This window comes from Polyodon spathula, chromosome 17 (genome assembly GCF_017654505.1).
Source record: "Polyodon spathula isolate WHYD16114869_AA chromosome 17, ASM1765450v1, whole genome shotgun sequence".
In the NCBI taxonomy this organism is placed as follows: domain Eukaryota; kingdom Metazoa; phylum Chordata; class Actinopteri; order Acipenseriformes; family Polyodontidae; genus Polyodon; species Polyodon spathula.
Genome location: NC_054550.1, coordinates 5,580,918 through 5,725,096, shown reverse-complemented (window position 1 = coordinate 5,725,096; position 144,179 = coordinate 5,580,918). Strand labels below are relative to the sequence as shown.

At 37.1% G+C, this 144,179-nt stretch overlaps 2 protein-coding genes across 2 annotated transcripts; one reads left to right on the top strand and one right to left on the bottom strand.

Annotated features, from left to right (window-relative positions):
• Positions 1 to 23,680: 23,680 nt before the first annotated feature.
• On the bottom strand, positions 23,681 to 115,284 carry LOC121330242 (polypeptide N-acetylgalactosaminyltransferase 18). The gene is made up of 11 exons (XM_041276596.1): positions 114,494 to 115,284; positions 69,754 to 69,946; positions 66,964 to 67,130; positions 58,045 to 58,228; positions 57,215 to 57,412; positions 56,102 to 56,216; positions 49,164 to 49,349; positions 46,048 to 46,185; positions 43,508 to 43,603; positions 32,764 to 32,928; positions 23,681 to 26,266 (listed from the first exon to the last, which is right to left on the bottom strand). Exons 1-11 carry the CDS (start codon positions 114,729 to 114,731, stop codon positions 26,120 to 26,122), a joined length of 1,827 nt encoding a protein of 608 aa, XP_041132530.1. The 5' UTR covers positions 114,732 to 115,284; the 3' UTR covers positions 23,681 to 26,119.
• Positions 115,285 to 130,238: 14,954 nt separating this feature from the next.
• On the top strand, positions 130,239 to 130,891 carry LOC121330374 (phosphatidylinositol N-acetylglucosaminyltransferase subunit Y-like). The gene has a single exon (XM_041276852.1). The coding sequence runs from the start codon at positions 130,298 to 130,300 to the stop codon at positions 130,511 to 130,513; it is 216 nt and encodes a 71-aa protein (XP_041132786.1). The 5' UTR covers positions 130,239 to 130,297; the 3' UTR covers positions 130,514 to 130,891.
• The last annotated feature ends 13,288 nt before the right edge of the window (positions 130,892 to 144,179 follow it).

The following is a 144,179-nucleotide window of genomic DNA, read 5'->3' as shown; positions in this document are numbered from 1 at the left end:
CCAGTCAAGACTGGCCCTCAGGCCAGATGTGAATTCAAGCATTGACAAGCTAGCAAAATGATGATATTTGAATTACTGTATGTCAGAATGAGTAAATATACAAATATAACACATGACCGATTTAACCTGGGGGGTGCTAGTGGTCAAATGTAATCTGAAGGTGTTTTGTGGTTTTATAGGAAACGCTGTTCAGTTCTAATACTGTGGCGTTCAAAATATTAGCGACCATTCAGCTGTGGACAGTAGCAAATCGCCCTCAATATTCTGCTTACAGCAAGTATATGAAACCATTTGAAAATGTCTCCAATTACTGTACACTTCAGTGCTTTAATATAGAAAACAAAGATAGTGGCTGGTTCAATGTCGGGAACCATATCATTAGTTAACATCTCAAACAGACATCATTAGTTCAATATTTATGTACAGTACATCGGGGCAAGAACATCATGTCACAGATCATTAGAAATCCCATGGACAGTAAAACTAATTCTTAATGCTTCTAAACCCCAGCTTTGTAATGTATCAGAAGGTGGGCGTGTTGCAGTGAAGAGTGACAATGTGGGTGTACTTCCATGTACTGTACACTGGGCCCAGTATTTTAAATCAGATCCTGGTTTACATTAATTTAATTGTTTATAGCTTAGTAAAAAGCCCTGATTCTTTGGGACTGTGGGGCAGATTTCCCTTCCCAAGCGTGTTTGTAATTCAGCTTTTAACATTCCACAAGAGATGCTGCATCGCCTTTACATTTATACAGCCCACATCACTCTTACAGTGTCATTTTCCAAGAGGGTCCTGGAAATAACATAATAAAATCAATGGCAAAAGTAGACAAATCATTCAAACAGGATAAAAAAAAAAAGAAAATTGAACAATCATATGAACAGTTATACAAAATAAAAGCATCGTCCTGGTCACAATCAGCATTTACAGGATTTGTAACCCCGATCAGATTTAAAATAAATGTACGTTTGACAGATAAATGCACTCAATACTTATGCATTGGAGGAGGTAAGGAGTAACAGAAACTTAAGACTCCTTGCACTGTACCAGTGCGTGACCCATAGAACTAACATCTGTCAGGTGGTGATTGGAAGGAGACAAGTAACAATACAAGAACATAGCCTGCAGACTGTATGTGTTGTACCTCTTTAATGATACACTTAAAAGAATGCTTCAGTTCCATAAGAGAAGAGAACAAAAAAAAAAGAAAAAAGTAACAGGAGGCTATTCTAACAAGCACAAAGCTTCTAGAGATGTGTACAGTCTGAAGAGGCGTTGAGCAGTCTCTCGAGATTATCTGTTGCAGAATGATACAGAATTCAACAAAAGCTGTCACATCTGTGAAAAAACAACTTTCAAGTACCTGTTTTTAATAAGATTGCCAGGTTGCATGTGTTACTGGATGATTTAACAGATTAGCACAGTGCAATGAAATCTCTGTGTTTACAGAGACACGCACAAATGTGCTGTGGTATTGTGTGGAAGAATTAATTGTATTGAATACCATGAATATAGGGGTTGCTAAAAAAAACACATGTGATAAAGCAGTACTGCATTTTATAATGGGTTTATTATATATATATTATATATAGATATATATAATATTATTAATATATATTATATATATATATATATGTCATGACGCTGTAAAAAATGTTGTAAAGTAAGAATGCTTTCAAAAATAGACATGTTAATAGATTATATTTATCAATTAACTAAATGCAAAGTGAGTGAACAGAAGAAAAATCTAAATCAAATCCATATTTGGTGTGACCACCCTTTGTCTTAAAAACAGCATCAATTCTTCTAGGTCCACTTGCACACAGTTTTTGAAGAAACTCGGCAGGTAGGTTGGCCCATACATCTTGGAGAACTAACCAAGCACAGTTCTAACCACTGTACAACATTTTTTCACACCTGCCTAAAACTTTTGCACAGTACTGTGTGTGTGTGTATATATATATATATATATATATATATATATATATATATATATATATATATATATATATATATATATATATATATATATAGTGTGGAGTTAAGTGATGGAGGGCTGGTACATAGGACCACGTCTGGAAAGAAGCATATACCCTTTCTGACCACTGAGATAAGAAATGTAGTTCAGGTAGATAATGGCAGCGGGCTAAAAGACTACATTTCCCAAGGGGCTTTGAGTGGCTTGAGTGTGCTTAATTAATGATAGGTATTTAAACACCCCATATGAGGGGTTCTCTGGCAGTGTGGGACTAAGGTTGGTGAACAACAGTCTGGGCTGGAGTAGAGTAGAGTGGAGGAAAATAAAAACAAGGTATCAACGGCAGATACTGTAGGTTTTGTGATTTTGTTTGGGTTTGTTTTGAAACCAGCAAGCAGCTTAGCTGCCTGGATGATAGTTAGGGTAAACGGCTGTTGTGTTAGTTCTCCAAAAAAAGGAGTTTTATTTTGTTTTGTAATTTTTGTTTAAAAATTGGTGACTGTGTCCCTCTGACAGGAACCTGAATAAAAACACAGGTCCCGTCCTGTGTAGACCTTTTTTTTGTAATTGCAACACCACACTAGAGGACCACTGTGAAGAGACCTGCTGAGTACTGTGGTAAATAACACCCCATGTTACCACTACCACTACCACTATATATATGCTATTTTTTTCTGTAAAGAATTTCTTTTTAACAAATTCTAAAACAGGTTCCTCATGAACTTAACAGGACCAAAGTATAAAAAGGATGCAAAACTAGTTTGTACAAAAGACAAATAAACTTCTATCACAGGGCCCTAATTAGCAAATAGTGCAAGGGCAAAGGCAAATACATTTTACTAACAGAAAACTAGCAAATAATTATCCACAACAGCATTGCCCTGCTCCTAGTTGCAATTAAATAGTTTCTTGCTCATTTTCTACCATTTAAACGATTTTATAATTTTCAGAAAATCTGCACTTACTGATAAAAAGAAACCTTGGTGTTACAAAACTGGTAACAAACCAGCTTTGCTTTTCACTGCTTATAATTAACCTTGCTTATTACTACATACAACCGTTAAAGAAAAGAATAATGAAGTTGGCTCACTAATGCCACTGAAATACAGTGCTTTGTACAGATTCCACGACCATTTCTGCATTGGATCTTTTATCAAAGCGTCTGACAAACAGCATGAAGAAAATATTGATTTGAATTGTTCGTAAACCTTGCTAACGGTGATTGAAGAGGCATTATTTCATAGTGATTTTATTCATTTCTAGTTGAAATAAGTGTGACAGGTGCAATTATATTCAGTGGTGGGTGATTGGAATGAATCTTGTAGACTGCAATATTTTGTTACATTGTATAACAGAGTGATCTACAGAACACAAGGTTGTCTTTTGAACGTGTTCATTTTTTTTTTTTTTGTATATTTGTCTTTTAAAAACAAAGCAAATCTTTAATAATTATGGCTATTGATGAAAACTGGTATTTTATCATGAAGATGCATGCCCATTTTCTGGAGGCAGCTGTTGACCTTATCAAGTTAACCTCGCTGGCCGGCAGTGCTGGATTATAATTTAAAACTCAATTTCTAATGCAAATGGTCATCGGAATAACAATATAGAGATACACAGAGTGAACTGCTTTGTTTTCCAGAGCAACAGAAAGCGCTCAACTTTTCAAAGGAGTTTTCTTCTCATTTTTAAAAAAAGCTAATCTTTATCTGTTACTTTGACATCATTTAATGATTTTTGTTTTGTAGAGGTGCACATCGCTTTTATATCCTAAAGACTTAGACTTAAATGTTTACTTCAACTGAAAATATCCCCGGCAATCTGGAAGAAGTTAAATTACATTTATTTTTGTACTTCTGTTTAACAGAATTAATTTACTGTTTTTAAAGTTGTGTCATCATCTTTCACTGTTGTTGGTGTAGCACTTGTTCTAAAACTGACACAGAAGATGCAGTAAAACTGTGAGACAGTGATATATATATACATGTTATATATATATATATATATATATATATATATATATATATATATATATATATATATATATACCTATATAATATATATATATATACCCTCAATTTTTTGTTTAGACTTTTTGTATTCTATTTTAAAACTTCACTTTCAAATTCAAAATAGTGGGATTCAATTGCAATTCTAATTGGACAAAGCATAATTAAATATAGTCTCATTATACAATTGGGGTAGAAAGTCAACATATTTCAGTAGTTAAAATTATACACTAGTTGACTTTGGTACTGTCTAGAAGCTTTGTTTGCATTCGTTACACACATAGTTATACTGTCTGCTGTTTGTTAGGAATTGAGGAACCATATCTATAGTTTTAGTAAAATATATTTACATTGTTTTTAGATTAATTGCATGTTCTTTTATCTCTGGTTTGATACAGCAATCCCAAACAATGATCATAAAGCTTTACTTTGTTTTAGGCAAGCAAACAAGCACAAATACAGAAATCTGCAACTGGCAGGGTGATAAGGGCCTGGTTACTGACAGTAATAGGTTTTATGGATGTTCTTATTAGAACCCAATTGTTTTTATTGTAATAAATGTAGCAGTAATGAACAGTTTCACCTTTCTTCTGATTTAGTTTTATTGCTAATAAGGACTGTTTCTGAATTTAAATTTCTGTTCTCCTTATGTATTGGTATTTGTCTGTTGTACTAGGGCTGTTTTAAGAAGCAGTTCTAGTATAACACTGGAAAAGATGTATACTTATTGGAATTTACAAATGAGTATGTATTTATCTAAACTATCACAGTAAAAATAACTAGAAAGGAAATTCCAACCCCTGCTGGTTACCTAACCAAGCGGCATGCACTAATCCGGAATCCAAACCATGAACCATACCGAACAAAAGGAAGCCTTCTCATCAGCGTGCCGCCCTGACAAATCAAGCATCTCTGAGACCTAAGGCCTGTTGAACTTCATGTGCAATAAAATGACAAGATACAAAAATTACATAGTTAATCAAACATAATACCACATACCAGACCCCAATATAAAACCTTCCCTGACACACAGTTAACTTCCATTATCTGAATGTTGTTCTTTTCTTTGAGTAGAATTTTTTCATTGTATTTTAACTGCATTATTCCATTTGAGAATAGTTGTGTTGGCTACCTTACCATTTTTTTTCAATTAGTATTACCCCTTACCTCTATATTTTTCATAGGTAATTACACTTAAACAGCCACGAATGGTGTCATCTAAAACAAAATGTGTTCGACTAAGCTCAGGACAGGAGTAAGGATGTTTGCCGCTCTAGGCAAACAATTTTGCGGCCCCCCCCTTTTCACTCTTTTTTTAAATTATATATATATATATATATATAATATAATATATATATATATATATCAACGTATAAACAAATTATTGTACACCAGGTTATTTCTTTTTTGCGTTTTGACAATATATGACAATATTTATGATCAGTGGATTCTACCGCTATGCATGAGCTTAGAGTTATAAATAACAATTCATATAGGATACGCAGCTAACTTCAAACCCATTGTATTTTCATTGTACCTTATTTGTACCGTCTCGTATTGCTCTCCTTAACTACTATAAAACTATAAAAGTATAGGTTAGTGATCATATAATCATGCACAGCAAATCATCTGGTACTTTTTTCTATTGACAGATCCTTGACTTAAGAATTAACTTTAAAGAATTAAACAATCTTTACCGATGTGTTGTGAAAATGCTTAAATGGCAACAACCGCTCTAATTTCAGTGCCTGGGCACCGATGAAGCGATCTCTTTTACTTCTTATGTCAAAGTAATAATAAGCCATGCAGAAATATTTATATATTTAGATATTTTTCTGTGCCTTCAAGCAGTGTTGCCAATTTATCAAATTTCTCGCCAAATCTAGTGACTTCAAGGGCTGACTTGGCGATATTTGTTGTCAAAAGCAACTAGCTACAAATCTAGTGATTTCCAGGACAATCGTCTGAGAAATTCAGAGATATAAAATCGGTAAAACGTTTTGATTAACCTGTATTAGCATCATCCTTTTATAAGAATCATTGTCATTGTAATTAAATGAAATCCAATAATGCCCCGCCCCATTTGAATACGCAAGGAACTTCAGTGCGTCCTTTGCTTAGCAACGGCTCAACAACACGAGCTTGTTCCCGTGCCAGATTTCATTCCCATACTTCCAGATTTAGGACTACACCACTCTCTGCTTGTGTAACATCAGCAATAAGTTTTGCAGAACAAGAAACAGTGATCTAAGATGTTGAACATTTTATGACTAAAGATATGTGAGGTATAAAATGTAATTATGTACCGTTTTTGCCGCCCCCTTCAATTTGCTTCCCTAGCCGGCGGGCTTTTCTGTTTATATGGTTATGCTGCCCTGGTTAAGCTTTCAAGGTGAATGTGTGCTTCACAAGCTGTGCTTTTTGCATGAACTGCTGTTCAGGAGTTTATAATTCCTTCCTAGGAGTTTATTCTTTGGGTCCATAACCAATATATTTTTCTCCAACCAGATTTATAATTTTTTTTTTAATTCCAACACATGTTGATTGTAGATCACACTGCGTTTTAGTGAGTTTCAGACACAGTGAAAGAAAACACAACTGTTCTCTCACAGATTTCCAGGCTTGTTTTGACTGACCAGTCAGTATTAGCTGGTAAAAAAAGAGGTACATTCACAGGCAAGAACCCTATTCCCTTTCCCATTAAATCTTGCACAACGAATACATTGCTGATTATATTAATGATGTCCTAGAGGTGATCAACAGGATTGCATTGACCAAATTTTCAATTCCTTGCTTCTATTCGACTATTGCAACAGGGGCTTTTTATTACATGAAAAAGGCGAATTTTCTGTCTCTAATCCCGCAAGCCGCATTTTCTGCCAGTGAGTAAAAGTTCTGCAAGACTGCAAGGTATATTGTTTTTAATTCCCAATGGAAAGCATAGCTTGAGCTGACAAAGGGTAATGACAAAACAACATAATATACCCCTTTTACTGTTCCTGGGCACAGATAAAAATTGAGTCATGTAACTTAAATTCATCATCTCCTTATTGTTTATTAAAAAGCTCTGAATGGGACCCTGAGTAGCACACCTGGTAAAAGCACGACTGTGTGGTCTGCCTGGTGAGTAATACAGCGAGCGCAGGTTCTCGTCCTGGCTGTGCGAAGTTGCCAGTCTTCGCTGGGGATTCCAGAGGGAGCGTCCCATTGACCTCGACACCCCCGTGGATTAGGGGAGGCAAACCCAGAAGGGACTGTTTCTCCTCATCGTGATACAGCAGACCCTCCTGGCCAGGAGCCTAGTGAGCTCGGGCAGACACCTGCAGGACTGGTCTTTGTCCTCCAGAGGCCAGTAGTTCGCTGACATCCGATCTCGAGTTCCTAGGTGTAGAAGAAGCTGGGTTGTGGGATCAGAGGATGCCCACTGAACCTTCAGCTCTACTGAGCTGTGGTTAGTAATTTCTGCGGTGAAGGGAAAACATTATTTGACATTTTAAATTGGGGAAAAACTTGTGGGTAAAATAATTTGGCACTCTAAATAAAATAAATAAGAAAAAGCTCTGAATATCTAGCCATAATCAGAGCAGTACATGAACTGCAAGTCCCAGCACATCATTATTGAAACAGAATATCAAAGGTCATGGGGTACTGTGACGGAAACAAGAGTTCTGGTGATGAATCTTCCTCCCGACCTGTGAGGGCGCTAAAGAACAAGAGGAGAAGTATGTGGAAGGGCTGGCCTGTTCGTTTCTGGGTCAGGGAAGTGGGTCAGCCTGGAAAGAAGCGCGACTCTGTTGTAAGACCGTATTGATTTGAAAGGTAAATGAGAGGCAGCTGCAAGTAATAAGGCAGCTGCAACCGTTTACCTAGATATCATGCGGGATTACATATAGAGGCCAGGGTAACGCTGATCTTTTCCTTCGTTTGGGTAGAACGTTTGGAGGAAGAAGGAGCGAGAGTGGAACTCGCAGTGTTTTTGTGATTACGTGTTGTGTTTGTTTATTAACTGTCTGTGTTTGTTTCACTGTAGACAGTTAGAGCACTACTCCGGAGCTGTCGCAAAGGGTCAGCACTGTCCGGAGCACCCCTGCACATCACCGTATCTGTGTATTCACCACGCACCCTCACGTCTGCACTCACCCAGGACTGGTGACCGTGGATTCATTTTTGTTCTGGACTGTGCCCTGTTTTTGTTATCTCCGCGCTTTACACATAGTTGTGTATCGCCGGGGATTTATTATTTTACGGTCACCAGACCTGGATTATAAATAAAAGCACCTTTGCACTGGAAACTGTTGTCTGCCTGTCACTCCTGCATTGCATCACCGCTACACCTGTTCCCCTCCACTAGCCACTTTGCCACAGGTACTAAGGACATTGTTTATTTAATGCAAGTCAGTTTGATCATAAGTGTCTTTATGGATATACTGTATGCGATTCACCCAGCATGCATTCCAATGACTGGCAAGTAAAAATCTTATTTAAGACAAGGACAGAGAAGAATATTCTACATATGACTCAGAGAAATATTTCCCAATGTTAGCCAGATAGATTTATTCTACAGATGATATATTTTTCAGAAGAGTGGCATGAAGTTATATCTTGAAATGTATGAATACAGTTTGCAATTCTCAATGGAGACCTTCAGAAAGGACGTGTACTGTATTTTTTAGGGCTGTGCTTTTGGTAATTTTTTTTTTTATGAACGTTTAAACTCTTTGCAATGTCACAGTTTAAACTATATCTGCATACACAAACACACTCTTTATATTACATTCTGATACTGACAGCCCCGGATAGTATTTTCTAAGCAAATAAACCCTAAATAAGCAAATAATGTTTTAACATCGCAAAGACTTAACGACAAAGTTTAAAAAAAACAAACAAACAAACCCGTACACAATATTGATTATATTAAAATATATACGATAATATCGTATATATCAAAATTTTTATATTTATGGTTGTAATTAACTTTGTTAGTGAAGATATAACTATATACATATTGAACACATTTTCGGACAGTATAATGTTTTTAGAATAGTGTGTTTCCTAAAGGTTAATTTAACAACAAGAAAACAGGAACCTATTACTTTTTTCAAGTTGTGGCAAAGCGTAAGCCTTGCACAATGAAATACGTAGTTTGTGTTGATTGTTAATATTGATTTAATTGTTTAGCTGCTGTGGCGCTCCGCTGGGGACCATTACCCGTCTGCGTGGAGCAGCAGCTGAAAGCAATCAGCTGTTCCAGCAGGCGGGTGGGCGTGTTGGCGGAGCGTCAGTATAAAACCAGGCGATCGGTGTGATCGGGGCTGCTGCAAGGCCTGTCGTTTTCACGGCACCTTTTGAGTTATAGTTTGGGGTATTGTGTTTTATTTTGCACTTTTTGTACAGTTTGCTGTATTAGTCCTGTATGCATTACCATCGCAGGTAATGTCAATATGACCGACTTTATTTTACTTTCGTTTTCTGTTTGTGTGTGAGTAAAACCTGCGCGCCTGTGCCGGCGTTTCAACACCACGTCTGTCTCTCTGTATTCTTGAACAGCGGCGACCCACACGCGTGATACGAGTAAGACCCTGTCACACAAGTAAATTCACGTATCCACACAACTTTACATTAAATTGTATAACGAGATGCCTGGCCTGCCTGTTTAAAGTGTGTCTCAGGGGTCCTTTGCTTTAGTGCAGAATTTCCAACATACAAATAAAAACTGTACTAAACATAAACAGCCGTTCGGTCCAAAAGCTCACAGAACAATATCAAGTGAAGAAAGCCTTCCACCTGTGGGAAGATTGAAGAATGGGGTCCACGAGTCTGTGGTAATTGCAACTTTTCCTCCTTTTGAAAGTTTTGTACAAACATCTGCAGCACGATTTTCTTTAAGTTTTTCCAGCCTCGCTGTTATTTTATGGTTCGGCACAGTATTGAGAATCTTTCTATTTCAAAACTGCTGCATTCACGATTCACGCGCACTGTCCTCACATGGGATAACGTGATCACGCCCTGTTCAGCCAAATCTATAGCAAGTGTTATGGATGTTTGCTTTTTATTTCTATCAGTAGCTCCATCCACAATTATTCTGAATGTTTTCATTTCAAATTGTGAAGCACTGAACTTGTGTTTTTATGGTACGGTAATTTTGTTTGGCATAGTTATTTATATACCATGGTTTTCTCATTTGGTTCCTCAAAATCCTTCCAAATGTGGCTTCCTTTGTTTAGAGATGCCATTTTAAATATAGAACTCATATATTTTACCCAACTGTAGAATTGATATCATACCATGACTACTACAGACATAAACACACACACAGTGCACCAATGAAATGCCAGATCGACTGAAAATAAAACCCGCCTGTTACAATGACTGCTAAAGTGGGTGATGTCAGTCCAGAAACAGGAACCAGGAAATAAACAACAGAGCGGTGGGTTTTGGTGAAGCTGAGCGATTGGTTTCGCTCAGTGTTTAATAATTAAACCTACAGAAAATAAAAGGTTGTAAAGACAAAACACACAGGACATGACACTTTAGCCAAAATAAAGAGATGAAACAAAACGGACTAACACTTAAACAAACATTGGACTAACAGACAAACACGGTGAGTCAAAACAATTATTTACTTTTGTTTTTACTTTCTCCTCTCCACACCCGTTCTCCACTCACTGAACACACAACCCTGAGTGAGTGAAAACATGCTGCTTTTATTCAGCTGTACCGAGACTCGACTGCTAATCAATCATTCAATTGGAGTCTCGGTACAACTGCACGTGAATTAATAAAGTGCAATTCCCCGTGCTCACATATTATTACATTTTACCTGCATGTGAAGTGCTGTGCAATCCTCGTGCCTAAATACAAATATACATTTTAAACAACTCGTGTTCCACAGACCCGTTTATATCCCGTGTACCAATAACTATACACCAACATTAACATGCAACATACAACACAAAATACACACAGGGGCAGGCAACATTGCCACACCGCCCCAGTGTCAATCTTTATGTTGCACCAATTAGAAAAGCTACTTGGAGGCAATTGCCAAACCCCTTCTTTTTTTATAATATCCGCCCTTACTGATGATAAATTACTAAAATTAATGCATTCAAAAATATACGTTTGGTGACTCTTGTCACGTGACCCATTTTACTTCTAGCATATTATTAAACATTTGACCACTTATTTTGAGTTTTTTGTACAATGCTACAGCATATTTTTTAATCATGCTTCAGAAGAAGTTAGCAATTGTACATAGCTAGCTAATTGATTGTGTTATTTTTCATTGTATTCAGTCATTCTGTATCTTAAAGCCTTGTTATTCCTGCATTGCTTTTCATGCTAAATGCCAGAAGGCTAGTTTGAAAAGCAGACGATTCCTTTAATTATTTCCTCCACACAGCTGCATATCCATCGAATATGAACCAGTGTACAGTGCTCCTTTTAAGTTTTTGGAATTAATGTAGGATAACTTTTCACTACTGCTGATGTTATGAAACAAGATAGAAAAACGTGTTTTGTTTGACTAATGCAATATGTGAAACACTGGGCCAGTAAAAAAAAGATTGATGTTCAGGAACGTGTTCTAAACAGTTTCTTAAAGTTACCGACAATAATTTAGGAAAGTTTCAAACTTAAAGGGACCCAATAGCTCTTTAATTGAAAATCCTGATAACCAGATGGCATGGATGTGTGACTAGATAGGAGTGGACTTTTAATGAAACAGGAAACGTGTGTCTTTCAATCACAACTTGATCCATTCAGCCAAATCCTTTATACATTTAGAACTCAACTGTTATTTTTTTTTTTGCTTTTCTAAAAAAATGTAGTCGTTGCCAATTATTTTTTATTTTTTTCCAAATTTGAAATACCCAATTATTATTTAGGCTCAGCTCACCGCTACCATCCCTGCGCTGACTCGGGAGCGGCGAAGACGAACACACGCTGTCCTCTGAAGCATGTGCCATCAGCCGCCTGCTTTACACGCTGCGAATTCACCATGCGGCCACCCAGGAGCTACAGCACAGGAGGACAACGCAGCTCCCGGCCAGCTAACAGGGAAGCCCACAGACTACAGGGGTCGCTGGTGCGCGGTGAGCCGAGGACACCCTGGCCGACCTAGAATTAATACATGCAAATAAATTGTTTGAAGAATAAAAATGCATTCTCAAAAAGAACCCGGGGGGAAATTGTTAACTTTGTGAAAACCATTGTTGGGGAAAGATGAATAGCTGAATATAAAATACCAAGAATAAGAAAAATAGTTCATAAGAAATCTGTAAAATATTCAGGTTGAGTCTATCTGAAATAATTTATGTGTCTATATTCTTTAATGACCTTAAGCTACTCAGTATGATTCCAGTGTCACACAACACTTAGACTGAGCAAAATGTGACGTGAAGATCGTATTGCTTTATAGAGTGACCTGCTTTCTGACTTTTTGGGATTGTTTCAAACTTTGTGATTTAACAAAAATAGTTAAATGGCATTTATTATGATGAAGGGGCTTGCCCCTTGGAGGGTGGATGAGAAAGGGTTGTTTTGTTGTATATTGGCTGTTTTTGTGGGTTTTAAGGGGTTTGGGGCTGGATATATACAATCGGTATACCAATTTGAGCGATATTGGAGGCTGTGTGGTCTAGTGGTTAAAGAAATGGGCTGTAACCAGCAGATATCCGGTTTAAATCCCAGTTCAGCCACTGACTCGCTGTGTGACCCTGAGCAAGTCACTTGACCTCCTTGTGCTCCGTCTTTGGGGTGAGACGTTGTTGTAAGTGACTCTGCAGCTGATGCATAGTTCACACACCCTAGTTTCGTATCTTGTAAAGTGCTTTGTGACGGTCCATTATGAAAGGCACTATATAAAGATTATTATTATATGTTTATACATAATTGTAAGTGCCACTGTCCTCATCTGAGGACAGGCTACTTTATAATTTTGTGGAGCATTTATGAACTGGCATCTACCTGTTATTAACATTTTCTATTTAACTATATTGTTATGATAACTTACTCTAATTGTGTTAACCGCAAAAAAAATAATGTATTGTATCAGATTACATTAATACAGCTTGAGTTCAGATTTTTTTTTCAAAGAACAAATGAGTTTGGTACTTAAAACACTCAGTCATAAGGCATATAAAAGGACTACAGGACAAACAGTTCACAAACCAGGTAGCATACCTGTAAACATAAAATATCTTTACTATGCTTTTTATAACTATGTTGTTGATGTTGGTGTCATAACTTGAACATACTGATTTTAAAGCAGTAATCTCAAAATGGATTGAATGAAACTCCAGGACAAATGTCTGGATGGAAACTACAGTGAAAAAAACAGAAGCCTGTAATTTATCATCCATCAATTCCTTTCCTATGATGATACTGGAACATGACAAATATAGAAATCTGTAATATTCAAGCTACAGTGAATACTGCTAGTGGCTCCTTAAATAATCCAGACCACAAATCTTACCCCAGCCATATAACCCTCTGTGGCACGCTGGCGAGTGGATAGAGGCCCAGAGACAGTCTGAAGTTCAAAAAAATAACTATTCTATTATAAATAAACACAAAAATGAAAGTGCACAAGGGCAAAATAAAGGGGTTTAAACACAAATAAAGCAATACAAAAAACAAAACTTACAAAATTAAGGTTTCCAGGCTGGGCAATGCCATCACAAATCACAAATCACAAATCACAAATCTGCTTCCTCAGCTCCCTCCCCCTCAATGAGAAGCAGAGGCCTCCTTCTATGTCAGGTGGCTGGGCGCTGACTGATCGTTAATTAAGTTAATCATTTAATCAACTAATCAACCCCAGCCACCTGAACATAATAAACCCAGGCAGGTAGGGGAAATTAACCCCATCCCTGCCAATTTAAAAAGGGCAGAGCTTTGCTCTGCCATACCCTCCATAGCTGGAACACCTGCTCTGTGTATAAAACATGTCATATTTTACCATCACTGTTATCATGTGTTTATTTATGGGCGAATGAATAAGGAATTTAGGGGTTAGAAGACTCATGTGGAGAAAGACGATTCTGATTCAGAATCTTCTCTTTTGAAAAGATTGAAATGCTTCTTTTTGTGTTTTAACAGCATGCCTATGGTGTGAATCTTTGAGTATGTTTATGAAACATACACAGTAAACCAAAGCTATTCTCACTGGTTGTTGCCATTTTACCCACTCTTGTGATCCAAGTGTCCCTAGTAGAGAACCATTGCTTTGCCATTGCTGTGCCACTGCCTTTCCCATGGAAGATGTTATACCTGTAAAAGCTATATGCTGAAAACGTTAAAAAGTAGATGAGCACAGTTGTATTTACTATGAAGTGTAATATGTTTGGAATGACTGGCTGGAGAATCTCTCTTGCAACGGGTCAGGTGGTGTTTGGCAGGTAATAAGACGGTAAACAATCAGAATTGTCTAGAGACCTTTTTTTTTAAATTATTCTAAGTAATGAAGTAGCCCAGCTGCCAGGAAAGCTGATTTAAAGTAATAAGGCTCTGTGCTATTGTTTCTCCCCTGGTTACTGAAAATGATACCTAACTTATATTGATCTGTCAATTAAACTTGGGCTGGAACTGATCTCTTCGGGCTAGCTATCAGATTTGCAATATGTGGAATAATTCTCCCGACAGTTTTTAAAAACTTCACGCTCTCTGCAGACTAGCCTATTATCACATCAAGGGCACTCTAACTACCATGGTGGCTGTGTGCTGCATACAAGATTTATCATGGTTATGGTAATGATTGATTAGGCCTATTTTTTTCTCAAAATGTTTTAAGAATATGCATTTTATTCTGCTGTACAGATAAAGCACAGATAATAAGAAAAGAAGTGAGGGGTGTTTGGGGTTGATCTGATTTTAAAGGCTTCCCTTATCCCACATGCAGATATTAACAGGAGATTACAAACCACCTGATCTACAGTACCCACTGCATTGGAGACAAGAACAGTTAAAGGGTTCAGAATTCCCAAACCCTCATATATATATGTGTGTGTGTGTGTGTGTGTGTGTGTGTGTATATATATATATTATAGATATATATATATGTATATATATATATATAATATATATATATATATATATATATATATATATATATACTGTTAGGGTTCTATAGATTGCTCTTCGCTATCATTTTTCTTGTTGTGTATTCCATCTTTGAGACACAGTGAGAGTGTTCTTGTTTTGGGGATCCTCTGGGTAATTTTAAGTAATACTTGCCTGTGCTGTATTTCCATCATTACTGTGCGCTTGAAACATCTTGGCTTTGGGAGTCGATAACTGCAGTTATTATGATGTTAGAAAATGTAAAACAATTTTTCTCCTGTTTTGTAGTTAAGTCGATTGAAAAGGGGAACGTCTTTCTAGATCCTGAAACAAATTCAACATAAGTAATGAATCTGTCATACGTGATTCATGAGCTGTGATTCCATTGATGTCCTTAAATCATCCTGAATTTATTTCCTACATTTATTATAGCAGAACAGTTCTGTTCCACCCCTTGAGTTTATAGAGCAGGGGCATTCAAAATAGCCTAGAGGTACAACTGAATAATATTTAGCAGTTATAATTTATTTGACTTTTTAATCATATTGGTTATACTATATACAACTGATTTTACAGAAATCTCCTTTTTTCTTTCAATAGAGAACATCATATATTAATATACAAGCACGACTGTGGTCCTTTTCTTAAATACTTGAAACTACTATGCAAGTGTATGTGCATATGTGCGGAGGTTGGGCACTAACTGTGAAAACAGCCAGGCTCATCTGCAGTTGTGGTTATAGAGCTTACCACCTCATCTCACCAAAGGGAGTAAGAATCCATAACAACAGTGCATCACACAACACTGCCCGTTCCAAATACCAGGACTTAGCATGCAAATATGCAAGTTTAGTTCTGCTCGTTCTACTTTATCTTCTCATGCATTTCACACAGCCAGTTTATTAGAAGTGTGAATCCAGACTTTAATAAAACGCAATAAGCTCTGTCTGTGTAAAGGGGTCGGTATGCACTAATCTCTTTTTAATTGGTGATTAAAAATCAAAATGGAACACATGCTGCGAATTGCTTGCTTCTGCAATTAAATGTAGCAGATTAATTTCTTGGTTTGTTAACTGCTAACTAACACATTCTGTCAGTTATAGCTTCTGACTGTGACTCTCTGCTAGGATGCAATCTTTTTTTTAATCGATGGGTGGGAATGGGGGGGCAGGCTCAATGGTTTGGTATCAGGCATTGTGGAATGTAATCTTTAGTTATTTAAAAATGTTCAAGTTAAACAAGAATATAATTACTTTTTCGCTCTTTTGAAAAATATTGAAAACAGTGGGCACAAACAGGGCAGTGATGAAGGTAGAAGGCTGATGGTGAGAAAAGGGAATATATTTGGTCTATTTAGATAGTATACTCAGAGTGGCATCCAACACATTGTTTTCCTCTCCTTTCACAAGTACTTCCCTCTAACAAGTATTGCGCCAGTGAAGTGTGACTCTCAACCAATACTGGGTGTTGTGTTGGGGTTGAAAAAATGCATTGCATATTGTATGTTACATTGTACAGGCACATCTATAATGCTTATGATTTAACAGTGTATCAGCTCATAGGACACCCATCTACTGTTATTATGCTATTGGGTAATCAAGTGAATAGGCTGTGTGTTGGGTGGGGAAACTAGATGCTCTTATAATGCCCCACACTGTCAACAGTGCATTTCACCCAGCTAAACTTGAAGTGGCACTGGTACAAATCATACAACATACAGAGATCCACAAGGTTTATCTAGAGTGCTTTACATACAGCTGAAAGATTAGTAATCAATAGCAGCCAACAGTAATGAAATAAAACAAAGTTGTCTCACACATAAGCACATTTAGATATGAAGTACTGATGTGTTGAAAAACAATGTTTTAACAGAAAATACAACAGCTCCCTTTACCCAGCTTTAAGTATCTTCTCTGATGAATAATATGTTTGATTTGGCCTCCAAGGAGGTGCAGTGATGTGTTTCTGCTGTAAGGACTGCAGGGAATTTCTAAAATACCTAAGAACTACTTAAAACCAGAAGAACCTGCATTAATATTCACCAGCTACTTGCAGTGCTTCATATAGCTTTTTGTATCTGATTTCTCATTCAAGGGCCTGAAGTGAAGGTTTTGTAGACTGTAACAGGACTTACCAGAATGGGGAATCATTACAGCTATCGGCCAGTGTATTCCTTTGTGCTTGGCTATTCACAACATTAGGTAACAGTACTGTAGACACGCAATCTGTCTACTGTATCCCATTCCTTCTGGAAAATTAAAGTGCAATATTGTAGTTTTCTATTAATGAGGTGCAATAATGGAATTCAGATCAAATAAAGTGGCTGATTTTACAGTTCTTCTATAGGGACCATTTGTTATCTCAGCCTTTTATTTGAGGACATTCTCTGATTCTGTGACAACATATATGAAAACCCACTTCACACACATACTACACAAATGAATTAGGGAGCAGGTGTCTAGAGGATTTGGAAATGCTTGGTCCCTAGTAACCTAGAGCAATGTATAATGCTATTTTCCATCAGCCGCAAAAATGGAATTTGATCTTGCAATTGTCAGTATAGTACAGTATTTATATTTCTGAGATCAAGGATGATGATGCAGTAATATCATGGGAATAAATAGCTCTGGCTTTTTGATTTCTAAGGCTTGCACTGTATGTAACCATGGAAACTATGCATCCACAGTCCTTTTGGATAACAAGGTGTAAAATATTTCAGTTGTGTTTTTTAATGGACAAACTAAAGGCAATTTCAGTCTCACTTAATTCTGCACAATTAGATTTAGAGTTAAAAGCAAACTTGAGTCCTGAAAAACAAACAAAAAAAAATCTCCCTGCTGGCAACAATCAGTTTTCTGTATCTAAACCATGACATTTGATAAATGTTTTAATCAAGGTGTAAAACACTTTATCTGTGAACATTAGATTTAGTTTTTATCTCAAATATAGTTTATGAAAAATAAAAAAAAACCTTCATGAAAGTGCAGGATAAGAAGAGTTTATCTTGTTCCATATCTTCCTGGTTTCTATGAATCCTTTCCAACTGCTGTGTCTCCTAAAAGTCACATGATACAATTCTCCCCTGATTCCAACAAACAAGAAACATGCAGAAATTGCATCAGAATTCTTGTATCTGCGTCCTAGTATCTGTTCATTTTTAAAATGACCTTTGTTCACAAAAGGTTATTCGTTCATAAACAAGAACATCACAACATTAAAGGTAGCAGTTACTGAATTATTTAAAAGTCCTTTTAAAGCTGCTGATATGAAAACCTGTTTTTAAAATGACTAATGTTAAGGCAAAACACTGTTGGTTATACATTTCTTTCTGGGCTAAATGTGCTTTTTTAGGACCTTGCTTGCACATTAGTCATTTTAAAACTAGGACATTATCATCAGTAGAGAATTAGATATTTTTTTTTATTTTTTTTTTCAACAAAAGGAAAACCTTGCTAATATTTCTGAACGGTGCTTCAGAAATGTACTACACCAAGCATGCAGACATCCTTTGTAAGACCATGAATTCTAAATTTAAAAAAGTCAGGAAGAAACATGTTCTTCAATAAGTGTATCTGAAATATCAGAGTAATTAACAAGGACAATGGAAGTCAAAATGTTATATTCTTAGAGGAGTGTGATTGAGAAGAGGAGACACGATAAGACAGGGTTATATTTTACCTGAAACATTAAGATTTATTTGATGCTCATTCATTCCTACATATCTCCAGAGGAAAGGGGTTAAGAAGATACAGTTTCATTAATCTCTGTGACAGTAAAAAGCAAACTTGAGTTTGCTGTTTCTAAAAAATATGGCACCTTTTCAAGCTTTTCAAACAAATGATGTATAACGTATTGATTTTAGAACAAAACCTAAGCCAGTGAATCATGGAGCAGCAGCAGAACTTTGAAGAAGAATGTTCTGACATTGCAGAATTTCAAATTATGCTAGATGTAAGTTATTGACTTGATATGTTCTTATCTACCTGGTCCCAGTATGCAAATAAATAAATTCCTCTCTGTGAACACAATAGAGGTTTATTATGCAAATCGTCAATGAAGGTCTGCCCTTCAAATAATGATTTCTGCAGTTTTAAGGTTAAAATATGGAGCTTCCTTTTAATAAAAGTCTGGGCACAGACACATTTTGAAAGGATGAGTTTCAGGTTAATATGTTTCCCATAGCATTAGCATGCTATTAAATGCCAAGCATTTACTGGCACTGTGATGCCTTCTTAGAATGAAGCCTCATGAGTGTTTTGTTTTGTAGGATCAACACCAGTAAAGATCCACAACAATGCTTAAAACCTGACTGACGCATCATGTATACACCACAAATCGCTTTTTTGTTTCTTATTTACTTCATTTTTTACATCAAATATTTACCAATTTGCAAGGGACAAGAGTTGAAGTGACAACAGAACTGGCAGTGTCGTTGTCCATTAAATCACCAGTACAAAGGTCACTCCTGAAATCACGATTTAAAGGATGTGTTGCAGTAAGAATACCTCTGTTAAGAAAGGGGAACAAGACTAAAAGGCTAAAATATGCACAAGAGCACAGAAATTGGAATATGGAACAATGGTCAAAGGTGCTTTGGGCTGTTGATTTGATGGACAACGACATCTGTGCCTTCTGCCAGTTCTGTTGTCAATTCAATGCTTGTCATCCTTCTATTCCTTAAGGCTATTATCTTCAAGTATTGCTCATCCTTGTTAAACAGCTTTTTGAGTCTTCCAGTCCTGGGTTTGTCAATTACAGATGATATTTCTCTGTACTTGTTGATTATGCTTCAGATACCACACCTTGAAAATCAAGTGATGCGAGCTATTTCACTCCATGTTTTTCCTGCTCTATGAAAGTGAAGGTTGTTCTAATCATAGAAAACAAAAGTGGAGGCTTTGAGTAAATTGTTGATGACCATAATGCATCAAGAGTAGAAAAATGCAATGCATATACATACATTCATGCATACATTTATTAAATTAGAGACAGGTCTTTGTTTTTGACATATCCAAAAGTCTCTAAATGAATGGCTTTAAAATGTAATTAAGTAAAATAATAAAATATAAATAGCTTTTCACTGGGCCAATGCCATTTAGGAATTCATTATCACACACTACATCGTCCCTTTATACTTGGTTTACACATTATGCAGACATTTCATGTATTTTTAAACCTGTTACACTACATATTTATGTTGTTTTTATTCTCATATTGTAGTACAATACAATTTCTTGTCCTAGAAGGCTTGTCCTAGAAGTATTTACTCCATTCTGTTCATAGAATGGCACATAATTTAATTCCCAGGTAAGGAATATTATCTCAGTGATATTCACAGCTTTTGCAAATGCAAAGTAGACCTCTGGGAAATGCATGGTTTAAACATACCACAGCACAGTATGTTTGTGTGGCTGTAACTTCAACTGTATTTCATAAGGTCCGATGTGCTGGCTGAACCCTCAGGATGCTCATTAGTACTGGATATGCATATATCACTGAGCCTCTCCTAATAAATGTTTTACAGTAAATAAATGAAGCAATAACTTATGAAGCTTTACAAGGAATCTCTGCTTGGTCGTAGCATGCATTTTTGTTTTAGCCCCTGTGAGAGACGCACTCTTTATACAGTATTGGTGTAAATTATTGATACTCTAAGTTTTACACTTTGACATTTTTTTAGGGGGTCCCAACATCAAATACTTTCTGGAATCCGAAAAGGTATACGATGCTCCTCTGCCTAATATTTTTTTGTTCAGCGGGATGAACACGTTGCATAGATTTTTTTTATTTTATTCTTTGCTTTTTAGCAGGTGGTACCATAATGCTCTGAAGGATGAGGCGTGCTCCAACTATTTTTTATTCTACTTTATATTTTTTATATGTTTTGGAGAAAAAAGTTAACAAAGTGCCCGCCTCACCCCGCCACTTTTAAAAGTTGATCTGTGCATTAAAAAAGGCACTCAAGACAGTTCAAGGATGTTCCCCCATTTATCCAAAGCACCAGTACATCAGAACAATATATTGCCACAGGAGTTTGGATAATTAAGAATCTAGTGTATTAAACACTGAAGGCTAGAGTGGTGGGAGGAGTTGTAAAAACAGCTGGTGGTAAACCAGTGAAGGTGTTCAGGTTCTCAGGGCCAGAGAACCACGTAGGTACCTGTTTTTTATGTTGCCAGTGCTGTAACCATTACAATATATCCAGGTGGGACAGCAGCAGAATGCGCCCCAGGACCTGCACAAACATGACCAGAGCCGTGCAGTCATCTCTGCCTGGGCCTTCCCCCTGGCATGACTGAACGTTCCATCAGCTGGCGTCCTTTTCCTTCGTAAAATAAGAGTGATTAAATATTAAAAGGGTTTGCAGGTTTCTGAAGAAGAGGTTCTTGTCTGTTGTTGTAATGATTTACTAAATTCTCATTATTTAATAAAAAGTGGACAATATTGTAACCCAATTTTTTGGTTTAATCTAAGTCATGGGGTGGTATGTGGATTAGCCTTGTGCTGGATCATGCTGCTATAACGTTCTTTCCATATTTCTCACTGTTCACATGCCAATGATGTAATAACCTATTCTCTGACCCTACTTGTCAGGTTAGCAATCATTCTGAAACCATCTAACTTTTAGGGGGTTCCTCTGTAAATTTATTAGGATTAAATGTTTAAAGGATGAACTGCATATTTTAATCTTTTCTTCAGTAGATTCTTTGACTTTTTTTGCATACTTGTCTCGTTTTGTGTTGTGACAGCTAAGATAATGATAAAACACATTGAAGTAGCACAGGCACGGTTTAAAAAGTTTTGTGTACTTGTTTCAGCAGTCAGCAAATCAATCACACTGCAAAATAAGCTAAACATAAAAATACATAACCTTTCCTTGAGAGACTGAATGAATGCATACAGACATGTTCTGATTGCAGTTTGAGCATTGTTATAAAATGTGTCATGCACGGTGTAGCATTGCTAATCCATTACCTTCAGTTAAACAGTATTCATATCTGTATCTAAAATAGATTTGACTTATTTCAAAGACCGTCCTGCCCAAGACATTGGTAATGCACAGCCCATGCATATACATACTTACATTAAAAAGCTCCATCATACACTAGCTCACTTTGACCTGTCTGTTAGTTGTCAGTCTTCAGTCTGGCATTAGTTCAGCATTGAAACCTTGTGCAATAAATGTAAGCGGCTGTCATTTTGCTCTGGTCTGGTAATGTTTTTAAAAAGGGTATATATAATCATGGAATAATATGGCTAAGGAAATTCCAATATGGAAAAATTCATTTAAGGAATAGAACATAATTTAGTTAGATGTTGTTGTTGTCAGTTTTGTTTGGAGGCCTTATGTGATTTTGTTATGCTTTGAAGTAGAATTACTAATCCAGCACGTCATTCTCTTAATGGAAATAGTATACTCTAGGTAATAAATTACTATGCAGCTTTATTGGCAGTTGATTAGCTGCCATAGCTATGTATGAGATGAAAATACCCAAGGTGCATACAGTAATTACATTTTCCAAGGCTTAATTAAAATGCTGTGTGTCAATTGATAACTATTCAGACATTGACAATCACTCAGGTACTTTTTAAATTACCTCAATTTGAAAGCTGTTTTCTCATTTCCTCAAACTGATGCTTGGTCCCATGGAATCATTCCCTTACATTTTCCATTTTGTTATAATAAATATGTAGTGTCAACAATGGAAGGTAAATCAATCTAATTTAAAGAGAAATGTTTTGACAAATGCAATTGCTGGCAGTGGCCCTTGGCAACAGATAGGTTTGTATTTAATCTATGTTGCCAGAGTCCAAAGTTGGCCAATGACATCAGTGACCGGGCACTGTTGTCAGAGGCCAAAAGCAATGGCCAATGACAGCATTGGCCGATTTATTCGGGTCAAAGATCTAAACAACAACATTGACCGAGCAATGAAGACATTGCCCAGTACTAGGAGGTCAATGCTGAAACAATTGCAATTAAAACTACTAAAATATAAAGAGGTAAAAAAAAAAGCAAGCAACTCCTGTATATTTTAGAATACTTCATTGCTTTATTCAATAAGATGTATTCAAAATTTAAAATAACTATACAGATTTAAATTAACAACAATGCTTATGGCATTTTTAGAAACTATTGACTATCAATTTATAACAAACAGCTCTATATATCAAATACATTCTCAACTATTATTTGTAAATAAGAGAAGAACAGAGATACACCTCACTGAAAATAGAAGAACTGCTTAATAGCAAATATGAAACGTGAAAATGTATCAAACTCAAAAGATTTATTTACACAATATTTGCAAATATTCGGAATGAAAAGAACGAGAAGTAATAATGAAACACAAAACCAGTAAAAGGGTAATAACAGATTCATATCAGATGAGTCAATTGGGGAATAATAATAATAATAATAATAATAATAATAATAATAATAATAATAATAATAATTTAATAATCGACAATCCCAAAAATCAAAATTAGACGGGATATTTTAGACATTGTTTAAACATCTCAAAATATCCAGTACCCCCCCCCCCCCCCCCCCCCCCCCAAAAAGGGCTCCCGATGCTTCACACTGTACGAAGATGAGCACACACTGTCCTCCAAAGCGTGTGTCATCAGCTGACCGCATTTTTTCACACTGCAGACTCACCATGCAGCCACCTCAGAACTAAGGCTCAGCTCTGGCATACCTGCAGGCACCCGGCCAGGCTACAGGGGTCACTGCTGCACGGTGAGCTGAGGTTTACTAAACGGTCATAATTTACAATATTTACAGTAGATTTTCTGAACCATGAAATGTTTATTGTGTTTCGATGTAAAAGTAGATTTGGTTCCCAGTCAGACCATTTCAAATTGTTTTCCCAGAAGAACATCCATGTCAATGTGGTAGTGTTGCCCTTTGTGTTTTAAATCTCCCCCTACTGTATCTACTCTAGGAAACCTAGGTGTGTATTTTTATTTCTGATCTTGGTAACACAATGTTAAGGGCTGAATGCAGCTTTTTAAAAAAAATAATGCAGGATTTGGGATGATGCCAAAAAAAAAAAGTAGTTAAAGACAAAGCAATTTATTTTTGCATTGTGCTAAGAACAGATCTGGACTGTGTCAGTTTACCATCATAATCAAACTACACAAAAAATACAATGCAACGGTAGTGGACAGGAGGAATAAGACTAGTCCAGTGTGTTTTAAAACCAATTAAAATCTACCTGCTAGAGTAATGTAATAACCATACCGATACATCACAGTGGGGCATGAACTATATGCATCAGTCACTTAAGGACTTAACTCTATCATTTTCCATCTCTTCAATGAAAGTGTCGAGGGACAAATAGAAACAATAACACCTGGATCCTGTAGCTTGCATTAATGGATCATGATAAACCTTGACTTGCTTAATATATTGTCCCTGCCAGGTACTGTACAGCAGCTTTATTGGAGTTTTGTATTCTAAATATTTAACATTATTTTGGTCTTCCAATCTACCATAGTTGGTTGATCAAGCATAAACACAAGTTGGCATATCAAAAAGTGATACCATAGCATTTTTCCTCCAGTCACGTAATGCTTAAAGATTTATGGCAGGATTGGCTTTTTTTTTCTCAGAAATGCTGCTTTTTCTAGAAACTGAAAATAAATTACATTTGAATATGCCACTACATTTAACAAATGAGTCGAGTATGCCTGGACTGGATTTCCTGTAATTACCGAATAAGTGTGTAGACTCTTAAGACAGATGGAAGCACCTGGGTGTCCTTCAAACATCTTTTAAAAGGCAACTGGCTCCCAGATTTTTTAATCTCACTATGGATAATACAAAGACTCAAGCAATGGATCAATGACCACGTGTACTTTAAAGAATATACAGTAATAGACATTCCCAAAGACGGATAATGAATCAAAGATCCTCATAATTTGCCAATTATGCTCATGTTGGCTCCTATTCCCAATATTCTAATTATTTAAAAAGTTGACATTTGACTTCATTAATTAAATAAAGTTGGGTAAAGTGGACTGTTGTTAATAGGACCAACAACACTATAGCGCAGTCTTTAAAGTTCTGTAATTAAGTCCAGTTGATTTTCAGTTTTGAATGCGTTGTTGTGCCAGAGGTTGGGTTCCGCAGCCAGTTTGAAATAGAGTCAAAGACTGACTAGCAGTTATTAGGCCAAAGGAACCTAAATAATTCCAGTGTAACAGGGCAGGGGCTGAGTGCAAAATGGCTAGCACTGCACAGCAAGCCAGCAAGCGTGCTCATCTGCATTTGTGCTTTTGAAGCTTTTAACCTCATTTTACTGATGGGATAGAATCCATACCAGCAGTGTATCACACAACACTGCCCATTACACCAGCACTCACTAAAGCTTGACTGTCTTAATATGTTTTTTAAACAAGACCATCAATTACCATTACTGCCTGTTCATCTGCATTCATCAAATAAAACACACTACACATTTTTTCATCAATACTTTTTTTAATGTCAGATATTATAAATATTCTCAATTTGATCAATATTTACATTTAGAAAATATTTTAAAATCTTGCGTCTGACATATTCCACCACACCATACAACTTGATTTCATAGTAAGTCCTACTAGTCTGAGACACAAGAAGTAAAATTACAGCAGGAAATGTTGCAAACAAGTGCTACATGGTAGCAAGAAAGTATCAAGTACAGAATAACGGTATTCTGAGGTCAAGTACAACTCCCCAAAATGGACTTCATCATTTTGAAACACAAAACAAGTTTATGCATACCTCACACTATTTTTTTCACTCTCTCTCTCTTAACTGCCAAATATATTAATCAACAAATCCTGGTTGATTTTAGAAGCACATATAACTAGAAAAATGTTCAACATTTACAATATGAGGCTATTATATGAAGTCCAGGACACCAAGATGATAGAAATAGTTCTTCTGTCAATTCCACCCACCCCCCCACAAAAGAGAAAAACTGTGTTCAGAAGGCATAAACATTATTGAGTCTTTCCTCATCAAACAGGACTCCAGGTCCCATAGAGTATGTTCTGAGACAATGCTTGACCTATTCTATCATAATGACGACCCTGTCAAGAGATTTGTGATAGTCCACTGCTGCCCTGTACACTTTTTGAGAACAAGCTGGAACCCAAACTCATTATCGGTGCTTTCCTGGAGCTCTAGACAACGCTTTGATTTTCTGTTCTGGATCGAACCTCCCTGAAAGAGAGCACATGGAGATATCAATGCGGGTTTTGCTCTGAGATCATGCCTGGTGGACCTTTGCCAGAGGCATCTAAAAATGTAAACAAACACTTTATTGAAAAGGGGAATCAAAATAAATATAGAAACAACAGTCAGAGAGACCTATTAGTGTTTTTAAGGACAGATACTATACCTAGTAGGTTCCTCATTGCCTTCATACCACATTAAACAGTCAACCAGATCATTACTGGGTGGTTATAGACCTAGGGCAGTAATGTGCACAGCGTCTACCACCATGGACATTGAAATCCACTTGTTTCTTTATTACTGAGCTGTTGGGCAGTTTTCATAATACAGGGTTTGGCATTTGTCTTTTATTTCTACATTGAACAGACTATTCCCTTTATCATCATAGCTCATATCATGTCATTTTTCCTTTCACATTATTTATTTATTTATTTTTGGCTGTTTTTGTTTTTCAAAACCTGTAACCCTACAGGGCAGTCAGCTCACAGACACTAACGGTATTGGAAGAGGATTCATTGTAAATGTCCAAATGAATCTTGAACTTTTTGGCAACACTGGACATATCCTCTAATATCCTTAGAGTTGACTGAATAAGTGTGTATGCACATGGATGTTGCTATAGCTCATTTAGATAGCTTTCCCATAGCTTTAAACATTCTCTAAATTGCCTTATGAAGGAGCTCTTTTGAGACAGATAATACATGAAATACATGTTTGGAACTGCAGAGGGGCTTCTTCAGTTGGCATAACACCACTGCATTCAAATTAGTACAATTAACAAAAAATGCAAAAATAATTTTTACAAACCAGAAATGCTGTGTAAAATATGTATTTTTTATTTTGTAAATAATATTTTGTCATCCACTCCTGCTCTCTTGTCATGGAGTATATACATTCATCTAACCTAGAATATTCTTAGTTTTTTTTTTTTTTTTTTTTTTTTTAACTCAAATCCAAATCCCATTGTGAGCTGATTTAACCATGATCACCATAGCAACCAGTGCTGGCACAGAGGCTTTCTTGGTTGATAAGAGATCCTCTGTTTTGTCAGATTGCCAGTATCCTTCACTCCCTTCTTAGGTCCTAGCAAAATACAGTTTCAAAGAATCAGATTTAGATAAAAAAAAAAAGGAATGGAATTGCAAATAGAAATGACTACTATAAATGTATTGTGGACACATTGTGTGCAGTTGTGTAGATTTCCAACATGTGTATTTTTAGAGAATACAGATATACTATCCCATCTGTGACTGTACTTTTGTAGATATCAAGAAACTATGCCTGTCTACATTATAATTGTAAATTGCTAGAATTCACTAGTTCAAGTTAACAAACTGAATCTGATGGAGGGTGAATTCTGAAAGCCTTGTCATGCGTTCAACATAATTCACCTGTCACAACCAGAGGCACATCAAAGCCTTGAGCACTTCTCTTGAAGATGAAATGCAGTTTGAATATTTTTTAAAACTGAACAGTTACTTCCTCACATTATAACAAATGTTCAAATAAAGTGTTCGTTTGCATTTCTTACAACCTTTTTTTTTAAATAGTCTTAGTTGATTTTATTATTTTAAGCTCTTAGTTAGATGTTATTTTTACATTTTTCCCCCAAATACCACTGTTTTACAATACCCCATCCCAAGAATAAACTACTTGCGATAACACAGACCAGTTGCTGTCTGCAGTGCTGGTGGATGATAAATCCTAGGAGGAAGACACTTCCTCGAGTCCACTTACCTCTCAAACCCACCATGTAGGAAACAAATGAAAAAAAACACTGGGAATGCCTGTGGTAGTTTATTTTTCTACTTATATGGTAATGTGATTTTGTTGGCCCTAGAAGACAAACACTGATACAAGTGGGTTGAAAATGAAGAAACAAGAAATTGTTGTAGTTCTATTTGTTAGTCATTTTTAAAGTTTTGCTATAAGCTTTCTTACATATGGAATGTCAATAGATCAACTCATTCGTATTTTACCAATATAATCTAGTTTTCTGTGCAGTTTTCCCATGACCAGAAAGTTAAATGCAAGTTAATATAGATAGACGCTATTTAATGTGAGTCTGGGTAAAAAAGGACTCAGATATGTGGGGGACAGTTCTTTCTCTTGTACAGCTGTAGACACTATGTGGGCCCAGGCTTCACTACAACTCGAGCAGAACGATTACTGATCAAATCACATTAAAAATCAGAAGCAGCAGACATCCAAGCTCAAATTTAATTGTGGTGAGTCGGGATTAAATTATGAAAAATTACAATTTAACTGTGCCTCGCGAGCCCAACAGAGGTCATTCAAAAGGTGGTGAGACATTTTTCACACTGAAAGCCTTCAGTCTTTAATGATTCATCTGCCCCGCGATTGTAAGTGTATACATAACCCTTGATAAATGTTTATCTTGTAAATGAAGATGTATATTGAGTATACATGAGAAAAGGACATCAATTCATTTTTTGTACTTATGTTTATGCAGACCTAGCAGTCCCGTGAGGTTCCAACATGATTTCAAAAGGCATGTGTTAACACACTAAGGTAAGGACTGGAAGGGTTAAAAAGGCCTTAATGCAGTCACCAAGTTACTTTAAATCAAGATGAAGTCTAAGGGGGGAATTGCACATCAAATTAGTTACCGCAACAATGATTAAAGTGAAATAATATCAAGGTAGGCTTGGAGTGATGGTTCAGGTGTCACTGCCCATCAATTCTGCTGCACTGCATATGTCTTCTATTGCTGATGTGTCTTCAGGCATTACTTCAACCTCCACCAAAGTTGTTCCAGTGAGTTTATAATTGCCTTCATTTACATTTTTGTTAATTTCCATTTGAACCCAAGGCCTTATTACCAACTTATTACCTACATAAAAATATTGACTCAAAACAAAAAAGCTAGATATTATGATTCATACATATTTGCTGCTTATTAGCATTTTTTTTATTTTGGTGTGGGACATATACAGTAATGGGTATTTAAAATAACTCCTCTCCCAATGTCAAACATATTTCAAACTGAAGGAAAAAAAAAAAATTCCTCACTATTCAAATCTACCAATTAATCTTTTAACAGATTAATTGAATGCTTATACCCATCCTGGGCAAGATTACATTTTTCACAGTTCTCTTCCCCAAAGCTGAACTCTCAAGTTAGCTAAGCAGTCGCTGACACATGTAAGCCCCAGAGGCTGCACTATGTGATTCTTCTGACTGCTGTGTGGATATTACTGAATGTTCAAATGCCAAAAGTTGATTTCAAATAAACAAAAATTAACTAAGTCACTGATACGCAGGAAATTACTGGACTAGATGCTGCAGACTCATTTTCCTGTATACCGGCAGACCAATAAAAAAAGTAATAGCCAATGTTGAGTAGTTCAGTTTTTATTTCCACACTCGGTACATTTTATATGACAATATGTCAGTGGAACTGGCTGCTGTTCATGGGTTTTTAACACGGTTACTGTACACAACTGATCCCTCTTTTTTCATGTTCAGTTTAACCTTTCGGAGCTTTTTTTTGTCAGCAATGTATCTAAAAATTTACCTACATCTTATGTATATGATTTATTATTTGTTCATTTTTACTGTCAAAACGATTAATTATTGTGCAGTTTATTATAAGCACCGTGGATCGTCTCAGCCAGTCAGATTCAACAATGAAACTAAGTGGTTTTAGAATCACAGAACCCTGACTTAGTCAGCAACTTAGTTTCAATGACAATCAGTGATGGAAATAAGACTCCTATTGCATAGCAGTTTTACCCATTCCAGATTTTAGTATAAGCCTGATTAGCCACACTGTGCAGATAACAATCTCAGGCATATCTTATGAAACGTGTAGTAAAAACAGGAATGGATCAAACTGCTATGCAATGGGGGTCTTATTTCCATTCCTATAATAGCATTAATAAAGCTGCAACAATTAAAATGCCTTTGCCATGGAGCATTTAACTGCCACCAGGTCAATTTACTAGTAGATAATGACGGATGGTAATGCATATGCATTGCAAAGGGCATTAGTAGTTCTAACCCACTAGCGGGGCTTGTCTGAAAGCAATATATAAAATATGTTTTATAATTATGTCCCTGTCATTTTCCATAGTAACTTTGTATATGGTATTTCCCTAGGTTTCTTATATCATCAGGTGAATGGAAACTGTAGTTGAATATAATGCATCCTGTAAAAGATGTGGTATAAAACTTCCAAATGTCCATAGGTAGATCGCCAATGCAACAAGTTTGTTAGAAACAAAATTGCCTGGCACATCTGTAAATTAAAAAGGAGCAAACGGTATCATAAGGTAGATAAGCTACCTCTATTGTAAATATCATTCTTCCATTTACTGTACACCCAGCTTCTGATTTTTTTTTTTTCAATAGCCTTTGGTAAAAAATGTTATAATGCCATTTCTCCTCCTCCATTTGTTGTGTACAGAAGTGACTTGGAATCTAAATTAGCTGTACACTGGTGATTTCAGAAACTGCATTTAAAATCATTTTGACTAACTAGCGACCTAGAGTTTCATTCCCTTCGTACAATTGAGTCTCACCCCACTCAGTCCTGTATGATATCAAAACAGATTATGCAAAGCTGACTTTGACAACTTTTGAAGATAATGAGAGGTGTTTTACTTTTTACTTTGTATTCAGCTAATATGGTAATGTTACAGCAGTTGAAAATAATACAATTAATAATATCAGGGATTGCTGGAAATAACCCTGGGGGGGTGGGGGGGGGGGGGGGGGGTGGGGGAGAGTAATCAAACTGCCATGCTTTTTATTTAAGACAACTGTTTACAAATATTCCAAATTTCTGCTTCTGTGATGAAACCAGTTGGCACTGAGGCAGAATGCATGACAGGAAGTACATTGAGTAGGTGAGCTTTAAAGTGAGTTCAAACGTTAATATTTCACCTGAATTAAGGACATTTTTCTCTCGGCTAGTGGTGAAGTTACAGATTCAAAATGAAATTCAAATTAGACTATGCTAAAATGTTTAAAGAAAACAGAACGAGGGACAGTGTCTCATTTATTGAGTGTCTTTGTATTAACCAAAGCATAAGGTGGCATACTCAAGCTCCATGATTATTATACGCAGTTAATAGCAGATATGGTAGTTGTGCTGTCTACACAGACAACTGTGAATTCTGGAGGCTCATTCAACAGCAGTTTATTCTGCTGTACATCCCACAGAAAGAGTCTGCATCAATGAGCAACTTGAGGTTTTAGTCAATAAATAACATTACCAATGTGTTCTCCTGCAGTGCTTTTTTTTTCTTTAACATTTCCAATAAAAATATCATGCTCCTAATTGATCACATTTGACTCAGTGGCACTAATGCATGATTAATAAACTACATTTCTCCTGAAAACCATTTAGGACTGAGATATTTAGGACTGGATGATCTGAAAATCGAAACACAGGGAGCATAAACTATTTATGAAAGTGGAAACTTGAAAGGACCGCTCTAATTTAATGTTAGTCCTTCTTTAAGGGCAGCCATCAATTACACAAAGGCGCTCTAATCTAAGTGATCATTAGATAATTAACAAGGTATTTATTGAGATTTATAACACTCATCCCCATAATTAAATACAGATTATACTTTGTATTCTTTTACCTTAAGCATTAGGAAAGAAAGACGTAGACATAGCTACTTATGTCATTAACTTTTATGCTTCAGTTTACCCCACTTTGTAGTTAATTAATAATTACTGTACTGTCAGAGCTGGCTGAGTGTCACGTATCTTTCCTAATTGTTTGACTTCGCTACAGAGGCACATGTAAAACTCTCATTATACACTCACAATATAGATAAAGAGGGCAATAGGAAAAGATATGCTTCACCCTTGTACTTTAACAACTGGAAGATAAATGGAAACCTAAAGAATTATGCAAACATTGCACTTTAGTTGTTTAGTTGACTTTTCCTTTCAGGAAAAAAAAACTAATTGAACAAAAGTCAATATATACGTCAAAGTTCGCAGCCGATTTTGCTCAATAATTATAAATGGTCAGAGATTGAATAGCCTACAGTACATCGCTGATCACCTACTTAGAACAAGACCATTGTTTTTCTCTGTATTTTATATAAGGTTTATAAAAGTACCGGGAAATGTAATGGTTTGATTTTATTCTGCCAAATAATTCATCTGCATCTCTTATTGGGCTTAACACAAGTAAAGGGATCCAGCTTGCTCCCCAATTCCATGGCAAAGTGCCCTGTGGCTCTCCATTATTATACTGTGGCAGATCGTTCTAGTAGTAATGTGCACTGTGACATTCCTTAATTGCACTGTAAATGCTACTCCTGCATCTCCTGATCCCATGACATACTGATACTGGGGTGATTCCCAACGACTTCGATCTCTGGGAGCACCCTATTGCAATCGCCAAGATGACCAGCTGAAAATAGATGATAAAAGCTACAGTTTTTGTAATCAGGATAACTGCAGTATTTTACGTTGCTTAATTTCTGGTTATTGCTTACCTGAGTAAACAGCCAATAGAGTTTCATCCTCTTTGCTTTGGCATAGCTGCACTCAATCAGCTTCAGCCTGCTGTTGACGTCCACCAGGCATTTATTGTCATCATCGTCTACTGTAGGACTCAGGACACCAACATGGAACTGCTGGCTACTGGTATAGTAAACATTCTGCAGTGAAAGAGACATCATATTGAGCAAAATATTGTCCAACACATTGATCTATTTTATCCCATATATAAAGAGCAGTCATCTGTAAATTGTCCCATACATTGTACTACACGTTTCACTGTAATAAAATACGCTGTAATTATGCTTATATGATTTCTTGCCATCTCATGGTCAGCAACATGTATAGCACGCAGGGTTTATATAACCCTGTAACAGTGAAGTCCCTGCCTCAAAAGGTTTCTGAGATGTGAGGCTTTGACACTGTGATGATGGCAGCTTTATAAAATGACTTGCACTAAAGGGTTAATTTTTCTTGTATAATACCCACAATTAAACTTGACAGAGAGTCATAGAATACAGCTGTGTACCGACTATGAAGCCAATGTCTTAAAGCAAAAGGTCTTTGTCATCTGGGAAAACACCTGACCCCAATACAGTGACCTTCTTGGGTCACAGGTCAGAGTGAGGGGAGTGGTCAGACTTTGTGTAACACTTCAACTGTGAGTTATTAGCATTCTGTACGTGTGGCAGTTCAAGCAGATTTTCAAATTCGTACAAGCTCTCACAGGGATGCTTAAAAACATTCACAAAGAAACACTTCTATTTGAATTTCACATTAATTCATAAATCCTATTTTTTCCTTATGGATAAAAAACATGTCAGTCTTTATAAAACACAGAATTGTAGCCAACACAAAAAATACAATAATGTTTGAAGATAAACACCGACTTCTGACAACAGCTGTCAACTACACAGCAGTTCTTCAGATGCACCTCTATCAAGACATGTTCATTAAAGGATTAAGATTAATCCTATCTTAATTTATCTGGAGTATAACATAGTGTACACTTGTGTGTCTTGTTCAACACAAATATTTGTGCATGAGTTTTGTCACGTCTTTTTTAATCATCATTTCATTTGTGATGTGTTAAATACCAGGAGACATTAATTCTCTGTGCTCTGATATAACAGCAGTTTAGTCCTGAAGTTAATCAAGTATGAACTGTGGAAGCCTGGATAATAAAATAAATACATTTTAAAAAAGCGTAGGCTTTTATTAACTCAATTGTATATCATACTGTGTACATGTAAGTATGTAATTCTGAGCACTAATCATGGGTTTTCAAAGTCTTATTAATAAAACAAAGTTTGATATTCATTGAACTTTCATTGACTTGCTAAAGAAGCCAACAACAGTCTTTTACCATTAAGAAATAAATATCACTGATGTTTCCATGCGAGCGTTACATTGTGTTGTGGTTAACAAAGGCTGCTATATTTGGGATCCAGTAGAAAAACAACAATTGCAATATTTTGACTTGTGACAATCGCAACTAGCTCAAATTGACAAGAGAATGACAAAGCTTGTCAGAAATATTCAAGAATGATAGACTAAACCCTCAGAATCTCAGCTTGAGTCAATAGTAATGGTGTCCATATTGTAAAAGCAGCCTGGTAATTTCTGGTAATTGACATAATAATCTTAAGAAATGCCATATCAGTGATGGCAATGTCATATATATATATATATATATATATATATATATATATATATATATATATATATATATATATATATAATATATATATGTTATAGATAACAAAAAGAAAATAGTCTGAACTACGGACTGCTTATGCAGTTTCTGTCCCGTTGTCTAATAAGATATCGCATGAAAAGACAGCTTTTACAAATGTTTCTATTAGTGGTTAAGCGACAGATCATCATGAATGAACAGGAGATTCGGAAGTGTCTTTTCCACTATGAAATTGTATCTGGAATTTTGACTGTGAAATTGTATTCATCGCAGAGCTGAACAAATACTGAACTTATTCTCATGGGCTTACGCTGCAGTATATGAATCCTAGACCTTCCTTATTCTGTCCTGTGTTGAAAACCATGCACTGTAGGAAGTGTGCTGACATAGAACAAGTCTAAAATGGATAGGTTAATCATCACACTTAGAATCCATGCACAACAGTAGAAATACTGTGTGCTCTGAATCTAGTCTATGGTCCCTGAGTTCGCCCTGGATTTTTTATCTTCGATGTGGTTAAACCAAGCCAGATACTATTCACTGAAAATACTCATGTTTATTAATTAGTACATTTCTACTTTGAAAGGTTCAGTAATTAAGGTCAAAACCTCTTTAACGATGTATGAGCTTCCAGGCAACAGCGTTTAATCAGAAATACTCAAGCGTTATCTAGGGGATAGGATCAAGAGGCACACAGGATAAGATAATAATGTGCACACAGATAAAAAGAGACTTCAGTAGACCTTGCATCTTTAAAATAGTCTTAAGATGCAGAGAAAATAATTGTAATGTGGCATCCTCAAGTTTATTCCTCCAAATTACAGTTCTCAAAGTTCAATCTCAAATCATTTTGTATATGCATTCAGACGTATTTCTGAATATACCTGTTGAAATACTTTAAAAATTTTTGCTCATTTGGTTGTTACTAGCTTACTGATCTCATCAAGCAGCTTCTTGAAGGATCTCAGGGTGTCAGCTTCAACATTATTGGGGAGTTGGTTCCAGACCAACAATTCTCTGTGTATTTGCATTCAGACGTATGAAGAATCTTTGTGTCTGCAATCAGTTTCCTGGTCTTTGTTTCTTTTTTCAGGCTGAAAAAGTCCCCTGGATCGACATTGTCAATACCTTTTAGAATTCTGAATGCTTGAATCAGATCGCAGCGTAATATTTTTTGTTCAAGACCGACTTGGATTCAATTCATTTAGCCTGTCTGCATATGACATGCCTTTTAAACCAGGAATAATTCTGGTCGCTCTTCTTTGCACTCTTTCTAGAGGAACAATATCCTTTTTGTAGTGAGGTGACCAGAACTGAACACAATATTCTAGATGAGATCTTACTAATGCATTATAAAGTTTTCCAGAATACCGCTACACATGACAGTACCACAGATTCTCCTTTATTTAAGGACAAACAATAGACATCTTTGCGTGCAATCCTTTCACAATTATAAAAACACTAATTTTTTTGCAAACCATTGCTTACAGAGGCTATTGCTATTACAGCCTGAATGATCAATAGTTAATATTGCATTCATGCTGTTGCATAAGAAGTTGCATTAAAAAGAACCCAACTAAATACCAGACCTCTAGTTTCAGTGTGTATTCAAAGAGGATGGAGGTGTTAGTCATCGGCTATAGACAATGAGCCTGGTTTTTAATTTAATGCCCTCCAGTGGCTGATGGTCTGGGTAACTCCAAGTTATATCTCTTCACTTGTTATCTACAAGACGAAGCATGATCTGAACTACACCAAAGATTCAACTGGAATGGAAAGAGATGATTCTGAATAAGCAACACTTCAGATTTTTAACATTGAGTTTCCCCAAAATGTGATTGTGTTTGTATTTTTTTTTTTTTTTTTATCTGTGAAGCACTTTTTCTTCTGAATCATAAAGTTGCTGCAGATCAATCTTGCCAGAACACTGCTGGTTTCCACAAAATATAAACAATATTACTTCTAATGTACAAAACATTTTTAGGACTTTTGCTTTTTTGTATCTTTTGGGGATGGCACACATTTTGGTTTCTGATTCACTTAAACATGATAAATATATAAATATTATTGAATAGAAACTTTTAACACTGCAGAATAAAAAAGACATGTGCAACTAGGGATGCCACATTTTTTTTGCACAAAACTATCACTGTCACGTACTGCTTAATGCAAACCCCAGTTTCGTGGGTAATAATATTCAAAAGGTTTACAGTTTTAACAAGGTCTGCTGTGTGGAGGCTAGTCGATGGTAGATTGTTGTAGAATCACTCTTTGTGGGGAAATATACATTAATGTTAATATTGATGTTACATCATGCAGCTTTTATACTTATGGCAAATATAACAGCAAGATCAGGTAAAAGAAAATACCTTCAAAAACTATTAACACAGGTTCATCAAAGCACCACGGCATTGAATAAGCCCATTTCGTAAAGTTCCCTCAATAATTTTAGAAGCCATCCCAGAGCTGCAAAGCTCAATTTAAACATCACCCCAGGAGATAATTTGACCAGTAATACCTTGTCAGAGAGTTGAATCGATTTGAACAATTGCAGCAACACACAAGGCTTGCCTGTTCAATTATTTATGACTTGTGAATCACTGTGACCAGAATATTTAGCGATCTGTCAATGGCAGTGGACTGTCGCTGTGAAATAACACATTCTAAAGAGGAAAATACTTAAACATAACTGCACTAAAACGATTATGTCCTTAGTCAACCAGAAATGTACATCAATGTGTTTTGTATTAATGCTACAGTGAAAATACTAGAAATAGGTTTTCTGATAAACTAAAGTGATAGTGGAATCATGTTCCTATTCCAAATGTTGGCAAACCTGTTATTTCTTCAGTACAGATGGTGGTGGTTAATATTGTAGCTTTTTTCTGTTTTCAACCTGCAAGCTTTGCCTTATTTACAAAGCCTGTTCTTTATATGATAGGGAAATGCGCCTTTTCTATTTTGAAAAAACAATAACAAATTGCTTGTACCCGAGTCCCACATAAAATGTTTCATTTCGGTTTCTTGAGTAAATAATATAGACTTCCAATCTAGATGTTATCTGAAGAAACAAGTTTGTATGGCGTGTTCTGCGTCTGCTTTAGAATATTGTGTCCAGTCACCCTGGTAACGCACCAAAGCTAAATCAAGCACAGTATCCTTTCTGCTCTGATTCTTGTAAGTTCTGGAGCATGGGGTAATTCAATAGATATATGCTTTTATTGGAACGAAAACACTGAGGAACCTTCACTGGAAACAATCAGCATATTAAACTGTATATATTTTCTCTGTTTGTCTTTTTATCCTAAGGAGAAGGAGAAGTTAAATTATTGATTTGAGTAATTTCTTTCTAGCTTTAAACTTCAAAATAGGGATCTATTAGGGCTTAATGAAAGGCACCCATCTTTTCAGAGACAGATTCTTATGCTGTATCATGTCTGTATAATAACTGTTTGGCATTAGTTGTGTAGCCACACTAAAGACATTCCTAGACTAACCCAGCACAGTGAGTACAAAGTCACATCATGAAGAGGAAAATGCAAGAATATGTAGTGGTGATGTCAGGCTAGGAAGAACACGGGATACAGACAGGACTGGTGAGCTGGTTATCAAAGTTTTAAACAGAAAACAGAACACTTTCGTAAAAACAAACGGCGATTTGGCCAAAACAGACCAAAAAAAACAAGCAGACACTAACAAACAGGGACGAACACTAAATACACAAGTATCATGCTGGCCCTCCAGCATGATAGCGATTCTTATTTTCTTTCCTGCTCTTTCTTTCATTCTTTCTTTCAATCGCCTCTCTCTCTCTCACCCGTTCTTTCACACCCCATCCTACAGACATTTACACAACTGGAAAGTTCATGGGAATTGCAACTTTTCTATTCAAAGTGGTTTATCTTATTATTTACAGCAGGTGGGAAAAAAAACACTGTCTAATCAGTCACACAAGGCTAGCTTAATAACACAAATGTGTGTGGTACACGTCAGGTGTGAATTTGTTTCTGTGCCATGCCTGTATAGTACTGTATACAAATGAAAGTATTTTAATGTGATGAATGACTTGTATTTTAAAACCATTAAGAACATTATAATCAATTAAAACTACATAACAGGGTAATTAGGATTATATACAGTATTAACAACCAAAGACTCTCAGGTTGTCATAAAACCTATTCAGTTTTCCCCTGGTCTTCTTGTAGTAGATGTTTATTGTATCAGTTCTTGTTTATAACATTCTCCATTAGTAAAGAACTGCTTCAGTGATTTCCTTTGTAAGCAAGTACAGATAAAATGCTCATTTGTCCTTCTAATCCCTTTGCAATTAACACAGGCAGTGTTACTTAAATAATGTGATCCTGTTCCTCTCAATTTTGACATCCATTTATATTCATGGGTTCTGCAAGCCAAGACTGGTAGAAAGAGTCAAGATTTAATAAGTTCAATGGCTGACAGTGTAAAATACCCCTTAACCTAGAATCGTCTGATAAAATAGGCTTAAAGCAGAGCTGCTGGGGAAAAAACAAAACAAAAACATAATTCAATTCAAATTTGATTTGCCATTTCCTTTTTCTCTGTTGCAATTACAGCATTCTGCCACTGGGTCGCACTGCACAAACATTTGATCAGAGGGTGGCATGTTGTCCAGTGCAAAACACCATCTGGATCAAAAGTAAAAAGACTGGAAATTTAATATTAGACATCTTTGCTGAGAGCTAACAGCTTTCCACATTTGCATGGTATAAATCAATTCACTAATAGCTTTAATGCAAGTTTTTTTTTTATGTACTGAAGAACTGCATTTGTTACTGTGATTGATTAACTGAGCACAAACAAAATGCTAAAGAAGCTGCAGTTTGTTTCTTACACTATTTTAGGATATTGGGATTTCCACTGTACACAGAAACATACATATTACTGTAATCTTTACTGCTATTACATCTTTCAAACCCTTCAGGGTTGAAATGTGATTATTATTTGCGGCAAAATGCTTATTCTGTAGTGGATGTAAAATAAAAATTGTACGTGTTTCTAAGGTAGTCTGTAGCTGTGGTCTTTTTTTTTTTTAGATTCACTTTGGTGCTCCTGAAACTTTTTGGATTGTCATCATGAGAGGCTCAAGTTCTCTCACAGAGCATATGGAGCTCCAACAGGGACCCACATTGTCCAAAGTGCATGCATCAGACATGCTAAGGGTGGTTCCCTCTCTTGTATGGAGAGTAAGCAGTTTTGTCTTTATGCCCAGTAACTGTTTCTTTGTGACAGTCTCATCACAGCATCCTACAAGTTCTGCTATATATATATATATATATATATATATATATATATATATATATATATATATATATATATATATATAAGGCATAATTCAGTTGGCATCACTCTGCAGGAGAACAACATTATCACAGTTAATGAGAACCCATTCTCAGTGATTTGATCTAGTTAAATAAAATAATTTATTATTTGACTGAAGACTAATTCAATCCAATTTCAAATGTATCAAGCGAGGCCTGATAGCTACTCTTTATCCTTCCAATTACAGGACAAACATTGAAAATATTCTCGTACAAAAAAAAATAAAATGGTTAGGAAACGTACACCTCCTAAAAACTCATTATACACCACTCACAATATCCCAAGTGTAGGACATTCTTTGCAGAGATAGTTCACACTGTGACACTTGCTGGTGCTTTTAAATTACACATTCGGAAGACAAATGCATGAAAACAGCTTCATTATAAGAAGATGGTACAAAGTCAAATCAAATGTGCTATCAAGGACTTTGGAGAACGAACTGCAAGATTCCACCTCGTGTTACTAAATTAGCTTTGGCCTAATCTCAAGTCAACTCTCAAATCACCCAGACCAGAAAAGCAAACCAATGAATAACTTGAAACAGCTAACTGACAAGCTATATATATATACACACACACACAAAACTGGCATTGTATACAAATGCTGTGTAATTATTAACTTTCAAACCACTAAACACTTACAGTAGCTGACATAACAGAAGAAGAATATCCTCAAGTTGTTTGAAACTATTGCTGTCAGAGATGACTCTGGTCATGTGAACTATGTCTGCCTGTCTGCTCTCAGCTAACAAGGACTAATGAACAACAACTCTTCTGGAATAAAGGACAATTACCAAATAGAAATATTATTCTGCAATAAAACCACATAAATCCTAGCACAGTCCACGGATACACTAAAAGTGTCAGAATAAGACTTGGTAGAATTTAAACTCAAGTCCAGATAGAATTTTGATGGGGTATCTTGGGATTGCTTTGTGACAAAATGTTTGCTGCCTCTCAATATTTGTTTACCCAGAGCCTAAAAGAAATATAATTAGGGACAACTGCTTGCGATTTTGAAAAACAAAATGAAAAAAGATATAGTTTTGCATTGTATCAATTTATCTGTCATTTCCATCAAGCTACCCATGGCCTGAAGTCAACCTTCTACCTAACTGTTTCGGCCCAGTACTTTCAGTTTATTCGGAGAGTAAACAGAGGTTTTAAAGAGACTGGCAGTTCAAGAAAATGTATCATTTTCTGACAAATAAATGAGTAATTGCAGAGACAAGGACACGGAATGACATTCTGTTTCATAATGTTTGGTCTTTTGATGATTTGCATCTGTCAAAAACAAGACTTAAAATGCAACTATTGTATTAGCCCAGACAACCAGAACACTAGTTTTCTGTGGAACTGGCCCTTCTGCTAATTGAATACTATTTTTGTTGTTTATTTTAGCTCCAGGGAATACTGCAAAGCCTAACAGCACACAGACCCTACTATAAATTATCTGTTTCACCCTGTGGGATGGATTTAGTGAAACAAAAAAAAAAAAAAAAAGATGAATGTTCTCATTTTGCTAAATACCTCAGTCATAATCCTTGATCTATAAATAGCATGTTTTTTTTTTTTCCCCCATGCTTTGCATTTCATAAGATCTATATGAAATTACCCTTAAAACAACCAGAGGGTAGGAAACTATAGAGCTGTCCTGTCCACTGGGTATTTGCTGGCTGGGAGTCTCAGTCTGTCTCACCGAAATTGTGGCATAATACAGGGATTCATATTTTCCTCTAAAAGAGACGCTGTCCATCAGATGGTGGATTGGAGCAGGCTTCAGAGGTGTGTCTTCAGAAGTGTTTTGAAAACAGGTAAGAACAACAGGGGCAGTTATTGGATACTGAAGCTCTAATTTCAAGTTCATTTAAAACTTTTAAGAAATGCTACTGCTATTTAGCATTACCTTTGCCCTGAAAGCGATGGTAATCAAGTTCCTGACAACTGTAACTGATGTGTGGATCCACATGGTCTTGGAATTCTGAGTGCAGAAACTTCAGCATCCATTCTTTGGAAGCTATTCAAGCTTTCCAATGTCATTTTAAAAGATGTCTTCACTTTAAGTTATAAATCCTCAGATCTCTCTCCCCTGTTGAGAATTTCAGCCGGTCAAAGTTGGTTGAATGGGATTTCATCTGGTCACATGATTATCAAATTGACAAGATTTCAACAAGATGTAAGTGCTCATATGGTAAAGCAAGGACTTCCATTACTTTAATGTGTATACAGATTATCTGCTAATATATCATTTGACACTTGGCTTGTCAGATGAAGGGATTTTGTTTTTATATAACCCATGTTCAGAAGTCTCAGGATGGATAAAGCACCCACTGCAAGGCTAGCATGCTTGCACAATTACACACGAGTGTGTACTATAACCCTACAGACTGACTGGGGTGCTGGATCTAGCGTTTACTCACGACTCTAGCAGCAGTCACCCAAGAACAAAAATCTACACCAGAATACTCAGCCTCACTAGGCAAAGTGACATTTCTGAAATATTGCAAGCTTTGAAACTGTAATGACAGCGTTTTAATTAAGCACTGAACAAAATCCCATGCCAACACAATAGACAAGATTCACGAAGCATTCATTCTGCGCAGCATTTACATAATTTCCAAATGGGAGAGAAACTGTTACTGTTACAAATATAGGAAACAAAACGGTTTCAAACGTGTTAAGGCTGAATGAATTTGGCTTGATATATTTAAAGAATTCCAATAACATAGAATGTTCTTTAGATATGTCTTCTAAGGCTGCCATCTTTAAATGTCTTTAAACTTCCCCATGTGGTTTACCATTGTACAGAAAATCTATAAACTAACATTAAGCACCTGATCAGTCTGTGTTGCATTGCAATCACATACTGACTCAATGGCATTGCAGTTGATTATAAAACAACCTAGCTTTTTTTTTTCCGCACAAGGACTGGCTGTAAATTTATTTTTCTTTGCATACCAGATGTGCCAGCACTGGTTTATAAAAAACTGTTAAAAAAAATGGCCTAACTGAAAAAGGCAGGCAAAGTTCAGTTATGAGTTACTGTTTCAAATGACTACATATAACCAACCTCTGCTAATAATTAAGAAAAAAAAGGGTTTATTGCCCAGATAATATTTTAGTTTTTTAAAATTTATTTTAATTTGGAATCGCTATATTATTTTCTCGTTTTTTCTCCCCAATTTGGAAAGCCCAATCATTTTTTTTATTTCAACCTGGCTCACCGCTGCCACCCAACGCTGACTCGGGAGAGACAAAGACGAACACATGGGTCCTCTGAAACCTGTGCCATCAGCCGTCTGCTGCTCTTCAATCTGCAGGCCTACCATGCAGCTACCTCAGAGCTACAGTGTTGGAGGACCTCGCAGCTCTGGGCAGCTTACAGGCAAGCCTGCAGGCGCCCGGCCAGACTACAGGGGTCGCTGGTGCAAGGTGAGCCGAGGACACCCTGGCCGACCTATGCCCTCCCTACCCGGGCCAATTTACAAAAAAAAATGACATCTTGTTAAATGAATGAGAAAGTTCCCCAGTGGCTGACCACAGAGATACTGTTGTGATGAGCTGAAGCTAGTTATACGCTCAGAACACCTGTTTCACATAGCAATCACCATTGAATAAAACTCTAAGGACCTTTAAATAGAAGTGCAACTTGCAAGGCAGGATTCTTTTAGACACACAGACACTGACCTGAGGAGTCATTCCATGGCAGATGTACACGATTGGAATGTTATCTGTGTCTGGCCCTTGATCAAGGCACAAGTCACTTTTGAGGGAATTCTTCAGCTGACAAAAAAAAAAAAAATGCAATGAACACAGTTAATGTTATTGATATCATATCACATTTCTCATCTTTGTTGTCGTCTCTAACACACCGTAATCACGGCCGAGAATAAGGGTGATTAAGGTATTAGTTCAAAGCTGGACGCATTCAAAGCTTCTCATTGGTTTTGGCCTTGGGTCCCCTGTTTATTCTTTGGTTTTGAAAAGCACAAATTGGTTTATCATAGTGCTCTGAAATACCATTAGTTCTCTGCCGGGATAAGAGCCAAATACAAATTCTAAACAAAATGGGTCCCACTCCCCTTCAATTAAAGCCGATCGCTAGGCCTTGCGTACATTTAAGACCATGTACTGGCCATATATTGGTCATAGACTTTCTTACTAATCAACTACAGTAAATACCGATCAACACACTGATCTGTGACTGCTAAATCCACCTATTTGCCAGCAGGCTGAGACATTATCACTTGACTGTAAAAATGTATCACTTGACTGTAAATGCAGCAGAAAGAGAGCTAACTGACAAAGCCTTAAATAGTTAAGAAGAATGTGACCATTGTCTATCAATACCATGTTTACGTCAGGAAGCTGACATCCCTATACAGGGGTACCATATATTAGTTACTGTCAGTTCTGAACAACATCTTAGGCCTTCTGCTTGTTAGGAGATATTGGCTTCACCTCTAGGATCAGGTTCAGTGAATACACTACTTACATATGCCACACTTGGAGTTGTGTATACATCTTGAGAAGCACTTGTCCAATTAAAATTAATAAAGACTCTCTTTAGCACATTTTCTTGATTATGGCATAATATGGGGGCATATGGAGCCAGTCTGTCAGTCCAACTGTCTGTATTGTATATCACTTACATAAACAGTACCTAGAATAGCGCTTGCAGCTGTAGCGTGGGATGAGTCTCGCTGATATATTATTACTTGTGGTAAGCGATTGCTGATTAGAAATGACCCATATATGCAGGTAGAATCTGACATCTTGCCAAATGATGCCCATCTCTTGGTCAGCAATATCCAGCCCCCTTCTATCTGTCAGTACTGATCAGCAGAATGCATCTCTTCAAGTGTGCCGTTTAATGAATGTTTGGAATCCGATCACATTGCCACACAAAAGGTCTTATCTCATCTGCATATGGATAACAAATGGATGGCCAACCAATAATTCGTGTTCAAAACCACAATATTTATGTCATTACCATATGATCTAGAGGGATGTTCAAACACTTTTAAAAACTGCCCAAACTAAATGTTATCAATTTGAGTCCAAAATCATGCATAAGGTCACCATGAGATTGTACTGCTCTCATGTGTATGTGCAAAACAATGTCAATTCCAAGTTCCCTATCAACTGAAAGTCTCTGTACAGTATAAATGTACCAGTACGTGTGACACCTCCACTATATCTGTGTTGCTGTGGATTGCCTTTTTAATATTAAGGCAAACAGTCCATCTAACACTATCTGTATTTATGAATCTCTGGGGCATATAAAATAGGATAATTATACGATGGCTATTACTTTATGTGGATGATTTTGATAAATAGTCTAATAAAAAAATAAATAAACTGCAGAGTTATTTTCATTAATTACTTTGCCGAGATGGTGGCAAGACAGGCAACAGGCCATTAGGCCAAGGCTCTGTGACAGAACTGCTGAGTCATAATTTCTAATTAAGAAAACTGTACGGTGCTAATCACTGTCTTCCAAACAAACTGACCTGTTCTTCCACTACAAGCCAACAATGCTTAATTGCAAGTCTGGTGCAATCCCACAACATATTGCTCATAGGCTCACCAAGGACCCATGCAGGATGTTAACAAATCATATGTACTGTAACTGTGTATATTCAGTCATTTGATGTAGCTCATTTCTGTTGGCTTGCATTTGGATTTATTGTATTACTTGCAGTTCTTTGCAGTCTGCAGCACACATGTTTATCAGAAAAAAAGGGGGATAATTCACAAATATGTGTCAGGCTCAAAATACGTGCATAATAAATATCAATTTAAGTCAGTCTAATTGCCTAACCTTCCAGAGTAAGACCATGCACAGTTCTGCATATCTGTGTAAACTATGGCAGGTTTTACTCATAATTCAGGTCGCTGTATTTGGCCTCCTGGAGCAGGCATATTTATTGTATGCTCTTATGAGCAAGCTTTCACAGACTGATGCTTGCTTGGTAAATAAACACTGCTTGCACACACCAGACAGCGTTTCCAGCTTATCAGATGTATCTCTTTCAGTTTTGTGATACAATGTCTATATAGAGTATAAAAACTCACTAACAGCAACAGAATGAATCAGAGATGCAATTTATTTTTTGTTAAACCAAAGCCGAGTAAGCAGACTGTGGCCTGAAGGCTCAGAGCAATTTTAAGTCTGATGATCCAACAACTAAAGGCGCTACACAAGGTATAAAAAGGTGCCTTACCACCCCATAGGCAATGGTGTCTGTGTACATCCTCATCTCGGAGTAAATGTTGACAAGGTACCATCGGAACGTCTTGCACTGCAGCCTCTTCCTGAGGGCCTTCCTCTCTGAAATATCACCGATGTCAATCCCAGAGTCCTAGGTTAGCAAAACAACAGTTTAACTTTTTTTAAATGAAAAGGGGGTAGGAACTGATTCATGGTTTGCTGCTGTGTTTAAGAGGGTACTCATCACGACAATGCAGATTGTCGGTGTCACAAGATGGAGAGCAGTCTTTTTGCAGTACAGGTGTGTGGGGAGGGGTGGGGTGGGGGGGCGAGTTTGCCATCATTCGTAACCCCCCAGAAATCCTCATCAGTATTTATAGAGCTTTTTTGCATGATGTTACTACAATTTATAACTCGCTTACTCAATGAAGTCTTATTATACTGGAAATGACAGCGTGTGTTTCTAGGTGTGTGCATGCTGGTCTTGGGCTTTATTTCAACGAATACAATTGAATTTAAAAAATGCATGCCATTTCATTCTTTCCCCTTTTTCTGATTTGGAGAGATTCATGTCCACTGTGAGCTCTGCTGTGAGCAGCCTGTGTTCAGTTCTCTCAGGCCTTGCCAACAGAAAGAATGCATTCACAACAAGCTCTGCTGGGTATGTAATGCCTGTTCAATCTGTCTGACAGCTCAACATCATTTAGTCGTTTGCCAGTTGGGAATGGATCTGAACTCCTGTCTGGAGGAGGTCACTTTACTGGCAGTGGTTGTGAAATAGCTCCCTGTTCTCCAGCCACTGACTGCTTGAGATCCAGCCCTGGTGTGGGCAAATGAGGGGTTAACAACCTCAATAAAGTACTACTACTACTACTACTAATAATAATAATAATAATAATAATAATAATAATAACAACTTTCAGTCCTATGTAACTTGACAGGAAGACTATTTGCTGGTTTTGTTTCCTAGACATGCAATGTTGAAAGAGTTAAACACAATATTGTCTTATTAGTTATACTGAACAGTTCATATCTGATGCAAGAAGCATTACTTGCAACAGAAGGGATGCACATGTTGTCCTCTTTCATTAGGGCAGTTATTAAAGCCTATTATTCAGTGTAGAGTAACAGGTGATGCTTCAGAGATTTATTTCTTTACAATAAATCTTTTTTTGTAATATTCCTTCTGGTGCAATGCAATTGGACTGTCTTAATTTACCCAAGCACTATGCTAGCCCATAGATAATTATGTTTAATATAATAAATGGGCTACTTCAAGATGCAGCAAACTAGCACATTTAGAAAGAAGGTGTCTCATTACAAAGTAAGCTGTGCTTTTTCAAAGCAGTGCCAGTAATGACGTTTAAACGATTAACATTCCTAGACACTGAATGCCAGTAATGTGGCACAACTGACCTGCAATTTACAATCAGGAGTTATTTAATGTCAGAAATGGATTCCTTGATACTGGAGATGGACTAGTTTGTAGATTACATTTCCGGTGCCAGGCTAAGCCTGGGAGAAGCCCTCTTTTTATATCTTTACTAGTAAGCACTTGTTTGGCATCATTATGCAGACACTACGCATAATGCAAAAGTGAATCTTTAAAAAATCTTATATACACACACACACACACACACACACATATATATATATATATATATATATATATATATATATATATATATATATATATATATATATATATATATATATACACACACACACACACGTTTTTATTTTATCTACTGATTTAAAGATTTTTTTTACATTTTTTTTAGCTGTATAACTCCAGTAAATCCTTGGGGCCAGTGGATTCCAATTTAATGACAAATATAAAACAAAACATTAATTAAATCAACTGTATATTTTAAATAGTGTCCCAAACATTACTGAAATGTGGTTTTACCTCAAATATGCCATGTTTTCTGGAAGGTAAATTACTAAACGCCATTCAGGACTTATTTGATTGATTAAGAGTTAAGTGAGCTTGTTAAACATGCTAATTACAGCAATCAGATTGTTATGACTACATACCCATTATATATGTATTTTATTTTATTTTTATTATATTTTATGGCTCATTCAATATGAATTGTAGACTCTTTGTGTGACATGCTGCATCTATGGGAATAATTGCATGAAACAGATTTGATTATTTTCTTTGGGACAAAGGAATCCAGTTCACCTAGCATTAAACAATGATGTATAAACTAAAAGTACATGATGTCGTCTAACAAAAAAAGTCTGTTGAATATAAATGAATCCATCATTAAAAAAATTATCTTTTCAATGCGAGTAATTCAGAGTCAATCGTAACACGAATTAAAGCAAACCAGAAGCTCTATTTGAAACAAGCTTGCTAGCTGATCAGATGAGCAACGAGCAATTAATCAACCGAAAATTAACTTGTCATTCATTGTAGAGCAGCTGTAATTGAAATTTAGGCTCAGGGACGTACCAAGAGCTGTTCGGGCATAATTCAAGGCAGTGTAGTCATGAAGAACGGTAAGAAATAAAATGTTACCTTACCAACTCTAAATAGCTTGATGCTTAGTATTTCTGACTGTGGATTTGAAAGTTATCAGTCAGATCAGTGTCCAGGGGTTAACTTAATCTAGGAAATCTCAAATCTGTACTATGGGGCAGAAGAGATACATACAAATCCTATTGGGCGAGTAGAAACAGGGGCATGAGCAGGGCAAAGGATCCCTGATTGTGATGACATATGGAACATTTATGTACAGTATAGGATGACGCACCTTATTGATCAGCTTACCTTAGAGTAATTACACACATTTTGCACTAAGTGAAAGAAGTATAATCAAAGTTGCTTTTATTACTGTTATATTTAAGACACCAAACTCCTTACAGGGGAAACAAATATACTTTCTGCATCCCAATTCTATCAGGTCTGATGTCCCGAAGCTACTAGAAATCTAGGTACAAACCCATGAGGTGTGTAATGTATGGCACCTGTACTGTATCTCCATTGTCACAATAGAGGCACCTCTTGTTTTTGCTTTGAATAACCGGATCCAACAAAACATTGTACTTCATTCTATTCCCAGTACCTTCACATATGTATCACAGGGTATGCGGTGCCTAGCTGGGGAATAACAGACTTACCTCCTGGGGTATGTTCCATGCCATGTAGACATGGCTTTTGAACTCATCCATCCAAACCTCTGCCACTCTCAAAGCATTTCTTCTAACGTGACCTGTCAGGTCTTCAGTGTATGGTTTGTGGGCCCTCTCTATGTGAGCAATCCTGGAGCAAGGGAGGACCTCCACGCTGCCCCCACACTGCCACACCTGGTAATGACAACATTTTTTTTTTTCATTTTTTTAATAATAATAAAAAAAATGTATACAACACTTTGAATGGTAATCTATTATCCTAAAAGATAATAAAGGGTCTCAAGGCAACAAAAAGGAGATGTTTATGTAAAGAACATAAACCAGAGGAGATCGTCACTGACATCTACAGAAATGCGGATTGTGATTTTTTAAAAATTTTTAAATGATTTTTATATGTTATTGCCTTTTCAGTGTTTATTTAAAATGTTTTCAGTTTGGTCAAAAACATGGGTGTCGATAAAGCCCGATCATCCATTTTGTATAATGATCATGGCCAGTTTTTAGATTTGTAAGGGCTAAAAAAAAAAAAAAAAGTGTATTTTTCAAAGTAGACGAGAACATGGTACTTGGAAGAAAAGAACACTTCTGAGCATGATTAGGATGTCATTCAAATGATACTGCCCTCAGGCTTGCAAAATGCTACATTTTACTTTCAGCCACCTGAAATGTAACAAGGACCTCGGATAATGAAACTTGTAAGGCAGCTATACCGTCCAACGCTCTCACACCAAGAAATCTGCATACTTCCACAGGAGATAATTACAGAGCTGTTACTGCTCGATACGTTGGTGCTAATGTGTAATTAACTCCTGGTGCTCCTTATATCCAGTTAACCTCATTCTTCATATCTGAGAGCATAAATACAGTATGTAATTAATCAGCTCTGTGAGGCAGCTACAGTGAACATGTTAGCAATGCTTCTTGACAAACCTGTATTTACCCTTGTCGGCCATCTGCTCGTATTAATAGTTAAATCAGTAAACTGGTCTTTGACTCTAGCATAAATAACTGATAATCTGCTTCCACTTTCAATCGCTTCAGTTGATACAAAATGACTCCAGGCCATTCATTAAAACAAGAGGTGCAATTTCAGACTTGTGACTGGGATGAACTTAATCACATCTTCTGCACTATGAGGCAGTGATCATCTTTTGGGATCAATTTTGTTTGATTTACTGGATCTCAAAAGATGATCACTGCCTCATAGTGCATAAGAGGCCACACTCAAGTGGGTAATCACAACCATACTGCAGAGGGGACATACATTGCTACAGGTAACTATTAGAAGAGCTTTGATCCTTAATTAAATATAGAAACAAAGACATTGTCTATAGGGGAGGTCACTTTTCCAATGCGCTAATTTAATGTAATTCTGACTTGGTGGTTGTTTGGATGACTAATGCTGTTTTAACATCTGCACCGTTAAGACAAGCTTTAAGAAAAGTTCTTCTCATCCAATATGCAACTAGCTATTAACAAAATTTCCACGTCAGCATATAGAAGTAAAGAGGATTGGTATCAACGTTGTTCGTCAAGCACCGATATGCATCCTCGTCATACAGTATGAATGCTCATTACCACCTCCTCCTTCAAAGCGGTTTGGAGAGACCTAGTTCTGCTAACTGGGTCTGACACAAGTCCCAATTCAAATGGGTACTTATGGGAACAAGCATGACTGATTTTGAAATGCTTTCCAATTGGTCCAGGTGGTAGATGGAAAAGCAACATTCGATGCTCAGGGTCACAGCTGTCTTTATGAGTAAATCATGACTGAAAGCAGCACTTTGGTACTCTGCCCATAATTCACAAAAACAAAAGTCTAAACAATACTTTCATATCAAGGTTAATGTGGTAAATAAGCTTTCCGCCACATACATTAAAGTGCGGTCTTAAAAAAATATAGCGGGGAAACCGGTAATTTTCTTGTCTTAATGCTAGGACACAACTTTCAACATGGAGGGGTCATAATTCTAGTTGACAGGACTATTCAAATGCTTACATCTGATGATCAAAATATCAGTATGGCAAAAATGAGTTTCCTCCAGCCATTGAAAAAAGGCCCAATTACTCAAGCTGTGCTCAATACAAGTGAAAGAATCTTAAATCGCAAGCCAATGGGCTGACACAAAGTTAAAACTTTAAAAGCTCACAATGCCATCTGTCTCTGGTAGGCTTGCCCTTCCTAAAGGGGATAGCGGACAATGTTAATGCACAGGAACTTATTAATTGTCACAATGCAGTGAGCAACTTCTTTGCATAAAGATAAAAGGAAACGTGGGACTACTTCCATAGAATAAAGGACCCAGTCATTGCAGCACAAATATACAAAGGACACCATGTGAAAGAAGCAGTCATTGTTGGTATTGATTAATGTCTGTCTGGTGCATCCTAATTTGTTTTGACTTGTGAAATCTATTTCAGCGTTCTTGTCAAGAGCAAGCCTTTCTTTGGTATATGTTTTTGTGCCGACCTTCCCCCCACTTCTGCTACTACTGTACACTGTTCCACGTACGCACTCATTTTCAAACTCTACGCCCGCTTTGAGTCTAATTTTTAATTTAGATAGAATCTCTGCTTGCTTGTGAAATCCATCGGACCGTGGAGTCTGTTGACATCCCTCCAAGTGTTTTCTTTGCCACTGTTACTGCAAATTGGAAAATAAATGTACAGCTAGACCCCGTTGTTTCTTCAATGGCCACACAGTGTCTGCTCATGATCAATTAATTGTAGGTAACTCTGAAGGTTTCACCTGTTTTCAGCTTACAAAGCTTACAGCACAGCATTCTTTTGAAGACTTTAAAAACTACAAATCAGTGAAAAAGTAGTCATGACTTCCTCTTAGCATATTTGTTGAGATTGTCAAAATGAAGGGAAATTGTTATATGATAAAAAAAAGAAAGTTTCAATATGTGAAACAGAAAATAAAACTCAAACATATCAATATGAATCCAGGCAAGTGATGTATCTGGTGTGTCTGGACTCACTGCAGTAGAAATCCATTATACAAATATTCACAGCAGTGATTATAAGGGTCAATGCAGGTATTGAGTACAGAAAGTGATTCTTTTAATCCTAGAATTCCTAAACTAAAACAAGGCACATGAGCAGCCTGGCAAGTCAACTTAAGAAGAGTAGGTATCCATGAACTATTGAAACTTCCCAGAAAAAAAGAAACCAAAAAACATGAAGAAAACAGATTGCGCTGCAATGACTGCCATTATCACAAGAGCATTATCATACTTTCATCGGAGCGAAAGATTGCAAAATTACTTTGCATGTTTCTAATCCTTTACTAGGGCTCTAACGAAGGGTGCATTTTGACCTTCAAAGGTTCGGCACACATTACTGAAAAAAGGTTCAAACCTTCAATGGCACTAATTTGCATAATTTACTGGTGACGTCATCATAGCTACTAGTTTATATTTAATTGAACATCCTATTATTTTACAGGTAATCCATATAATTGGATTAAAACATTTGGATTAAAAAACAACATGTTCTATAGAACAGTAATCATGTTTTTATAATTTAAATAAAAATGCACGTTTATGTACACGTAATTGATGCTTGAGATATATACAGTACTAATGCATTGCATCAGCACCTTATTGTGGCCAATTAAAATAACTGCAGCTGACTTATTCAAAAACAAAGCTTTATTTAACAGTCACCGTTCCAAGTAGGTTATCAGTCACATTTTACTACTATTACTCCTCCTCTTCCTCCTCCTGGTCTTGCTAGACTAGCCATCTACAAGCATAAGATCACCGGGAGGGTCTCTTTGACTGTGGAGCCATGTTCAGGGCCCTGGTCTGGTCCCCGGTTTCTTTGGAGCACGCCCACGCGGAGTCCGCTGGCAACATTTTGGCTTTTGTCAACCAGTGGGCTCTGGGTGGCGTGTTCTGTACCAGCCCCCCCCACCCCCCCCCCCCCCACCCCCTTTTGTTTTGAACATTTAATTTGCAGTCTTTGACAGTTTTTTTCTTTAAATTAGTTAAATGTCTAGCTATTTAGCGTTTACGAGGATGCTAATTTGAATTTTTTTCAAATGACAGCTGGAGTAGTTGTGTCATTTTTTTTAGGCATTAAAATAGAACTACTACTGAGAGGTCACACTTTTTGGAGCTCCTCCAGTAGCAGAACCAAAACTACTACTACTACTATTACTATTATTATTATTATTATTATTATTATTATTATTATTATATGAACTCACGTTTGTCAAGTGACCCTGGAGATTGATTGTGCTCCATGATACATCAACAGTCACTTGCACAGTTTTTATTCAACTTTTTTTTTGTGGTTGTCTGGGCATTTAACAAAAACATCCCAAACAGCAGAGGAGTTTCGAGACATTTCTTTCAATACAGTTGACGCTGTACAGCGCTTTGCTGTCGAGATGAAGAAATTAAAGTTCTGCTTCTGGATAACATGAGCTGGGGGGGGGGGGGGGGGGGGGGGGGGGGGGGGGGGGTGGCGGTGCTCAGTTTTTCTAAATTAAAATTATTCATGTTAGCGTATATTTTGTATGTTTCAAACATATTCTGCCATAGCACTTATCTTACACTGTCTTGTACACGAGGTATTCAGTATATATTTTACTGAAGCACTGTAACCGCTATAGGTAACCCCCCCACTGCTATGGATACTATACCCTGCTCTAAACACGGCAGCAGCACCATATTGCTACGTATAATGATTTGGTAGTGGATTTTAATACAACAACTTTTGCTTAAGTAAAATGCATTGTACAAATCAAAAGATTGAATTTTGCATGTGAGTGACATTTATTGTGTGATTACCATTAGTCACACATTGTCAAACAGTTTGACTATGTTCTCAAAGTATTGGGAAGCAATGCTAAGATCAGAGCAAACAACGCTGGGTCTAAAAAGCTGGAACATTTTAAGCTGGAACATGCTTAAAACCCGGAGTACTTGATAGTTATGGGTTTAGTGAAAACGTTTTCACAATGACATATTCACTGTGTATGGAGCAGCTGAACATTAACCACAGTCAGTTTTATGTCAGTATTACACATGACTGTAACAGGACAACTAGGGGAAACATATTAAGCAGTTTTTTTTTTTTTTTTTTGCTAGACAACCAAAACAGCACTGGGTGTAAAAAGAGAACTTATGTCCATACTTCCTTCTCAAGGCAATCAAAGAGACACATTGTGTACGTTTTGCTATAACTGGCTGCCTTGTGTGAAATCAACTCACAAAAGTTACATGACAAACAGAAACCTGATGTAGCACAATGTGAACATGGTCTGTCCTTCATATGATGGATTAAGCCTGTAAATCCCTGTAACTAGATTCAGTTTCTTGTACAAATTATTATTTTTTCCTCCTTGTCCGGCAATGCATAATGTACTGCATATGTGAAGCTGGATTCAAATAATAATACACATGGGTGGCTAACTATGGTATCATATGTGTTACAGAAGTGGGCATTACAGGGTTAATTTGCTATGCAAGACAGCAGATTTGGCACTGATTTTGTCTGACTACAAATGATTGACTCATGGGGGGGCGATGACCTCATTGTGGATAACATATCTCTTGATGCCACGTCAAAATCAGTACAGTCCTTGCTTCTTATAGCGACTTGATTGACAGTGTTTAGGAAGATGTTTCCCAGCTGCTACACTGTACACACAGCTGTGAATTGGAACTGCAACTCCTCTCCTCAAAGAAGTAAATATTCTGCACCTACTCTCCTGCTTAAGCCTACATTGCGGTTTGAGTGGGTAGGCAAAACTGGAAAAGACAAAATATTTCAAATGAGTAGTTTAAAAAAAAAAAAAAAAAAAAAACATGATCAGTAAACCCACACAATACTTCCCTACAGCCACTGTGGCATGCAGAGCTCCTTACAAGTCGAACGATTAGTTCCATTTATAATTCTGTGTAATGAACAATTGATAATAAGTCAAGTAGCCTGATTTTACAGAATAAAAGTTTTGTATAACAATCTATAGATAACTCATTCTAACTACCACAGGCACTTTATTTTAAAATGGTTCTGACAGATAAAAGTGGGTGAGATCTGTTGAATAATTAGACGCTGAAAACCTGTAATAGAAATTAGTCATTGAATAAAAGTCAAGTCAGACAGCTACTTGGTTTAATTGCATTCCCTTCTGCCACCCCCTAGTCTGACTGGTAGATAAGGATATGCTATACTAGCACTGTTATATGTAAACTCTACTGAGTTACCTCCATTTGCACATGCAAAAACGATACAAGTTGGTATTCCAGCTCGTTGGTAAGCTAATCCTTGAAAGGATTTTATCTCACTGCATTACCTTATGCTACATGCTTCATTAAAGTTAAACCAACCCCTTAAAGAATGCCTATGGGACTAGGAAAAATCAGGCACAGGCTCTGTAGGCACATGTTCATAGATTGGGGTCATTCAAGGTAAGTTTTCTTTTTTCTCTACAATGCTAACTAACAGCTTGCAATTGAATAAGTGACTCCTTAATAAAGGAAGAGGAACCAAATAAGAATGTTCAATGAGGAAATCTAGAATTGAAACAAAGTCAGTTACTTATAAAATGAGATGACAGGTGATATGCTAGAATCTCAAAGCTCTGTAGGTCACCGTAAGCTGTGGTATCAAAAGTATTTCCGGAAACATAGTTTGCATTACCAGAGCTCTATAGAAGGAAAATACCAAGAGATGCCTCAGGTTGATATAGGGGGTGAGAATAAATTCAACACATAACAGACCATTCCACTGCCTTATAACCACAATACAGGTATAAACTGAGCACCCTTGTCCAAGAATGGCATATTCCACATTCAAATAGCTGTACAGACACTTCACTGTCTTTTTTCATTTGTAAAATCAGGCCTATTCTAATGATATAAACAGCCCACACTCAATAAATGAAAACAAAATTAATTATTTCTTACTCTGACGCCAAGCTCCACATTTTCTCCACCATAGATCTCCATTCCTTCATCAAGTAAACCAATCTCTTGAAAATACTGTCTGTCTACCACAAAACAGCCAATTAGGGCAGGGCTTCTGAAAGAAGAACATTAGATAGAAGGTAAAAACAAAATAAAACACACCTCTAATTATAATTACTAAACCTTCTGTTATATGCGTTCTACCATCTGACATTTAAATGTCATTTGCAGATTGGCTGTCTAGCTGAACTGGAAAGTCATTGTGTTGTTTGTATAAATGTAGTGTATGGAAGGGTTCCTTTGTTTGTGAATATCATTAAAAAAGTATTCTTATATATAAATATCGATTAGTCTACAGGTTTTATAATTCAGCTTTGGTGCATAAACAATATACATTAGTCTGGACAAGTTATTTTAAATTGCAATCAAATAGTTCAGTTAGTTTTTATAAAGAGATGTTTAACCTTTTCAACTTTGTGTCGGTTTCTGAGTAATATGTCATTTCGTATCATTAGACACAGCCATCCAGTAAATTGATGCAGAAACTAGGTGCAGATTTCTATAATATATGCAATGAAATCTAAAAAAACATGTAGGTGTTTTTATTATACCAAATCTTTTCACAAATGTTATTTATGACTAAGCATAATGGTGTCAGTTTAAATTTACAAAGTTAATAAGATTTCTCCCTCCATTTTTTTCTTCATTTTTTTTAGGTTTTTATTTGAGGAAGAAGTAAATAAACTATATGTACTTTAGACCACTAAGCGTAAATTCCACAATGCATTCTTAGTTAATGAATGTTAATGAACATTGCTTTTTTTTTTAATTAGTCTGTTTTAATGGAGTGAGTCTTGTTTTTATTCAAGTCATAGTTCTGGTTTCTCAGGTACTATTAATTTGCCTTGCTTGCTGGTATGTTTTATATACATGTATTCTTTGTAGCATTTATGCCCTTTTTAGAAAAATATGATTAGTCTTTTTCAATAGCACATTGCATTGAACTTTGTGTAACTGAAGGTATGCACTAATTAAAAGTCAGTAGGTGTTCTTGCCACCACAAAAGATATCTTAAACACATACTATTCTAGTAATTTAAAAAAACAATATTACCTTATTGGTGCAGTAGAATTTCCCAGGTTCCACCAGGACTTTGGGGGGTTAAGATATCGACACCAAAGCTCCCAGTCAAACCCTTGTGCTGACAAAGGATACTCCTCAATCTCAAAGTTATCATACTTTATGTTATCAAATGAAGGAGAGATGATGCGAGTCCGGTCCTCTTTGATTCTCAGGAGAATGGGCTCAGCCCTATGAAAAAGACAGAGTAAATCTAAAAGAGTTTATCTAAAATCCAAGAGTGCAACACAAACCAATAAAAACTGACAGTGGAACCCAAACGGTTATTTCTCTTTATCAAAGGCTATGAAGTTTCCAGGTTTGCCAAGCTTTGCCCAGGCTTATAAAAATAGTGTCTAATGGGACTGCCAGACTTTCTGTGCTGAAAAGCTATGTATCCCCCTGGGGCTTAAATTCAGCCCTAGTAACTCATTTTTTCCCCCCATGTAACAAAAGACAGACAATCACAGCATTACAAGTCTCTGCTTTGTGATTTAATTTGGACGACATCATTACATGAAATTTAACACAGTCCAAGTCTGAAGTAAACAGGAGGTGAAATATACATGGCACATAGAAAGTAAAGCACAGTACTTCCCTTAATGTTGAAATCTGTGTAGATTCATCAACTGTACTTTTTTTTATTAACTATTACAACAAGGACCACATGTGACTACTTTAGACAGGTGGCTGTGTACTCAAAGTGGCTCTGTCATAACAGAATACAACTTCAGATCAGACAACCTGTTCTGTGCCCATATATTGGTTTCCATGCGGGGGAGACGCAGTTGAAAGCGTACAAGAAAAGGAGGATCCATAATTACCACCCAACGTTGAATTCCACATGGGCATCAAAGAGGGCGACGACGGGGGCTGTGGCAGCTCTCCAGCCACTCACCCGGGATCGGATTAGCCCTTCCTGCTTGGTGTGCCGGACCATCTTAATAAAACCGGGCTGATGGCTGTTCAACTCTTCCACGTAATCACTCAATTTCTCCTTCAGATCCTCTGCAAAGGAGAAAAGAATCAATGATCATATCAGTAAACATAGGTTTACAAAAACTCACAATAACTCATAATAAGTATAACACACGTGATTCTTGAGGTGCTTAGACCAACTGGGATGATACAGTTGGGTTAGACATATAAGAAAGATCCTGCTTCCTTCAAAAGATGATGTAACACCAACTACACCTGCAGGTGCATCTCGGCTAAAAAAAAGGTAAAAGAAGATGTGTTTTTAAAGGTCGTTACTTATCAAGATGGAATCTATGGAGTGCAGTTACTAGCGAGTCACTTGTTTTGCAGCACGGCTAAATGCGAAAAAGAGTTCGGGAGATGTCCCCTGGTAACAATTGAAGTGTGTCACCAATTCAACATTTGAAAGAGCATCTTTGCTCATAGCTGTCTGTTCTATTAGTAGGCCATGTTGCCTTCTTAAAGTGTTGGAGTTGTAATTTGGGATAGCTTTGGCCTCACAGGGCACAGCTGCAAATGAGCCGATATAAATAAAAGCATTTAGCCCTGCATGAGCACATAATTGCTTACAATGGCAGGGCTGGATTATCAGATTATTTCCAGCTAATGACATGCAATATACAGTGGCTCTCAAAAGTATTCACCCCCTTGGACTTTTCCACATTTTATTGTGTTACAACATGGAATCAAAATGGATTTAATTAGGAGTTTGTTCTAAATTGTTCCAAATTAATTACAAATACATAACAGAAAATAATTGATTGCATAAGTATTCAACCTCTTGAGTCAATATTTGGTAGAGGCACCTTTGGCAGCAATTGGCCATGAATCTATTTAGATAAGTCTCTACCAGCTTTGCACATCTGGACACTATAATTTTTGACCATTCTTCTTTGCAAAATTGCTCAAGCTCTGTCAAGTTGGATGGGGACCTTTGGTGAACAGCAATTTTCAACTCTTTTCACATATTCTCAATTGGATTGAGGTCCAGGTTTTGACTGGGCCAATCCAGGACATTGACCTTTTTGTTTTTAAGCCACTCCAGTGTGGCTTTGGCTGTATGTTTGGGGTCATTGTCCTGCTGGAAGATGAATCTTCTCCCAAGTCCCAGGTCTCTTGCAGACTTCAACAGATTTTCCTCCAGGATTTCTCTGTACTTTGCTGCATCCATCTTCACAAGCTTTCCAGGCCCTGACGCACCACGCTTCACGGTAGGGATGGTGTTGTCAGGATGATGGGCGGTGTTAGGCTTGCGCCAAACATAGCGCTTAGCGTTGAGGCCAAAAAGCTCTATTTTGGTCTCATCAGACCATAGAGTCTTCTTTTACTTGGTCTCAGAGTCTCTCACATGCCTTCTGGCAAACTCTAGCCGAGATTTGTGGTGAGTTTTTTTCAACAATGGCTTTCTTTTTGCCACTCTCCCACAAAGGCCAGTTTTGTGAAGCACCCGGGCTATTGTTGCAGTATGCACAGTGTCTCCCAGCTCAGCCATGGAAGACTGTAACTCCTTTAGAGTTGCCATAGGCCTCTTGGTGACCTCATTGACTAGTGTCCTTCTCGCCCGGATACTGTTTTTGAGGACTGCCTATTTTAGATAGATTCCCAGTTGTGCCATACTCTCTTCATTTCTTAATAATGAACTTTACTGTGTTCTAGGGGATATTCAATGCCTTGGAAATGTTCTTATATTCTACCCCTGATTGGTGCTTTTGAAGAACCTTATTCCAGATTTGCTTTGAATGTTCCTTCGTCTTCATGATGTAGTTTTTGTAGGAAATGTACTAACCAACTGTGGGACCTCCCAGAGACAGGTATATTTAACCTGAAATCATGTGAAACACTTTAATTGCACACAGGTGGATTTCATTCAATTAATTATGTGACTTCTAAAGACATTTGGTTGCACCAGAGCTTATTTAGGTGTGTCATAGCAAAGGGGGTGAATACTTATGCAATCAATTATTTTCTGTTTTATTATATTTGTAATTAATTTAGAACACTTTGCAGATTTTATTTTTCACTTTGACATTATGGACTTTTTTGTGTTGATCAGTAGCAAAAACTCCTAATTAACTCAATTTTGATTCCATGTTCCATGTTATAACACAATAAAATGTGAAAAAGTCCAAGGGGGGTGAATACTTTTGAGAGCCACATGTATTACCGACACATTTCTGAGGGAACCAGGGAACAGTCTTGTTTACTGCAGGGTTTGGAGAAGTTTAAAAAAGAGCACTAAGGGTTTTTTGACTTTTAAGCACAAGGATGTGATCAAAAGGTAAATTTATCCTGCAAAAAACAAAAATCTTAACAGCATTTGTAGATGTTGTTGCACAAAAATACACACAGCTTTGGACAAAAAATATAACATTTTTTAATTTGTCAGTCTTTCGTTTATATGGGAAAACTGCAAAGCAGTATGTAATTCAATACGTTAACGTAACATTGTTCAGCAGGTTTAATTTGACTTTGTAAAGCAACATTAGTTAATAATTGTTATAAAACCATCCTAACATGAAAACTGTTCTTCACATGTGCATTTGTGCCAGCTAAATGAAATAGTATTCTATTACATGTCCTGCAGCTCATTAGCGGCATGCATTATCACCAATGGAGGAGACCCCAGCAACTGACTCTGAACTGCTCGTGGCTGTGGGAATAATACTGATTATTGTGCAGTGCGTTCTAACTCCCTGCTCATGAATAATGGATAAGCATTGTGAATGTCCTACTCAAAAACAGTAAGGCACCAGACACATCTTGTGGGCGTAATATGTAAATTATGCCTAAAAGTAGATACTTGCTGTATGGGTTGTACAGAACATGGTAGAGCACAGCTATATTTCTCAATTACGATGGCAGCACTTAAGAAAATGTAACACTGACCTTAGTGTGTTTTTATCCTTGCATATAATGGGAGTAATTAGTAATCAATTGTGTTTTGGAACAACTTAACTAGTTAGTTAGTGTTAAATTAAAGGGTTATTCAGTACAGCTGAAATATTACTGACCAGTTCCTTACCATTGAAAATACTATTTATTTTTCTACTTTAATATTATCATTCATGGTTCATTGGTTAACACAGACTATACTTATAACTATGCATATAGTCTGCAGGCTGAAAAAGAACTGCACAGTGTATTGGCAGGACATCAATGCAAATATCTTGTGCTTGTACTTTTAGTCCTGCAAAATATTTTTGAACTCCCTACTCCTCAAACATTCCCCAGAGTTTATAGGGATAATTTGCAGGGGATAAAATTATTAAATTCTATTTGCTTAGCAGGTTTGGGGGTTTACACGCCAGGCAAAGTATGCATTGGGCCAAATTGTGCAGCTTGTTGTTCATTTCTTAATATTTGGGGTTATGTCATGGTCATGCCTGTATTGTGAAAGTGCCAGCATTAAAGCAGAAAATGAACACAAAAAAGTCTGACTTTTTTTGTCAATCCTTGTTGACATTAAACCACTTGACATCTGCTCAGCAGAAAACAGATAATGACTTTCCTCTCCCCTAAGCCCTGTCTGTGTCTGTTGGTTCCCATTCAACAAGCAATCAATGCTGTTTCAAATAACGTATACAAGATTGTATGAGTACCAAGACATTTATTCCTAGTAACTGCAGTTTTACAGCATATATTATCACATGCACACAATACACAGAAGGATTGCAATGTTGGTGCAGTACACTGCAAATATATGTTGCACAAAAGCATCAAGACAGGTGGAGGCGTATGTGTAGGGCGTAAAGGAATACTATCATTTTAAACTTCCTCAGAAAATAAACAGGGTATTACAGTTCTTGACACAGCTGTATTCATTTTAAAGGGGCTTGACATCTTATTTCAACAAGTCTGTCTCAACCAAAAAAGCATGTTAGCACACCCACCACTTTTGATTAACTTCATGGGTTGGAAGACTCTATGAAACCACAATCAAGTGCATAAGTCAGTTTGATTGCATGTCAAGGCTATTGCATTGCTTGCAAAACAAAACAAAAAAATGAATGCAACACCTACGTCAGAAACCAAAGAATGTGTGTTCTAGTTGGCAGCTATTGGCAGTCTCCAAATAATCCTTGTCTGTTTGCTCTTCAAATAGGGAGACACAGCTTCAGTGTCTGTTTACTTACAATTAATACTAGCGGTAATAACAGTCTATTAGACTATTATTTTATTTGTGTTCATTAGCCGTTTGGATTAAAATATGTAATATTTATAACAATTATCAAACACAGCATTATGTGTTAGTTAATACACTGGGGAAGTAAACAGATAATACAGTATTTAGCCAAAAAACTTAATTTTCTAAATGTATAGAAAGGGGGTTTACTCGAGTCCAAGCAGTGTTTGATACTTTACAGGAGCACTAGTCCATCAACCCTTCACCAAGACCAACCACTGCAAGAAGAGTATGAGAAAATATGAAGAAATAAAGGAGAGGGGTTTAGGCTTCATCTACATTGAAGATGCATACCATCACATCCAGTGTGTGGGCTTTACAGTGGTTAATTCAGTTAGGCATCTTATCTAGATGCATTAGAATATTTTGCTGAAAGTTTTCTTGGTGCCATCTTTTAATGTTGTCCATGTGGCAATTTAATGCCAACATTCAGTAAAGACAGAGATCACATTTAATCCTGCAGAAACAAGACATCTGTTACTATTACAACAACAGCAACCAAGAGTCATAACATTCCCCACAGGTGAGCACATGCCAAGGTGACATTTGCTTTATTTTTTTTATTTATTTTGCAGCCAATGTATTTGTGAGAACAGATTATAGGTGTGTATTGATATCTGAACAGTCTTCTTTCATTAAAACAATTTTGGTTTCCAATGGAACAGTATGATTTAATTACTAAGCTCTGAAAGAAGAGCATTTTGTAAACGTGTTGAATACTAGTATATAGTATTACAGTCTGCTCATCTTTTGCTAGAAGAAATAAAAATACATCCTCTTAGTCCTACTGCCCAAAAGTAAGACATTCATGATCCAAGGGTTTTTCTTCCTGCAGTTTCTTGCTACTGTCTCTTAAATATTTCAATCCTGGCTCATTGTAACCTGCACTGAGTGGTTAATTCAGATGTTAGATTGTATCCTTGTTAAGTTGGCAAAGATAAAAAAAAATCAGGCTGTTTGACAAGTGGGTTATCACAAAACAGCTGGCTTTGAGTTGGCTGTGGAAGGCAACTGCGCCTTTGACATTTTGCTGTAACAATGATTAATGCTCCTTTGTATTGCCCATTCAATGGCAAAGTAAATCAGACTGTGGAAAACCTGAGATCCAACTACCTATAATATGATTATCGCAGCTATCCAACTATCTGTATCTGTCTATAGTATTATTACTGCTGTCTCTGACATGGTCATAATTCCTCTGTGTCTTTTAACAGACAGTAAAGCAAACTTGATTGTTTACATTCTCCAAACACAGTTGTTTGCAACTGAAGCTAAACACTGTTGGAATGTTTATCAGGGAAGAGACATTACAGTACTGCTGTCAATAGTCCAAAACTCAGAGAGGAATCTAATTTACAAGGTTCTTTATTTGTCTGACAGAAATTTGAAGACCCAGCATTTTTGATGATGCTGGTTGTATTGTGATGCTAATTTGATATGCCTTTACCTCCAGGCACGTTTGGCAGCTTTATTCCAACTGGGTACCATCAATGGCCACTGTCCATGCATTTCATTATAAATAAAAGTCATTAGTAGAGACTGAGAGGGAATTTACATAGAAGACTTTTTGAGTGAAGGGCAATGAAATTGCTTCAGGTACTATGGCAACTGAAGTATATTTTTGACTATGAAGGGTGTTTTTTGTTTGTTTTGGTTTTTTTTTTACAATTTGGGATACTAATTCTCAAGACTTGTTCTTGGCAAAAAGCTGTGCACTCAGACACAAAACAAACACAATAGAACACAATATTGCCAATTCACTCCACACTTTACTTACAATCTATTTCCATCATTAGCATTAGCTTAACATCACTGTCACCCATTGATAAATCACATGCTTAAGATCAACTTGTCCTAAGTCAATGATTACTGGCAATGTGCCACAATCAGGGCTATTTGTCCAATCCAGAGTGCATAAAACCTTCGCTAGAGAGAAGATTTTCTGACAATTCATTCTAGCTATGGAGCTATGTTTTAACAACCAGCTGACACTTCAATGGGACATTTGCATGACATACATAAAAAACAACCTCCACTTCTGGGGAGAGTCAACAACACAATTCTGTAAGATTTCTCCATTGCCAACAGCAGCTAAAATATTCCTATCTGTAATTTATTCATGAAATGAACGACTTAGCCTTTTACAAATCTTTTCTTAATTACTTTGCACTACAGGCCCTCTGCAACATAATAGACTTGCGGTAACAAAGCTCTTCAACTCTGTAATGTGTTTTGATATTCTTTGTATAAAGCAATACAGGAGTTCACCGATTCCTATTAATCTATCACTAGATGTTAATGACTGAGTTGGCACAATTTGCCAATTTAAAACCCATGTAATGTGTTGAATATTCTGTTTTTTATATACAGAATGTTCACTCTGTTTGGAAATATGGGCTAGTAAAGCATAACCCCTTTCTTTCACAGATACCCTCATCAAAGTCTACCCCATTAAAAGCAAGCCAAAGAATAGTAAAGACAAGTGACAGAACGATAAAGTTTAGGCAGGTCTGGTAAAGGAGAACAGTATTGTAAGGAAATAAATGCATGTTATACTCCAATTCCAAAACCTTTAGGGTATTGTCAATATAGGTTCTAATGTGCTTTAAAAAGAATGCTAGACCATTCCGTCAGGTTCCAATACGTTTTAAAAAGAACACTAGACCATTCCTTCAGGTTCCTATATTCTTTAAAAAGAACACTAGACCATTCTGTCAGTAGTGGTGAAAACGGGTGGAGGGGTATCATTGCACTCCTCATACATGCATACATTATATATTACTCCACTCCTTTTTGCAGTTTAAGAAATTTGAAACTCCACCTGCTTTCTAAGTTTGAATACAGCAGCATGTTATTATACATGCAGAGGTTGCATTGGCTAAAGAATATAGTTGTGTTGGGGAAACTGCAATACAGAGCCTTACTTGACCGAACTGAGAATCAATCCATGTCCTGAGTCTTGTATTAACATCTCCCAGTGATGGTTGCCGAGGAGATGCTCTTTGTAGTAAATTATGAGTCAATCCAGAAATGTAATTTCATTAGACTTGCTCCAGTCATCCAGGTGTGTGAGTGTGTAGCCATTCAGGTGTGGGCTATCTGAATAATATTCAGACTGAACTAGATAAGTAGATTTGCCTTAATTTCCACATAAACGGTGTCAGAAATCTGCAGCATAATTTTCAGGGATATGAAGGTTTGCAGCTGGACAATGGTATGGCATTAAAATTGTGCCTGGCTTGTGTTTAGTTTGCTGAGAGATGTTGTGCTAAAAATATATTAGGACTCCTCAGCTGTTTTTTTTCTGTAGGTAAATTGGGAACAAGCTTATATCCGATCCCCTTTGAATGATTTGGCTTGAAAAGCCAGTATCAATTTTTATCCTACCATGCCCAAGAGGCTAATGACATAATTACTTTCCAGGCATGCAAAAGGAGTCTTCAGGCTGCAATGAAGGATGGAATTAGCTTTTAAAAAAAGGCAATTATTAGTTCCATCTTTTTTTTTTGAAAGAGCTATTTAAAGAGATGTGATCATCTTTATGTAATGTAATACTTCTTTTTTTTGTTAACAAAACTGTAAATCAGCCTCACCACAGACAATACAGTAAATTGACTTACATGGGAGCACCTGTGCAGGCAATGAAAGTTTACTGTGCCAAGTGGAAGGTTAATGTCAAAAGAGCAGAGTCAAAAGCATGCCAGTGTTGTGGAGGTGTTTTACCGCTGGGATCTGTCTCCCAGCTACAGAACATGGGGTGCAGGGGTAAGTACAAAGACAAGGATGAAGTTGAAAAATCAATAAGATACTGTATCATGAGATTACAGTAAAGAGGCAAGATTCTACATGTCAAGAATTGGTTGCCTATTTTTCCTTGTGCTTTGTAGTGGGCAATGCTTTCAATATCTGGGGATCAGACTTCACAGCTTAAAAATGATACTTTATCATGAATCATTCTTACTTCGATGTATTATAATAGAGATATTTGTATAGCACCTGAATGCACTAGTCTCCAGCCAGCAATGGGACAGTAATATTTGCTAGAGGTCAGTGATTTGAATGAAAACATGAGTGCACAAGGATTCAATATCAGGATCTAACTCATTAGGGAGAGCAGTCGCTTGAGGCCCTGTACTCCAGACGAGGGAATCTTGGGTCAGCTCCATCTACAATCAACTCAGCAGCAGCAGGAACTTGTAATGTCGGAGGTGTCATTAACCAGATGTCCAATTTGCAAGAAGGTTATTAAATTCACACTGGCGCTTGTCAAAGAACAGAAATGAAACGTGTAACCACAGCCAAATTATGGCACCCCGCAAGAAGATTCACAGTTGCAATTGGCGGAACTAACCAAGAAACCCAGGATGAATTGCCACTATTGGCAAGCCATTTTCCTTTACCAACATTGCCTCTGTAAAATATGTATATATTTTAGCTCAAAGAGACTTTAGCAAAAACCTGACAATGTGTTAATGAGCAACATGCAATTACCAACCCAGAAACATCTAACGTAACATATTTGCACATTTACAACACCTTTCGACTGCTCCTCTAAGCATTATTGCACAAAATACGCACTTACCATCATTGCTGTTGTCATCCACCAGAACAATCTCCTTCAGCAGATGAGCAGGGGTCCTTTCTATGGCTGAATGAATGGATCTCAAGATAACGGACAGAGCTTCATTTACAAATATGAACACTATACTGACTTGAGGGAGGTTTGTGGGGTGGGAGATGTTTTTGCATCTGAAAAAAAAAAAAACAACAACAACAAAAAAAAAACAATTGTAAAAGTGCCTACCTTTCTAACGCTTAATGACAGTCGAGGGTTTTATACTGGCATGAGAGACTCTGTGTCTTGAATTACACTGTTTACTCTGTCCTCTAGTTATAGCCGTTATATGACAAATGCTTTGGTCTTTCTCTGTTTTAAGGGCCTGGTTTTCAACCGAATCAGCCATTTGGCTGTACAACAGGCCACTATAACTGCAGTACGTTGTCAACAGACTCTATATGAGGACAGTTTCTCCAAACCATTTTCTTTTCGCAAGATAGTAGAATTTGGGATCCCTGTGAAAGTGAATGGCAGAGTGATTTCACTTGTCATATAATGAACAATAAAAGACATGGAAGTTTTGGATTTTTTTTCACCTGATACAGCCTGTACTTGACATGAACTTATTTTGAACCAATTGGAAAACCTTTTGTTTGCAATGAAACCTGATGCACAGAAACATCTATTTTTTTATACAGCACACCCATACAGTAGGAGGTACCACAGTTTTGTATAATTTTCTGCTTACAACTTTTACATGCATTCGGCAACTAGACTAGTTTACCTGACTTAACGATTAAAACACTGACAGCTACTGTTGCATCTTCCTTTTTACATATGCCATATTAAGTGATAAGAGCCGTCTATCTAAAAGTAAAACACTATTAAAGACTTAAGTATTACTTATGTAATAGTCTAAAACACTTCTCTTCTGGCCCCAACGACAGACTGTTCCTTATATCACTGAAAATCTGATTCTCTCAGGTAACAGCTGACATTTCAGCTTTAATAGCCCAAGGAGAGTTCTGTCTGTACATGATAACAATGTTATTTACTTTGCAGCTGGAATAAAATGACCTCGGCAGGGCATATGTGCTAAAAAGTATTTAATTACTGGAGCTAAAAAACAGTTGTTGCCACAGTAACAGGTAACCTACCGAAGGTGCCATTGTTCTATTTTAAAAGGTAAAATAAGTACTGCAATCTAAAAGAGACAACAGCGGGCAGATTTGACACCAAGCTGTACAACAACTCTTGAGCTGCAGCATGTCTGACCTTTGCTGTACTGTAATTACCAAGCAATGGTGCTCCAAAGTCTCTGGATTCTCTTTTCCTGTTGGGCACAAACTAAACTGGCAAACAAAATTTACAAAACACTGACAGGAATTTTTTAAAAAATGAAGGATTATGCTATTGTTATACAATATTTTTTTTTTTTTTTTTTTTTTTTTTTTTTTTGCAAATCACCCAGTTTTACGAGAACTGTAAGTACATAGATTTCTCTTCATGTGATGGGTGGAGGATTGCTCCTGAAGCAATTGCACTTGCTACCATTAAAAAAACTGATGTGCTGAAACAGGTAAAGTAACAATGTGTATGAGTAGAAACAGGCAGCAACATAATGTTCTAAGACCACAGTTCCGTGCTGTACACTGAAATTGCTTCTCTAGGAATCCCTCAGCGGTTTATTGATCCAGGATATATGCACATAATAAATATTGTTGTTTGCATTTAAAAAGAAATTGCAGCAACAGTAAACAGAGCAAATGCTATAAATGCCAGGTTGTGTTCTGCAAATCACTCGCGGTAACTTTGACAAGTCAATTACTGTAAGCTCCCTAGTGGAGAAGAATCACCAATACATAGAATAGTGAGGGTCAAAAACAAGCCAAGCAACCTTTACCTTGATATAATAGTGGCAGCAGCATCCCCACGGTAACCAATTAGAAAAAAAAAATATACAGACTTGCAATGTAAGGGCTGCTTTGCTGGCAGTCTCAAGAACACTTTTACACCTTTACAAAACTTAGACAGGAACGATTTAAGCTGATTTCATTTGTATTGTTTCATAAAAAAGAGTACTCTCTTAGTTATGCTATTGCCTGTAGTGCAGTCCCGTATGGTTCTAAGACAATGAAGCCTCCATCTCATATGCTGACAAGTTAAAACTGAAATCGATTTTTATAGAAATTGTTGCAGCAAGCAAATCAAACCAAAGTAAAACAAAAAGCAGAAAAACCTCTCTGTATGCACAATGCTATTAATAACATTTGATTTCTCAGATTTTTAAATGATAGGTTGACCTTCAGAACAGATCTAACAATTATAGTTCTATTCATGAAACACCTTTATCAATATTTTCAGTTTCATGAATACCAAACTTAATTTTATTTATGAAAGCACTCTTTAAATAACAATTGAGTTCAAGGCTTACGAATAGGGCCCATATCTGTAAGTCAAAATTTTGATGTGATTTACAGCAAAAGAGCACATTAATGCAACAGATACACATTTGGAAAATGAAATAATGTATAAGCTGCACTTGTCACTAAAATGCAACTGAGAGTATCCCAAAGGTTGCCTTTTATAATTTTGTTGGCAGCATTACATATATGTTTGATTCTTAAAGATGAATACTAAAAATGATTTACTGTAATACAATAAATATAAGCTTATTGACAGTTTCCAATTGATGATGTTTGTGTGGGTTTATATTTGTGCATTAAGTGCATGATGTGAGAATTTTACCTTAATGCAGTTGGCCCCTACAATTGCACATTAGCAAGACAAAGAATAATTCAAAGTATCAGTTACCCATTAGGCCTGAAGTCAGGTATGCTTCTGTCCAGTGAAAGGCGATCACTTAGGTAGGCATTGTAACCGTAGTATTGGAATTTCTTGAGTGCAGTTCTCTGGTTCTCCGGGCTCAGGTCTTGTCCCCAGTGAGCAAACAATGAGGAATCGGAGAAGGATTCCGCAGCATTCTCATCAATCTTCTGAGGCGCTTCTAAAATGCATAAACAAAATAAAAACTTCAATTTACAGGACGTGGAAGGAAAAGAAAATGTGTTGATGATGTTGAACCAGCTTGCTGAAAGTGACTTTGACATAGTAGAGTTGCTAAAGTAACTTTAAAATAATTGGGAGAGAGAAAGCATGTGCAGAAATATATGGGAAAGTAAAATATGGGAAACAATTAACCACAATAACCTTGTGAAAGAGTTAGTAGATGGTTGCACTAGAATGGAGTAACAGCTGAATAACCCATTTCTATTGCTAGTTAGTAGATAACAAACACAAACTATAGTCATGTATGTTCTAAAACTGCTATAGTATAAATACCAGGTTTAGAGGCAAACACAGACAGAAGAAGCCATTAATACCTCCAGGATCATCATGGACCATCGATGCACCTGCCTCTCCCCAGGTAAGGTAACTTGATCAATTGCCTTATCTCTGTTAATACTAGTGGTACTTATTGTATCTAAACAGTAATGTTCAATGCAGAATGTAATGTGGGTAACTAATAAAGGGCAAACATTAACAAGACTGAATGATACTGCCCAGCACCCAGGATTATATTATACAAACAATATTGAGCAGGTTTGTTTTCAGCTTTTTTTTTCCCTGGAAAGTTTCCATTAATGCAGCCCTTTGCAGCTGGGAAGCTGGCTATAAGGCTCATTTACATAGTTCTTGAGTTTGTTGCGGAAACCAATTTAAAAGCACTTAAGTTAACACCTTAGATAAGGGAAAATGTATGCTTGTGCTAAATGAAATGTAATACTTAAAAGGCGTTTTATGCAACTGGCCATGGGACCTGAGATTACAGTATAATCCTAAACATTCACGGATTCAGCATATCTATCATTGCAGTCATCGGCATTGTGATGGAAAGCAGAATGAAAGGCAGAGTTCCTTATAAAAAGTCCTTTTTATGACGCAAAATTAAATCAGGCACTTTATAAAGATACGAATGAGATTTTTAAAAGAACAGCATACAACTTGAAACGATTTCTAAGTGCCATGTACAGGATGTTATTATAACACATGTTGATCGCAGAAATAATAATAATAATAATAATAATAATAATAATAATAATAATAATAATAATAATAATAATGTCTGGAATCAGTGTCTATCATCAGGAAATGCTGAGACATGAAGGAAGCTTACATTCTAGCAAACGAAAACGCTGTCTGTATTTCTAACTATTGCCAATGCAGGCAGCTGATGTCATAATCCAATATACTGCTGAGAAGCCTTGTTATTTATTTTTTTGGTTAATCGTACAGTACAATGCTATTTACCGTAAGACAGAAGAACAGTGTCGCAACAGAGCCATTGTGATGCTTCAGTTCGAAAGTCAGTAGCAAAACCTTTTCAAAATGAAACTAATAACCCTTGGAGGATAGTATGATCAACTTCTTGGAAAGAAGCCTGGTTTACTTAAAGATATTGTAAGTAATAGGGTTACATTATGGTTCTGATTTAAATTTATCAATTGCTCCACTTCAGTCTCTTCTGGCTAAGGCAGCAAGAGAATGACAATACTGCATTGTATAACTTGTATAATAACTCATGTGTGCTGATGTGTTGTACCTTTTAAATGTGCCTCACCTTGTATCTCAAGACAGGGATATTGACCAACACCAAATAGAGAATAGTAAGCAAGTACAGTAAACACAATGATCTGATTTGATAAACACAGGCTAACACTGTTCTTTCTAAAATATATTGTCACAGTGTACTGAACAGGAAAGTGCTTTTTTACTGTACATGTTATGTATATAAGATTCTTGTTTGCAAAAAATCGTCACCTCTTTCCAGACAAAAAGGTCCCGCCCTTGAAAACGAGGCCTAGAATCTCATAGGTGTTTACCTGGTCTAAAAATATCATGAAAGGAAATAAAGGCCCAAAGATTTCTGATGATAAAAACAAGCCAGGCTTTGAACTTAAGCTGTACATCAACAGCTGGCCTTCCAGTACTGATAGGATCTGAAACTAGAGTCCCAATGCTTTATAGCTCAGCAGATTCGGACGACATTTGTCTTAGTGTTCAGACTCGGTTAGTGCCAGTCAAAACCTTGAAACAACGAACAGCTTGTTAGCTGTCAGCAATAGGGAGGCCTCAGGATGTGCTACAGTAAATGAAGAATAGGCTTATTTCAAAGCGCAGGATGAGGGTTGTAAAAGTTATATAAATATTAAAGCAGTAATAATCCAGGATTACTGCCCTCACAAGATCTGTAAAACATAGTATTCTAGATAATGTACATGGTTTTGTCATATTTAAGTTAACATTAACATTAATTATTTTTAGTTAATGTTTGTCAAATTCGTATCTGTTCCAAAGAATGAAAGTAGTCAAGGAAAAAAATACTAGCACCCGATTTAAATATCGACCACATTAAACACATTGCAGACTGTGAAGACAGAAAATTAGATCTTATTATCCCCAAGTTTAAATCAATTTTGCCCATCTAAAATTTTACTAGATGAGCGAAGTGAAAACGGAAGTATATTTTTTTGCAACAGAAAAATTGTAACAGAGCCCACAGTAAATCACTACCTTGCTAGTGCTATCCTATTCATATTCGCCTTATACCAGCACACTGTTTTTGATTCATTTGAACTTCTTAAGAAAACACCTAGTCTGCATTAGTGAGAGAAGCGATGCTATACATACAGTGCCTATAGAAAGTCTACACACTCTTGAACTTTTTTCACGTTTTGTTGTGTCAGGGCCTCAGAGTTTCATGCATTTAAATTAGGATTTTTTTCCACTTATAAACACACCATTCAACACACTATTAAGAGGAAAAAAGTTTTTATTGAGAAAAAAATTATATATTAAAAATACAAAACTGAAAGATCATAATTAGATAAGTCTCCACCCCCCTGAGTTAATACTTGGTGGAAGCATCTTTGGCAGCAATTAAGATGTGAGTCTGTTGGGATAGGTCTCTACCAACTTTGCACACCTAGATTTGACAATATTTGACCATTCTTCTTTACAAAACTGTTCAAGCTCTGTCAAGTTCCTTGGACAGCAATCTTCAAGTCATGCCACAAATTTTCGATTGGATTTAGGTCTGGGATCTGACTGGGCCACTCAAGGACATTTACCTTTTTGTTCCTTAGCCACTCCAGTGTACCTTTGGCTGTGTGCTTTGGGTCGTTGTCATGCTGAAAGGTGAACTTCCATCCTAGTTTCAGCTTTCTTGCAGAGGGCAGCAGGTTTTCCTCAAGGACTTCTCTTCAAGTGCCCCAGTCCCTACTGCTGAGAAACATCCCCATAACATGATGCTGCCACCACCTTGCTTCACAGTAGGGGTGGTGTTCTTTGGGTGATGTGCTGTGTTGGGTTTGCACAAAACATAACACTTTGCATTTAGGCCATTTTGGTGGTTTCATCAGACCACAAAACTTTTTGTCACCTGGCTACAGAATCTCCTGTGTTTTTTTGCATACTTCAAACAGGATTCATGATGGGTGTTCTTGAGTAATGGCTTCCTTCTTGCCACCCTACCATGCAGGCCAGATCCCACTGTGCCTTTGAACAACTTTGTCCCGGAGTTCTTTTGAAAGTGCCTTGGTGCTCATGGTTGAGTCTTTGCTTTGAAATGCACTACCCAGCAGAGGGAACCTATAGGAACTGCTGAATTTATCCTGAAAAAGGCATTGTATATAACTACAAAGTTATCCTTTTCACTTTTTTAGGCATTGCTACTGTGTATGTCTCCTGGTTCTCCTTACTTTACCTGACATTTTATAGCGACTCCCTAGCATTCTATTCAGAGGAACGTCCTTGCCTATGCTTACCCAATTTTAAAGGATGTTTGCAAGTAAAGATAAATGCTTTCCTTCTCGTATTACCATAAAGCACAGATGTAGAGTCGACTAGTTGCTCTGAAAAGCCACCTGTAAAAGCAATAAGTAATTAATCCTTTGTAGCCCAGCCAACCATAACTTGAAATCTCTCTAGTTTCTCAAATACAAGCCTTTTATCACTGGCAGATAAAACAGAAACAAGGTATTTTATTCACCAGATATTCAAAGTAATCAAGCACTGTAAAGCAGTTCAGTCAAGGTGGTGAAATATCCAGTTCTTAAAAGACACATACCATACACATTTCTATGTTTCATGGTTAACATTTACAGCATTGATGGAGCACCGCTTAAAATGACTCTGATACTTTGAATTTTGTTTATAAAAGACACTATGGAGAATTTTCAACATTTTAGAAATAAAACACTGTATCCCCCTGCCATGAATCCTATCATGAATGTGCGAATCACACATATTTTTAGACTAAACAAAAACAAGTAAATAAATGGCCATAAACTAATAATCCCTTTCAGATCTTAACTCCTACCCAGTCAATAATGGATTTCATTCACTGAGAGAAATACAAAGCTATCATTGAGTAGGGCACCAAAGTGTACATGTCTAACTGACTGGAATCTGCCAATGTCCATGTATTCTGAGGTTCTACGTCTGCCCTACGAAAAGGTAATAAAACATGTTTTTCCCATTCTGCCTTTTCTTATTTATGTTCAGTAGCACTAAAAATGAAACTTAGTAATAAAAGTGAACAAAGTTTAACAATGAGTATTTGGTGAAAAGTTAATGTAAATCTTTATAGAAACGTTTCTGTTGAATAAGCATGATATTCAACAATACTTCTGGATTCATTATTATTTATATTTGTATCAAAATAGAAACAATAATAACTGTAATGTTGCACTTTATGACAGAGGTCTACAACAGTGCAAAACCTGTAGGAACCAATTTCTGAATGAAGATTTAGTTGGAAAATTCTGAAAATTCTTTTGACATAATTTACAAAAAAAATTTGTAAAATTGCAATTGCCATTTTTAATCATTATTGTCATTTTGAAATTGCCCTGTTTTAGGCACACAATGAGCTTTTGAAATAGTAAAAGGTCACCATTCAGTGTAGACTGCTTTGTGTTTGAGAACGATTGTTTTTTGTCATGGTTCTTTAGAACAATGTTATCTTTGCCTGCTGTGTTTCCTCTCCAAAATCAATGTTTACCCCTTGGAATGGAACACAGGCTGTTTGACTGCAAGAGCCTATTGAACCTTTATAATAGATCCAGCTGTTTTCAGTATTACAGTTTCATTTGCATTCTCAGCAAGCACATTTTTGTGAGTAAAAACTATTGATTTTTACATGGAAGAACATTGCTGTCCTACTTTTAATTTGAGGGTGTCCCAACTTTTCTATGACCAGAACTGCTCTTATAATACAGCCCCGGGTTTGCTTTTTTTTTTTTTTTTTTTTTTTTTAGAATTTTATTTTTATTATTATTGTTGTACACGTATTTCAGCAGATCTGACTGAGATCAATCGATTAAATGGGAAGCTACCAAGCAAAAATCAGCCCATATGGATGGACCACTAGTACCTATTGGCCCTAAATCTACCCCCTACACCTAAACCTAATGTCTATAACTAACCTAATATCTACCCCTAAACCTAATCTCAACCCCTAAACCTAATTAATTAAAATTTAAGTAATTTTACTATTATTTCAACATCGCTTTTTAGCGCCCTCTAGTGGCTACTACATCCAACGTCCATTAAAGCGCTTGATCAGGACCTGCTCTACCTTTTGATCATGTTTGCTTGATAACATCCCATTCACTGATCTCAATCACATCGGGTGACACATTACATCAAAACAGAACATTTGCAAATATACAGCACTGTACATTTTTACATTTATAATCCACCCCCCCCCCCCTTCATCAACCCCACAGCAATGGTATCTAGTTTCAGAGTAGTGAGTCTTACCTAGAACTTGAACTTGTTGGAGTGGTACAAGGAAATAAGAACCTAGTAATCTGCAGGTTTGCTTCTTAATATTACTGACAGTGCCGATCTCTCTGCTAAGGTTTAACGCATCTTGACAGGTTTCAACTTGCAATATAGTATTTTATAGTAGAGGCTTTAAATTGTTTGACTGTTTCTTGAATTAGCATTGCCAGCTCTTAACCCAGCATACAGTCTCTTGAACCAGCCTGACCAATCGAAAACCAACTCCCACCAGAACACAGCATTGCACAGATATTTCCAACAGTGTCAACCAATTCTGTTGGATAAAAGGCTTGCATGCGTACCATACAAAACAGATGAAAATATGACCTGAAATTCGTATAAATTTTATTGGAACAGCTATTATTCATTTGACGTTATAGCTGAATTCTTGTGAATCTGTGACCAATTCTGTAAAGTTCTCTATATTATAACCAGAAAATTCATAAGAATATAATAAGAAAACAAAAGATATCAATCTTTTCTCAACTGGGTACAACTGCAAAGGGAATGTATTTTTTTTATCTCAAGATGCAGCTTGCCAACGGAGCTCACTAATGTACGACCATTTTTAAACAGCTATTTTGATTTAGAATTTCAAGTTTAAAAAAAAAACAAAAAAACTTTTGGTTTAAGCACATAACTGATTATTGCAAAAAGCTACATGATATGGGCAACAAAGAAACATGGTCCATTGTTGTGGCTGAACATTACAGTGAGGTTTTTAACCCTTTGCACACTAAACCCCATAAATATACTTCACAACATGGGTTCTATTTCAATGAGGTAAAACTTGCAAGGAAAGTCAAGTAGAAAGTCATGACGGCATTAGCCGAAACATGGGTTGAAGGATCTGCTGTTGTGCAGACCTCCACACGGTATCTGACACTGCACACTTTTATGTGTTACTCATTTTAAACAAAAAAAAATCCCAAAGTTTATCTATTTTTCCTCTTAAGCGAATGCCCCCTGTAAAGATTCCTTTGCAAGGAAAGACCTGCAGCTCTCTATTGAAACAGTTCCACTGCAGCAGCCCTTCGTAACCTGATGATGGAATGGTAAATACAGATGGCAGATTAAAAGACCTAAACTCTCAGTAACCCTGCTTAAGGGTTTATTCTTTAATTTATGCAGTACTGATTCATCAGCCAGCATTTAGCCTATTCCACAGCAGTCAGCTCTGCTGTACTTTAGGGGTCATGGGGGGGGTGGGTGTTCTGAAGACTCTGTAACCAAGGTAACTTGTAGAGATCAGCATGTTACCAAGGCTTTTTTGCTTGTTTGAGAAAGCATGTTGTGCATTTGAGGACGTCCAAGCTGGTCCTGAATAGGATTCAACGCAATTAATGGATTAGTGCGAAGCCATTAGCGAAAGTCTCCCTGCCTTTGAAACATTAGCAAATGGGGTTAGTGTGGAAGTGATTTTAAAAGTATATGCAGGTCGAAGATGCATTTGGCAATTGAAAAAGAACATTGCTGGTATTTTTTTTTATTTATTTTTTGTTTGAGCAATGTGTATTGTACATACAGTATATACATTAATGCCTGCAGGGAATTTCTTCAAATCATTTAATCTCTAATCAGAAAAAATACAAGGGGTTTGTAAAGAACCTTCCAAATCCCTCTAGGCCGTTTTAAAAAAGGCCTGCAGCTGGGTTTATAATATGTTCGGCATTTGCGTCAGCTGTGCTTGGACCTTTCTGTCAGTAGATGTCTACACACCCTGTAATCATGGAAGTGTGAATGACATGTATATATTTGATGGTGTTTGCACTTCCTGAAACTAAACACCAAAACATTAACCCAGCAGCTACACTGCCTGAGAGATTTTATAAAAATTACCATAGTAATTGCCATAATTTCTGCTGGACCTTACAGACAGTTGGAACGTTAAAATTTTACTTAAATACAAACTGTAGCAAAGTAGCTTGAATCCTGCCTTTTTCTGGGGTTCCATGGGATGAAGCTATTATATGACAGTTGTAGGTAGTGAAATTGCTTCATGCACTCTATTACACTGAACAAAAATATAAACGCAACATTCAACAATGTCAAAGATTTTACTGAATTACAGTTCATATAAGGAAATCAGTCAATTGAAATAAATTCATTAGGCCCTAATCTATGGATTTCACATGACTGGGAATACAGATATGCATCTGTTGGTCACAGATACCTTAAAAAAAAAAGGTAGGCGTGTGGATCAGAAAACCAGTCAGTATCTGGTGTGACCACCATTTGCCTCATGCAGCTCCACACATCTCCTTCGCATAGAGTTGATCAGGCTGTTGATTGTGGCCTGTGGAATGTTGTCCCACTCCTCTTCAATGGCTGTGCGAAGTTGCTGGATATTGGCGGGAACTGGAACACGCTGTCGTACACGTCGATCCAGAGCATTCCAAACATGCTCAATGGGTGACATGTCTGGTGAGTATGCAGGCAATGGAAGAACTGAGACATTTTCAGCTTCCAGGAATTGTGTACAGATCCTTGCGACATGGGGCCGTGCATTATCATGCTGAAACATGAGGTGATGAATGGCACGACAATGGGCCTCAGGATCTCATCACGGTATCTCTGTGCATTCAAACTGCCATCGATAAAATGCAATTGTGTTCGTTGTCCGTAGCTTATGCCTGCCCATACCATAACCCCACCGCCACCATGGGGCACTCTGTTCACAACGTTGACATCAGCAAATCGCTCACCCACACAAGGCCATACATGCTGTCTGCCATCTGCCCAGTACAGTTGAAACTGGGATTCATCTGTGAAGAGCACACTTCTCCAGCGTGCCAGTGGCCATCAAAGGTGAGCATTTGCCCACTGCAGTCAGTTACAACGCCGTTCTGGGTTGGCGTGGTTACACGTGGTCTGCGGTTGTGAGGCCGGTTGGACGTACTGCCAAATTCTCAAAAACGATGTTGGAGGCGGCTTATGGTAGAGAAATGAACATTCAATTCTCTGGCAACAGCTCTGGTGGACATTCCTGCAGTCAGAATGACAATTGCACGCTCCCTCAAAACTTGACTAATCTGTGGCATTGTGTTGTGTGAAAAAACACACAGATTTTAGAGTGGCCTTTTATTGTCCCCAGCACAAGGTGCACCTGTGTAATGATCATGTTGTTTAATCAGCTTCTTGACATGCCACACCTGTCAGGTGGATGGATTACCTTGGCAATGGAGAAATGCTCACTAACAGGGATGTAAACAAATTTGTGCACAAAATTTGAGAGAAATAAGCTTTTTGTGCGTATGGAAAATCCATGTGTGAAGATTATTATTTTGTCTATTCACATTTAAGAAATGCAATATCCTGCACTCTTTGTGATAGCTCCTGTGTAAAAAAAAAAAAAAAAAGAAAGAAATCCTAGCTTTAAAAACGTCTATTCTGAAATAATAAATAAAAAAGTAATTCTTGATAGCGAGCTATTATTAAGGGATAAAGAAGGAATTAAACCCTACTTTAAACTCATTCTCTGATTACAAGAGTCTGGCTAGGCCATCAGGGAGAGCTGATGATTTAAGCACATCCTGTTTTAAAGAGATAACCCCATCTCCTGCAAGGGCTTTTAACCTCATTAGTGCACATACATGTTTTATTCTCCTCCAATCCCTTATGCATTATAGGTATCAATCGAGGGAAGGGCTCTTAATTATACATGGCTTGTTTCTGTGTGCACAACAACATGGTAGTACTCAGAGAATGCATTTGTATTTAAAGTAACAATTTCAACATTAACTCAACCCAATTTCCATTCCAGAAACCACACTCAGATGAGCAGCATGTTGTACAACAGATTATGTTTGAAAACTTTTCTGGTCTATTTGTGCCCAATTCCTAGTGGCTGATTGATCTCAAAATGTTTTTCAAGTTGTGTCTTAAAAGGATCCAAATGATTCTGCCACAACAACACAGCCCATTTCATGTCCATCTCCACTTAATTTACAACTGCGTCCTCTGGTCCTGGTTTCTGTACTGTGCTTAAAGTATTGCTCAGGGTTAACTAATGTGTGACAACTCCTTTTAAAGACCTCAGTCCTGCCCCCCCAATTCTTCTTTGTTCCAGGCTAAATAGATTCAGTCTCTTCAGAGCTCACTCCTTTAAGCCTGGGATTAGTCTGGCTGCTCTTCACTGGACTTGCTCCAGGGCTATATTGCCCTTTCGGTACTGTGGTGACCGTAATAGGACATGCTACTCTAAGTGCGCTTTAGCCAGAACATTATACTTTCTCATCATAACCTCCCTCGATTTCACACTACATGTTCTGCTACATACCCAATCATTTTGTTTTCCTGTTTGATTGCTTCTCTGCACTGTCGGGTTGCTGACAGTGACGAGTGAGCCGGTTCTAGTTCTATATCCTTCATTTGCTATTTGGGTCTTACATTTTTTGCCATGTAACACTGATAGTGGACAGAATTTTCCATTTTGAGCACAGATTTCTACAGTTTGTGGCTAAAAGCAGGTAGAGATTACTACTTTTCAATTGTGGGCTCAGTGAGAGTAAAAGTAACAATATCTATATATACGTTTGTGTAACAGTGAGATTTTAAAAATGCAGGTAAAACAGCAGCACAGTCTCACAAAAAGTGTTTTTTCTATGTATAATTCAGGAAATCATCCATTTCCCAGAAGCTCTCTCTCTCTTGCTCCCTCTCTCATTAAACCACAGCTGTCAGCAACAAATTGTATTCTTAAGGTCTTGCTTTTGTAGCCATAACTATGGCAACCAAGCTAACAGGTTCAAATGAAGACAGGCCTAAATTAAACTCCTCCAATCAAAACAAATATTCTTGACCCATTTTCTACAGACTGAAAAGGGGAGCTGGTAAAAAGAAAACAACAACAGAATGCTATACTGAAAGTGATACAACAGAAGGCATTGACCACAACTTTAACTCAGCTAGGATCTTATCAGCAGACATCACTTGGAACATGAAAAGCAGATGTTATACAACTGTGAATTCTTTATATCCGAGATTTTCAGTGCTTTAAAAACATGTTTCTTCCTTATAATAAATTCAACCTTTTCTAATGGCTACTGTACAACAGTCTTCTAGCTCTATCAACTGGCAACCCTGGTTCACCCATCTTTGAATAGGAACCTGGTACAACACTGGAAACCAACAGCACAATATATGTCTGCTCTGATAAGCCCTGCAGTACCCTTGTTTAAGCTAATGCCCATCATACTGCCTAGCACGTCTTCATGGCAAACACCTTCTGATGGACACAGGCTACATTTCTGCTTGGTCACCTGTGAACAGGGAGATTAATGTAATCCATCCAGCTCCATTTTATATAGACTGTTGTAGGTGATGTTCATGGCTATTGATTACTCCTAATCCTTAGCTGAACTATTCTTGCAGACTGTAAGTCATTTCACACAGAAGCTCAAAGAGCTAGCTCTGAGGATTACTTTAAGAGACGCACACTATATATACCAGTTGGTTTACTACTTCACATGGCTCCTCTGTACTTATTTCAATATTATCGAAAGTGGTGATTCCAAGCCTTTCTCATCATATTTCTACATTTGAAATGGTTTCATCGAAATGTAATCTCACCACTGTTTTTATTAAAATGGGTTATTCCATGCCAACAAAACCAGTGCCGTTGCCCGTCCATTTCAGATTTTTCTTGAAAAATTCACCTGGGGGTTTTCAGACACACTGAATTCAGAAATTATGACCATTATTTATTTTTTTAAAATGTCCCCTTCGACTTGTGACCTTGCAAAGGTAAACCTAAAGTGAGAAAGGGACCTTGACCAGAAAAATCACCCTTGGTGCAATTTAGATGCTGCCATCATGTGTAGCACCTCATTCTACTTGTACTGAATAAGGCTTTTCAGAAACCAATACTAGGAGCACCCTACTCCTGGCAAATTGCCAGACTGCAGTGGATTGCTTATGGCCACTTTGGTGAGGTTAAGTACCACATAGTTCTATCCAAACTGTTAATTTCTTCATTTATGCATTCTCTGAGGATTGATCTAGAGGAAAAAATAACAATGAGCGCTTCTAATGGCACTAGCTTGGAGCTGAGAGGTCATGAACTTGAATATGGGACTTGGGACTTTGTTGTTATGATAGACGTCCCAAGTCCCATGGAAGTTCATAACCCCTCAGCTCTAAGCTAGTGCAATTGGAAGCCCACATTGTTACTTTTTCCTCTAGATCAGTCCGCACAGAATGCAAAGTTGAAGAAATAGCCAGTTTGGATAGAACTATGTGGCACTTTAGCCTCACCAAAGTGGCCATAAGCCATGTTCGAATGCATGACAAATGCAACTTCAAAAATCCCAAATCCCTGGATACCAACATATTTTGCTTGATGCTTGTAGATCTCATTAACATCAATCCAAACATATCTTTAGGTGAGTTTTTGGAGTCCGCCCACCCAAGTTCTTACGGCCTAAACTTGGTACAAATAGCAAAAATTCAAATTTCAAGGAGGTTTAATGACCAGTGGTGGGACTTCAAACCAAATGTATTTTACAGAATTTGGAAGACTAGTACCTAAGGGTCTTACAGCAATACTTAGATTTTAGGACCTACAACCCATACAGGGTAAGGGCTGAAGTTTGAATAAAACTTGTCATTTACCCCTTGTCTTGCAATATGCTAGAAGTGAGTAGGATGCTCCTAGTATTGGTTTCTGAAAAGCCCTATTCAGTAGAATGAGGTGCTATATATGATGGCAGCATCTAAATTGCACCAAGGGTGATTTTTCTGGTCAAGGTCCCTTTCTCACTTTAGGTTGACCTTTGCAAGGTCTGAAGTCAAAGGGGAAATTTTCTGAACTCAGCATGTCAGAAAACCCCCAGGTAAATTTGTCAAGGAAAATCTGAGACAGATGGGCACTGAAATGTTACTTTTCCGTTTGAGTTGGTGTGGAAAGACCAAAATACAAAGCATTTTTATTCATCATTTTATTATTTTACTGGTACATCTCAAAGTATAAAAAAATATGTCAGATGGGAAATATTTTAATATGTATTATGCATATGTTTTTTTTTCTTATTTTTAATAATGGTAGAACTGTATTGGGAAGGCACTTGAGGCATGAATTTTAATAAGTGAAAAAGCAACAGTCTCCACCTGTACACCCACCTCTCAATTTCTCATTTAATTAAACACCTGTGGGTTCTTGAAGGTAAAAGAGAATCCAATAAATGATGGAATATCACCTGCATTGTTTTCATTAAGGGTTCGCTCTTGTTGTTCTGGAACTTTGATCAAACCTGTTCAAAGGGTACTTAAAAAGCAGACCTCGTCTCCTTATCTCTTTAAGCCTCCACCAGATGATAGTGCCAGTGTGTTAAAAGAGTATTTACAACAATGAAGGTATCTGCCTTGAGTAACCAAATTGCATTGTGCGCTGCTGTGCAACAAATGCCTCACACTAACTTACATGTTTGTCAGTCCTAATCTGGAAAATGCTGGGAAAAATACATACCAGAAAGTTTTGGGTTTTATTTTTACATGTACTAAAAATGGGAAAGAACCTACCCGAACAATGTTTAAGTTTGTCATATACAGTACACAGTAGGGTATCAAAACTATTAACATACCTCCAGACTTTTTAAAAACAACAATCTTAACTTGTATTTTTGTAAATGTTGCATTCCTGACTAAGGTGATGATAAAGTGATAACACAATGCTCATTCAACATTTAAGATGTGTAACACTCTTTGACAGCATGTATAAATAAAGCATTCTGGGAAATGCTTGAAGACATTAAATATTTAGGCTTTGATGTGATACTATATCAGTATTATATATATGAGCTTCCAAGAATTGCAGACTGCTTTAATAATACATATTAATAATAAATATTCCTGATAGCAATATTAACAAAAACAGTGCCTTACTATATTGTGCAACTTCGATGCTAAGCTGCTGATAGAGTATCTTTGTTCTAAAGACTGTTGATGTCTATAATATATCACCAGCCTTTTTAAGAAAGACAAAAAAGGTGCCAGTCTGCATATCAGGTGAGCACCTAAAACTGGGTCCCAGTCTCTATGTTGCCAATTAACAGATTGCTGGGGGGTAAGAGGGTTTGCTATCAGGAGTCCACACAGAAACATTTTTAGATTTATGCTACTTCGTGGATCAAATGCAAAGCATAGCCTTTGCAATCACATTTGGAAAGTGAATGAGAAGACATTAATTTAAATAGCCTTTAGTCTAAGAAAACTTCAAAATACTTTACTAATGATTAAAGTACTGATGATTAAGGCAATATAGTAACACCCCCTGAATGGAATACAGAGATCTCAGATCAGATGAGCTAGGTGGCAAATACACATTTTTTTAAATCTAATTTTAAAAGATACAATACATGGAATTGGCATCTAAACTCTGATGGGCATAGCTGTTTACTTCTGGGAGTCATTCAGAGTTTAACACTAACTATGCCCAGAACCATTGTGCTACCCAGAAGTATTAGAAGTGGGCACCCACAGTATCATCTTAGGCACATGGGACTCTCTGATTGACAATAAAGACAGCAGAAGCCTGGGCACAGTTGGCTATTTTTGATATTATGCCGCACTGTAGAACTTGATTCATTTTAAAAGGAGCCACAAAGTCGAGTGATAAGAGAACAGTTGATTTTCCAAAGAGCCATAGCACAATAATGGACGATTTAAAGCTTGTTATCAAGAATTTTAACAGCTGCTTACAAACTGTATAAAGTCTATATTCTCACATCCCATTTCAGTAAGTCACCAGGGTGAAAAGCGAATTACATGCATTACAGTACTTTTCTCAATACAGGATCCCAGGCCAGCAATATAATTTGGCCAATGTGAAGCAGGGAATGAATAATGCACAGCACCCCTTTGTTCTGCTTGATAAACAAGCGCGTCTTCTTCTACCTCATGTGGATACTGTATCAACGATTTTTGCTAAATAAAATACAAGCAAGCAAGCAAGCTGAAACATTCAGTAGGACCAATGAAAAGATGCTGTGGAGGGGATCAATATGTGATACTTTGCTAATTTCAGTTTTAATGAGCTACTTTTTAGCAATCTTTATGGAAGTGTTTTTAATGTTTATTGATTGGCCCTCCTCTTCCATTCAGGGTTTAAAATAGAAATTTGTAGCCACCATCATTCCAAGATGTATTTTTGGGGTAAAATGCTTTACAGCTTCTGTAAATGTGTATTTTAGTAGCGATGACAGAAATCCACAACTTCGAGAAAGTTGTCCTGCTGTATCTACTAGCTAAGAGAGTTGTTAACTTATTCACAGCTGCAGACAGACTGACATGATCACCAAAGTGCAAAGAGCATATCCCTTGCTCGATTATCTTTATTGCATCTGTGCTGGCATTTAACACTCAATACAGTACATCAGTGATCTCCATGGCGCTCAACCTGACACTTACATTTAGTCCTTTCACAGTTTCATCTGTCATAGGTATGAAGAAACATACTACCCAGATCAATTATAATTTTAAAGCCTCTGAGCCTGCTTTCAATTTGTATGTCAGTCACAAGAGAGTTTGGGTCTGGCAAATAAAAAAGTAATTTATATTACTTGTCAGTTTTTTTTTTTTTTTCAGTATGAATGAAGAAAAGTGGACAATGTAAATTAATTTCTGCTTGTAATAAGTCTGTCAGTTATCATGATTCAAAGGACCAATTCATAGGTCCACTTTCCAGACTACAAATGACTTTTTCTTTTTTTTCCTTTTCTCAGACTGAAGTTATCACAAAGTACAGGCACCATCTTGTCAAGCACGTCAAATGGCTCAATTGAAATGCACCTTCACACCAAAAGTAAAATATGGCTTTAGCGGTACAGATGTCATTTATGAGGAGAATCCTGCACTTCTCTGACAATGTTTAATATGTAAATGCAGCTGTCACCTATGTTTCAATAAATTTCCTTTTAGTGTAAGTGGACTTTCCACTGGCAGGATGAATGCACAATGTCACTCTTGGACAGGAAACGGTTTGGTGGCCAATTTAAACAATTATACTGGCAGCTTGTCAGCTTCAAAATGCAAAGTTCTGATGTTTTGTGCTTAGTATGTCAGGGTTTAGACTGACAACAGTGTGTATGACTGATCTGTATGATTCAATAAAGAAGATTATTTTACTTGAATGTATAATGATAAACATGACCTATTACAGATCAGCAGTACCATATGAAGTACCTCCCGTACTCTATTCTCAATACTAGGGTGCTTAACTGCATAGTCAATTCAAAACAGTCACATCAGATACGTAACAGAATTCCCTTCATCTGCCTTTTGCCTCTTTGAATCCATGTGCCAAAGCACCAAATAATGGATTTATATGGTTAGAAACACTTCTAGTTGGATTGTGTGATTTACTTAGTAAAGTAGTGTTTATAAAATATAACAAAAATGAATATAGCATTTACTTTCTGCGGATACAGGTAGCTTTACTGCACCACCAGAAAAAAGAAGTGTCTTTTACTTTATTGCTTTCCAGGTTTTCTTCCTATAAACAGCTACATAGGAATTCAAATCCAAAAATTCAAACCACAAGGCTAATGTGACAGAATAATCAGCAACTGGCTTTCTCATTACGTCTACCAAATTATTATTAAAATCACAAGGAAACATGCTGCAGAGTTTCTTTATTTCAAAGCCTCTTAGATTTTTTTTCTTAGTTTGTAATCAGCTCTTTTGACCAAACAAGCATATTCTGAAATTCTCTTCTGCTGCTAATGCCCCAGAGTTTAAGAAAAGAAAAAACTAACTTTTTTAAAATTCACATTTAATATTTATTAGTAACTCAAGACAATTTGTTTTAATATATTTTGCAGTTACTAATGGGTGGGTAGATGGGTGGTATATAACCATGCAACAGCCTACAGTGCACACTTCAAACCCCTCCCTATAGCTGTAAAATGGTAACCCACCAGCCTTTTTTCTCTGTCATTGTTGTTTGATCTTTTTTTTTATCTACATTGGTCTACCCAGATTGTTAGAGAAAAAGGCTATACAAGAAGAAACCTCTAAACTTGAGGATATATACCGCTGTGTTTCTGCAAAAACACAAAACCATTCCAGAAAAGTAAATAGTCACTAGCCACATGATCGCGTTCTTTAATGGACTCTGCAATATTATCAGAAAGTAAACTCATATGATATAATAATTTCTTTCACATACAGTATACTCTGTTTTACTGTATAGTGGTGCATCTCCCTCCCAGTTCAGACAGCAGCTTCTGCAAATCGAAAAAAAAGGTTGCTTTTTCACCTTCTCCAGATGACAGCTGCTTTCCTTCATAACTGATTGTTTTAATAACCCCCTGAATTTCAATAAACCAAAAAATTAACTGCCAGGATTCTTAAAACAATTGGTAACATATTTATCTGTTTGTAATAACGTCTGTTTTAATATTTCACGAGATGTGTTTCTGTTGCGCTATTTCTTTAGTACCATGTCTAGTTCATTGTGTTGTTTTTAGTTGCGTAACTTCTAGACTTCAGGAGTTTATCTTTATGATGTTGTTATCCTACTACCCAACTATCCTACTATAATGGCATCTTCGAGGAAACTGCAAATGGAAAGTACTTTTACATTCTTCTACTCTGTTCTACTGAAACCCTCACAGCCAATTGAGTTTCACAGAACACAGAAAGTTACAAGTCTTTCAGAAGTTTCCATTGTACTTGGCACTCTGATGTGTCTTCAGAGAAGAATAAGTTCATGAAGCGTTCGTTATTTAAAAAGTGGAAATACTTCACTGCAACAGCAGGGCGCTTGGTTGAAAAGATTAACGAGCTATCTGGAAAACAGAGGATCTGTGATATTTTATATCCTTCGAAAGCAACATGAGCAGTAAATGGATCAAAACTAGTGCTTGCCCTGTGACACTTGATTCTATGTTGGTCTTCAGTATCTCAAATTGTCAAAGCCTTGATATAGTCTTGAATAGTGCATGAGAAATTGTGGAGGTTTCTAGGTGGAAATCTGAAGTCTTGTGCATTAAAACCCTATTAACAATTTACAATAACACCTTACATAGTGGCTTGGTGTCAAGCCTGTCATAATGTCATGGGGCAAGAGCTTTGAAATGTCATATTAAAGTACCCTCCTGTTTGACTGTACCTAACAGTGTGAATGAAGACGGCATGTGCTAACCATTAGAACCAAACCCACCATGGCGTATAATTCACAGAGCTTATTGCGGCTGGCGCTAATTAAGTCCTTGTAAATTATCAAAAGAACCACTAAATCAGATTCTGATGGTTAACTGGAAGCCAGTGGAGCTGTGCAAGTTAAGGAGCAATATTCGAATCAATGGACGAATGACACAGTGATGACAATGTGAGATCATTTGCATGAGTGGCCATTCAAACACAGATTTTACTTTGTTGGGTAAATGTAAAACGCAATGGTTCTGCGTAATGCAGAAATAAGCCTAACCAGTTACAGACTTTGTTCCACGTAAGTTTCTGAGCATCTTTCCTTACTCATTGGTTATTCCTGCTTTACCCACTGTAAGTGTTCTGTAAAACAGAAAACTTATTTTGTGCATTTCTCGTCAGGGATGAGAGTATTTTCAAAAGATCAGTTAAGGTCAGCTGTTTATTCCCCTGTACCACGGCAGATTCCAACACAAAATATTTCCCTCATAAAAAAGCAATGTAGCACTGTGTAAAACAAAATAGATGAGCCTCCCTTACCCATTTCATTTCCAGTCTATTTTCTAAATGGCATAAACTTGTACGTTTTTGCCTGGCTTGTCAAATTTCCTGAAATGTTGTTTGATTTACTTGGTTCATATCAAGCACCCTAACAGATTATTTATCACCCTGCTATCCCAAGACAGGAAAGCACCATTACTTATTACTGGTTTGCTGCACATTTCTCTTACTTGAAATTTAGCCCTTCAGTCTAATGCAAAGTCCAGACCCTCTGATACATGGCTATATTAACCATGCATATATTAAACCATTCATACATGTCATAAAATATGCATATGTGTACACAGTATTTCCTGTTTAAATACACATACTCACAATATAAAAAGAAATAGATATTTTCTTCCTTGGCCATGCAGAGTTCTGAATATATAAATCTACAGACTTCTTGATGAAGGCCTCACAGCTGAAACATCAGCTTTAACCTTATTTTCTATTAATCAATGTTCCCTGTATAGAGCCATTGAGTCCTGCTTGCAGCCAACGTCCCAATGCAGCACACAACCTCTTTTCAAAAGGCTGGATTTAACACTGAATTTAATGAAAGGGATCTCTGAGGAATTCTCTCCTGGATCCAGGGCTAGACACACTTGACTAGGGTGTGGTAAATAATTTGTAGCCTATTAAAATAAATCAAAAGTGCATTCATCAGAGGTGGAAAAATTATTATGAAAGTCATAATTATTATGTGGAAAATTTTATTATGAAAGTCAACGGATTTAGGCTTTGGTTCTGATACATGCTAAGTGCCCACACCCAAACAGATACTCAGTTGTGAGGGGTATCTGGTCTAAACCTTTCTGGGTACCAAGGTTACAGAAACAAGTACCAGTGCATGGACCTTCTAGTGTAAACCCCTGAAGCCTTCCAGGCAAGAATCAGTGATCTCTCTTTTATTTGCCTTGAAGACACATACTCAAAAGATGACAGGTTCTTTTTCAGCCAGACACCATGCACTGATGAAAATAAAATATATCAGTTCCCTCATGTTCTTGCTTGAGCTCTGAGGAGTTCAATTGAATTTCTGTCAGGTTAAAGAAAACTTGTACATTATAAATCTTTTATTTTATTTTTTAAACTGTAAACTTCTGACAAGTTTTACAGTTCAGTAATGTATTATTTATTACATATGATAGGGGATATGCAAACAATCCAGAAATGCTCTATTTAATCCATTAGAAAGTGGCACCATAGAACTGCCCAGTGTTGTTACAAAACACAGGATAATCTAATCTTTACTTCTATATTCATTTGTGCCCCAGAACTCAGGGACCACACATGAAGTTACAGTAGAAGGCTAGGCTCAATACCCCACATCATGTCTTGACATTAACCCATTAAGTGCCATTGTCCTCATTTGAGAAAAGGCTACTTTGCAGTTTTTTGGAGCATTTTTAACTGGCATCTACCAACTTATTTAAATGTTCTCTTTAACTACATTTTTATGATAACTTACTCTACTTTTGTTTAGTGCAAACGCAAAGTCTAAATGTAATGTATCAAATAAAAAAAATGCAGCTTGTTTTTTTTTTTTTTTTTTCTTGTCAGGTTTTAAAAATGGCTGCTGTAGGCCTACATTTTGGTTTTCCTTTTCTCGCTTTGAAATTCTACTCTGGGGGGGGGGGGGGGGGGGGGGGGAGTGCTGACAGCACTGTGTTATTCTGCTCTTCCTGTCAGGCGAGATGAGAGGCAGGTCTCAACAGGAGATAGTGGCCCCTCCTTCACCTGAGATGTTTGTGTTGTTTTGACTGAGCACGGCCTTGGAATCCACTTTTAATCCTTCATAAGAGCCAGCATTACAGGCCTGTTTTGAATGAATGAGAAGTGCCGAAGGGTTCTATTTTGAAGCAAGTGATCAGACAGAGATGCTGTGAGGATGTATCAAACATATATGAAAGAAATGACACTTTGTGTAGGCTCTTGGTGGACTCAATTCAGCTCAAATCTGTGCTTTCAAAAAACTGAGAAGACCTGCATTTTAACACCTCTTCCAAAGAGCCTATAAAAGAAGTTCTGGGAGGCTATTCTGTGAATTAAATTATTTTAATATATCATTTTCGTAGTGAAACAGCCCAGCTGCTTGGTCCCTAAGTGAGCTGTGCCAAGCCACACTGTGAATCACTTTACTGGGAGGAGGCTGGTCTGATTGGAAGCAGAATTTACAGCTTCTTTTTATTGCCTGTTTAATGTAATGCTTTTTTTTTTTCTAGAAGGAATCAAAACTTCCAGTCTGCTGTGAAGTTTGGACTGCTTTTGGACTGAAGTGCCAATAATGTCTGATATAAAACATGCCAACTAACACTGCCTGTATTGTAAAAGTATACAGTCCTACCAGCAGGTCAGTGGTGGGAGTGGTGCAGTCTTTTTAGGTAGTCATGATAATAAATCTAGCATTGCTGGAGAAATCTGACAAATGTAACATTACAGATACAGACACAAGGATTTTATAAAGCAGCACATCATTCACCAAGGGACTAGTAAACTTGAAACTATGCTGGCTGCCAGTAGCTCCTGCAGAGACTATTCTTATTGTGGTTCTTTCATGCAGTTGCAAACCTTCCTTTCATATACAGAGGGATGCAAGGCTAATTGAAATCTCCCCTGTGGTGTGAATTAGATCAAGATAAATATTTATTGTCAGGCCTAGCACAGCCTAGCGCAGAGTCTTGCGGCACCCTATGATGGGGGTGTAGGTCAACAGGGAACTTCAAAATGTTATTTTTAATTATTAATGCTTCCACTGGGTTATTTCAACCGAGATCGTGCAACCAACTTGAAAGCGTGTATTATGGACCAGCTCTCAAGGATCCTTTTATCTATTTGAAGAGCTTAGTGATTCAGCTAAGGGACTCCCGGGGGGGGGGGGGGGGGGGGGGGGGGGGGGGGGGGGGGGGGGGGGGGGGGGGGGGGGGGGGGGGTCAGTGATTTAAGTGTCTCATGGGATTGTGAATTACAAAAATGCTTTCAGGCAGCATATTGCTTTTTTTCTCCATTTGCATCAAACAAAAATTGAGAGAGACCAAACATAACCTATTACAACTCTTAAAAAAAACAGAAAACAAGAATATCAGTTTTATATATATATATAATCAGAAAGGAACAGCTGTGGGACAAAACACAGGTGACAAAGCACATTTGAGAATACACTTTTAAAAAGCCTGTTTTTAGTAACCTAAATCATGGTTTCAAAAATGTACTGGCTTTCTGATTAAAAGTCATGCTGTCAATGAAGAAAACACTTACAGGTTTAAAAATGATATATTCACAATAGGTTGCTTTATATGTGTGTTTGGTCCAGTGGCTTTACCGTTTATCTTTAGAATAAGGAATGTTAAGGCTTCTTAGTCTCAACTGCTACTCTGAACAACATTGGAACTCAACTTAGTTCATTTGAAACTGAAAAGACTGGTCCCTAAATCAGCACTTTGAAATAATAGAACCCATTTTTCTGTGACAGCTCTCTTTGACAGTCACAACATCCTCAGTGTCACTGTGCCTCTTCCCCTGTCATTAGGATAACACAGTCAAGCATCTTATTTACTGCAGTTGCAGAATTAAAAACACAATGACGGGAGACAGACACATAAGCTATTAATACCAAGATTATTCATTTCCATGTTTTTGGATGGTATTACCTACCATTTATTCACAGATATGTATGCCTGTATCAGATAGTGTATAATTGTGTTGTTTTATACTAATGAGTTCTCTGACAATACGGACGCCCACATTATGACTGTGAATCTCTGTAAGCTCTCCATGGATACCTTTTTTATCTTCACAGTTCTAGCCATAACATCCAGTGCAGGCTTGTTCAAAGCCTAAAGAATGCATTTAACGCAATACATGGATTTAAAGTGAAACAACGGGAGAGAGCAATCTCTGAGACGGCTTTTAATCTCTGACAGTCTACCTCACAGAACATCTGACCCTCTCTCTTAGGGATTGATTTTAATGCATCTGTATATTAACAACTAGGTCACTCTGTGATGTTTACCACTGCAGTATTTCATCTCATAACCCTTTCAATCATTCAGCTGGTTCCCCCTTCAACACAAGCTATTAGCCAGTTCCAGATTAATTCTGTCAAATGTGTTAAAAACAAACAACCAATCCTGTAGCAGCCCTGACTCCAAGCAGCAGGAGCAGGAAGGGTGTCCAGATGTTGTGTTACAACAACACCCCGGCTCAGCACAGCAATGTCACGGCAATTTGCTCTCTCAAAACAAGCCCAGAGATAATGAGAAAAAGGCAGAATGCAGGACGACTTCAAATCAGGGAAGATTTTATATGTTCCAATGGCTTTCCTTCTCTCTCTGAAATGCTGAATATAGGAGACACATATTTGCTGTTGTTAGTTCTGTGTGAGCATCCTCGTGATACCTATGTATTTTGACTCCCAATCTGCAATTTTGACTTGTAATTATAAAAAGGATTCTATCAGTGAGATGATGGCAGCACAGCTTATGTCACATAGCCGTCGAACAGTTTGCTTCCAAAGCTTACACTGTCTCCCACTATTAAAACTGGAGATTGTTGTTGCTTTGGCATACAAAGAAGAGCATGTTAAATATGACCTGAAATTGTACGAATTGTATGAAATTCTCAACCGATGCCTTTCAAACACAAATAATAAGACTACAGTTTCAGCAGTTGTTTGAAAGTGTTACTAACCATTTAGGTTTGTAATTCTTTTTATTCCAATTTTCCAGTAAAATATTTAATTACTGCAGACTAACAGATTATTAAATACAGAGATTATTTTATTTAAATTATAGTAACTCCATATAATAGAGATCCATTTCACATCCACTGTAATATACAAAAGTATACATGTTGTATTTAGGTTGTATAATAGTATGATATATAGTAGAGGTTACTGGAGTCAGGAACCAATGGCAGGTTTAGTCAGTGGAGTAATTAGTGGATTAATTAGTTAGGCTTAAAAGGGCAAGGTTTTAAGTCAATTTGTAATTAGTGGGGTTTGCTTGTGGGTTGTTATAATATATATATAATATATATATATATATATATATATATATATATATATATATATATATATATATATATATATATATATATATTATACAACCTAAATGGTATAATTTTAAAGTGTTTACAATTATGACACCTTTTGTTTAAATAACTGATTAATGGTTTACACTTTTACATAGCATTGCTCTGTCCTCCAGCAGAAGTTATGTTTTTACTAAATTAAGAACATAAGAGACGTTGGGAAGCAGGAGAGGATGTTCATCTTTAGCACTTGGTCCCTGACAAGCAGTTATCAAGGGGGAGCTGAAAACATCAGTGTCTTGCAATACTTGTGCTGGCATTCCGCACATAAGTGTGAGTCCAAATCTCACAGGAGGGCTTCTGCAGATTTATTGAAATAAATTTATAAAGGATAAACGTTGGTAAAACCATTCACTATTTTTTATTTTCTTACCAAATATAATCATTTAGAAATCATCTCTTTGTTTGTGTAGTTTTTATACTTGCTGTCTGTCCCGTCTCCTTTCTGCTCTGAATGGCTAGGGGTCGCTGTCAGTTATCTCAGTGGTCCATTAGTTCTGTAGTGTCACTGTCATTTCACCGTGTTCTGACAGATCTCATTGACTGAAGCAGAGCTACAATGCATATATTTCCTTAAATGACTGTCAATCATCAAGACCTGCACCAACCGTGCACTTTCAACTGCCAGCTACAGCGTTTGTCTTTCAAAGCACCTACTTTGAAATTAGCAGGTTAAGGTGTAGGTAGGCTTTTGCTATAGGTATACGGTGACAGTTACTAATTTGATTTGAAAATGGGGTGCAAGAAGAAAACACTTAATGAATATTGTTCACAATACCCTGACAGACAGCTGAAGTCCCTACAGCAGGATGAAGCGGGCCCGTCTGCCTTACCTTCCAGTGACTGTGAGTCCAACTGTGCTGAAGCAGGAAAGGGGGAGTTCAGACTCCAAGTAATAAGTGCAAGTTAGTTCTGTTCAGCTGTCTAATGTTTTGTTCTGTGTATATTTTTACTCGTAAATTTATGCTATAAAAGTCTGTGTAATACTCTTTTGTTTTTTGCGTTTTATTTGAGACAATTTAATTTGGGCAGGATCTTTATCAATACAAGGTATAGCTCTGCTGTGACCAATTGTTATTTCACAGAATCTTGGTAACCATGTTGAATATGATAAAGGGATTTCGCTAAATAAGACGTTTCTCAACGGCATAAAAAGTCTGTTTTTTTTTTTTTTTTTAAAGCATAACAGTCGATTTCACCCATTCTCTGCTTGAATGGAAAAATAAAGATAGAAAAAATTGGTGCAATCTTTTTAAAATAAACGTTGATATTAATTGTCTACAGTATTAAAATTGAATACTGTGGTAACAAGCCTAATAACAAACCTGCCAAACACACTCGATAAATTTACTTGCTCCCTGTGTTTAGCTCTTTCTGGAATTGCAAACTTTATATCTACAGGCAGCAAAGTGAGGCATTTAGCACAAAGCCTTCAATTCTGGAGCTTGCCTGCTGTTCTCTTGTCTGTCATGTTCTGACCTGTTTGTTCTATTGTCAGCCCACTGCTGGGAAAGAAATATTAGTCTCTCCAGGTGAAACCAGGTACTCTGGCTGACATCTTGAAGGGGTACTGCTGTGTGCGGGCTGCATAACTAAAACTACCAGGCTGGGGGATCTCAGCGCTGGCACGTCTGTAAATAAAAGCAATCCATCATACCTCCTAAAAAATTAGATTTTACTACAAGGCAGTCCATTAAGTACCAGGAAGGGGAATGCACTGTGCACTGCTCTACAGCTTCATTATAGTCCTCATCATACTAGCCAAAGGTGAATTGTGTTGACGACCTGGAGCAGGTTACAGTGGATTATTGTATCACAAATAGTGTAGCGATGTGTGTTCTTAAAAGACAGTACATTTTTGCTGCAAATTGTAGCTCATGGATTTCATTTCTGTTCCAGTTGATTTAAGATATTTTTTTTTTTTTAAATAACCTGTATTCTGCATTTTCTGACCTTAAAGAATGAATATGAATGTAGGGCGTTTATGAACTATAGTATTTACTGCTCTAGACACCTTGGTTTTAAGGGGAGGGGGGGGGGGGGGGGGGGGAGTTCATTGTAAAAGGGTTGTACCTCAATGGCATGATACAGCAGAAAGGGTACTGTGCCTAACGGATCTGTTTTGATTGCAGGAGTACCGGCGGTAAACAGAAAATCGGAAACTCAACATCTCTACCGTTCTTCTTCGTCTAATAACACTGAGCTTGTTTCAGTACAGTCTGCAGAGCACAGGTCTGTATCTCTTTATGGGAAATTGTTTACCAAACGGCTGTTCCTTTTTTAAAAAAGAAAAGATATTTAAAATTCTGTTTGCCGCATGTACGCTGCTAAATAAGGTACAGCGCTGTGTCTGAAATGCTTTGTAAAGCAATTCATCCAGTGAGGAGTTGGAAATAGTGTGGAGATGTGATTATAGTTTTCGGCCTATTCTGTGAAAGGTTGTGCATTTGCTTTTTAAAACGCTGGATGCATTTAGATGCATGGGGCAAAAACTGCTCAACTGAAAAAGGAGCAAGAGGGCTGTGAACTTTATGGAAATGTAAATAGATATGGTTTTAATGGTTTGAACTCCTGTGCGTCCCACATCACTAGCTCAAACTGGAAAGAAAATGAGGAATCCCCCAAAAAAAGACTAAAGCAGTTTATTTTTGCTTACTTTTAAAGCAAAGAATTTCCCCATGTTTAAAGCAGTTTGAGCATTGTTTTTGTTCACTAACCTATTTATAAATGTCATTTTCTATAGATGTTCGCAAATCCGACTTTTTCACATATCTGCCTATACCCCAGTCCACAGGGGGTTGGATAGGGGATGTTGTAGTGTGTGTGTGTATATATAATATAATTAAACCTGTAGTGGAATGGAGCTTGAATCTCCAAATTCTGCATGCGCCCTATAGCCTAGAGGTTGCCGGTTCGAGTCCAGGCTATTCCACTGCCGACCGTGGACGAGAGTTCCCAAGGGGCAGCACACAATTGGCCGAGCGTTGCCCGGGTGGGGGTGGGGGGTCTAGGTCGGCCAGGGTGTCTTCAGCTCACCGCGCAGCAGCGACCCCTGTAGACTGGCCGGGCACCTGCGTCTGCCTGTAAGCTGCCCAGAGCTGCATTATCCTCCGCCGCTGCACCTCTGAGGCGGCTGCACGGCGGGCCTGCAGAGTGAAAAATAGTTGTTGGCTGATGGAATACGTTTCGGAGGACAGCATGTGTTCGTCTTCGCCGCTTTCAAGTCAGTGTGGGGGTGGTACCGGTGAGCTGAGCCTAAAATAATACAATTGGACATTTCAATTTGGGATATATATATACGCACACACACACACACACACACACACACACACACACACAACTAGACCTGCAGAATACCCACTGGCTTAACCAGTGTTGCAAATCAAATACTCTCGTAGTTTCTCGGATTTACCCCATTTATCCAGACAGGAAATGGAAAGACAATTTACACTCATCAGTATGACCAAGGTAGGTGGTAAAGGCAGTGCCTGAAGGCCAGCTTTTTGAGGTCTTTGAAAAGGGGATGTTACCTGTCAAATTTTGATTCCCTACACCACCTTAATTGATCTCACAGTGCAGACTCCAGCTTTATAATAGTATTAAGAATCGCCTGTAGTTGCAATAAAATAGTATTTCAGAGTTTTCTGTTTAATGAAAAGGAATGAAGACTGTAAGACTCTCTGGTGACTTTGATGTGCAAATTGCATCCTATTGAAGTATGAAAACAGAATTCTGCTTAGATCTCCAAAGAGATCTCCGTAATTAGATAGAGTTGTTGTATGCAAGAAAATTAGCCCAAATTCCAAGGTCAGGCAAGTTTTATTCTGCACCTTTTATAGCCAAACTAGGTTGACTGACACCACTCAAGCATGCAATTAGCAGCTGTTTCTTCCACATGAGATTGCAGGGCAATGGATAGCACTAATATGCTATCCTTTGAAATATCGCATTTCATATGACGATCATAAAGGAAAAGCTGGTGACTAGGAGGATGCAACTAATCTTGTCATCGTGGTTGGAAAGTGCAAAGAATTCCACCTGAATAATGTTCTTGAAAGGGAAGCTGTGAACAGAGGCAGAATTAGAACAGAAAAAATGGAGAGGCTTTCTGGTGTTCTTGATGGATTTTGATTGGCTCTTATTGGGTTATAGGGGTGTAATGATAGATTTGTGATGATGAATCGTGAAATTTCTTGACACGGTATATTGTATCGTAATGGACATATATATTGTTTGTATCATGACATAAGACCGAAGGTGCAACATAACTCATTGTAGACCACCAAATGGCTCCTGAATGAAAAATAAGTGTGTTTCATATTTGTTATGTATACATATTCTCCATGTCTCATTTCATTTTGGTCTTTGAACAAAATGGTCCATCATTAAAATGACCTTAAAATGACCTTTTGATGTTATTACGCATCATACACTAGCCAATCAGGGCAATCCCATGTAACTTTATCACCCAAGGTGCTAGCTACATTATATAAGACACCATTTTGTTTTCTACAAAGCTTCAATCAGATATCAGGTTAATTTCTATGTTGTTTCTTGCAACATTAGCATTTTATTACTTTATTTTACAAAGCTGTAACCAGTAGCTGGTTCTTTCTCGCCCAGAGCGACAGCTACACGCATCTGCTCAGTAAACATGTGGGCACTTTAGAGCAGAGCTCATGACCTCCCACAAACCTGACAGCTAAAATCCCATTTGAGCCTACAAGCAGTGTCCCCTCTGAAGCCAGCTTCATTAAAACAAATTAATTGCTCAAGTCTGGGAAGACCAAAAGCAAGTGCATTTTTTTGCATAATTTATATATCATCCTTTAAAAGCATATGCCCTATTATCTTATTAGCTACCAAAATGGCACATCCACAAATGTAGTCATTTAAATAAAAAGGAGGGTGGGGGCAGACTGGGGCTAGGACAAACTGTGGAAAGTCATCCTGAGATAGTCCCGTATTCTAAAAGGTCACTGGGTAATATCCATGCCAGCGTAACTGTTGAGATTGTGAAATAATTGCCATCAATGACATTTTGGTAATCCGCTGTTAGCTGCAGATTTGGGCCTGTGGTTTGCATTTAGAATATGGTTAATGTAACCTGAAAGTGAAAGGGCTGGAAAATAATGTCTAAGTGGCTACTCACACAGCCTGTGGTCTCTTTCGCTTTTCGAATTGCCCTTCAGAAGGTAGCATGAGCTTTTCCAAGACACATTAGTCATGCGTCAATAGCAGACCCCCATTTCAAACTTTTGCATGACTGCGCATTTATTAAACGTACGTGGCAGACGGGCCATTTGGCATTGAGTGACTGTAACCCTCCATCCTTACATTATTTTGCTCTATTTAGCAACAAACAATAATTAGAATTGTTCTTAATTGAATTGCGCTTCAAAACCCCAAGCTGTCCAAAAGCCATGGAATCGAGCAATTGTCCGAATTGCTCGATTACTCAGGTAATTTTAAAAATGTAGGTTTTTTTTGTCTTTCTCTTTACATAAGTTGACACTTCAGTCCTATTTTTAATACATTTTCAAGACCACATTCAGTTCAGGGAAAAGTCAAAGGATTGACGGAAATTAGGAAAGTCACTGTGTTTAAAGAATTTTGGGAAGTTGTGTACAACACTTACTTGCCAAAACTAAGGGATAGGCCAGACAGAGCACAGTGTGAGCTGCAGTAGTGCTACTGTATCTGTTAGTTAGACAAAACCCATCAGAAAGAGCCCACGTCTTAACCTTTTGTGGTGAACTGTGCAATCTGGAACCTGTCATGCCAGGGACGTGGAGTAATGAAATGAAAACCCACACAGTCGTTTGCCATTTCCATGCTTACTCGTACATAGTGACCTACACAAGTTGATAGGTTTTGGTTGAGGTTGTGTTACTGCGTTTCATAAAACATGACGGAGTCAAGGAAGAAATTCGGTATGAAATATTGAAAAGGCAGCTCAAAGACAGGTGTTGTGGCTCCAGAGGTGCTGAGGTTCTCAACTTCGTCCCTGGCAGACACACTGCCATTGGGATTCACATCACACCCAGGCTCGGGGTGTTAAAGGCTGACATCCTTGCTACAGTTGCTTGCTTTGGTACAGTAACATTTTATAACAAGTGTCTGTAATTACATTTGAACAAACATTTAATTTTCTACTGACATCAGTAAATTCACACTTAAATCCTAAACATCCATTATTTCAATCATGAATATGCATCGATAATTGAGTAAATATTGAATATATCCTGGATAATTGTTTGTGAATTACCATGACATATTTTAAAATGTAAGCCTTGTTTAACTGCTAAACTATGAACATGGCTTTTGCTGAATTTCAGAACTTAATATTGTACTTTTTTGTGCAGTAGCTTTCAAAAAACATTGTGTTTTATAAAGACGGTGATGGTTCTGCGATATCCCTTCAGGTAGACTGAGACCACCTGAACTCAATGCACTTTGCCCACTTGCTGGATTAGAACCTGGTCATAGAGTAAAAGAACGATGCCCTAGGCAAGACCAGTAGCCCTGTCCGTTCCAATGGCCGTGTTGATTTTAAAATAAATACATCAACAAACTGCACATTTTATTCTAAAAGGCCTTGGGGAAAATAATTACAATTTAAATAAACAGCATGTTATTTTATTTTTCTGGATTACTGTGATGATCTTGTACATTTGCAAATTCCATACCTTAGCTCCCTAACACTGCAATTATGTAAAACTGGCAGAGCACAAGCTGTCACTAAATATACTTTTCTTTACATCTTGTACATCCAGCTAGGATAAGCCTTTCTCACTTTAGAATACTCATGAAGTCCAGGATTATCTAGTCTGTGATGATGTAGGTCACTGTATTGTTCAGCGTTGAGAGCCCTGGTATTGCAGTTGCTCAGTGATGAACCTAATCTGCAGATCTTCTCAACAGTTTCATTAGCACTCAATTTTTCTGAAGGAGGAATAACACTAACATAAATTGAATTCAAGTGCTCCTACCTATTCCTGAAGATGTTTAGTTACGACGCAGTGAAGAAGTGATAGTGATACTTTCGAGTAAAAAGCTTCCTGAATTTCCAATATTATAGTTTGATCACAGGCGATGTCAACTCACCTGCCCTTTCATTAAAGCAACAGCACACAATCAGCATGTACTTTTATCAAAGAACAGCCTAATTCACTTGTACAGTATATTTTTGATAATTGCAAGGCAATTACTGGTGCATAATAAGATGCTGTGGGCCACCCACATAGAAACACATAAATCACACTTAATGAATCTTTGAACAGCATCCCTAGGGATACACACGTTTTCTTAACTCTGTAATGTTCCAGTTATGTTTGCAGGCAGTCATGCTTAAGTTGATGTTGTCAAAGTAATGGTATGGTATGAAAAATATTGCAACATATCTTTCAGACACGACTAAACCAAGAAACATCTATTTATTTACATAATGAAAAATATCCAGGTTTACTGGTATAGTAATTAATAAAGATGTACATATGAATGCAGTCAGTAACCACATTAGAAAATATGTGGTAATTTATTAAAAGTTAAAAAAAAAAAAAAAATCTAAAGCAAATTGTTTTGAGTGGATCTATTTAACAATCACCAGGGGAACAGCCATACAAGTTTAAGAAAAAAACACACATATGGAATGCCTTAAAATGATGTCTTTATGTAAAGGCGTAATGGTTTGCTTAATGCTGAACCCTTGCTGGAAGTACTGGTGTGATGAATTAGCATCTCAGCCCACTTAATTGACTGTGAAGGCAAGGGCTAGACACGAACCACAAACCACACAGTTCAAAGACGAATGTCTTTCCATTCACCTAAACAGCGAGCTATGTAGTCGAGAGGTAAGCACGTGTCATGCTAATGTCTGTATTAATAGCGCATCAGCCGCTAGGAGGAGAGTAATACACTGGGATAGTATTAACGTTATTGTAGCTAATGAATGGAAGCTCTCTTTACATAGGAGAGTGGAAATGTTCCCATCCCTGCTTTGCTGTTAATATCAAACCAGCAGCTTTCACTGACATGGCTAGCAGACAGTTACACACTTTGACCCAGAAGACGCTGGGCACGATACAGACTAACAGGAAGTAAGATATGAGAGTGCTCTCTTTAACAAAAGGGATAGTTGGGACCAGATTATTATTATTATTATTTTTTTTTTAAATATGTTTTTGTGCAACATTCTTTCTACACTGCACATGTGAGATCTACATACTGTTGTAAACGCAAGTGCATAAAGGCAAGAAGATTTCTCTTAGCCTGAATAATAAATTAAGATGTAATGCTTATTATATACTGCCTTACAGCAACTGGGAAACACTGCAGGGAGTCACTCTCAACTCCAAGGTCAGGAACTGAAAGTTCAGAATTCATAAAATCAATTCTCAGTCCTGCACACAAATCTAATCTACCATGCTATATACAAAGCAGCACGCCTCAGAGCTCTAAAACGATGGGTGGTTTCTTCACACACTATGAAAGCAGCAGCAACTTACTGGATCGAACGCCAAGATAAAAGCTGGCAACAATGCAGATCTCGTAATCATACCAGCGCAATCCCCTACAGAGAAGATTATTGCATTCCAGCTTGCCCTGTACTCTGTCACAGTTAGATCAATAAAGATTAGAAAAGCAGCTAAAGAAATGAACCAGAACAGATTTTATAGGTGGGTGGAGGAAACTATAAATTGATAAGGCAGTGTCTTCTGGTTTTGGAATCACAGCACCACCATTGACTTGTTGTGTCAGCCTTGCAGTTCCCTCAGGCTGTAAAGGCAGGATTGTGCAGGACACAAAGAAAGATCTATGTCAAGTGATAATGCAATGGCATAAAAAGTGATACAGAGTAGTACATCTAATATACGCAATGGAGACTAAGCTGTAGCCAAACAAACTATTAATGCATGCAATCTGAGACTGACCCAACCCCTGGATTTCAGTATTGAGAGTGCATGTGTCTGCAGTTCCATCCGATTGCTTGAGCTTGAATGACTCAACATATTACAGTGCATAATAAAAGTCAGTTTACAGAGTTCCTGGGGAAGAAGTCGATTACAGATGTAAGGCACTAGAGAGTGTCAAGGTGAATAACCCACATGCTTCCATTTCCCCATCAAAGGAGGATTAATATGTATCGTTATTTAACACCAGAGTTCCTGTCACATTGTTGGCACCGGAAGGATTTAAAAGTAGAATTTGCCCTTTGCTCTGCCATAGCGTTAGGGAAGAAAAAAATCACACTGCAGGAACCTGAACTGGTCAGGCATCCAGCTTTCAGGGTTCAGTTGCTTGGCAACATCAGCTGGTAAGACTGAACTGGTGAAAAGATACAATTTGCCTTTTTGATCTTGATTCTTCCTGATCAGCAAGTGGGTTTCAGCAAACTAGTCCATTAAGGACCTCTCTGTTTAATGTAGTCCTCATACAGTAGAAGTCAGAGACACTGGTGGTAAAGTGGTATCTGTAGATAACTTTGGTGAAAAGTCTTGCTCAAGGGACTCACAAGCAAGACTTCTAACCTTGGCCCTTGATATTCTTTGTTAGTAACACATTAGCTTAGCAATTCTTTGTAAATAATTAATATGAGTAATATCTAGAATGTGTTAGAAAGGATGTTGAAAAGAACTATGTATGAAGTAGTATGTTCATGAAGTTGCATTAAGTTTCTTCACAATAAAAAGGGCTTCCACATCCTATATGTTTCTGTGCTTAGTAAAATATAATTGAACTATTGTTGTATTGTGCCCCTTTTATTAATTACACATAATCTCCCAAAAATGTACATGTATGTTTGAAGTTAGAATTACTGCCTCAAACTGCTGTGTTAAGCACAGCACCTACCTCGTGGAGCTGAGTTATTCTGTTCTTTGACACTCAGTTTTATTTGTGTTCAACTGAACTGTCTAATAACAATCATGCAGACATGTTGTTTGTACAAAGCAGAGCTGTGGTGAACACATTCGTTTTACAAGCATTTCCATTTGAAACACACAATTATTTAGTGGTGATTGTAGTTGCAATAATGAGAACGGCAGAAACAAATCATTTATGATTAAATCAGACACACTAAGATTATGGGATTACCTGTATATTTCACATAGTCTGATTTAAACATTATTTGCAGAAATACTTCAGCAGTGTAAAGGTAATAGCTCATACAAGAAGTTGAATTGAAAATGTGTTACATAATGCTGTCTAATTACATAGTCTAGTGAGCTCTGTTTACAGATAGACAATCTCAAGCATTGAGACAGTTGTATGGCTATAACAACTAATTAAACTACTAACTAAATTACTGTACTATGTTACTGTGGGCTTCGTGGAAAACAAAGATATTCAGAGCCAGACTGCTTATGAATATTACATCAACTCTGAATTTCAAGCAGCTTTGGTTTACTAACCACTAAACCACAAGTAAGGCAGCAGCACTAAAGTCTCTATATAAAAAAAAGATCACTTGGATAGATTGAGATTGATTGGATCCTCTAGCTTTAAAATATGGCAAGCACTTGTATGTTTTACTGTATCTTCAATGATACCCAAATAAAAAGTGTGCATCATACTGGATGTTTAGTGGATGTTTACAAGAACACTTTGTAAAACCTCCCATTCATTATAATAATACTGTGTGAATGCAGACATCCACCAAACTTAATACTGCAGAACTAATACTTTGTAATAAAACACAGTATCATTTGCATGGAAGGCAGTTAGTTTACTTACCCGTCATTACTTACAAAGTCCCCTGGGGGAAAAGCAGGAACTTTGAACAATACCCTGTAGCCTTCCGAAAAATTGTTCCTTCTTTTTTTTCATTAAATAATGCTTTAATAGAAATGCAATTTACCACACGCAGGTTGGGTGACCCAGCACTCTACTGACCTGTCACTCTATGATGCAACGAGCTACACTCTCCATTGTGCAAGTGAGTGTGCAAGTGAGTGTGCAAGGGCGAACATCAACCTGAGACAGAGGCCAGTTTGGTTGGAAGTGATTGCAGGCAGGAAGGAAAGGAACATAGGAAATCGACCTGGTTAGTAAAGCAGATGACTGAAAATTGGTTTTATCTATCCAAATGGGTGCACTGTATAGAACTAAGTGGCTCAGCTGGAATACATAAAATAAGATCAAGAGCAGAAAACATTAAAATTTCAGATAAAGTCCTGGAAAAATTCAGTGTTTCATTAATGTATCATTTTTTAGGAGAGGTCTCATGACAGTGCCAGATCGACACAGGTCAAGTGCAATATACCTCTGATCTATCCAGCAGGGACTACATTTGATGGTGTGAGTGATTGGTTCAGTTGATATGTCCCTCCAATCCATCACAAATAAAGATGCCCAGCAGTGTGATGGTTTAAGGTTGAGATCAGGGATGAGTCAAACAGCTACCAGAAGAGGCTTTCAATCACAAATGAAATGGGCTGGAAGTTTCACCATCCTCGATAGCCCTACTTCCAGCCCTTCTCCCTCCTCCTAATGGAGAAATTATCTAGATGAATCCTTTTCCCTGTCTTGCTAAGTCTCACTTTATTCAGACAGCAAATATAAAATATTACTGGTTGATTTTTTTTCTGGGATAAGACCACGAAAGGATTGTGGTTAATAATCTTTTAATGGAAACGGCTGAATGCTGTATGGATTATGTGATAGGATGAGAGAATCGCACTTTCTATAGACTCTTATATTTCACACTTCTTGGTGTGTCAGATGGCAACACCCACCATGCTGGAATATGAAAAAGAGACATCTGAAACAAATTGCTTAATACTGGCTAAAAAGCACGAATTGTTCTCTTTGCCAAACTCGTCATGTCTGACACAAATGGTGCATAACTCTTGCATGACTTGTGCTAAAGTACAATGTTTTCTTATTCCAGACCATGGAAAACTTTTAACAGGCGAGAGCTGGTATGGCACACATTACCCTACCATTCCTAATTTTTTAGCTCACGAATGCCAGTAGTCTTTGAGCTTCTGAAGAGACTTCTTGTTATCTGGTCTGTGTTTCTTGATTCTAGAACAGTCATGTGACACTTTGACCTTTGAGAACCTACAAGGATTCTCCAAGTAAGGTTAAAGCTGGCGAGAGACGATAGATAAAACTGAAGGAATGTCATTCTCAATAATAGTATAAGAAGCAAATGGAACATTTTTGGTTTTGTTTTTTAATTACAACATTTGAAGCACTATAAATGAGTTTTTTCTGCGTAACTATTAACTAATGGTGGCACTTGCTCCTCATTTTTATGTGAGCTGTTTTGGAAACCTTTTCTCAACTAATCTTGCCCTTGTCCAATATCATATCCATGAAAATGGCCCCTCAGTACAATCTATACTCATGTACTTAACAATATATAATTCTAATTTGGGAATGCAACCAGAAGAAAGATTAAGCTTTATAAACCCTCTTCTGAAAAATTTAATTTTCAGAGCAATACTGTGACAGAATGACTCTTGGTGATAAATCTCTCGCCCGACCTGTGAGGGCACTGTGTAAAGGGAACAGAGTGCCCTGGACTTGATGGCCAGACAATTTATTCTCAGGGTGAGAAGGAAGTCATCATCTAGAAAGGGGGCGGAGCTACAATACACCAAATCCAGAAGGGAAATGATGTGGCAGCTGCGGATTGGATGAACGGTTGCACTAGTTAACCAACGGGTCATGGTACAAAAGGGGGCGTAGTGAAGTGACCTGTTCCTTGTTATGTTTAGGAATGAGACTGTTATTATTTCCAGCTCAACCCGTGGATTAAAACAGAGCAATACATGTCGCTGTACTGCCTGTTAGCATTTTTATTGTTTGCTGTATTTGTGTCATCAGACCATTGGATTTACAAATAAAATATCATTGCACCTGGATTATCGTTGTCTGTCTGTTATTGATCACTGCTGCATTCCTGCACCTGCACACCGTTAACCACTTTGCCACAAACACTTACAACATTGCTTAGCCCAGACAGTCCAATCTGCTGGAAATAGAATTCCAGAATTCAAGCCTATTTCTTTGAGTCTTCTCAGTATTAAAGTGTAGACTATTGTTCTTGGCTGAAACATCTGGACTGACTGGATTACTACTTTAGTTAATTCCCATGTTATCTCATAATGCTTGGGCGCTTTGCATTTTAACATGAATTGACAAGAGGCAATCTGTCGATTAGCTCTGCAATTTTTCAAACTTGTTTGATTCTGGGTATGTCTGTGCTGTGAAGGTACAGACCAGTTTTAATCTCTGAAATAAATTGGCTTCCCTTGATGTGTATCACCCATGATTAAAAACATTATGTTGTAGAGTTTGGACAGTGGATAATAATAGAAAAAGAATCCCTGGTGTTTTGATGGCTAGCAAGAAAGACACATTATGTTTCCAATGTTAAACAGATTCATTTTCTTGGTGTTCATATTTTAAGAACAAAACTTAAGTGCTTTGTGCCACTGCCTTGACACTGTGTTATAAGAAGACCCATTCAAATCCCCAAATAACCTCTCTCTGCTCACAAGAGAAAGAAAAAAAGGAGGAACCTTCTGTAACACCAATGGACTTGATGAATGACCAGCTAATAAATTACAAAGCACTGCTACCAAGACCAATTCAGATACACTTGGGGAAACTGCAGCAATACTGATTGCTGATCAGGGTCATCTCAACTTGATTTAATGTCAGGGAACTGTAAAATGTTGCTTAAGAGCAGCGAGCCAAGAGAGAATATAACAAACTGTTGGAGATTAACTTTTCCAATTACATTTGTATATAGTTTGATAAATGTGCTGATCATTCATGCAGAACTGCATTGCACATCCCTAGCTTGTACAGCTTTTTGTCTCAATAGGTCTATTCTATTTCCTAATAGCAGAGTACAACTCTTTAATGATCAGAGCAGAGCAGCAGCCCTTTGTACATCACCTTGCACCCCATAAAACAGATGAGACTTCATATTCAGACACCCTGCAGATCTATTAAAAGGTGGGGAGGGATATATTAACTAATAACTTATTTATGCACTGCGCACAGATCCCAAAAGATTAAAAAAAAAACAGCAATTTATTAGAGATCCGGATATTGATAACCTATAAGCTTGTTTATATACAAGTGTTTGTTTTTTTAGCATGGGGTACATCAGTTCAGTGACCTTCTCTTGAGTCTGCTGGAGAACAGGAACCTAACTTATTTAACCCTGCTTTGGTATTGAGGGTGTCGCTCTCATAAAGATAGATAAGAAATATCATGTCTGCTCATTGAGCAGAGAGGTTCCCAGAGCAGTAACATACCAGACAGTTGTTAGCGTTGCAGGCTGTAAAAGTCATATCCTGTAATGCATCCACAGATGATGTAGAAGATATTGATCTGCAATTTATCAGGGGTGTGGGGCTCCCAATACACAATTATACAGATCAGAAACAAACAGTAGCCCAGGCTGGCAGTCTCCATCAACTCCTGCAGCTGCCTGAAAGAAAAGAAAGGCTTCCAAGAGGCTGTGTAGATTTACAGCTATGGCCATAGCTGCACAGTACAAACCACGTTAGACGTGCTTTTCTGTGACAGAAAGAAAACACCAGCACTGCATCTGACTGGCTCAAAAATAATAACTACCTTTGGGCTCTTGGAAACAAGAGTTTTTACCTAATTGTTTTATCCAGATAAAACTGTAGTTTCTATTTCAGTATCCTGAGTTCAATACAACCCCAAAAGACCTTTGCCACTTATCAGTGTGACACTGTGATCTGTTTTTCCAGCGCTTATTCTACAGCCAACCAGAGGAACGTTTTAAGCACATGGTTTAACTGCAGGACAGGACGGCGCCTGTGTAAATGCTGTGTCTGCTGTTTTTGGTGGAAGGTTGCAGCTCCCTCTATAACCCACGGTGGTAATCCCAGAAAACTGTAGCCTTCCACCCGCCAATCTTACACTGCTGTGAATGGGAACCAAGTGGCTATATAACCTCACTGAATATAACACAACAAGATTACCCAAACATCAGTACAGCACCAAGGAAGAGCAAAATGAAACTGCTGCTGCCAGACAAAGGACTATAATCAGCATCATTATTTCCCCCGTTTACTAATAGTAAAAGAAACTTAGTTAATTTAATGACTAATGTTTTGACTTGAATGTCTACAAACAAAAACACTCCCAATCTAATCTGCATTATCATCTTGTCGATAATGCACCCTGCCTTAATAAATCTTGACAACTGATTCAATAGCTTTTAACTATGGTCTGCCCATAGCCATGTTTAATGATATTTGGGTGACAGCCTAATTATAATGGAAGTTAATAAGGAAATCAAATTATTCTATTGCAATGGGGTTATACTGCTTTGCAAATTACAGTAAATAAAAAATCTAAAAGAAAAACCTGACTGCTCTGGACAACAGTATTGATTTGGCTACATTCCAGACAGGTTCTGTTGATTCTAGTTTTCAACTGCTGGCAGTTAAGGGTTATTTGTTCTCCATTACATGCAGTAATTGACACAAACTGTAACAGTTAAGATATTAGGAGCTACAAACCATTCAGCTACTTCCAAATGCCGAGTACACATGCCAACATTTAACACAATCGGGGGGGACAAATTGACTAATTGGAATATTAGGGCTGAATTCTCACTGTTTAAAAAAAAAAAAAAAAAAAAAAAAAAGGATAACTTTGTTTCTCTTGTCCAGCGCAGGACAAAAGTGGTAGCTGCAAATGTTTTGTATGGGCTTGACCACATGTTGTAGCATGAATAATAAGAGGGAAATTGATGGGGAGTGTGGACTGCAGCAGACACCCTTCACTTGGGACTAATCCACGCTAGTAAGCGTATATTAATCAAGTTTCAGTGTTGGACGCTGTGTCAGTGTCAGGCGCTATAAATCTTCTTGAGAAAAGTCAGAAGTAAAAGTGTGCAGTCCAGAGACAGACCTAGACAGCTGGCCTTTGCACCTGAGGCATCGCTGACTGATAGGCCTTGTCATGACAGGTATTGGAAGTCGCACTTTTATGTCTACCAGAACAGTTTGCGAATGCCTTCTAATAACACCTGAAGTAAAGTCATCAATCAGACTGAAACTAGGGCCTTCACAGGAGTGTGTTTCGCCCATCAACTGATCAGCCAACTTGCACGATCTATTAGCCATCCTGAGTAGTCAAAGCGTCCTCCCTGGGATGAGTAATTAAAACAAGGACAAGGCGTGCCAATGAATACAGTGGAAAGGATTAGGAGTCTGCTGCAAGCTAATCTCTACCTGCTGCTGAATCCATTTCTAGTACTGCTGAAAGAAATGAAAAATTTCACACTGCTGCCTTGTGGTAGATTTTAAATCACATGTAATCTTAACTGTACAGTGCTGTGCAGACTTCCAAATCTCTATCTTGAGATGCTTATGTAATCAGATCTACAGACTGTGAACATTGAACTTCGAGCAACTGATGGATTCTCTGAAATCTTTTGCTTAAAGAAATACCACCAATTATAAAACAAGAAAGGTCACAAATACTGTACATTTTTACTACGCCTGGTGTGTTCTCAGCCTGCGAGCAGAATTGTTTTTTGTAAACTACGGTCTACTGGGAATATCAGTTTCACATGTTTCCACGTATTCTGACACCTATTTCATGTATTGTGAGGGTTGTTCTTCATAGCGTCATCTGAATTCTGTTGTTTCTAACCAGGACATCAGTGGCTACTGCACTAATATATATAATATAGATATGTACAAACCAAGCAGATCGTTTGTAATTGCTTTCGCAAGCTTCTGTCAAGAGCCCTCCTGGGAACAAGCAAAAACTATCTATGCTGTTAATTTGATCCGTACTTAATCTAAAACTCCAGGAAAATCCACTCTTTGAATTGCATCTGTTGTAGAGAGAATAATATCTTTTTAAATCATTAAATTAGGGTCCGTGACTTGCATGCACTGGATGTTTGATTCTCACAACCTTGATTCATAACAGCACTGTGATTTTCACACCCACACAATATAGTGAAACCTGTGTATGTGCTTTGAACATTATTCCAAGAAGGGAGCACAGTATGCTTGTCCTGCTGCTTCTCCTTGGCCCACTTTGGGAGTTCAAGAGTGGACCATACCTATACTCTTACAAGCAAAAGTTGCTGATCTGTAATGAAGAATCCACATGGCACCTAGCTGAGATCTTAAAGCTAATTCAACATGGGAACTAAAGCAGAATTTGACATCAGTTCTTTGCTATGCATCCTATATCCTCTATCCAGTCAAGGGTATCTTAATTTCAGATGGGACTCTAATACAATTGCACTGGGCATGAATCTCTTCTAGTAAAGTCTGGGAAAATAAATGATCTACAGAAAAATATTAAGAGGTAATGAAATGTTACCAGCGTTCTACGGTAATTTTGTAATTCAACACCAACTTCAGCACTGTGAACTCTCCAAAAACATTAGGAAAAAAACAAACAGGCCGCAACCTTTAAGCATTAATAGAGTAAGCCATACAAAATCTGTGATGATGAAGGCTTACAAATGTAGACTGCTTGCTTTTGTTTTTCTTCTCGCTACATCTTTTGAAGCTGACCTTTAGCATAAACACACCACTCTGCTTGGACAAAATAACCTTTGCTGCTATTCCAACTGGATAACTAGCAAGGTACTTGCGGTACACCCAGCATATGCTGTGAACTGCAGCACCACTAAAGGGTCTTTGAGTGCAAAGACGCTGTTAGATTTGTATACCTCCCTTTATGAGAGAGTTGGATGGACTCCAGGGACTAGCTTAATAACTAAATGGAGCAAACACACTCAATTTCTTATGACAGAAACTTAATAACGGGCCTTCAGTCTTTACGACAGGCGTGCTTTCAAGTACTTTTTCAGAAGACAACGGATCTTATGCATGCACTATTTATAAGGATCAAAACAAGAAGACAAGGTAACACGGATGCAGGTTTCAATGATATCCTGAAGAAATTGTGCTGTAAGAACTAAATGTTGGCATGCTTGTGGATTAATGGACAGAAGAACACATTAGTCTTGTCACATATGAGACAAAAACACCTACTCAGACCCGCACCCAATACATAATCAAGAAACACTTTTCCTATCACCCCTTTAGGTAAGAAACCCAACACCATGCACACTGTGTAAACCAGCGTTAGTCCTTGGAAAGAGGTTGTACAGTAAATACTTTTTTATGGCATGCTACATGCTGCACTGAAAGTATTTCATGCAAGAAGCTCACATTGTTGATAGATGCAGGACTCAGCTGGTTTGAGGATTTGACCGTATTTTTGGAATCTTAAGAATGTTGTATCGGCTCTAATAAAATAATACAAGTTTTGCCGAGTTACGTATTTTGCCAAATGTTAAAATTATAAAAGTCAGCACTTACCGTTTCTTACTCCAATTCAGTACCATGACTTTTTGTTTTCAAGGGCTTAAATTGGTACCATGATACCCAACAGAATATCTGGGCATTATCAAATGACTAAACTCTGTTGAACCTGGTTGATCTTGAGCAACATACTGTACTATCACACCCCCGAGCCAGACACATGTCTATCTGGAGTGATTGGCAGTCTGGTTCTTCAAGATCGCTATCTACTCATACATGAATCCATATCTAAAAACACACTTAAAAAAAGTTTTTTAAGTTTTACTTTAATATAAGTTCCACAAAGCAAAGTGGACTTGCTCAAAACTATATTTGCTCATGAACATAAAAAGTGCTGTTGTTGCTCTGTGCATGGAATGACACGTGTTCACAAGAGAAGACACTACTGGAATTCTACTGAAGACTTTTTCAAAAAATGTATAGAAACTCCAACCAGACAGTGCTCTCACAGATTCCAACAGTGACCTTGTGCACTCAGTACCACGTTAACTAAACGCTGCTTCGTTCTGGACCTCATATTATTCTCTCTATGGGATGTCAAGATTACTCCCCGAAATTGCTCAGATTACTCACTGTCAATTATGTCCAATACAATTTTCCTTTTTAGATTTGAATCATTCCTGTCACATGTTTTATGTGCCTGGCATTATTACTTGGTCAGCTGCTATAATAATCTCAAGAGGTTTGACATGTGAACATTTTTTATACCCAACTTTCAAAGACGTGTTTGTTTTCAAGGTTCAATTGATTTTCTTAATAGATATTTCATTGATTTTTTTCCCTTTTATTTATTTTTTTTGCACTTAAACTGTCACACTTGATAGTCTGTAGTGCCTCTTTTTTTCTGCCTGTTGTCCTTAAAGACACACTGAAATAATTTTCTTTTAAAAGGGCTTTCTGTCTAATTAAACCTTAAGATTGTAAGTACTACTCCAATTGCTTTTAGTAATAATGGCAGAGTCAAAGGTCCAGAGCACTTAATGAAAACATTCATATCAAGACAGACATGTGGGCTTTATTTCACCCCACAATAAACTGTCTTGTCTAATACACTTGTGGATCCTGGATAAACCAATATGTGTATCTGTATAACAGAAATAGCTTTAGTTGAGGAGCAGTGCATACAACACATAACAAGCTGAATTATGTTTAATATATGCTTTTATCAGACTTACACTACTATCATGGTTTTTACAACCCTTTATCAAGCTCTTTTCCAAAAGAGGCTTCTTCCTTTTCCTATTAAATCCTATTAGCAACATAGCCATGCTTCAAATTCCACAAAGGGCTAAGAGATTTAGAAGAACAGTAGCAAGGTGATACAGAAGTTTAAATCTCCTTTTTATTATTAGTTTTTTTTTTCCTTTTAGATGCCCGTGCTAGCGTTGCAAACGGTAGCCACAGTATTTCACCATAGACTTCTAACCCTGATCACCGCCAAAACAACAAATCACACTTAGGTAGCACCTTCACATGATAATAAAAATTAATTAAAAAGGTTACAAGTGTAAGCATATTAAATCTTCAATATCACCACGTTTACAAAACAGATATATGCTGTTTCAACTGTCATCGACTGTTTGTCGGATTGTATTTTAATAGCCTAGGCTAGCACATTTCTCATCATTGTTTTAGTTTTAGTTCAAACACTGAACATAAACTGAAAAATCTAACCAATGTGGCGCACAGCTAACTATAGTTTTTACTCTTAAACCAGATTTGTACTCGGACCTAAATATAGCACTTCCCGAGAGAGGAGCATAATGGTTAAGGCATGAAGTTTGTATCATGTTCAAACCGTATGTCAACAAACGGACAGTTCAAAGCAGCGCATAGTTTTCAATGTCGATTATAAAAACACAAATGACTGCTTCTATAACTTACTATCTACGTCGCGAGTGTGAATCTGCATTATTTACACCATTGCTGTGTAGATTGATATATATATATATATATATATATATATATATATATATATATATATATATATATATATATATATATATTATATATATATATTTTATAAATCTGTGGTGTACATATGTAATGGTACTATTTGCACAACCTAGATAATATTATTACATTGTATTTCCTTCATTATTAACAGTTAATCAAGTAATCCTGGCCCTAACCTAATCATTACTAGCAGTTTTTGATAAGCAATACCATGCTCCTTGCACAGACAGATTTTTGGTGGTGTAAAAAAGGGAATTGAAATTGCCTTGTGTTGGTATAGAGTGGGAGAGAGACTGACAGAGATAGTTAAAGTTGCTTTCATTGTGTCTGTAGAGAAGGATTGGTGTGGGGCTCTTGCTCTACTTCAAGATTTATATCCAATTACAACATCATCATTGCATCACGGTGCTTTGCAAATGCACTGCCTTTCCAAAACCTTGTTTTATTCCAGCAGACAGTATGATTTGGATGTATAATGCTGAACGGTATTTCATCTAATATAACAGCTAATTGCTATGCACTAAGATACCACAGTGCTTTATCAATGCATCCGTTATTTGATTGATCGCAATCTTGAGATGAAAAAAAAGTATACAATACGATACCTTGTATGTGTTGATTGACTACATTCTCGAGCCGATCCAGTCTTTCTATAATCCTCAAAGTTTCCCCCTTGTTGCCTTCCTCTAACTTTTTCTCTGGCACCGGTTCTTGCACTTTTACATACACATTGGCGACGTAGTTAGTAACCCATCCCACGTAAAGCAAGCACACAATATTGGTCATACCACTCAAGATCACACAAGTAGACACCACCGTTTTGGTCTTTCTGGTGCAAGCCATCCTGAGATCCCTCCATATAGACTTCAGAGCTTGGTACCAAGAATAGAAGAGCCCTGTAAACAATCCCCACTCCTAGTAGCTCTGTCTGTAAATTTCCATTCAGACAGGTATCTGATAGCTCTCCGAGTTGACAGACCAGAACCACATGGAGCGCAATGCAGTGTGGAGCGGGGGGGAGAGCAATACCGACGCTCGATTCTTCCGAAACAAAGCAGAGAGCATGCACAGAGGAATCGGTAAGTGTAAAGTCCTGGAAACTTTCCTCCCGCTATCTCTGCTCTTTCGCCCCTTTCCTTGCAATCACCTCCAGTTTAAACTAGATAGCTTTACAGCGTTCAGTGGCACCCGTATAGCACAGGTCTGATGGCCAATGAGACGCAGAGCAGGGCTGTAAATTTCATATTCAGTTACGCGCTGCTCCAGTGAGGACGGAGAAGGGCGTGTGTTTGTACTGTGTGTGCTAAAGCTATCAAGGAAACAGTGTATCAGTCTCTCTGTGTTAGTTAGAAGATTTCTGTTAAAGCTGCGTGTTGACTGAGTGAATGTTTGTTATGCCGTGTTGACATGAAAATGTTTATTGATTGACATACGATTGCTAATAATAATAATAATAATAATAATAATAATAATAATTCACTAAGATATTCTTCCTGAACCTTAAGCCCAGAGTTCGGCAGATGCTTTTTTTTCTTTTCTTGAAGGAGGGGTTGAAGTGCCACAGGGTGCCACTGCGCTGTCTATTCTACTGCCAGGGTTTTGGAGAAAGACGTTTATTTAAAGTGTCAGTCAGGCAGATGTTTTGCTTCGGTTCCTTTAAATCCTCCTGTCTTTTTTTCTGCTCAGTTTAGCGGTTCATGTCTTTACAGACTCTCTCAACAGCTATCAATATGTCAACTGGCGGGCTGCCCCAGGACGTTATTATTGGTAGCTTATTTGCAATTGACTGGCTGTGTCATGTTGTCGCGCTGTTCCTGCATGTTTTGGATGCATACATTAAAAACGAAAACATATGCAGTTAAGAATGATGATATGCAGTATATCTTACAGTTCCATTAAAGACACAGCGCAATTCTGTTTTTAATATGCAAGGAAATAATAAATGTGTGCCACACGGACAAGTGAAGATCTAAACTGAAAACTGTCTGAAAATCTGAAGCAAAGATCTTTAATTGTGTGAAACGCTAGCTCTGTCGGCCTTTGCCTCGCTGGAATCATGTGTATCGTTATTTTTTTCTGACAAAGTGTTATAAACAAATAAAGACTTGCATAATTAGACGTGTCTGTTCTTAGTTTGTTGTTATAAATGTAAGTGTTTTTTTAGTTTTTTTTTAGTTGTTTTCGAATACTGGACTATACATCATAGAGTAACTTTTTTCAGTCGTAGTCAAGCTACATTGTGGAAATGTCATATTTATAATTATAATAATATATATTTTTATATTTCATTAATGTTGTTTTCTTCTTTAGAAACAGCTTAGAAAAAGTGTCTTGAAAATTTAAATATATTATCTTAATGAAAACTAATTGACGATTGAAGTACATTTTGGATATGACTGATTTAAAACGATAATAAATGTAAGATTCATATATTTGATTGATATTCACACTAGCACACGTTCTTGAAAATACTGTGTGTGTGTCCACAAGATAGCACATATTAATCCTGTAAACTAAAGTTAGAATACATCGTGAGATACAGATAAGCACCTGCTTAATTATAATATAGTTCAATAAAGCTGTATACAATGATCTGACTTTATTATTATTATTATTATTATTATTATTATTATTATTATTATTATTATTATTATTATTATTATTATTATTGTAAGAGCTGACACCATTACTATCGACCCCTCTTGCTTGTAAAACAAAACCAAAAAAAAAACATCATTACTAGAAATGACTATTATGCAAATGTATCATTTAAAATGTTTTGTAAAGTACAAAAGTATTTTACTGTTATTGTCAAAGAGCATGGCTAGGTTTTTTTGTTCTTTTTTCCCTTTTTTTTTTTGCACTCACATACTATGCATTCAAAGTGAACAAGCACTGAATAATTAAAGTGTTTTAAAACATTCCATGTGGATATCACTCCTGAGCATTGCATGACTCACAAGATTATTAAACACATGTTAAACATCATTTCTAACATGCCACACACGTTTTAGTGTCAAGAACGCTTGATAATAAGCCTCCACACACATAAGACACAACTTTTTGTCACCTTCATTTGTCATTTCTCTGTATAAATGTTGTGAAATTAAATGTGTTTATATATATATATATATATATATATATATATATATATATATATATATATATATATATATATATATATATATATATATATATACACACACACACACACACACAATTGTGCAGTCAAATAAAAGATGATCTGATTCTACTATGGCAGTGAAAAAAAGCAATAAGACTTAATATTAGATCTTTTTTGTTTCTTTGGCATAGTCCATATATTTAGAACAACATTGCCTCAGACAGTAGTGCCACTTTCATTTATATTGGTTGGCCTGTTATGTTTAAAGTTCAGACTTGCTATCTTTATCAGGATTTGCTGATCTTTTATGGTTTGGAAAATGAGCTGAGAAAAAAAAAAAATAATAATAATGAAAAAAACCTCTGGCTACATTTACAACGACTTTTGGCACCAATAATGGAACATTCTTATTCTAGAATGTTAATAGCATCATTTCTAGATTTTTGAAATACACATTCCAAGCAGGGAACGTCTGGAAAGGGTAGGCCCATGCTAGTTTGTGTGCGATTAATGTAATCTCACGTGAAGAAATGCTTATCACACAGCTTCAGAACAAATAACGCAAGGGCCAATGAAATCGCTAGGAAAGGAAAGGACAGAGAGCTATTGCAGTGCCTCCCTGCGATTGTCAGAAGTACATTCTTAGAAATGAAACAAAAGCCTTCTCTGAGTAATTTCAAAACAAGCTAATCTGTTCAAACTGTACACTGAAATCTCAGCCTCTAAGCTGAACTCAATCAATAAAGCCTGACCTTGTAGTCTTTGAGACAACAGCACACTACATATTTTTTGTTGGAAACATAGCCCATTTTTACTAGATATGCGTGGTAAACCCACAGAAGAGATACTCTTCAACAGGAATCAAAGTGAAGCAATTGTAATTCCTGCGGCCAGACAAGTACAATACCATTTTTTTTGTATTTTCAATACATTGTGTTAATGCACATGCCCTCCCCGATGAAGGCCTGGGTTCCAATCTGGTTTATGTCACAAGCAATGCTGAATACAGTTAATAACAGTGATGAGCAGGTTAAGGATTAGGTGTGCCGCTCATTCTCGCTGAGCTGTATGGAATCTTGCATCCATGATATGACTCCCAACTAGTGAATGCAGATTATTATTGTCATTCTGGAAGATTCATTAAGCTTCTAAGTTCCGGCACTGTTTCCATCATTAGTATTCCAGCAAAATCTGGAAATCATGCCCAGCTATCCATCACTCCTCCTAGGAAGCTTTGACTCCATTGGTGATCAATAGATGAGTTGATATAACACCAGTTCTATCTATTTAGAAAATGCATGCTTTTCACTGCAGTATTGCTTCCCATCTGTTTCCTTCAGAGGTATTCAATTACATACTGTAATGACAAAGGGGACTAGTTCACGTCTTTCTGACTTTGAGGAATCGCCCAATCAAATATTTTTTAGTGTATATTTTTTAAAACCACATGTGGCCCATTATTGAACAGATCCCCCTGTAATGTACTGATAAGGTTTGTTAAAAACTAGAAGTTCAGTTACAGAATAGAATTATACTTATGTTTGTTTCCAAATCTTTTTGCCGGTATTGTATTAGTATATCCCTATTTGGAATCAGAAAAGCTAAAAAGAATAGTGAAATATTTACAGCAATGAATCATCTTCACAATAAGACTCTAGTTCTGGGATGTTCTAAAACGTCGTTATAGGAATAATACAGTTGGCATAGCAGCAATAGCAATGACAGATGATTGTGAGCAGGGCATTTTCAGCACCTATAATTAGCTTAGAAGACAAACAGTATGCTTTGACCATCCCAGAATTTCAAGAAATGCCATATTCTCACTGCTGAAAGGCAATCCATTACACAGTACCTAGCCAAAAGGTATAAATGTCACTGTATAGTTTAAAGCAATAATAAAATAATAGCTCATTAATGTGCAATGGTACAATATGAATGGGGTTCATACAGTATTTCGTTTTCTTTGGAATATTTAAGAACCTGCTTTGGTTTCTACTCTACTTTCTGTTACAGACTGCAAAACCATAAGCAATATTTTGTAACCCTGTGAAGTTTAATAATAGTTTCAGTTCTTATCACTGTTCTTACTGTACTGCGAGATATGTCACATAAAAGCATTGTTTTCCACTCTACTATTATAGCACTGATCTAGATATTTACTTTCACTCTTACTGAGCTTAGAAATATATTCATGTGCTTAAAATATTAATAAAGATGAGCCCAGCTTTCTCTGGGCATTGGTAATGGCATTTTAAGGGGACGACTGTTCACAAGAGAAATGGCTTCTGGTAAACGACGGGGTCTGCAGAACATGCTCAGGTTAATGGCTTCACCCTGGTGTATCAGCTGGGATTCGAGCTTAGAGGTGATTCTGAGAGCTTGACTGAGGCCACAGGAGTGTTTCGACAACTGCAACACAAAATGATACAAAGAGAACCTCACAGCAAAGCTAATACATTAGTTCAGATAACTCTAATATTTCTCATCCATACCAGATTGCTCTTTCAGGGACCAAATCATCTGCTTTTCCACATGTGTGCAGTCAGCTTCTTTTGTGACTCTACAGAAGGAGGCAACATGCTGAGTACAAAGCAAATATTTTGGTTTTAGAACATAAGAAAGGTTACAAACAAGAGGAAGCCGCCCATCTTGCTTGTTTGGTTGTTAGTAGTTTATTGATCTCAGAATTTCATCAAGCAACTTCTTGAAGGATCCCAGGCGTCAGCTTCAACAACATTACTGGGGAGTTGGTTCCAGACTCTACTGTGTAAAAAAAGTGCCTCCTATTTTCTGTTCCCTTATCTAATCTCCATTTGTGACCCCTGGTCCTTGTTTCTTTTTTCAGGTGGAAAAAGTCCCCTAGGTCGACATTGTCAATACCTCTTAGAATTTTGAATGCTTGTATCAGGTCGCTGCTTAGTCTTCTTTGTTGAAGACTGATTAGTTTCAATGCCTTTAGCCTGTCTGCATATGACATGCCTTTTAAACCAGGAATAATTCTGGTTGCTATTATTAGCACTCTTTCTAGAGCAGCAATATAAGTTTTGTAGAGAGGTGACCAGAACTGAACACAATATTCTAGATGAGGTCTTACTAATGTATTTGTGTTCTAAGTATGATTTGTGCAAGCTAACAGCGTCACTGTTTTTCTGCCAGTGTCTTACGTGGCATTTTTAGCTCTGACAGCAAGCTCTGGCTTGTTTGAGGGAATGTCTGATCATGTCAACACCGGACAGCTGAACAGGAGGGAGAAAGTGGAACATCTCACACCACTGCCAACAGAGGGCACAACCACTCACATCAAAGCAGCAGGTGGTTACATAATGGATTCAAATTAATACTACAGTATCTATTTATAAGACCTTATGCTCTAGAAATCGTATGTCTAGTCTTAGCTACTCTCTGCAATTTTCAATTTATAAATCCGCTTGGCACATTTTCTTCATGAGCTGCTAAATCAAAAGTTTACTTCGCAAGATAATTCACTGTCATCTTACTGAGTCACTGGCATTGTTTCTCTGCTGTGCTGTTTATTGTCAACAAATTATATTAGTGTTATGATTCAAGTTTTTTCCTTGTATTTTTTTTTTTTTTTAGTTGCACATTAGGGCCATCTTCAGGATGAAAAAAGAAGATAAATTGGATTTACTTGTTTTCCTTGTTTACCTGTTTTGCAATTGCATTTACTTTAATATAGAATTACACAATGCATTCATAAAACATTTTATAAAATCATAATAAAAACTGTTTTTAAATAGTATTCCAGCCACACCCTTTTAACTTTTTTCAGTGCCTCATACCTTATTTTTTATTTATGCATTTACAGTGTTATTTAATTACAACCATACCAACAATATTTATCAGATGATATGCAGAATAGGGACACTGTGTTGTTTGCATGGTTATTAATGTTCTTTAATAGTGAACAGAAGCCTTTTAGAAGACATTTTTATAGAAACCTTGTTGTTAAGGAAAGCTGTCTCTCTATTTCAAATTGCATCCAAAACACATTGCTTAATCTAAACCATTTGGATCCTGAATTTTCCCCAGGGCCTGGTAAAATGAGAGGTATGACCTTCAATGCTTTCCCTATCCCCTGTCTCCTCTCCTTCTGCTGACAACATTACTGTACAAAATTAAAAACTGTGTCGCTTTCTTTCATCCTGAAAGCAAAACGCAGATTTGAAAATGCATTTGAGAATAGAATTGTGTTTACTTGAACTACACCAATTTAAAAAAAAAACAAAGGCATTGATAGCAGACTGTGTGAAGAAAGCTTCTATTATTGGCTTCAAAGCAGTAAACGGAACAGGCATTTTTAACGCATATAACAAGACTGGGAAGATGAGTCACTCTGACATAATCTTCAGGTCAATTGGAAATCTTTGGTCTTGTACAGGGAGCCCTTTGAATGCACAATACATTGTTTTTATAATAGAACAATGAAATATATGTTTGTCGGTGCCATTCAGCATCTAAAATCTAAACCTACATAAACAGTGCAAGCGTATTATTGTCTTTTGAAAACTATAAAACAATAGGAAAAACCCTATTGTAGCACCAATAACCATAACCAGCGGGGTAATTCGGTAATTGGGCAATGTTTTCTGCTCTTAGATGGTACTGTATCTACTGATGGAATAAGGGTATAATACAGATGACCTGTGCCATGTGTTACAATGTACTTACACCAGGTAACAAAACGTTGCTCACAAGGCCATGCACAGTAATTACCATGTAAGAGCATAAGTATATCACAATTTAATTACACAGCTATCCATGCACCAATTTAATGGCTGTTACCTTTATGTATATGTTGCTGTTTAGCTAAATTGATTAGGTACCCATACCCCCACAGAGTTTTGGTTTTTCTTATCTAATAATAAGCTGAGATATGCAGTGCATGCTATGAGACACTGCAATTCCAATTACCATTATGAGCTCAAGAGAATCAGATTTCTGTCTGATATAATATTCATTTTCTGAGCCAGGGTGACAACGTATTCATGCAAATGATAATATAGAATGTAAACTATAAAGTATATTAAATGACTAGCTCTGTTTGGCTTAAAATGAACTGTCTTAGAAAAGTACACTGATTGATAGTCTCTGAACAGTGAGACAGAACATTAGGCACCACGTTGCTTTTTAAAAATGGTTGGACTTCAATTACTACCAGAGACCAAGAACATCACAGACAATAATAGAACGTTGAATGTTTTTTCTCCCTTTTTGCCAGGGAGGAAATGGTTTGAATCGGTGTGCGCTATAGAAACATTCTTTGCTATTTCAAACAGCAAGGATTAATGTTTCCGCATTGAAATTCTGCTAGACCTCAAAGCGAGTGAAGTGACAGATTGAGTTTAGCTAAAGCCATTTTTTATCATTAGTACAATCTTCACTGAGATAACATTCAGCTTGATTCTTAAGTATCCTGACTCACAGCGTTAAACAGGATTTATTAAGCAGCGGGTGTTTTATTTGAATGTACTAGTTCACAGATTCAAGAAGAGCTGACACAACAAGCACAGTGAAACTTCAGATATGACAGGTTTTCAGCTAAAACACAGGACTATTCATTGCTCTTGTTAGAGTCTCTTAATAAGGCAGTGTTAAAAGCTGGCATTTTCCTTTGATTTATAAGATGTACAGCAATATTTCACAATTCAGGGGGCATTAGCCTCTCAACTTTTCAATATTGTGGATGTAAAGAAAGTTTTGAAACTAAATAAAGCACAAGAACAGGGAATAGTCTCAATTATGATTTAAATCTGTTTGATACTAGGATTTTCTCATAAGCTATTGTCAACTGCAGGACTGACATCACTAAACAGGGTTTTGTAAGCTATAGAAGCAGTTGGAAAAGGGGCTCAAAAAAGTGTACAAGACACACACTGGCAAATCCATACCAGTACCATACTATACCAGTCACAGTGTGCTGCAGGATCATTGCTGAAGCAGTCAACTGTAGATAAGTAGGCAGCTGTCAAAGGTTAGACTGAAAGTGACAGCTACCCATTTGTGTTCCATTCCACTTCCAATGTCCAGCCAATAATCTCATACACAGCTGCTCAGCAACTGATACTGTACTCTTATGAGTCTATGGCATCACTGAGATTTGTTGCTGGGGATTGGGGGCCAGGCGAGTCAGGAATGTAAATACATGAAAAATACAATCGTGTCAAATAAACAGCTGGAATTTCAGTTGCATTTCATGCTCATACAGATCCTCTGGTATGTGTTTAAATGTTAATGAAAATGATTGGTCTTCCATTTGTTAAATGTTAATGGTGTCTAACATTAATGGCTTCTGCATTTTCTGTAAAGCTGGCTGTCAGTTTATTGTAACTTTATAGTTGTAAATAATTAATTTGTTTCAGAGATTTCAGAGATTCAGAGATTTGGATATGCATTTTGACATGGTCCCTTCACAGTTAAACAATTTTAAACATTTTTATTGTACTTCTTTCTTTCTTTTTTTTAAAGAATGATCCTTAAGACATTTCATTTGGAGCACTGATGAAATTTTGCGCACAGTTGATTATTTCCATTATACAATTTAATGGAGTAAAATAGATGCTACCTCCAGCAGACAAGAAGGGTTTTTGCAGGCACAATGACATCTTCATGCACGCATCTTAATATTGACCCCAGTACAACCCTTGCCGTTATGTGCATCTCTCAAGGAGTTGCCTGTTTAATGGTTTCAGCGGTTAAAAAAAAAAGACTCTTGCAACATTACATTGAGTAAGTTTAATTATTATGATGCATGGCCTGAACTGCATTTAAATGCAGATTTAAAAAGCACCAGAAGTTATTAAATTAACCCCATTGATTAGTGTCCTGTGTACAGGTATAATTTACATGGGGGAACATAGCCCCCTCAATTTTTTAATGCCAGAGAAATATCCCCCTCACATTGCAGCAGTAATTAAACCTTTATTTCTCAATAATGTATTTGTATAATCACTAGACAGTACAGCAACTACGACTCAGCGGAAACCCAGTCAACCTGAGGCAGTGTTGGTACGCAATGTGTTATGGGCGATCTCAGACAGAGAGGAGAAAGCAGAGCCGAATAGCAGAGGCACCAATCTGAATGAAATGAACATTTATTTTTAATTGTATTACTATATGCCCCCACAATGAATTGAAATGCACTGATTGGTTAGAACCTGGATGTGAATCCAGCATGGGACATCAAAGTTAACTCGTTTGGAATTACAAGTTTCGTTTGGAGTTTTGTAGAGTAGAGTATTTCAAGTTCTTTTCTCTTGTGGTCAGTCCTCCAAGCTCATTTGGTCTACAGAACACATTGCTTTTATAAGCAAATGTGGGTCCTCTGCCAAGGTGAATTGCACTAAGATTGCTCTCGCTGTACCAACATGGCAATGAGCAGGTACAACATGATCACCACTGACAGGTATTAGAAATGTGTTCTGCTTAAATACACTTCAGAATTTAGGCGACTGTAAAAATATTACTGCTGGTTTGAATATAGCATTATTTTAAAGTGTTACCATGTAATCTATTTTGCCACAGATTTCACCACTTCAAAACGCTTTCAATGTGTCGACAAGCGAAGCATCTGGGCCAGCAACCCAAATGTACAAAAACGTCTGGTCTGATTACGAGAAGTTTACAAAAACAGCCTCAGCATGTCGTCTGTTTTGTAAAACAATTTAGAAAGCTAATTAAGATAAATAGAATTTCATTAAGGAGGTGTCTTAAGGGACACTTAATTTTTCTTCTTGGAGTAATTGGAGTAAGAGAGATTTATTTTTTCTTAATCGAATATTGTGCTGAAAAATGCATTGTGAAACTATATATAAACTAGTGGGATAGGAGAAGGTACCCTGTGGTCTCACACTGCAGGACACAATGAACTCAGGCTCTCTAAACAGAATTAATTATACACGCTTCACTTGGACTGTCAGTGGAACTCACTTTTTTCCTTGCATGACTGCACAAAAGACATTATGTGAAACTGAAACAGAATTGGGAGAGCAAAGTGTTCAATAGATTAAGCACACAACAATAGTTTAACCCTAACCCTAGCTATGACAAATTTGGACACTTTCTGTGCAATGTGTGTTATTTAAAGTGGATCAAACAGTGAAGTTTCAATATTTAGTTTTGAGCTATGAAAGAAATAAACTAGAATGACAAATATGTATAACACATACAGTATGTAAATATAGAGAGGAATTAAACTATATTCACACAGGCCTCAATACACAAGAGAATGACTACAAAGTCTCACCTGTTTATATTGAAGGTAGCAATTCCCAGCTGGGTTGGCTAAGGTCAGGACATTGCTTCTCAGAAGTGTAAGTAATCTTAAAACAGTATAATACCTCTTATGATCTTTTTTTTGGATCATACTAAACTCTCACTTGACGCTACCTTCATCCATTCATATTGAGCTTAATGATTTTCCCAACTGACCCTAAAAGAAGATCTTCCCATGTATAGTATTAGCAAAAACACCAAATAAAGTGAGCAGTAGTTGAATATTTTAGCTGTTACTTTACTTTGACTGACTGCCTGTATTCTTTCCGTTGCGTTTGTCTTTGACAAGGCTAATTTACTAGGAGATACAGGTGGTACTCAATGTTTAGAAGCCTGCCCTTTAAAAGATTGATCATACCGCCTACACAAAGTGCCACCCAGAGAGAGACATTATCTCAAAACAGCAGCATTCAGCTGCAGTTGTCTACTTTTCTACTTGATTCATCCGGAAATTGTGATAGACATTTGTTACAGACAAATGAACTCACAGTAAATTATAGAATTATATACACACACACACACACACACACACACACACACACACACACACACACACACACACACACACACACACACACACACAATATGTAGTCGCTACTGTCACCAGTACGAATCATTTAGATCTAACAAACAAATATTCACTTATAAAAAAAGAAATGAATCTGAGGGACAATGTACACTGCATTAATGCCACAGTATTATCAGCCATCTTCTTTGTGCAGCGAAGTGCAGGAAACAGTATAGTGTCACTGTGTTTAACATATGTCGACTGCTGTTTGTTGTATTTTTATGCCATAAACACAATAGCGAAGTCCTTTAAGTAGCCAAATGTATTTCTCTCACAGTAAAAGCTAAAAACTAAAAGCTAAATTCAGGCCACAAGAAGAAACAGCAGGTAAAAGTGTGATGGACTAGATTCAGCAGTGTAGAAACTCAAAAAGCTTTTTCCAATTGCTATCTCATTCAATCCAAATCCTGTCAGCTTGGGAAAAAGATTTAATAAAGCAAACTTAACCTAAAAAAATCACACAAAATGTGCTTGTCCTAGGAAATGCAGAATAATCATGCTAACACATACTTCTATAGAAGGAGAACCTCATAGTTGTTCTTCTTTGGCTTGAATATGGCATAAGTCACAGGGGTCACAAGTTTGTACAGTAGTCCACACAGTAAAGCAATCACATGAATAACAATCTATGGGCCTTTCACAGGGAGAGTGCTGTGGGGTGCTGTAATGGGCCATCCCACCACTGGCGGTGCTGGAGAGCCGCCAGCAGTAACAGCGGCCATGTTGAGCAGCATGACTCAGCATGGCCAAGCAATCAGCTGGCTGATTACAGGGGTGGGGCTCAGCAGTATTTAAGCAGTACCTTTTCTCCTCCTCATTCTGTGCTGGGATAGCAACCTGTAAGGAGCTGCGCTGTGCGAGTGTGTTTTGCTATTCTGAGTTGTCTTCCTGAACAGGCAGCCTCCTGCTTGGAATCCCTGCACCCTACTTCTCTTACCTACCCTGGTGGATTAACGAACGTCTGGAAGCTTTCCCTTCCTGTCCCAGGGCATTGAGCGCTGGTGTGAGCCGTAGCAGACCTGGAGGAAACCAGGTCTATCAGACACGCCACCACTGCCACCGTGGCCGGAGTTGGTATTGCCGCGACCGCTGGAAATTGTTTGTGTACAAGTGTTTGGGACTGTTTTGTTTACTTTGTTTATTTTAACCCTGACTTACCACTGCTGGTATTTCCGGGGGTTTCTTTTGTTGAATTTACTGTTGCCCAGCCCTGTTGCACAGGTTGCACCTCACTTCCTGTTTCTGTGTCGTCACTTCTGGTCCCACCGGCGCTACACCCACCAACCCCCATCACAGGGCCTCATTATGCAAGGGCACTAAAATGGTGGTGCACCATAATTGCAATTAGTGTGCATGTTCATGATTTCCTTATTTACTATTGCAATTGTATTCATTATCACGTCAAATAGTGTTTTTTTTTTTCTTGTGGCGCACTATGGTAATCAGAATAAATATGTGATTTGTATGGTAATACATGATAATGTATTTAAATGAGGCAGCCCGCTCTGAATAATGAAATTAGTGTTATTCACACTGTATTTACGAAAGAGCGCCCATCTCAGTGTGCACCTTAAAGTGAGCCATAATTATGTTTGGAAACTAGGCTTTAACCACTGATAGGGGCATTATTTAAACCTATTTTTCTGGGCTGAAATCTGTATGGCATCATGGAGAAATTACTTGCATTAAAGTTTTCATATAGAGCAGTGAAAATTACCTGTAAATAACAGGTTATATTAAAGGTGAATCGTCGTTAAAATTAATGTTAGAATTTCTTAGTTATTATTTTATAGTTCATTACAAAAAGGTATTATAATTTAAAACAACCTCCACCACTAGAATGTTTTAGCTTGCGTTGCCTCTTCCTGTCCCGTGCGAAGGGCTGCACCTGTTGATCATTTTCGGTCAGTGTAAGCCACTGACTAAAAGATATGCCTGGACTGCTGGGGCTTTTTTTTATCACGGTGGTCATGGCTAAGTCTTGGACATTATCATGCACATTCAATTATCGCTCACAGTACATGTAGTGTGCACGCTATGGTATGTGAATTAGCCAAATAGTGTACATGTAAATTAATGCGTTCTCTGTTAGTAAATGGGACAGTAGATTTAGATTTATGGTGCATGTTACAGCTACATTTAGTGCCCTTTTGTAAATGAGGACCTATTTCTGTACTTGCTGTTGGCATTTTTTTTCTTCTAAAGTTGAATAAACCCACCTCAGTTAAAAGTAAGATGTATTATTTAACAGGATGTGTGGTACATTATTCATGTATACCAGCTGGTTAAAAATGTAAATGCAACTCTGACCAGGTGCACTGAATTACTCCCTCAAATGATATCTAATTTAAGACATCTGTGGCCTGTGTATGGGGAAAATACAAACAATCAGGACCAAAGAAAACCCCAGTTCTGTTTGGGCTCCAGCGCTTTAGGAATCCTTACAGATTGAGTTGACCCTCAGTGATTGATTTGTTTTTGCCATTGATATTGATCTCAAAGCATGTGTTTGTTTGCATTGGTAATTATAACTAATTAATACCCTTTGATACCCTGCCTCCCACACACCATCCCAAGCCCACCTGCAATTATTTTGCATTTTTTATGTAAGACATGACTTGAATATTATTTTGAAAACGATGCATAAGATATTAGCTAACTAGGGAGTATAGTATACATATTTGACACTGGATGTCCAGCAAAAACAGCTGCTTAACACTGCATGGTAATGCTCAAGGAAGCAATGGTCTTGAAACTGGCACACCAAGCTGTTCTTGCCTCCACATTTAAGGATTATGCACACCGGTCGCTAATGAAGCGAGCGAATAAAAAAAATAATTAAACCTATTGATTGAAATGGAGCAATGCACACCGCAGCCCTAGCGAGCTGCTCGAACGAAACGAGCGAATCTAGAAATTTGTTTTATTTCCGTTCGCGTCGCAATGGACCAATGCAGCGATTACCACAGAAATATTAAAAAAATGGACATCAATGAGAATTTCATTATTAAAGTCAAAACATATAATATTATTTATGATGCCAGGGTCCGTGGTTATTGACAACAGTGGCACTGGAACCATTTTTAAAGTGGGGGTGCTGAAAGCCATTGAACAAAACGTAACCGCTGTATATGATAGAAGCCATGCAAAGCCAGGGGAGAGCTAACCCTAGTTTCAGCGCCCTTTAAAGACAATACAAAGATGGACGCCACATGGCAAGAAATAGCAGAACAATTGGAAATGTTGGCACTCGGCTGCTAAAACTGTGTACAATTTATGAAATAAATGTGACTCTACCAATAATATCGCAAGCCTCAGGGATGGAATTGTTTTTCCTTAGACACCGCTGCCATCTAATGGCTGAAAACTGCACTACAGTATACACATAAAAATGCACGAAATGCGCGCGCACACACACATTCAAAATGCTTTGGAAGATTTAAAAAAAAAATCTCTATGTATCGTGCAACATTAAACAAATGTGTTAATTAAATGTGTGGTTTTAATCGTCTGCTCCTTTACAGTAGTCCTCTTTATACCTAGACTTTGCCATACTATTCTGCTTCTACCTGCTTATCTATAGTTTAGAGTAATAATTGTACTGTTACGTACACCTCGATATGCTAAGTGTTTGCACTTATATTTGAAAAAACACAATACCTGTATGGTGGGAACAGAAAATGCCCATCCGCAAATAAGGGGACTTTGTTAATGATGCACAGGAAAGTGTTTACAGATTTGTATCCCCTTTGGATATTTTTTAGAAAGACTAGTTGTTTAATCAGTGCGTGCAATTAATATATAAATCGCCATAATATGACACCAAAGTGATAATTTTTCATGGGTTTAAAACATGATTTTATTGAAAACATGGGATCGCAATCAAATGCATTGTTATGCAGTTCAAAGAGCGTCACTGGCACCCAGTGTAACACTAGATATTGTTGTGGGTTACTTTGTATTGAGCCACAGTTGTGGACGGGACAGGTATCGGTAATTCACCAGAAACAAGTTTCGTATTTATAAAAGATTCTGAGTTGCAAGCATGCAAGTGACAGTGACAACACCTGTAAGTAAAGTACATGTTTAATAAAGGCTTCGTGTGTTGTTAAATTTAAACCGAGTTGTCTAAAAACTAGTTTTGAAATTAAGAATATATCTAGTAAATATCCTTTCTATTGGTTTTTGTCTTTTTTTAACAGTTATGAAGCATTAACCAAAGAACTGATAAACGAGGAACTTGGACTCGCCTATCCTATCGTTGATGGTATGTATACCCAACATGATCCCACAGGATGCAAGAATGATCCGCAAGGAAGAACAATCAAGAAAAGACAACACAGAGGACTGAGATTTTTGACTAAAGGTCAATTTTGTGAACTGTATATATCAGTGTGGTGTAAACAAGTTTTCAAAAAAGAAAAAATGTTCCTGACATTATCTACTCTCACTGTGTTGGTTCCAATTTTCTCTTTAATTGGACTGTTTTACTCAGCAAAAGTAGATGAGAATTTCCCACAAGACTGTACAAGTACAAGTAGTGTGTGCTTCTATAGCCTCCTGCTTCTATTAACCATACCAGTGTATGTGTTCTTCCATCTCTGGAAGTGGATGGGAATCAAACTTTTCAGACACAACTAATGTACTATATGGACAATAATGCAAGAGCATCTGTCATTTGAAAAATTGACAGTTTTTTTTGTCTGACTGCTTCATTTTATTAAATGGTTACAGTAAATACAATAGTGTACCATAGAAATGTGTAAGTTAAAGTCTTGGTTATATGTGTAATGTACTACTGCTTTACTCAGTCACACATTGATCATAATAAAAATGCAGCTGATTTTGAATCCAAAATGTGATTCTGCTAATACTAAACATTCTGTATGACAAAACTTTACTGTTGGGTATAATGTAGTTTAGACATGCCAGTCTGTAACACTTCCCTACATGTTAGTTATTTTCACACTTGTATGAGTAAAGTTAAACATTGAGACACTTAATTTTAATGGAACTTAATTGAGCAAATCATATATTAAAGCATTTTGCTTAAGGTTCTTCAGTGTAAGTGGCAAATCTGTACACATCACTACATGACAAATAAAAGCAATTGAATTTATTAACTTCAAAAAGGAAATATAACAATAAAACAAGGAAAAGCTAGAGACAATGAAACAAATATACCGATAACAGTACTTGTATGACTTTAGTTCCAGTTACTCAGAGAAATTTCTTATATGTAATTCTGCTTGGACTCTTAAGTTTCTTTTATATTAGTCTTTGTTTGCCTTGCATTCAACTTACATAACCCACTTTTTCTTTTAAGTTAACGTCATCCAAGATTCCATGCATACAAGAGACTTACGTTTGAATTTATTAATAACTGTTTAGAAAAAAAAAAGTTTAATAACAAAGAAGTGCATGCATAAACCATGTTAACTGTTGAACTATACTATTAAACAGCTCTTTCCAGTTGGTATCAGGCAGACATCGTTGACATCGTCCAGTTGGTATCGTTGTGACTGAGCATCCCATTTATTCACTAGTGGCTTTTTTTTTTGTTTGTTTCTCATGCATCATCTCTTTCATAAGTGGAGCTTGCGACTCAGGAGATTGAGATTCACCTTTTAACTTAAAGAAGTAAGACTCATTTAGCCGAGTCTGAACATATTTCCCATCTTCAGATATTTTGCAAAATGTATTTAAGCAACGAGTTTGATTTTCATCCCTTGAAATTGGAATGCAGTTGCTTGTACGACACGAGACATATTTAGGGGAAATATGTACACCATCACCTTCACCATTCACATGACAGCGAGAAGCATGAATTGAGGCGACTTTTGCTCTCATTCTAGATGGCAGACTCAGGTCAACGGGTTTCTCTATACATTTGTTATCTCCCTGTTTTTTGTAAAACCCTAGAAAAGTAGCATGACCCCTTGAGCTGAAGAAGTCATCGGTCTGTGTAGCTTTCTCAGTGACTGGCCCTAATTTTCTACTTGAGACCAGACAGTAGTTTTCATACCTTTGTCTCATGGGTGATGACCTTAAGCATGGAAGGTTTACTTCAGATGTTCTTGTGTGCTTGATGTGTCCTGTAGCATTCTGGCATTCTGTGTATTTGTCTCTTTGTGCTGATGGTGAGCTGACACTACCATCACTTGAGCCACTTCTTGGCAAGAAATGCTTCTGTGTAAGGAAAAGATCCTGGCTGTTACAAGCTTCCTCTACAAGACCATGTGTGCTTTCAGCTCTGTATTCATGCCTCTTCTTTGTGCAACGCACGTTAAATTCCTCTTCAGACTCACAGGAGTTTATTTCCAGTACGGGGCTTGAAGAAAGTAAAGGCTCTGTACAACAAAAGTCATCTTCTGGCTCCCTGAATGTTGCTCTGGTTGGTCCCTGCCTGCTTTTGCATTCCACACTGTCACCACTGAAGTGTTGTACTGTAGTGTCAAAAACAACTCTTTTTTTACAGGGGGCTACTGGCCGTGCTTTGTTTTTAGAATACACACCAGCTTGCTCAAGAACTTCTTCGGCAAGTAGATTTTTCTCAGCTTGTGGTAAACACAATAATTTATATATAACCTGTTGCTCAGACTGAATACTGCTAATTCCTTCAGGTGATCTAGTGTGCTGCCACACCCCCCTGTGTTCCAATGTCAGATTATCACTGGTCATTTTTGGCATGATGCTCCCACCTAAAAGGTAACGTTTCTTCTTTGTCTTAAAGGATTGTGTTACAGGAATTTGAACATGAGAACATTCTGGAGTGTTGTATAATTCTACTTGCATTAGGTTCTGATGATGGCCTTGGTCAGGATCTATATGGCATGTGTTTCTTTTGGGATTTTTGGGTTTGTTTTTTAATGATTTTTTTTTAATTCTGTCATTTCTATCAGGATGCCAAAACTCATATGAATCATCACTCTCCCTTCTCTGGCAAATGGGTGGTTGCAATTTCTTTAGTTCTAGTTCAGTTTTTTTCTTTGCTTTTTTGTGGCTTTTAGATTTTTTCTTGTTCTTTTCCTTTGTAGTACTATTTGTGGAATCAAGTATCGTCTCAAATGAATGTAACACCCCTAAGTCTTCCTCAGGTGATTCACTCAAAGAAATCTGAAAATAAGATGTATATATATATATATATATATATATATATATATATATATTACACAGTATGTAATTGTTTTATTGATAAGCTTTACTAATCATAAAGTTCATGCACATATTCCTCTCTATAGTACTGGCCATTCATACCAAACGTTGACAACGACATACTGCACCTGTAAGTATGTACACACAGTACAGGTGCAAATAGGATAATCCTTGATTATGTATGTGTCATTCAATAGGCTGATATCAATCATATCAGCTGGTCCACTGAATGTTAATATTGCTTTTTGAATTTTGACAGACAGTTTTGTGCTGTTCTATTATGTTTATCTGGTAAATATTCATTTTTCAGAGTTACAGTGACCAACAATCAATACCTTTGTTTTGTTTACTTCCATATGTCACCTCATGTGTACTTCAGTTTTGTTAGAAAGTAGTCCAGTTGATATTGCCTAAAATAATTATCATCTGTAGACACATGGGCCTAAATAAAGTTACAGCTCATACATTTTTTTTTTAAATATTATTTCTAAATAAACCTTTTTTAAAAAATGTAAAATAAATAATGTTAAAAGACAAACCATACGATTTTTTTTATTTGAAGACAATGAAAAATACTTTTAGTCCGTTTGTCACTAAATGTATTTAGTCTATTTTAGTAAGGATGACAATAAGATTTATTTTTTTGAATATCTAAACTGTATGTATTGCCTTTTGTTGGTCCTGTTTGTAAAGGTCAGCGGGCTCTATTAATGCAAAATAAAATGTCAGTATTTACTGAAATCATACCAGATACTCTTCACAATCTTTTGCTTCATTCACAGATGATGACAGACATGGGCAGCACCCACGTTTCTTCTTCTTTTTCTCGTGTTTTGGGGCCATATCAGTAACTGCTGCAAGAATGTGAATATTAACACGAGACAAACAGAAAAACGTCTCTAATAAACCTGAAACAAAAAGTGCGAATAACACTTTGGAGTAAAATAACTATCTGCGAATCCATAGTGGAAAATGCCCACTTTTTTTTTTAAATAAGCTAACGGTAAGCGATATAGAACAAAAACTGTAACATATAAAAAAAACTGTAACATAAAACGATAAAACTATAGAACAAAAAAGAATACGAAGAAAAAAAGTACAAAAAGAAAACATTGCAACACTGTTGGCCTATTTTTTTTTTTTTTTTTTTAAGTATTTAACTACTTCAAAACAACTGCTATTATCTTTCGTTCAAATTTTCCTTAAAGCCCGCTGGATTTATTTAAGTATAACGGCTGCCCCATAGTTTAACAGAACAACCGAACGACACCCAGACATTATCACTTTCAATTGGTTTTACTAAAGGAGATATTCCTACAAATTTGAATATTTACCGATATGTTGTATTTCTTCTATTAAAAATAAAACGTCACTTTTGTACTTACATTGCAAAACAATGTTTCGGTCTGCCCCCGTGGATCGAGCGTGCATCCGCTGTTTTGAATAATGCGGGAATGATTTACTAAGGCGCTCGCTCCCAAGCGCGAGCTGTAAATAGCCAATCAGCAGCTAAGGATTTGAAAACAAAAAGGCGCCAATAACAACTACAAATATAGCGTTTCTTTTTTTACTTAGGAGCATTAACGGACAAAATATAGCAATATGTAATGACAGAACCAGGCAGCTGTTACAATTTCAACAGTATAAACGTAACCAAAACCCTAACGCCAATGTTTTTCTAAACCATACTGAAGAGTTAAAATGACTATGTAGTACAGCAGTAGGATAAAGAAGCAACATCAGTCAGACTGACCGGTGTTTTAAAATCCATGGCAAGGCTACAATTTATCATCACAGGACGTTTGTTTTAGTTTTGCAGTCTGCACATGTCATTTCCGATTCCCTTTTGAAATGACGACCGTTGTATTAACTTATGAGTCACATTATCAATTTTTATATATAGCCACATTTCATATAGGTATGGCCTTTTAGTTTTTCAAAGGATTCTCAAGACATATGAAGCCAGATTCATACGTGCCATCAGGTATTTTTATGTTCACAGACAATTGGTTGAGGACACGACTCCAGGGGTTAAATTTAGTAACTTCGTCATTGTTTTGTGCTTCGTCAAGATTGACCCCACTTGTGTGTGTGTGTGTGTGTGTGTGTGTGTGTGTGTGTGTGTGTGTGTGTGTGTGTGTGTGTGTGTGTGTGTGTGTGTGTGTGTATGTATCTTATTCAGAATATACCATTTTTCAATGCAATACCAACGTTGTGTTAGTGGGCACTGCACTGCAGTAAAAGAAAGGACCAGACCGCACTGGGGAAACAATCAGTATTTTGTGTGACTAATTACAGAGGTATACTAATTTACACTCTGTTCAAGTGATGCTTTGTTGAAATTTCTTAAGTAATTGTAATACTGTATATTGCATTTATTATAATTTCTAAGCCTGTAAAGTCAATAATTAATTCAATAATTTATGTATTGCATTTGCAGGTTGTTGTTGTTTTAAAACCAAATGTGTACAGCATTAAATTAATCATTTAGAACACTTCTCTGTAGGAGCATGGAACTACCATTAGGTCGGGAAAATGGAAAGTGTTCATACACCTACCCCGCCCTCAGTAGGGAGAGACAGCCTGACAAGGATTGCATAGGAATAGAATAAGGTCAACTACAATTGGGTTTAATGGCTGTAGCAAAAGCCAAGGTGAAGCAATGTGGGTCCAATACCATCTTTGTGTTTGATATATATATCAAATGAAATATATATATATATATATATATATATATATATATATATATATATATATATATATATATATATATATATATATATATATATATATATATATGGCCAAAAGTTGTGTATTGCCCAATATAATTAAAACATTTTTGCTTCATCAAGTTGGATCAAACCTGCTGAATAATGTTACCTTAACATAGTGAATTAAATACCGCTTTGTAATTTTCCATATACTTAAAAACTACAAAAAACTGACAGAAATTGAAAAATGTGACATTTCAAAAGCTAACATGAATTACTGTACTACTATTATGGCTTCCAGTAGACTTTTGCAATATGATTTTGCAGTTTCTTTGATTATATGATGTTAAATAAAATACAATTGACAATTTTTATATATATACAGTGCCTTGCAAAAGTATTCAGACCCCTGACCAATTTTCTCATATTACTGAATTACAAATGGTACATTGAAATTTCGTTCTGTTCGACATTTTATTTAAAACACTGAAACTCAAAATCAATTATTGTAAGGTGACATTGGTTTTATGTTGGGAAATATTTTTAAGAAAAATAAAAAACTGAAATATCTTGCTTGCATAAGTATTCAACCCCCACACATTAATATTTGGTAGAGCCACCTTTTGCTGCAATAACAGTTTTAAGACTCTTGGGGTAGGTATGTACCAGCTTTGCACACAGCGTCGGAGTGATTTTGGCCCATTCTTGGCAGATTTGCTCCAGGTTGTTCAGGTTGGTTGGACGACGCTTGTGGACCGCAATTTTCAAGTAGTGCCACAGGTTCTCAATGGGATTGAGATCAGGACTGTGACTGGGCCACTGTAGGACATTCACCTTTTTGTTCTTGCGCCACTCCAATGTTGCTTTGGCCTTGTGCTTGGGATCATTGTCCTGCTGAAAGGAGAATTTCCTCCCAAGCTTCATTTTTATAATGGACTAAAGCAGATTCTCTTGCAGTATTTTCCTGTATTTTGCTCCATCCATTCTTCCTTCAATTGTAACAAGATGCCCAGTCCCTGCTGATGAGAAGCATCCCCACAGCATGATGCTGCCACCACCGAACTTCACTGTAGGGATGGTGTGTCTTGAGGCATGGGCAGTGTTAGATTTGCACAAGATATTTCAGTTTTTTATTTTTCTTAAAAATATTTCCCAACATAAAACCAATGTCACCTTACAAAAATTGATTTTGAGTTTAAGTGTTTTAAAATAAAATGTCGAACAGAACGAAATTTCAATGTACCATTTGTAATTCAGTAATATGAGAGAATTGGTCAAGGATCTGAATACTTTTGCAAGGCACTGTATATATATCAAGCCTAAAATTCTAAGTAATGCAAAACTTTTGGCCATAGCTGTGTGTGTGTGTGTGTGTGTGCGAGTGTGTGTCTGACAATGCACCTACTGATAGGGTTACTTTACTTTATGAATCACAAAAAATCTTGCTTACATTACAGTTTGATGAAATATGTCTGAGCTGTTTTCCATGCTTACTGTCTCCAAAGGAAATGCCTTTTCACTCATTAAAGCCAGTAAGTATCCTTTCATCATGTCCTTTTTACTTTTCTTTTTTACTCATTGTAGTGTGGGAAAGATTCAGGTGAAAGTGGCTCATAGACTTTCTCCAGAGGCTGAATGAGGTCACACGGTTTGGTAGTCCTGGAAAGATCAGGGTCACTGAATTCATGAGTGTGCATTTCCTCTGTGTAAATATGGTCTTTCATTTTAGCATAACAAAAAAAAATAGAGATTTTATTTGAACGAACAGCATAAGCCAAGACATTTCACCTTTTCACAGCTAAAATGAAACATGGAGCAGTTTTCTTTGTCCCCTCTGTCAACTCCCCCCCCACTCCCCTCACTATTTTGGAAGTGGATCTTGACCTTGGGATGAGCGGTTCCTTCAAGCAGTTTATAGTTTCACCATCATGTCAAGACACTCCTTTTTAATATAAGTATTATGGGTAACATTTTAAATTGACAGTATTTAATCTGAAAAAAAAATCTTAACTGAGCTTTGATATTAATCACAGTAGGAGAAACAAATTGCATTACATCATTTTTAACCCTATAGGAAAGCTGTCCAACCTCCATGACTTTACTAAGGCAAAGAAAGTGCAATGTGACTTTCTAGCACCTGTGTTTTACGCTCACTCAGGCAGGACAATGATAAAGGTATGCGATGGATGAAAGGCATTTATATTTAAAGGTCTGCAAAGAAATGCCATTGATGAAGTGTTTATTAGACTGGCTACATGAGATAATAGAGAATCATTTATTAGTTGTATAATGGCAGTGGAATGGCAATGCCGCTATCATCTTGGCAGACCTGAAAACAGTGAGCCGTAATGAGACTGTAAATGATTAAAAGATTGATTTATTTGACATTGAAACATTTATAGCCACTGAACATTCACTGCATGTTATATTCTTTGTTGCAAAGCATACAGTGTTAGAACAGCCATCAAGACTGTAGTTACATTTACTATTGTTAGTAGACACCTTTATCGAAGGTGACTTAAAATGACTAAGGTGTGTGAACAATGCATCAGCTGCAGAGCCACTTATAACAACATCTTACCCAAAATACAGAGCACAAGGAGGAGAAGTGACTTGCTCAGGATCACACAGTGAGTCAGTGGCTGAGCCAGGATTTAAACCAGGGACCTTCTGGTTACAAGCCCTTTTCTTTAACCACTGGGCCATACTGCCTCCTGTGTTGAAAGGAATGTGGGATTGTAACAGGCTATGCTGTTCCAATCAGAACATTTTACATTCCAGGTCATTTTTAGGAACTTTTAGTCCCTGTGGCGTAGCATCCCAGGAAAGGCTGGTCTGCACCTTTGAATTATTAGACTGTAGCTCATACAAAACAAAAGAACATCATAAAACACTGTAAACAGACTTTTCTTGGATACAAAGCAAAACTCTTCAGAATTAACAAAACAGCACCCAACTTCGGCTAGCACACTGCAATCTTTCTCTTTCGTTCTTTTGTTCTCCACTCCATGCTCTCCCACACATTCACAAACAAGCATTTTGTCTTTTATAACATATGGCCACACTCCACACTTTTCCAATCACACTTCAATCAATCTAACAATTAAACAATCACACTTATGCTGCTGTGCAAATGGTGGTCATCTTGACTCCACCACTGTTCCTTCACCAAGATGGCCATCAGCCACCAAACTCACACACACCCATGTGCAGGGCCTATGTTCTGTCAGAGTCCCCTAATTATTTTTTTTTCCCTCACAGGTCGCAGACAAAAGTATTGGAACCTTGTAGGAGGAATACTTATATATTGGGTATTTTTTATGTACTCTCTTCTACAAAGCTGTTTCTGAAAATAATTGTACAATTGTGCTGAACTGTTTATTTCTAGTTTTTTAATTGTGAACATTATTTGTTCCTACTGGAAAAACATGTTATAGTTTTATTTGCACCAAAACTAAGAAAATTAATAACTTGGTTTTATAATGCCTCGATTCAAGGTGCTTAATTTAAAAAGACAAACCAACATCAGGAATCAAATCATCATCTTGCTGCTAGAGGGGTGAAACACAATAGGGCACATTAGTGTTGAAACTGTGCCACAGATTCTTATAAACCCTCCTAAAAGTTTATTTGCATGGTTTCTCATGTTTTACCCACATGCCTACTACATTTACTATGCTTTACCATGGTTTACCATAGCATTTGCAATGATTATACAAGGATTTACCATGCTCCACTGTGCTTTACCATGGCTTTATTACACTTTGCTATGCTTTTACCATGGTACTCCTCAGTACAAAATATGTAAATAAGTGAAAGCCTGTGGATTTGCTGTATGCAGTACATGAGATGTCTGACTGTTAATAGCTACTGACACCCCAACAGCGGCATTGCTGAAGCCACCTAGTGATTAATGGAATCGTTTTGATCATTAGGCTGTATTGCTGAAGATTTAATGGGTACAAATCATAATCCAGTCCCTAATCCCATCTGTAGCTTTCCAATGGTACGGAACGCTCATCAATGTGTGTGTCTTGTGCTGCTATAGTCATAAGCATAGGTTTAGTTCAATAATACTCCACCCCCATTCCAAGTACTTATTGTATTGTTTCCAAATTTAACCTGGTTACACATGATGAATACTTTATCTTATCTGTCAACGCGGAAGCAATCCAGGGAAAAGGTCCATATTCCCATTTATTCAAGTGGTAAATTTACTTGAATAAAGTTGTTTTTTTGTTTTTTTTTTATTTGTGAATGTACATAAAAATATTCTCCAAAATAAATAAATACAAATTATTCTACTCAAAGTGTTTTTTAAAAAAAACACTTATTCAATAAAAGCAAGATTAATGTTATTTAACAATGATACTGTTTAAACTTTTACTACTTTTACTACTGTTCGCTTTTTGCCTTGTTACTTGTAAGTAAGCATGTCAGCAGGGTGAAGCCCACCTCTGCACTACCTCTGCATGACATGAGCAATGCAAAGTCAATCTTAAAATGTTTAACATGCCCCAGGGATTTGTTTTATGTATAGAACTAAAATGATGAATGTGCTAAACAACCTATTACTTATTTTTGGAAGCAAACATCACAGCTAAAGTGCTGAAACACATACCTGCTTATGGGCTCCCAAAGCAAGACCTCTTCACAGCATCACTGATCCGGCCATAGACGGCATGCAGTGTCAAAACCCATTTATCATTAGTTAAAGAATGGGATCGTGATAATCATTAAGCTTGTTAACACCATTGCACATGATAACGTTGCAACAGTGTTTTCCACATTCTCTAGTTACCGGGTTTTCTCTTGTCACACATGGGCCGCAAGCTGTTTCATAATCGACTCCAGCAAACAGCAGACCAACTAGAGATCTTTTATCGTATTTAATAAACTAAAAACCTATTTAATAAGACCCTGGACAGTCCTCCTGATATAAAGTTATGTCTATCATATACAACTACAGTATGTCAAGAAAGATAGTTCTTTTTAATCATTTAGACCATTTTGTATTTTTTGGATTATCCAGCACCGAGGTTATTTTTCTGCTTATTTTGTTGCCATGGTAAATTGTCATAAATAATTAAGTTGTTCTCTTAAATAGAATAAGAAGCAAGCATATAACACATTGTCAAGTTTATTTCAAACATAAACGAGTATAACAGGTCAGCAAAGGCAGACCCTAACTAACTTAACATCAGTGTTTAATGCCTCTTCAGAGACCTCCCAAAGAACTAGAGTGTGGATTTATACAATGATGACATATCCCTCTGCAGATGTGCAGCCAATCTATCATGTTGCCTCTGGGTAATGCAGAGAGCCTTCCAGTGGGAAAGTGGCAGTTCCCCTTCTGTTGTTTGACTGAAAGACCGATTGAGTCAATGGAAATGAAGCACTTCAGCACCTAATATTCTGGTAAGAATAATATTATTGCTGGTGCGTGAGTCATGCTGAAAAACAGCGGATATTTCATCATTCCGTCCATGATATGGTCTTTTCCTCCAGTAAACTCTTACTGTTTCAGTTGTACAGCTGATGCATAAGGTGAGATACCTGATGTTGAGCACATGATTATAGATATAACACCCATCAGCTTGGAGTTGATGAACAATAAGTTCTGTGCCATAGTTTTGAAACATAGACTACTGCTACCTTTCCCAAAGAAAATGGAGAAAACATAATTGTACCCAAAATATCACAACAGTATTTGTGTTTTACTACTTTGTGTCTAATCATCTGGTGTCTAATCATCTTATTTGTTCTTTGTGGATATTTTTTAATTATTTTACAAAAATTCAAAAGGTATTAGAAGTATCTTAGGCTGGAGAATTGGAGACAGCTGGGGTGGTTGGACAAGGATTGGTCCTTATAAAAGTATGCAACAGTATTTTTTCATGGTATTATTTGCAGCTTTCATATGTTTTTCCTGTAATTATACTAGACATTTACCATAGTTTGCTCTGGTTTCAATACGCTTTTTAAAATGCCTCGCTGGTCTTTACAATGCTAACCTATGCTTTGCCATGCTCTCCCTGTGCTTTATTACACTTTGCTATGCTTTTACTGTGGGACACTTTCATACGGGAGGAACCACTTGAAGAGAGGCTCAGTACAGCTCCAGTCCCTCCTACTGCAGACTGGTCATTAGCAGACGGTCACTGAGTCTGGACACAGCTGGAGGGGAAGGCCACTGGGGAAGGGAAAACTATAGAAAAAAGAGCACTATTACAGTTTTAAAAAGAGGACAGCAAGCCATATTCACAAAACATTTGCACTTCTTTTAATTATAATCAAACGTGTTCTCTTATTTGGTCTTTGTTTTAAAGATATACAGTAGACTGTATGAAGTGAAATCAGTGTTGCAGTTCAGGTCCATGTAAGTTTTACATGTCTAGGGTTGAAAAACCTCAGGGATCAGAGATGCTTTGAACGTGAATTAAGTACATTTGATGTATTTTTGTGAAAGTATGTCCTGTAATGTATTAGCGGAAATTAATATTTTCTTTTAAAATCTTACGCACAATGAAATCACTCGTCTGTATCTGAACACACAGTTCTCACATTCAATCCAAATAATAGGCTTTTTACATCATTATCACTGTAATATATGTTTACAGTCATTTTCTGAAAAGTGTTTGAAGACCAAAAGGGCTTATGGCGTAACAGCCAGCTGATGAAAGACACTGTTTTCAGTGTTCACGCTGTGTGAGAATTCTGTTAATAAGACCATTTTTCTCATAAAAAGTGGTCTGACTTTTTGTGAGTAAGCATATTAAGAATGTCAATCCGTTTTACAAACGCGTCAAAGAGTGAAATGTTAAAAAAACTTTTGAATGATACTGTACTTCATTATGTGACACATGGTAGGGTTTGTTAATGGGTCCACAACAGAGTGGGGGTGGAATAGATGTATTGTTAGATATAAGCAGTTGCTTATTAGCCTATTAATGAGATCTAAGGGGCAAGAATAGTCATGTTTTTTGAAATTTGGTTAGCACTCCTTTAATCTGTAATGTTAAAGTGACCTTAACATTATATGAACAATATTGAACACATACCCCTGGCAGCTGCATTGCATACTCTACGGGCATATGGTGCTTGAGCAGAGGCAGACTGCATCTGAACATCCAGAAGCATGCAAGCTATTGAGTTAGAATAGTGAGGCAATGCCTTTGAACATGGCATGTAAGGTGGCATCACTCATAGTGGCAACCCAAATCCTTCTAGGGAAAAAAAAGGCTTCCATATGATGAGCTTAGCCCAGAGGCAGTGCCACTCATAGAAAAAAAAAACTCATTATTGTTCATATCAATAAACAATAGCAAGATTAACAGTTTGAATATTCTTTTTATTCTCTGTTCCTTGGTACGCATAGTAGACAGACTTCCTTCAATCTGTTAATATGCCACTAAAATCAAAGATTTTGACAGAGGTATCCAAATTCTCACCATAATAGGAGGGTAAGAAAAAAACACCCATGGCAAGGGTGATCAACTGGGTCCCCACAGTAGAATAAAGATGTTAATTAATGCAAACTCTGCAATAGCTGTTGAAAGAAAGATGTAGTGCTAGCAGATGCACTCTCCACAGGAGTGGTGCCATCTCGCCTCCAGATCAATCAGACTCCTCAGACTTCTCGACAAGCTGTTTGAGTGACTGCACCTTGCACTTTGGGTGGCACCAAAACAGTAGCACACCGGACAACAAATTAAACAAAAACCTTTATTTGCAGCACATAACTGATTAACACTAAAGTATTGTGGACTATTTAAAACAACAGTACCCTTCCATAAATTAAACATTCTTTCAGTGAACATTCCACCTGACAGATCTGGAATGGCTAGCTTAGCAGTATGGGTAGACCGGAAAGGAATGAAACTTTCATTACTATAGTGCATTTTGTTTTCACAAAGTATATTGTTTGGTTCTGGTTTGTCATATTAGCATAGTAGTTAATTAAAGACTGAAATATTGAAAATATACGCTAGATCAATAGCTTTAATCTTAATTCCCACATCTTTGTAGTGAACCAGGTTATCCCAATCCTGATGACTTTTTATTCTAATCCCTTTTGCATTCCGCTGTCCACCACTGGTGTTGCACACCATTTGAAGCATGGTAGGCATTGTGCAAGGATGAGGTAACGTGAACTACAAATTGGGGGCTGAAGGTGTCCCTCCGTGCAGCTATATACTGTATGGAATTGTAAGGCAGAGGTTTAGACTCTCAGGCAAGGGGCAAAGGTTGATTCAGGTTTATGTCATCAAAACATGGCGTGCTCACTGTAGATCATAATAATGTCATATGTAAGGAGTAACACGAGCCTGTTTCAATGTGGGCTTGTCTTTTCATGGACTGTCCAGTCATATAACTGCTAGCAAATCATGGTTTTAAATGGCACATTGATGTACATTCGATAATGTTGTGCATGATTAGAT

Coding starts and splice junctions, on each gene's coding strand:
- LOC121330242 (XM_041276596.1), bottom strand. CDS start 114,731: ATGGCTTGCACCAGAAAGACCAAAACGGTGGTGTCTACTTGTGTGATC. Junction 43,604..46,047: donor ACACCATTGCCTATGGGGTG/GTAAGGCACCTT, acceptor TTTTTTTGTCAG/CTGAAGAATTCCCTCAAAAG. Junction 26,267..32,763: donor TCTATTGGCTGTTTACTCAG/GTAAGCAATAAC, acceptor GCTCTCTTTCAG/GGAGGTTCGATCCAGAACAG.
- LOC121330374 (XM_041276852.1), top strand. CDS start 130,298: ATGTTCCTGACATTATCTACTCTCACTGTGTTGGTTCCAATTTTCTCT.